Here is a 144,179-nt window from a genome sequence, read left to right on the forward strand (position 1 = left end):
CCTTTCCCTACGTCACACACATTTTAGATGCCACGTATATAACACCCATTCACTTAAGAATTACAATAAAAGTATTTCCACGAAGAGCAGCAGAGGCTTGTAAACGGAAAATACGATAAGTATTGGCCGACGTAGTGGAATCAAGAGTAGTGTATTACACAACGCTACCCGTTGTCAAATGGCCCATCTCACGAAGAGTTTTACTATTATCCGGAAAAACGGGCAACTCCAAGACCACTGTGAAGAAGCTCAGTGACGGAAGAGCTATCTATTAAACTCTCTCCGTAGACAACGGAAGAGAGAAGTGTTCTGCAGCTACCTACCAGATTACCCGCTACGGCTATCTTTCTCTTGATGACGCAAGAACACAGGAGAATCTCCCCTCCATAACCAGGACCAAGGAGCAATGCTGCTATCGGAGCACGAAAAAAACGAAAGTGGTCCTGTGTATTGAAAGACTGAGTGAAAAGTTGGAGTACCAGTTGCTTCATTCTAACTTCTTCAGCGCCTTTAGAATTTATCCTAAATATTTTGGCATGCAAACATACACTGATGAGCTATAACGTTATGACCTGCTTAATATCCTGTTTGTCCGTCGTTCTGTGTTTCAGGGATTCGACAGTTTGATAGTAGGTTTGCGGCTGTTTGTGACATTAGATATCTACGCACAGGGCATATAATTCGAGTAAATAACGGGCATTTGTAGACTTAGAGAAAGCTTTTGACAATGTTGACTGGAATACTCTCTTCCAAATTCTGAACGTGGCAGGGGTAAAATACAGGAAGCGAAAGGCTATTTGCAATTTGAGCAGAAATCAGATGGCAGTTATAAGTGTTGACGGACATGAAAGGGGAGCAGTGGTTGGGAAGGGAGTGAGACAGGGTTGTAGCCTCTCCCCGATGCTATTCAATCTGTATACTGAGCAAGCAGTAATGGAAACAAAAGAAAAGTTCGGAGTAGATATTAAAATCTATGGAGAAGAAACAAAGAATTTGAGATTCGCCGATGACATTGTAATTCTGTCAGAGACAGCAAAGGACTTGGAAGAGCAGTTGAACGGAATGGACCGTGTCTTGAAAGGAGGGTATAAGATGAACATCAACAACAGCAAAACGAGGATAATGGAATGTAGTCGAATTAAGTCGGCTGATGTTGAGGGAATTAGATAAGAAAACGAGACACTTAAAGTAGTAAAGGAGTTGTGCTATTTGGGGGGCAAAATAACTGATGATGGTAGAAGTAGAGAGGACATAAAATTTAGACTGGCAATGGCAAGGAAAGCGTTTCTGAAGAAGAGAATTTTGTTAACATCGAGTATTGATTTAGGTATCAGGAAGTCGTTTCTGAAAGTATTTGTATGGAGTGTAGTCATGTATGGAAGTGAAACACGGACGATAAATAGTTTAAACAAGAAGAGAACAGAAGCTTTCGAAATGTGGTGCTACAGAAGAATGTTGAAGATTAGAATGATAGATCACATAACTAATGAGGAAGTATTGAATAGGATTGGGGAGAAGAGAAGTTTGTGGCACAACTTGACTAGAAGAAATGATCGGTTGGTAGGACACGTTCTGAGGCATCCAGGCGTGGAGGGCAGCGTGGAGGGTAAAAATCGTAGAGGGAGACCAAGAGATGGATACACTAAGCAGATTCAGAAGGATGTAGGCTGCAGTAGCTACTGGGAGATGAAGAAGCTTGCACAGGATAGAGTAGCACGGAGAGCTGCATCAAACCAGTCTCAGGACTGAAGACCACAACAACAACAATGGTGCCCGATGGCGACCCATATGGGGTGCATAGGACTTGCATCAGGCGAGTTTAGTCGCATAGACATCAACTTGAGTTCACCATATTGCTCTTCAGATCATTATATCACGGTCCTAGCTCCGAGACACGGAAATTATGTAGCTGAAAACTGACATAGTTGTCGGGTAGACATCAAGCATGAAGGGATGCAGGAGGTTCGCAGATATCAGCGTGTCTTCGATTACTATCACAGGTCCCATGCAAGAGCAAGACACTGTCTTCCATAGCATGATACTGCTCCCTCCAGCCTGCGTCCCTGACGCGCTTCATGTTTCGAGCCCCGGCACCTCGATGACGGCGTTTGTGGAGTCGACCGTCGACCTGGTGTAGCAAAAATGTGCTTCATCCGAAGAGCCGACACGTTTCCATTGATAGACGGTCGGATCCCGATTATCCCGTGCTCACTGCAATGGTAACTGACGATGTCGATGGGTCAACATGTGAACACCTAGGGTGGTCTGCTAAGGAGCTCCATGTTCATCAATGTATGATGTATGGTGAGTTCTGAAACACTTGTTCTGGCACCAGCATTGTGCTCTTTCTGCAGAGATGCCACAGATCACCATCTATCCTGCTTTACAGAGCAGACAAGCATCCGAGCCCCACGTTCTGTGAAGAGTCGTGGACTTCCAACCATTTAGCGCTTAGTGGTAGTTTCACTGTCCTACCTCTGTTCAAGACAGTAGCACATGAACATTCCATCAGCTTCACCATTTGGAGATAGTCGTTCACGGGCTCTGTGTAATGATGTCCTTTGTCAAAGTCGCTTTCCTCAATGGACTTCCCCTTTTGCAGCACCTATCTTCGCTAGGGTGATACCCCATCCGTGTCTGCTAGGCTTACATACTTCTGTTGTAAGACTTGTAATAGATGAGTCAATAGTACGAGATTAAGAAAACTCGAAGTGGAAAGTAATTACCACAGTCGTGTGTGTATAAACAGCCAGAAATTCACGAAAGTAAGGAATCGTTCTGGAATGCATCGTTAAGCGACACTATGTGGGCATAAAATAGGAGATAGCTACGGATAGCGTAAAAATAAATATGACAAGGGTCGAAAGTTTGAAGAAGGATACGCAGTAATCTGCGTCACATGCCTGCAACCCCACCACACAGCATCACAGAGGGCATTGGTCATAATGTTTTAACATACCAGGGTATTCTTGGAATACAATGTCGCGGAGTGAAGTAGTAAGATTGTTTATACTCATCAGGGTATTCATGACATCCAGTGACGTGGTGGGTATTGGTCATAATGACTCGTCAGGGTACTCACAGTATCCAACATCGTGGTGGACATTAGTCATAATGTTCCGACTCACAGGGTATTCATGGTACCCAATGTCGCAGTGGGTTGTGGTCATAGAGATTTGACTAGTCAGGGTATTCGTGACATCCAATCTCACGGACGTCAGTGGTCTCAATGTTTTGGCTCATCACGGTATTTGTGGCATCCAATGATGTGGTGGGCAATGGTCATAATGTTTTGACTCATAGGGTATTCGTGGTACTCAATGCCGCAGTGGGCTGTGGTCATAAAGTTTTGACTCATCAGGGTATTCATGGCATCCAATGTCACGGACGGCAGTGGTCATAATGTTTTGGCTCATGAGGGTATTTGCAGCATCCATTGATGTAGCAGGCAATGGTCATAATGTTTTACCACATCAGGGTATTCATAGCATCGAAAGACGTGGTGGGGTATGGTCCAAATGTTTTGCCTCAGAGTATTCATAGCATCCAATGACGTTAAGGGCACTGGCTATAATGTTTGGACTGATGAGGGTATTCGCAGCATTCAATGACAGGTGGCCAATGCTCATAATGTTTTGACTCATCAGGGTATTTGCGGCGTCCAATGACGTGGTGGGCAATGGTCATAATGTTTTAGCTCGTCAGTGTATTCATGGCATCCAATGATGTAGTGGTCACTGGTCATAATGTTTCGGCCCATCAGGGAATTCGCAGCATCCAATGTTGTGTTGGATATTATTCAAAATGTTTTGACTCATCAGGGTATTCACAGTATCCAATGTCGCATGGCATGGGTCATAATGTTTTGACTCATCAGGGTATTGCCAGCACCCAGTGTCGCAGTGAGCAGTGGTCATAACGTTTTTGCTCATCAGGGTATCTGCACTGTATTAACATGTAACTCATCCTTAAGTCCCATAAGAACCTCTAGCTAACTCGTTCACAGCTGTAAGCTGTTCATACCCATCCACTCCCACTTGCCTGTTCACACAAGCTTATTCATCCCAACTCACTGTCATCATCTCTTGGTGTCTCTGAGTCACTATCCCTTGTCTCACAGCTACAGTATCCTTCGTTCAGTGCTAATAATGTCTGCCCTCACTGCCACTGTCTCCTATTGCTACTATCTCATTCATTCATTCATTCATTCATTCATTCATTCATTCATTCATTCATTCATTCATACACTCCCATTGGTCCTGTGTCTTGTCACTGTCACTATCTGTCTCTTCCTCGTTGTCAGTCAGTGTCTCCCATTATCACTGAAATTCTTCCACCGTCTGCTTCTCTTTATTCCTGTCCCCATGCATTGTCTCCTTCCCTCTTTTCCTAGCAGTTTTCTGTCACTGTCAACTGCGTTCCACTGCAACTGGGTCGCTCTGTCTCACACACTGCCAGTGTTTCCTTTGCTCTTTCTATGTCACAACCACTGTCTACTATCTTCCAGAATTTGTTATTTTACCTTCTCTTTCCCACTGCCGCTGCCTGCTCCTTTCCAAGCATAAAAATGCGCGAATACGTTCACATGGAAGAATTTTTGGAAAAATATTTGAAGGTGCTGAGGAAAGTAGAATGACGCAACTGTCTTTTAAACACAAATGTATTCGCCATATTTGTGCAGCGACAGCAACATTTTCCTATATCTCCCTTCGTTTCCCTGCCCGTGGCCGTCACTCATATGAAAAGAACTTTATGAGTCAGCAAAATTTAGATAGTTTACTTACGTCAAATTGGAATGACGCAAAATAATTTTACACTTCAGGCAGGATTTTACATGCAAAAAATTCTGTGTGTGCCTCAGTACTGTAGCATGGAGTTTTCAGAAACCCTCGGCTGATAACAGACCTTTTACTACCAATTTCTCCGTCCTGCGTCACTTTATGAACTACACTTATGTCTCACACCGGAGTTAACATGCGTATTTTACGTGTGAAACTAGGGTGGATGTGAACATCTGTATGTCGCAAACGTATAAAGATATGAGGAACGTTTTCAAAATTTTTCGACATCGGGATCTTACGAATATATCGTAAAAATTACAGCCACCTGCTGCGCAAAGCCATCTTGCAATCCGCGGCTCGATTTTGGTATCCAAAAAGAAGTTTTCCGGTTTTTTTTGGAACCGACCATGAACTAATGCCTCGTAAGGCTCTCCATGGACCAAATCTTATGCAGAAAGAACCAACCGATTCCCTCCATTTGCGTAAACGAAAGGAAGTGTGTAATATTCAAATTTTGGCCCTATACTGTAGGATGGATACAGTAAGACTAAACTTCTGTTGGATATACAAATGTTCCTTACTCCAAAAGCTGTCCAAAACACTTGATCCTCTATTTCTGTGACCAATAGAGCACTAGGTAAGAGCTCTGGTAGAAGCTCGATTTTATGAGCGGTATTTTGGAACGTACTCGACAGCGCTTCGATGACAGAAACAACAGGAAAAATTAACAAAATTCCTGTTGCGTTCACTATATGATGGGCCCCTGAACTAGGGCAATGAGCATGTATTCGAGAGATTGGTGGTTCAGGTCCTTGTCACAGGCCATTGAAATTTGTGTTTTTCAGTGATTTCCGTAAATCTCCTTAGGCGAATGCCGGATGGCTCCTTAGGAAGGGCACAGCAGATTTTCCTCCCCAAAACAGAGTTTCAGTTCACAGGGAGGAGCCCGGCAACATCGCTCTCTGACACAGTCGAAACTTGACACGGCGAAAGATGGCTGAAAATAAAAGAACACCTATTTTGGTTTAGGTGCTAGTACGCATTAGTGCTGAAAAAATCTAGGTCTACATCGATACTCTATTATTCAAAACTCGTATAGCGCGCGTAAAAATGAACACCTGTATCTTTCCGTACAAGCTCTGATTTCCCTTATTTTATCGTGGTGAACGTTCCTCCCTATGTAGGTCGTTGTCAAAATATTTTCGCATTCGGAGGAGAAATTTGGTGATTGGAATTTCGTGAGAATCACAATGATGTCCATCCCAAATCCTGTATCATTTCTGTGACACTCTCTCCCATATTTCGCGCTAATACGAAACGTGCTGCCTTTCTTTGAACTTTTTCGATGTACTCAGTCAGCCCTGTCTGGTAAGGATCCCACACCGCGCAACACTATTCTAAAAGAGGACGGACAAGCGTGGTGTAGGGAGTCTCTTTAGTAGGCTAGTTACATTTTCTAAGTGTCCTGCCAATAAAACGCAGTCTTTGGTTAGCCTGTGTGTTCCCTCCAATTTAAGTTTTACGTAACTGTAATACCTAGGTATTCAGTTGAATTTACGGCTTTTAGATTAGACTGATTTATCGTGTAACCGAAGTTTAAAGAGTTCCTTTTAGCATTCGTGAGGATGACGTCGCAGTTTTCGTTATTTAGGGTCAACTGCCAATTTTCGCACCATTAATATATCTTTTCTAAATCGTTTTGCAGTTTGTTTTGATCTTCTGATGAGCGTCATCTGGAAATAACCGAAGACGGATGCTCATATTGTGAACAGCAAAGGGCCTATAACTCTACCTTGGGGAACACCAAAAATCAATTCTGTTTTACTCGATGACTTTCCGTCAGTTACTGCGAACTGTGACCTCTCTGACAGAAAATCATAAATCCAGTCACATAAGCACGCAATTTCACTACGAGCTGCTTGTGTGGTACGGTGTCAAAGGCCTTCTGGAAATCCAGAAATACGGAATCGTTCTGAAATCCCTCGTCAGTAGCACTCAAAACTTCATGTGAATAATGAGCTAGTTGTGTTTCACAAGAATGATGTTTTTAAATCCGTGTTGACTGTGTGTCAATAGACAGTTTTCTTCGGAGTAATTCATAATGTTCTAACACAATGTATGTTCCAAAATCCTGCTGCATATCGACGTTAACGATATGGACCTGTAATTTAGTGGATTACTCCTACGACCTTTCTTGAATATTGGTATGACCTGTGCAACTTTCCACTCTTTAGGTACGGATCTTTCGTCGAGCGAACGGTTGTCTATGACTGTTAAGCATGGGCCTAATGCATCAGCATACTCCGAAAGGAACCTAACTGGTATACAGTCTGGGCCAGGAGTCTTGCTTTTATTAAGTGATTTAAATTGCTTCACTACTCCGAGGGTAATTACTTCTACGTTACCGATGTTGGCAGCTGTTCTCGATTCGAATTCTGGAATAGTTACTTCGTCTTCTTCTGTGAAGGCATTTCGGAAGGCTGTGTTTAGTAACTCTGCTTTGGTAGCACTGTCTTCGATAGTATCTTAATTGCTACCGCACAGAGAAAGCATTGATTGTTTCTTTCCGCTGACATACTTCACATACAACCAGAATCTCTTTGGACTTTCTGCCAGGTTTCGACACAAAGTTTCGTTGTGAATACTGCTATAAGCATCTCGCATTGAAGTCTGCGCTAAATTTCAAGCTTCTGTAAAAGCTCGCCGATCTTGGGGATTTTGCGTCTGTTTAAATTTGGTATGACGATCAAAGTTTCGACGCGACTTCATCAATCCTTTCGCGCACTTTAGCACCAAGTGAGTTTCTAGCGCAGTGTCAAAGGGCAGTCACTCGAACTATCGCCTCCGAGTTCAAATCCAATCTTTCGCTTTCTTTTTCTTTTGTTGTCTCGGAACTATGTGACATCAACATTCTTCATGGCATAGTGAAATATGGGGAGGTTATATTTAAAATTTCACTACTTGAGAGGGTCCCCTTGTAAATCGTGTTATTTCAGAACGATGGAACTTTGTGGAATCATTTGTGAGGACATGCGGAAGAGAAATAACGAATAAACCATCGGAACAGAATATTTTAATATTCGTATGAGAGGGTGACGTGTTAATTGCGTACCATGTCCATGTTTCAAATTGCAAACTTTGTTCATGTGACGACCATCCATCATCCACAACAACCTGCAACCGCAACGAACATTCCATTTCACAGTTGATCGCACCACTTGTCGAACGGAGGACCACGGAACGTTCAGCTGTAGTGACACAGCTTGTGCACCGTTTGAATGTCACACATTGCGTTCTGCCTTCTCATAGGTGGCAACAGAAACATCTTCAACAATTTGTGGCGCAATTGACCGTCGACCTTTCCCAGGACTAACTTCCAAATCGCCAGCTGATTTGAACATCTGAATAAGGCTTTTGAAAAACTCGGTGAGGGAAGACGACCTCTCCGCATTCCTTTAATACGTAAACACTCTTGAAGAGCAGCAAGACCATTGCTGTTGTTTCGATAAAACAGCCTTACGAGTAAAGCCCTGCTGATCTTCCACAGACACATGTTGACTGACTTTCAAATGTAATGCACACTGACGCTGTGTTTCAAGCCTGCATCAACACTGGGCGTCTGACGACAAACCATGACACTGATACAACTACTAAAAACACAGGTCCTGCAGCACACAGTCTGAACATATTTCCTGTAAAGCTGGGTACACATACGGTAAACAGTTTTCAGTCACTAGCACAGGTAGTGAAAGTTCAGTTATAACCACCCAGTACAAAGGAGTTAATGGCTGCTTTAAATCATATTAAATATAGTTTTTATCTTCATAATTCGTACGGATTAACGCCTTCCAGAAAACAAGTACCCTAGAAGTTAATGAAAAATTTGGACCTCGAGTACATCAATGCGTAAAACAATTCAAATTGTTCTAATGGCTCTGAACACTATGGGACTTAACATCTGAGGTCATTAGTCCCCTAGAACTACTTAAACCTAACTAACCTAAGAACATCGCACACATCCAAGCCCGAGGCAAGATTCGAACCTGCGACCGTAGCGGCCGTGCGGTTCCAGACTGAAGTGCCTACAACTGCTCGGCCACAGCGGCCGGCCGTAAACCAATTAACGGAACGAAACGAGTATGTGCACACAACAGCGACGAAATCTGGAAAGTTCACGAAAGAAAACTATTAAGGATTTCTGGACAAAGATTTGTGATATTACAGTAAAAAGGAGCCGTTCCTGTACGTTACTGATTTGTGGTGTGGTCAAAATAATCGCTCCTCTTACGAAGGGCTGTTTGTAGACAAATTTTCGCCAAGTGTATGCCTTTATGCAAACTCTGCTATGTGAACTTTCACTGACTGGTGAACAAATGCGTTCACCGATTACAGAAGTGTCCTACACTCACCTAGCAGCGAATACAAATCACAAGTGCAAAGGGCGTTCAAAAAGTTTTGCACAGTCATCTCTAATTTTTCTTATTTTTAGCAGGAGGAGAATGAAATTTTTTTGTGAACATACTTGGAACATTTACCTGTAACTTGCCATATGAAAATATTTTCTTTTATTTACAGGTGAGTCATAACGGACCGTGAAGTAGATGTGAGGTTGCGATGGAGTTCCTCTTCAAGACCGGCGATGACTCTGGCACATCGATTCACTGGAAGTTGCTCCCTGTTTATGGGGAGGACACAGTGGATCGCAGCAGTATCCAGCGGTGGCTGCAGAGGTTTAAAGAAGGTGATTTCTCTCTACTGGACAATCCAGGGTGCAGTAGTCCATCGACGGCACGTCGATAAGGAGACCATTGCTCAAATATTTTGTATGTCCATCCTTATAGCACGACGTCTCTGGATCGACGGCCGTTTACTATCGAGGCAAAAAATATAAACTCCCACAGCCGTCCTTATGATTTTGTTTTGTCGCTACCAGTTTCGACGCTTCATTGCGTCATCTTTAGGCTCTAAGGACGGCCGTAGGTGTTTTTTATTTTTTGTTACGATTGATCAAATCATCCAAAATGACATGTGTGACGACACGAGTCATTTGTCACCTGCTAGTGTGGTATCAGGCTACACCACGACGATACCAAAACCCCATACAGCCCTTATGACGCAGGAGAAAATCAGGAAAATGGGTTGGGAAATTGTTCCTCGCTCTGTCTGAAGTTATGACTTGTCTCCGTTTTATTTTTACCTCTTTGGCCGTCTGAAGGCCCACCTGTGCGCTAAAACGTTTCATAGTGAGAAAGATATTTCCTGTGTCAAGCAATGGTGTAAAAGTCAATCCCCAGAATTTTACCAAAGTGCATTTACATCATGGAAAGAAGGTTGGGCCAGATGCGTCACAGCTGATGGAGGCTACACTGAGTAGGCTGAATGTACAGCTAAATGTTCCAGGAATGTTCACAAAAAAATTCATTCTCCCTGCAAAAAATAAAAAAAACTTTCGAGAAAGTGCTTTGATATGAATGGTTTATCCGCGAAGATTTCACACAAGGAAATGTGACCAGTATAATGTGCTTCCGCACGTTGGACGTGGTGCTCCTAATTTATATGCTTTGATCATTCTTTTATGTATACAAACTGGACGGCCAAGTGAAAAAATTTGTACCACGGCCAGGAATCGAACTCTGGTGTCCTGTTTACAAGGCAGGTGCGTTAGTCACAGGAGACCCGGTTTTTGGCTTTGGTACAACTTTTTTTTTTTTTTACTCGCCACTCCAGTCTATATATAAAATCATGTCTGTATGAGGCCAGTAAAGGCTCTGAAGTTGTCATTTCATTTGAATATTTTTACCAATGCATTGGGGCATAGCAGTAAAATACAAAGCAAAACTTAAGTATTGGAACTTTTATGATTTTCAGTTTCAATTGCTATTAATTATATAATATAAGGGGCAGTCAAATGGAAACCGCACCCCCACCACAGCGGTACCATGGAATGCTTCCATTCAAAAGTAATCACCACATGGGTTTAGACGATTACCACTAGGAGACGAGACGGTCAATTCCTGTTTCGTAGAACGAAGCCTGACGCTGAGAGATCCATAACCGCAGCCACTCTTGCACTTCCTCGTCCGGCTGTAACCGACGTCCACGCAAAATATATGAAACTCGAGTAGTTCTATGTATTTCGAGTGAAAAGGTTCCACGATGTGCTTCACTCCTCGTGTAAATGTAAGCATTGGCACAGATGAGCGTTTTCACTATATACTCTGGGTTTTAGCAACTGACAAGCATGGAAGTAGTTGCACAAATGTAGGCATGCCAAGTTCCATAAGATGTGTTTTAGCAGGGCATATTTTTATTTGTGACAAACCTGTGTGGAATGTGCAATAGTTTCTTCGCTAAAATATTAATATGGTATGAGCAAGAGCGCACAGTGTTGTACAGCCACAAAAGTATTTGAAGCTATATGGACGTATAACAGCCATTTCCTCATCTGTAATGTCTAGGAAAAATAATGATAGTAGACGTAGTATCTGGAAATGCATAATGTTACATGTTTGAAGATTACAGTCTTACAGGTCAGAACTGGTCAATGGAATATAATTTTAAATGCCGTCTTGGCTATAAAAAGTTTCTTTAAAGGACAAGAGAATGGCACATAATTTGAAGATACAGCTATTCATATAGACTTCCTTACGACTTTTGACAGTATACTAGTTTGTAGGATGTGAGAAGCAATGAATAATGTTATGTACAAGGCGTTAGAAAACTGTATTCAGACAATACGTGTGTTAAAGTTGGGAAGTTACTATCATAGAAACTTGCGGTTAGCAAAGGACTGAAACAAGATGGTTGCTTAGCGCCTACCCCCTTTCAAATGGGTTTTGGACGAAGCTCTGTAAAACTGGATAAGAAACTGAAAAGAGCATGGGAATTTGAATAGGTGATGACGCTCTGTTCTCCCTAAATTTCGACGACCATCAAGTTATTTTCTCCGAGGAAGAAGAAGATGTATAATATATGTTAATAAAGGTTAAAGAATATTGTGAGCACTAGGATATAAGAGCAAACTTCGCAAAGACCGAATATATGGTTTTCTGTGTTGTCGGAAGTAAGATTGTTGTAAGCAGTGGATTGGCAGTGAAGTGTATTGGAAGCACCTAGAACCGTTTGACCACAGCGGCCGGCACTTTGCATTCTTCTGTTATTGTGAGTCATGTTGTCACAATGGCGGCTGCGTACTCGGGGCTGTTAATGTCAAGTTCCATAGTGGCTTCAGCACTATTTCTCATTACTTTTGCTAAAGACATCATTTTTGCTCAAAGATTGGCTAGTGGCACTACAGCAACCCCCCCCCCCCCCCCCATCCTCCTCCAATATGAAGGTCCAGTCCCTCTTCGATGTTGCTCCAGGCCAGTTCTCTACAGTGATTAAATTTACCCCTAAATCTGTAATCTAAGTACATACTACTCGCCTGGGTGCTCTTAGAAGTTGCACCCCAAGAACTTATTTCTAGTTCCCCACTTGTACTGTTCAACCGAACATCTCTCAATGGTCCCTTACCCTGTTCATAACCCCAAATACAGTGAAACATACTTCCTTACTAGACCTCTTGCCACACTTATGCAGAAACACTTTCTAAGTCAACATTAAAAACGTACAAACTAAAATCACTATCTTTCCTTGTGGGGGTAGGGAGCGGGCAGGGAGTCATAAGGTGCTCGACTGACATTAAATGATTCATTTCGACACAATTTAGTACGCTCAGTTTCATAACAAAATAAAGAAATTACCAAAAGTGTTTAGCTGATAGCTTTAAATACTTGCAGAAAAAGATTAAAGAAAAGTCAAAACTGCTGACCTGAAAATTTAACTTAAGTAAAACTGACACTCTGTTCTTAAATAAGTTATGTAAATTAAAAGAATCTAATGTAGCCAACTACAGAGAGGAACCTATGGCCATATCATGGAACACTGACCCATCAATACAACCTGCAATTCGTTTAAACCTTAAATAAGTTTCTATAAACCCAATCTTAGTGAACAGTGACTACAGTTGCGTAAAATTTCTGGATTTTATAGTAGTTGATACAAGCTAGAACTAGTGGTATACGAATGCGTGGTTTTACAGCGATATGTACTTCGAAAATTCTCTCGAGCTTCTAGCCACTTGTTTAAAATGCACGAGCTTTCGGCCGAGTGGAGTGCACATGGGGGTTTTTTAGGTTAGAGAATTCCCTCCCTAGGCCCGACAAGACTCCTCCTGAGACGCGGCATGGTAGGAGTAGGCAAAGTGCAAAAGGGAATAACAATATTAATGTGCTAATAGTAAACTGCAGGACCGTCTATGGAAAGGTCCCAGAACTGCTCTCATTAATAAACGGCCACAACGCCCATATAGTACTAGGGACAGAAAGTTGGCTGAAACCAGACGTAAACAGTAATGAAATCCTAAACTCAGATTGGAATGTATACCGCAGAGGCAGGCTGGACAGTGAAGGGGGAGGCGTGTTTATAGCGATCACAAGTGCAATAGTATCGAAGGAAAGTGACGGAGATCCGAAATGTGAAATAATTTGGGTGATGGTCACGGTTAAAGCAGGCTCAGACATGGTAATTGGATGTCTCTATAGGCCCCCTGGCTCAGCAGCCGTTGTGGCTGAGGACCTGAAGGATAATTTGGATAATATTTCGAGTAGATTTCCCCACCATATTATAGTTCTGGGTGAAGATTTTAATTTGCCGGATATAGACTGGGATACTCAAACTTTCATAACGGGTGGCAGGGACAAAGGATCCAGTGAATTTTTTTTATGTGCTTTATCTGAAAACTACCTTCAGCAGTTAAACAGAGAACCGACTCGTGGTGATAACATATTAGACCTTCTGGTGACAAACAGACCCGAACTATTTGAAACAGTTAACGCAGAACAGGGAATCAGCGATCATAAAGCTGTTACTGAATCGATGATTCCAGCCGTAAATAGAAATATTAAAAACGGTAGGAAGATTTTTCTGTTTAGCAAAAGTGACAAAAAGCAGATTACAGAGTACCTGACGGCTCAACACAAAAGTTTTGTCACAAGTACAGATAGTGTTGAGGATCAGTGGACAAAGTTCAAAACCATCGTACAATATGCGTTGGATGAGTATGTGCCAAGCAAGATCTTAAGAGATGGAAAAGAGCGACCGTGGCACAACAACCGAGTTAGGTAACTGCTGCGGAAGCAAAGGGAACTTCACAGCAAACATAAACACAGCCAAAGCCTTGCAGACAAACAAAACTCACGCGAAGCAAAATGTAGTGTGAGGAGGGCTATGCGAGAGGCGTTCAATGAATTCGAAAGTAAAGTTCTATTTACTGACTTGGCAGAAAATCCTAAGAAATTTTGGTCTTACGTCAAAGCGGTAGGTGGCTCAAAACAAAATGTCCAGGCACTCTGTGACCAAAATGGTACTGAAACAGAGGATGACAGACTAAAGGTCGAAAAACTAAATGTCTTTTTTCCAAAACTGTTTCACAGAGGAAGACTGCACTGTAGTTCCTTCTCTAGATTGTCGCACAGATGACAAAATGGTAGATATCGAAATAGACGACAGAGGGATAAAGAAACAATTAAAATCGCTCAAAAGAGGAAAGGTCGCTGGACCTGATGGGATACCAGTTCGATTTTACACAGAGTACGCGAAGGAACTTGCCCCCCTTCTTGCAGCGGTGTACCGTAGGTCTCTAGAAGAGCGTAGCGTCCAAAGGATTGGGAAAGGGCACAGGTCATCCCCGTTTTCAAGAAGGGACGTCGAACAGATGTGCAGAACTATAGACCTATATCTCTAACGTCGATCAGTTGTGGAATTTTGGAACACGTATTATGTTCGAGTATAATGACTTTTCTGGAGACTATAAATCTACTCTGTAGGAATCAGCATGGGTTTCGAAAAAGACGGTCGTGTGAAACCCAGCTCGCACTATTCGTCCACGAGACTCAGAGGGCCATAGACACGGGTTCACAGGTAGATGCAGTGTTTCTTGACTTCCGCAAGGCGTTCGATACAGTTCCCCACAGTCGTTTAATGAACAAAGTAAGAGCATATGGACTATCAGACCAATAGTGTGAATGGATTGAAGAGTTCCTAGATAACAGAATGAAGCATGTCATTCTCAGTGGAGAGAAGTCTTTCGAAGTAAGAGTGATTTCAGGTGTGCCGCAGGGGAGTGTCATAGGACCGTTGCTATTCACAATATACATAAATGACCTTGTGGATGACATCGGAAGTTCACTGAGGCTTTTTGCAGATGATGCTGTGGCGTATCGAGAGGTTGTAACAATGGAAAATTGTACTGAAATGCAGGTGGAGCTGCAGCGAATTGACGCATGGTGCAGGGAATGGCAATTGAATATCAATGTAGACAAGTGTAATGTGCTGCGAATACATAGAAAGAAAGATCCCTTATCATTTAGCCACAATATAGCACGTCAGCAGCTGGAAGCAGTTAATTCCATAAATTATGTGGGAGTACGCATTAGGAGTGATTTAAAATGGAATGATCATATAAAGTTGATCGTCGGTAAAGTAGATGCCAGACAGATTCATTGGAAGAATCCTAAGGAAATGCAATCCGAAAACAAAATAAGTAGGTTACAGTATGCTTGTTTGCCCACTGCTTGAATACTGCTCAACGGTGTGGGATCCTTACCAGATAGGGTTAATAGAAGGGATAGAGAAGATCCAACGGAGAGCAGCGCGCTTCGTTACAGGATCATTTAGTAATCGCGAAAGCGTTACGGAGATGATAGATAAACTGCAGTGGAAGACACTGCAGGAGAGACGCTCAGTAGCTCGGTACGGGCTTTTGTTAAAGCTTCGAGAACATACCTTCACCGAAGAGTATATTGCTCCCTCCTACGTATATCTCGCGGAGAGACCACGAGGATAAAATCAGAGAGATTAGAGCCCACACAGAAGCATACCGACAATCCTCCTTTCCACGAACAATACGAGACTGGAATAGAAGGGAGAACCGATTAAGGTACTCAAAGTGCCCTCCGCCACACACCGTCAGGTGGTTTGCGGAGTATGGATGTAGATGTACTCCTGGGCCATTATCGTGGCGACTGCCTTTCGTTTGCTGCTACCGTCGTTACATAGCTGCGCTGTCTTCTCTGACGTCACTGGTGCTCAGTCCAGCACCATACAAGTTATTGTTTTCGTTGCCCGTCCACCTATTCGTTTCAGCCCTTCGACTGCTGGATTCTATGCCGTACTTAGCTGCAGGATACTGAGAGTGTTAGCACAATTTTTATATCGATCGTTTCTTTTATGACGCTATCCCAGAAACTACTAGTTTGTATATTAACATGTCTTATCGAACGCAATGCAATGCAATGTCCGTTTCATAGAGTATGCTCTGCTACCGTGATTTCTCAGGTACTGTAGGCGAAAACATATCTCGTGTTCTACATAGCGCTGTTCAGAAGTACGTACACACTGTCCGACATAAAAATTGTCCACGCCCACACGATATTTTTTTACGCTCCTGGCGCTGTAAGGCCTACATCGTCTTTCACATGCCTCATCAGCTGTTGGATGTTTACTGTAGGTCATCCTCTTTAGGGGCTAGCTAATCTTTCCTGGTACTGAGCCACAGAATGACAAAAATTTAAGCTTTCTGGTGTCCTCCTCGGGATTCCTTCTGCTTACGTGTTTTCGGAAAAATGGCCTATGAAATCTGGCGACTGTCGTAGCCGTTTTCCTTTAATACTTTTCAAAAGTAGCTCAGTTCCTTTGGTAGATTTTCAGCGTCTGAGGCGGCTTCTCCTCAATGCACCAAGGCCCTCAGAACATAACGTTTCTGTGACTGATGGTAATGGCTGTTAGCATGCATATATCGGTCCGTTTGGGTGGGTTTACTGTAAACACTGTGACGGAGACCCCATTTACTTCACAGGGGATGAGGATGTCGAGGAACGCCAAGGCATCATGTCTCATTTTACATCGTGAACTTGATGTTGTCATGGATACTATTTGAGTAGTCCAAGAATTCTCCCCCAGCTTTTCACGTCCGTGAGATCATGTAAACAATCGTATCTTCAACTTAACGACGTCCGCCGCCGGTAGCTGAGTGGTCAGCGCGACAGAATGTCAATCCAAAACGGCCCGGGTTCGATTTCCGGCTGGGTCGGAGATTTCCTCCACTCAGGGACTGAGTGATGTGTTGTCCTAATCTCCATCATTTCATCCCCATCGACGCGCAAGTCGTCAAAGTGGCGTCACATAAAAAGACTTGCACCCGACGAAAGGTTTACCTGACGGGAGGCCGTAGCCACACGACATTTACATTTTCAATTCAACCTAAACAATCGTTTTATTGCCACTTCCCTCAGTGACTTAAATTTAGACGGAATGTTATTTGTCCTTTCTGCGTCTCTTGATCTTAAGTGTTCCAAACGTCTTTTAACTTTTGATTCTATGCCGGATCGCCTCTCTCTTCCCTATAGACTTGTTTCTTCCTCCATCACTCTCTCGACCTACCCGGTGTCCTCTGCACTGAACAGTGGAATTCCCGTTCCACTCTTCATGCTATCACCCTTGCTTTTAATTTCACCGTAGGTTGTTTTCACTTTTCTATAGTCATTCCCACAATCATTCATTTCTCGATTTCTTCTCATTTTTCATGCAGAGAGTTCTCCTTTGCTTCCGTGCACTTCCTATTTATTTCAGTCCTAAGTAACTTGTATTTTTGTAGTCATGAATTTACCTGAACATTTTTGTACTTACCTCCTTCTTCGATTAACTGACGTATTTCTTCGCATTTACGTTCTTTGTACCTACGTCTTTCTATCCAACTTCTGTGACTTCTCTTTTAAGACACACCCATTACCCTTCAAGTTAACTGCCTACTGAGCTGCTACTCCTCATTGCAGTACTTACGGCCTCAATGAACTTCAAGCGTATCTTTTCATTCCTTAGTACTTCTGTATCTCACTTCTTTGCGAATTGATTCTTGCTGACTAATCTCAAACTTCAGCCTTCTCTTCGCCAATACTAAATTGAGATCTCTTTGAATCTGCTAATGGGTACGCCTTACAATCCAGTATCTGATTTCGGAATCTCTGTCTGACCATGATGTAATATATCTGCGAAATTGAAAATGTATGTTTAATTTTTGTTCGCCTAACATTTTGTAAAAACAACGCAGTGAGTCTTCCTCTTGCTGCCCTTTTGTCTCCAAACGGCCAGCCAGAACGGTTCTGTATGTTTTATTCTCTGTAAATTAATTTTAATAACATACATATATATTATTAACTATTTATATTCTAAAATCTAAGTATGCCGTTGGGATTTAACTGTTTGGTGACGTGATTATGTGCCGTCAATGCGCTGTTAGATCTACATTTAAGTGTATCACAGGTCAGTCCTACATTCAAATTTTCATTTTACAAAATCCAATCAGTGCATTTTAATAACAAAATCATGTACTCTCTTGCAATTTAATATTATCACAGTCGTACGTCAGTAAGCTATTCGACTCTCGAGTGACATCTCGATCTCATTCTTAGAAGAATTTGAAAATTCAGTTAAATGAGTCATTCGTGGACTTGTCATGGTTTCAGCACTGACAATGCGAAATTCTACGTATTACTGAGCTAATGCTGCTGTCGTCAGTGGAGATGTCCCTCCTCTCGAACAAAAACTTTCAAGATATCAATTTATAATTTCATTATTTAGGGGACGAGCCACGGACAGGGGCGGGGGAGGAGCCACGGACAGGGGCGGGGGAGGAGCCACGGACAGGGGCGGGGGAGGAGCCACGGACAGGGGCGGGGGAGGAGCCACGGACAGGGGCGGGGGAGGAGCCACGGACAGGGGCGGGGGAGGAGCCACGGACAGGGGCGGGGGAGGAGCCACGGACAGGGGCGGGGGAGGAGCCACGGACAGGGGCGGGGGAGGAGCCACGGACAGGGGCGGGGGAGGAGCCACGGACAGGGGCGGGGGAGGAGCCACGGACAGGGGCGGGGGAGGAGCCACGGACAGGGGCGGGGGAGGAGCCACGGACAGGGGCGGGGGAGGAGCCACGGACAGGGGCGGGGGAGGAGCCACGGACAGGGGCGGGGGAGGAGCCACGGACAGGGGCGGGGGAGGAGCCACGGACAGGGGCGGGGGAGGAGCCACGGACAGGGGCGGGGGAGGAGCCACGGACAGGGGCGGGGGAGGAGCCACGGACAGGGGCGGGGGAGGAGCCACGGACAGGGGCGGGGGAGGAGCCACGGACAGGGGCGGGGGAGGAGCCACGGACAGGGGCGGGGGAGGAGCCACGGACAGGGGCGGGGGAGGAGCCACGGACAGGGGCGGGGGAGGAGCCACGGACAGGGGGGGGGGAGGAGCCACGGAGAGGGGGGGGAGGAGCCACGGAGAGGGGGGGGGAGGAGCCACGGAGAGGGGGGGGGAGGAGCCACGGAGAGGGGGGGAGGAGCCACGGAGAGGGGGGGGGAGGAGCCACGGAGAGGGGGGGAGGAGCCACGGAGAGGGGGGAGGAGGTAGGGAGAGGGGGGAGGAGGTAGGGAGAGGGGGGAGGAGGTAGGGAGAGGGGGGAGGAGGTAGGGAGAGGGGGGAGGAGGTAGGGAGAGGGGGGAGGAGGTAGGGAGAGGGGGGAGGAGGTAGGGAGAGGGGGGAGAACGGGGGGAGGAGGTACGGAGTGGGGAGAACGGGGGGAGGAGGTACGGAGTGGGGAGAACGGGGGGAGGAGGTACGGAGTGGGGAGAACGGGGGGAGGAGGTACGGAGTGGGGAGAACGGGGGGAGGAGGTACGGAGTGGGGAGAACGGGGGGAGGAGGTACGGAGTGGGGAGAACGGGGGGAGGAGGTACGGAGTGGGGAGAACGGGGGGAGGAGGTACGGAGTGGGGAGAACGGGGGGAGGAGGTACGGAGTGGGGAGAACGGGGGGAGGAGGTACGGAGTGGGGAGAACGGGGGGAGGAGGTACGGAGTGGGGAGAACGGGGGGAGGAGGTACGGAGTGGGGAGAACGGGGGGAGGAGGTACGGAGTGGGGAGAACGGGGGGAGGAGGTACGGAGTGGGGAGAACGGGGGGAGGAGGTACGGAGTGGGGAGAACGGGGGGAGGAGGTACGGAGTGGGGAGAACGGGGGGAGGAGGTACGGAGTGGGGAGAACGGGGGGGAGGAGGTAGTGTGTGGGGAGAACGGGGGGGAGGAGGTAGTGTGTGGGGAGAACGGGGGGGAGGAGGTAGTGTGTGGGGAGAACGGGGGGGAGGAGGTAGTGTGTGGGGAGAACGGGGGGGAGGAGGTAGTGTGTGGGGAGAACGGGGGGGAGGAGGTAGTGTGTGGGGAGAACGGGGGGAGGAGGTAGTGTGTGGGGAGAACGGGGGGAGGAGGTAGTGTGTGGGGAGAACGGGGGGAGGAGGTAGTGTGTGGGGAGAACGGGGGGAGGAGGTAGTGTGTGGGGAGAACGGGGGGAGGAGGTAGTGTGTGGGGAGAACGGGGGGAGGAGGTAGTGTGTGGGGAGAACGGGGGGAGGAGGTAGTGAGAACGGGGGGAGGAGGTAGTGAGAACGGGGGGAGGAGGTAGTGAGAACGGGGGGAGGAGGTAGGGAGAACGGGGGGAGGAGGTAGGGAGAACGGGGGGAGGAGGTAGGGAGAACGGGGGGAGGAGGTAGGGAGAACGGGGGGAGGAGGTAGGGAGAACGGGGGGAGGAGGTAGTGAGAACGGGGGGAGGAGGTAGTGAGAACGGGGGGAGGAGGTAGTGAGAACGGGGGGAGGAGGTAGTGAGAACGGGGGGAGGAGGTAGTGAGAACGGGGGGAGGAGGTAGTGAGAACGGGGGGAGGAGGTAGTGAGAACGGGGGGAGGAGGTAGTGAGAACGGGGGGAGGAGGTAGTGAGAACGGGGGGAGGAGGTAGTGAGAACGGGGGGAGGAGGTAGTGAGAACGGGGGGAGGAGGTAGTGAGAACGGGGGGAGGAGGTAGTGAGAACGGGGGGAGGAGGTAGTGAGAACGGGGGGAGGAGGTAGTGAGAACGGGGGGAGGAGGTAGTGAGAACGGGGGGAGGAGGTAGTGAGAACGGGGGGAGGAGGTAGTGAGAACGGGGGGAGGAGGTAGTGAGAACGGGGGGAGGAGGTAGTGAGAACGGGGGGAGGAGGTAGTGAGAACGGGGGGAGGAGGTAGTGAGAACGGGGGGAGGAGGTAGGGAGAACGGGGGGAGGAGGTAGGGAGAACGGGGGGAGGAGGTAGGGAGAACGGGGGGAGGAGGTAGGGAGAACGGGGGGAGGAGGTAGGGAGAACGGGGGGAGGAGGTAGGGAGAACGGGGGGAGGAGGTAGGGAGAACGGGGGGAGGAGGTAGGGAGAACGGGGGGAGGAGGTAGGGAGAACGGGGGGAGGAGGTAGGGAGAACGGGGGGAGGAGGTAGGGAGAACGGGGGGAGGAGGTAGGGAGAACGGGGGGAGGAGGTAGGGAGAACGGGGGGAGGAGGTAGGGAGAACGGGGGGAGGAGGTAGGGAGAACGGGGGGAGGAGGTAGGGAGAACGGGGGGAGGAGGTAGGGAGAACGGGGGGAGGAGGTAGGGAGAACGGGGGGAGGAGGTAGGGAGAACGGGGGGAGGAGGTAGGGAGAACGGGGGGAGGAGGTAGGGAGAACGGGGGGAGGAGGTAGGGAGAACGGGGGGAGGAGGTAGGGAGAACGGGGGGAGGAGGTAGGGAGAACGGGGGGAGGAGGTAGGGAGAACGGGGGGAGGAGGTAGGGAGAACGGGGGGAGGAGGTAGGGAGAACGGGGGGAGGAGGTAGGGAGAACGGGGGGAGGAGGTAGGGAGAACGGGGGGAGGAGGTAGGGAGAACGGGGGGAGGAGGTAGGGAGAACGGGGGGAGGAGGTAGGGAGAACGGGGGGAGGAGGTAGGGAGAACGGGGGGAGGAGGTAGGGAGAACGGGGGGAGGAGGTAGGGAGAACGGGGGGAGGAGGTAGGAAGTGGGGGGAGGAGGTAGGAAGTGGGGGGAGGAGGTAGGAAGTGGGGGGAGGAGGTAGGAAGTGGGGGGAGGAGGTAGGAAGTGGGGGGAGGAGGTAGGAAGTGGGGGGAGGAGGTAGGAAGTGGGGGGAGGAGGTAGGAAGTGGGGGGAGGAGGTAGGAAGTGGGGGGAGGAGGTAGGAAGTGGGGGGAGGAGGTAGGAAGTGGGGGGAGGAGGTAGGAAGTGGGGGGAGGAGGTAGGAAGTGGGGGGAGGAGGTAGGAAGTGGGGGGAGGAGGTAGGAAGTGGGGGGAGGAGGTAGGAAGTGGGGGGAGGAGGTAGGAAGTGGGGGGAGGAGGTAGGAAGTGGGGGGAGGAGGTAGGAAGTGGGGGGAGGAGGTAGGAAGTGGGGGGAGGAGGTAGGAAGTGGGGGGAGGAGGTAGGAAGTGGGGGGAGGAGGTAGGAAGTGGGGGGAGGAGGTAGGAAGTGGGGGGAGGAGGTAGGAAGTGGGGGGAGGAGGTAGGAAGTGGGGGGAGGAGGTAGGAAGTGGGGGAGGGAGAGAGAGAGAGAGAGAGAGAGAGAGAGAGAGAGAGAGAGAGAGAGAGAGAGAGAGAGAGAGAGAGCGCTCAGTCCTGTCACATTTCCTTGGGGGAACTCATGACGATACTCTTGTTCCTGATGAACACTCTCGGTAGTCTGTGCGCTTGGAACTTCAACAGTTTGAAATGGGGCGCTGTGACAAACGCTTCCTGAAAATTTAGGAATATGGAATCTACCTGTCCATGGTTCGCAGGATATCACGTGAGGAAAGAGCGAGACCCATTTCAGACGAGTGGTGCTTTCTGAATATGTGCCGATTTATCAACAGAAAAATTTGTGGTAAGATCCTATGGGACGAAACTGCTGAGATCATCGGTTCCTAAGCTTACGCACTACTTAAACTAACTTTAACTTATGCTAAGAACAACACACTCCCATCACTGAGGGAGGACTAACCTCCGACGGGGGAAGCCGCCTGAACCGTGACAGAAGCTTTTGTGTGTCAAGAAAATTTATTACATTCGAACTCAATGTGTTCAGCGACTCTACAGCAAACCAATCTTATAGATTTTGTCTGTAATTATGTGAGTTCGTTACACAATATAGTGCAAGAATAAAATTGTTAGAAACGGAGATGCCGCTAAGCGCGGCGCGTACGACGTCTGTGCAATAGTGTTAACCAAATGTCTACAACGGAGGTCCAAAAAGAGAACTTATTTCATCAGACTATACAAGACTCAAGACAAGAACAATCGCACCAGCAGTTTGAAGACAGTGTCGAGCAGGCAGTACACGCTACTGTAATGAAACAATGTAGTACCTTCACCTAGCGATATCGTAATATAGCCTTTCAGGGTAGAATCTTCATATCCAGAAACGCTCTGAGACCCTGAATTTAAACACTTGCGCAGCCAGGAGTGCTGTCAGGCTCAGCAAACAAGGGGACAATTGATCACGAGCAGGTAGCATTTTTACTCATTTCTTTAACCTTTTTTCGAAGCCATGGCTGTGCCGCCGGTCCCGGCGGAGGTTCGAGTCACCCCCGTGCGTGTGCGTGTGCCCCCTTAGGATAACTTAGGTGAAGTGGTCTGTAAGCTACGGGACTGATGGCCTTAGCAGTTAAGTCCCATAAGATTTCACACACATTTGAATTTTTTTTAACCATGGTGGTGTTTTCGTTTTCCTCTCTTGCTGCCGCGCGGTGTAGTCAAGCTGTCTGGTGCGCCTTGCCATGGTTCGCGCAGCTAGCCCCGTCGGAAGTTCGGGTCCTCCGTCGGGCGTGGGTGTGGGTGTGGGGGGTGAGTTTGTTTTTCCTTAGCGTAAGTTAGATTACAGTAGTGTGTAAGTCTAGTGACCGATGACCTCAGCAGTTTGCTCCCATAGGAACTTACAAGTTTCCAAATTTCCGCTCTTGTTTCTGTTACTTCTTGAGCTGCCGCTGCAATATTTAGATTTTCTCCTAACCCTTTTCTACAATATCCTCTGCATTTATGAGCTCTTATTTCCTCTGCTGTTCGCTTCTGATATAAAAATTGTGAGTATTCATTTCACAATGACAACTCAGTTTTTCTTTAAGGGTGTTTCCTTGGCAGTCTTCTGACATGCAGTCTGATTTTTGCCGTGTTTAGGCCTTTATCTTTCTTATCTGGTGTATTTGAACAGCATCTCAAATATTAGCTGCATTCTCCCCATTTAAGCATCTTGTCACATTCACGTCTTCATCCTAGCAACAATCATGCTGTCGTTTGGGCTTTTCTCAGGCCTGAGTACGAAGATATTTAGCCTTTCGTATCGTACCGAGGTCGAGTTTCAAGATTTAATAGCCGCTTTCGTAAAATCACAGACGACATGAACTGTCAAGCGGATTTAAGACATTTTTAACATTTCTACTTCAGTTGTACATCCTGGAGTTATTTCTGTTATTTATGTGAAAATGAGAGCTGGCCAGAACACACTAAACGATTTGAAAGAAATTATTCATAGTTAGATTACTTTTTCACGTTGGTTTACCGTGTTTAAGAGTAACATTGCAGTGAGCTTTCATACTGGTCTTTAAAACTGAATAGAAGTTCGATAAATATGAAACCCACTTCCATCTCCGAATCCTATTTCTTACATTTCCCAAAATTAAATGTTCCTTATCTGGGTTGGGTCCAAATAAGATTAACTGTACATAATACACAAATGTCCTGAACTCTGTTAGCAGTGGCTACTACTCACACATTTGATAACTTTTATCACACAATGTCTAATCAGTTTCAAGCAATCGTACCTATTAGAAATAAAGCGTGTAATATTTAGTTCTTTTTGACTTACAAAGTTGCTCACCTGCTTAGCCGAGTGGTATCATCATCATCATCATCATCATCATCATCATCATCATCATCATCATCATCATCGACGCGCAAGTCGTACAACGCGGCGGCAGCTGAAGTAAGATTTGCATCTGGTGGCCGAACTTCCCAGCCATCAATGTCACTATTTTTTTTGCGATGTCAAATGTTTAAGGGTCCGTTTACTGCGACATCAGTAATGCATATCGTAAGCCAACTCAATCTGCTCATTGATGGAGATGCAACTGATGGTGAACCTATGGTCCAAAATGGGTGAAATACTACATTGGGCCGTGCGGAAAGTGTTGGGCCGTGCGGAAAGTGCGTTGGAGAAAGGAAAATACATACCACTGGTCACTGTTATCTTGCAACTCGCAAGTGGACACACACAGCGAAGAGGCGACAGCCGGCCGATACTGCGCCTGTCGTCATAGGTTCCTGTCGATAACAGCTGCAGTTCAAAAGAAATCAAATTGTATTGTATTGTCAAATTGTTCTCTTTGGTATGATGTGTTGTACTGCGAGAACTACTTAACATCTAGCCACGTTTAATTGATACTGTATTACAGGGACGCGAATGGCGCTATGTATACAATGATTTAAATGTATTTGAAATTACGCTAACTTTATTTTATAATGTACTGTTAGTCATTTTATCCCTCTCTCCGATGAGCCAGATTTCAGTGAAATCAGTAATGTCTTAGTAATGATTATTAGGATCATATGAATGAGAGTGCCTGCATTTGTAAGCACTCAGATTTTTCTGAGGACAATCGATTGATCCAACATCTACACCTTAAGAGCATGTTAAGTCTTAGGATAGAACAAACGCCAAAAACGTATTTGAGACATTTTCCTCAAATAAGGGGTTGCCTCTTGTTACTTAAAGCAGTTTACTTGCAGCTGATTGTCTCTGTTTTGTCACATTTACTGAGTGGTTATGCAGAGGGTGGACAAAATTATGGAAGCGAACTTCGTATCACATTACCATTACTCACCATCTTGGAAACGCACTGGCATTGGAAACTGCTTCCAGCCTTGGAATGGATAAATACACGTCCCTTTTTTTTCTTAGTACGCAAAATAGTGCCAAGTTCAGGTAATTATGACAGATCGCTCCTGTATCCGTCTATCCAAAGTATATCACAAACGTCCAATAATTTTGAGATTATGGGTTGAGCAGCAGTTCACCTGAGTGCTAACAAGACCTGTCTTGGACAATACGAGCAGTATGAACAAAGGCCGTGTTGTTTACAATATAGCACCACTGGGAACAGACTATGGGATGCACCTGAGCAGCCAATATAGTCACATAATCCTTGGTAGTAACGCAGCCATGCGAACTAACCATGGGGCCCAAGGAATACCACCATATAGCTGCCTAAATCGTGGCCAAACGCCGTCCACCCATGCTTCATTTTTGGGAAGTCAATGCAGATATTGCGAAGTATCATCCAGGCAAATTATTTTCTTCCACTCCTCGAGACCCAGTTTTTATGGCTTCAGCGCCACATTTCCCTGTTACAGCCATTTGCATCATGATTAGTTTTGGAATTCCTGCCTGTCCTGCAATACTCAGCCAACAGAGTTCCCTTTGAGGTGTCACGTCGTCAAAGGGGCAAAAGTGCGACAACCACTTCTGCAGTTACTTGGAGCTATCGTCCTATTATTTTTAGTCACAATCGTCCTGCATGACCGTCTGTCACGATAAACACACAAACTTTCGTCCAGCGGATGATGGCTGCAGAAGCATCAACTATTCGAGCACCAGTTATTTTCTCCAGTTCCAGTAGGATTCGTTCTGCCAAAGACCTAATATCTGAACTCTACGCAACATATTGAGGACACTGGGAAGTGAGGTTTTGTGATCAAATGCAAGAGCGTAGTCTGCAAGCTTGGCTAACATGTGTTTATTTTTCAGAATTCATTTCTCAGGTTTTCCACATTTCTGTCCAAACCTGTATATACACTAGAGAAAGGTGGATGCAAATGAATTCAGAATTAATTTTTGCAGTTTTTATTTACAGAATATCACATGTGCATTTACATGTTTTTCAGTCTCCTCGCACCGACGTTCGGACTGCTAGCTCAACTTCTCTATAAGCTGCTGCCTGTTCTGCAGGGCAAGGTCCAGGGGGGTGTCCCCATCCTCATCCTTGGCCCCCCTGTCGGCCCCCGCGGCCAGCAGTACTGCTGCCACCTCTGTGTTGCCTTCATCTGCAGCGACGTGCAGTGGCGTCATCCCGCTGACATCCGTAGCATTGGGGTCGGCGGAGGACGCCGTCAGCAGCCGAACCATAGGCACATTGCCACTTAATGCGGCGTAGTGCAACGGGGTGTTCAGTTCCCTGTCCCTGGCGTCCACATCAGCTCCTGCCTCCAGTAGACACCTCACTGCCTCCACGTGACCCCTGGCACCCGCCCAGTGCAGAGCTGTCTTCCTGTCGCTGTCCCTTGCTCTCACGTCCGCGCCTGCCTCCAGATGCGTCTGGATCTCTTCCACTACTCCCTCCTCGGCAGCCTGGATCAGCATCTGGCCTCTCTCTTGTCCATTAAGGCTCCTGTAGGAAACGGAGAAATTCTTTCACGTTAATTCGAATACACAAGCCAAATTTTAGAACTATTCGTAGGAGTGAAACTATGAGCCCTCCAGAATGTAACTAAACATTGCCAGCCACTATGGCCGAGCGGTTCTGGGCGCTTCAGTCCGGAACCGCGGGGCCACTATGGTCGCATGTTCGAATCCTGCCTCAGACATGGATGTGTATGATGTCCTTAGGTTAGTTAGGTTTAAGTAGTTCTACGTTCTAGGAGACTGATGACCTCAGATGTTAAGTCCCATAGTGCTCTGAAGCATTTCAACTAAACATTCGCTACTTTAGCCAGTATAGGCGGAAAACTTTACCATATGGATGCCAAGCTTTACAGCAATCTCATACAGACCCTGAGCTGTATGGTTTTAAATTATCAGTAGCATTAATGTCACAATTTGCAGTTAGGCGCCGATACTTCTACAGTAATGTAAGGATGAAACTAAGTGATCAGTGTGCTTAGAGTTGTGAACAGTCAACATGGGTGTAGACAAGTTGAGCAGGGAGTTACTCTTTAAGCTTACATCAATGCAGCAACAAAGCTGCTTTTCTTAGCGATTGTCAACATGTTAAACGATTATGGATGTGGTTGATTGGGGTTGAAGGACCAAACAGCAAGGTCATCAGTCGCTTGTTTCAAATGTGGTCCATTTAGACAGTGACATCTCAGGAAAGTCAGAACGATGAAAGGGAAAAGGCTAAAACACGTAAAAATGCAGTAGTGTCGTCAATTGTAAAAACAAAATGAGTGAAGTCAGCAAGAGAGCGACCCCAAGGCTATGCTAGAGGCAGGAAATATCCCACCTCTGAAGCAGTAGAGGCAAGACCACCTGCTATTTAAAAGCGTTGAACCGCTAGAATGCAGAAGTGTGTGTGGGAAACGGAGACTAACCAATTCTAAAGTGATAAAAACAGAGTAAAAGGGGAAGAAAAGGGGATCTTGGCCAGGGAGGGGAGTCGGGAATCACCAAACAGCTTACAGTGGGAGATACCTAAACACTCACCACCCTGCCCCAACAGTGAGATTAAAAACCGAGAATAAAAACCACTTTCCCAGAGGAAACAGTGAACCAGTTCGACTATCCGGGAATCATCAGCCAACATTAAAGGTAAAATGCATGGAAGTCTGTACTTAGTACACGGAGCCAAAAGAAGGGTGCCATCCCACCAAACTGTGGGCTACTGACTGGAAGGCTCCACAACCACAAAGTGGGGGTGGCTTATTACCCAGAAGAAAACCATGGGTCTGCCTGGAGAACCACAGTGTTGTCAAGTCACTTCGGGAGAGACAGAAGGAAGAATGCCACAGGCCTAGTGTCACCTTAATCGCACGAAGTTTATTAGACAGAGAGGTAGCTTCCCAAGAGATGGCCCACGAAGTGGGATTTGATGGGAAGCCATAAATCCGCTGCAGAAAGAGTTACAGAGAACAGGGGTAAGTGACTGCTCGTCCAGCCAGACGACCAGAAAGCTCATTGCCTGGGATACCCACATGGCCAGGGACCTGAAGGAAGTCAACGTAACAAGCAGCATGGTGAAGATCAGCAAGATGGTCATGGATGGCAGAGACCAAAGGATGGCGGGAAAAACCAGTCAGTAGCCAGAAGGCCACTCATTGAGTCCTTACATAACAAAACGCGGTTGTGTTGGCACTGTTTAATAAAGGTATAGGCCTGGGAAATGGCTATCAATTCTGCAGTAAACATCACATGTAGGTGGCAGGAGATGATTTTATGTGCCAAGAGAGGACATGAAGGCATATCCCATACGATCAACAGATTTAAAGCAATCCCGAAACTCCCATAAAATGCGGCGGAAAAAGTAACGGAACACATTGGGGGGGGGGGGGGGGGGAGGGATGGAACTTCCGGACCTCAGCAGAGATCCAACAGAATTCAGGGCTGAGGACCTAACCAAAAGGGGGGGCTGGGGAGGGAGCATGGAAGACAGGACAAAAAGAAGCTAAAAATCACGACAAAGAGACAAAGCAGAGCCCAACCAGTAAACCCGCCCGAGGGCGGGGATCAGCTGGACGACGTCCACTGTTTGGGAACAGGATAGAATAGGAAAAGTGAGTGGGAGAGGAACAGATAGCGATTGCTTAAGAAACCAGAAGCTGCGACCGCCGACCAGAAGGGGGGGGAGATCCCAGCTTCAACCAGGAGACAATCAACAGGGCTAGTTGGGAAGGCACTGGTGGCCAAACAGATACCACGATGGTGGACTGGATCCAGCAGGTGTAGTGAGGAAGGAGGAGCCAAACCATGAACTTGACAACCATAGTCCAAGATAGCATTGACGCACAATAAAGGTGGAGGAGGATGGAGCAGTCTACACCCCAAGAGGTGTGAAAAGGTGTGGGCAAGGAAGTGAAGGACATTGAGTTTGTGGAAACATCCTACCTTCAGGAGTCTGATATGAGGCAGCCAAGTGAGCTGCTTGTGGAAAACAAGACCCAGGAAACAAAACCGTGGGACCACATGTAATCATTGTTCATCGAGAGAGCTCCGGATTTGGGTGGATCATAGTACGCCGACAGAAGTGGACCACCCGCGATTTTAATGGAGAGAATTTGAACACGTGTGAGAGGGTCCTTGCAAAGGCATGCCATTTAGCTCCATGGAGCTGCCGCTCTACAGAGGCCGTTGAAGAGGAACTAACCCAAATGCAGAAATCATCCACTTACAGAGCAGGGACGACCAAAGGACCCACAGAGGCCACAAGTCCATTGATATCAATGTGGAAAGGAAGTACACTCAATACAGAACCCTGTGGGATGCCAGTCTCGTGCGTCCGTGGAGAACTAAAAGGACTACCAACCCAAACCCTGAACGACTGATGGAACAGGAACTGGCAGATAAAAATCGGGAGTGGGCCCCCAAGACGCCCACTGATGAAGTGTAAGAAAGATGTGATGGCGACAAGCCATGTCACAGGCCTTGCAAAGGTCGGAAAATTCTGCAACCAAATGGCGGCGCTGGGAAAAAGCCTGCCGAACTGCTGATTCCAAGCAAAGTGTATGATCGATTGGAGACCGTCCCTATTGGAAGCCACACTAGTAAGGGGACCATACATCCAGGATTTGAGGACCCAACTGAGCCGACAGGCTACCACCCGTTTAAGTAACTTGCAGACATTTGTCAGACTAATTGGCCGATAGCTTTAGACAAAGAGGGGGTTCTTACCAGGCTTAAGGACATGCATGCCTCCACTGAGAAGGGGAAGTCACCTTGGAGCCAAATACGGTTAAGGACCTGCAGAAGATGTTGCTGTTGGTTGTGGAGCATTGAGATGTTGAAGCAGTTTGTTATGAATGGAGTCTGGGCCAGGGGCTGAATCATGAGAAGAAGAAAGTGAGGAAAGAAGAAAGTGGGGGAAAGAAATTCCCATTCAGTATAAGGTTTATTGGAACACTCTGACAAGGGGTAGAACATAAGGCGGAAGCTTCTTCCAGCTGTTTCTGGTGAAGAAAGGCAGCCAGATAGGAGACTGATGCCGTTGCAAAATGGGTCGCAAGATGTTCCGCAAGAATCGAAGGGCCCATACAGGAGATAAAGGCTGGGGAGGGTAGACCGCCAATGGCAACCTGGGAGAGAGCGAAGTGTAGCCCATACCCATGACATACGGACAGTAGAATCGAAGGAAGAAACAAAGCTTTCCCAACACATCCGTTTGCTCTGTTTGATTAAGTAACAGGTTTTAGTGCGAAGGCGTTGAAAGGTTTTAAGGTTGGCAATGGATGGGTGCCTCTTAAGGCGTTGCAAAGCTCGACGGCGATCACGGATGGCAATGGCTGTACTCCAACACAGGACTTGCTGGCGGCGAAATGGCCCAGAGGAGCGAGGTACAGCAAGCTAGCAGCGCGAACAATCTCGTCAGACGCATCACGTAGGACATCAATACAACACGACAAAGGAGAAGAAACAACCTGTAGTTTATAGAGGCCAAGCGGCGCGTTGAAAGACCAACGAGGTAACCTGTCCATCAGGGAGTGGCAAGGGAGCGAGAGCATGAATGGGAAATGATCACAAAGGTCGTCGTGAGTGAGTGAGTCAGTGACGAAAATCAATGGCAGAAAAGGTACCATGACCTGCAATGAAATGAGTAGGGGTGTCGTCATTAAGAAGGCACAAGTCATGGTCCTCAAGAAACTGGTATATGAGAATACACTGCCCCACAAGGGATGATGAGCTTTATGATCCCCAAGAAGGTGGATGGGACGAGTAAGTTGCTGAAGAAGGGCAGTGAAGGCAGCAGGTGTAGGAGTCCTGTCAGGAGGGAGATGATTGCAAACCGTGGCCTCACAGTGCAGGTGGACCTTAATAGCAACTACTTCCGATGTAGTCTGAAGAGGAATCCATGTGCTAGCAACGTCTGTACGGACCAATGTACAAACGCCACCAGAGGCCTGCATGGGGGCTGACCCTATTTCGACAGAAAACACAGAACCCGCAGAGGGTTGGTGAGTGATCAGTAAAATGAGATTCCTGTAGAACCACATAAGCTGCAGAGTAAGATGAAATAAGGGACTTCAACTCAGGAAGATGACAGTAATATCCATTACAATTGATAATCACAGAATCATTCAAATAGGGGTTCAACAGGCTAAAGCCAGTCACGCCGCCAGGTCACCACCAGTCACCAACAAGGAAGGGGGGGGGGGGGGGCGGCGGGACATCCATGAACAATAGGTCATGATCACGTTGCAAAGCTGGGGATGGCACCTCTGGTGACACCAGAGGCTTCTTGTCCCAGGACTTACGTTTCTTCTTCTTTTCTCTTTGAGATCGAGGAGGGCTGTGTGGCATAAAGGAGCCAGCTGCAGCAAGATTTGGAACAGTAAGATCGTCGTATGGCAGCAGACCTTTGGCCTGGAAGGTGCCAGGAAGGAGTATCCTGGGACAGGTGCCTTTGACTGGCACACACCGAAGAAGTGGGACACTTCTACAGCTGAGGATGGCGACCAGCGCCTAGAGGTGGTGTGGGAGCCTAAGGGGAGGGGGAGGAGGGGTCCGAGATTGAAGTAAGGAAGGGGGGGTGAAGATTTAACTAAAGCATAACTAGACGTCTTGGACACAGGGTGAAGATATGCATACTTCTGATGTGCCTCAGTGTAGGTTACATGATCAAGGGACTTCTACTCCTGTACCTTTTCCTTCTTATATACAGGGAATCTGGTGAACGTAGGGAATGATTGCCATGATAATTAACACACAGAAGGGGGAACACACGAATTCCCCTCATGGAGTGGAGAGGGGCCTGCGAACAGCGGGAAGACGTGTCCAAATCGCAAGCACTTAAAACCCCCTCATAGGAGGTGGGATGTAGAGCTTCACATCACATCGATAAACCGTAATCTTTACTTTCTCGGGGAGGGTATCCCCTTCAAAGGCCAGGATTAAGGCACCAGTATCAATGCGACTGTCCTTCGGACCCTTCTGAACACGCCAAACAAAGTTAACACCCTGCTGACCGAGATGGTTGGAGAAGGGAGCAAACTACGTGGTCATCTGTCCCTCCGACCTGAGATTAACTAAAACCAATAAAATCCCACATTAAAAGAGGGAACTACAATATCCATAAAATGAAACTATTGACAGGGAAGGAAGGAGAAGGACAGAAGACGAGGTGAGAGAAGCACAGGAGACAAGAGGTGCTCAGGACATAACAGACCCCATGAGGAAAGGCGTGGGGAGGCAGAGGGCAGGGGTAAATCACCAAGCCCAGTTGAAGCCAATCCAGTCGAAATGAAAGGGGGAGCATGAAATCCTGCCATCCCCTCCACTCACCGATATGGTGGAAGGCCCCTCCCTTAAATAAAGCGATAAAAACCCCATCACAGATAAAATGTAAAACGAGATCCACCATTGAGACATCATCAGCCAACACCAGCGGTAGTTATTCTGGAAAGCTAAAAGTCTGCCGCAGGGTGGCTAAGTTGGGGCAGTCCAATAAGATGTGAGCCACAGTCAACATCGATCCACAATGACAGAGGGGGGGGGGGGGTGTAGGGTCCTCACGACAGAGGAGATAACCATGAGTCAAAAAAGTATGGCCGTTGTGGAGCTGGCAGAGGTTGACAGAGGCCTTACGAGGAGGAGGACCGCCATGGAGTTTTAGAATCCTTAATTACCCAGAGCTTGTTCGGTGAAGAAAGAATGCTCCATTCTGTATCCCAACGGTCTAAAACCTGACCATGTAATGCCAAGTTAAGGTCTATTTTTCGAATGCCAATAGCGAGGGATGGCCTGGTAGTAGCTAATTTAGCCAGTCGATCGATAAGTTCGTTGCCAGGAATCCTAACATGGCCTGGGGTCCAAATGAAAACCACAGAGCATTCACATTGGGCGAGGAAATGGATTGATGGATAGCGATGACCAACAGGTGGCAAGGGAAGCACTGGCCAATAGCGTGCAAACTGCTCAATGAGTCACTACAGATAGTGAAGGATAGTACTCAGCAGGAGCAGATATGGTCCAGTATGCGCAAGATGGCTACCAATTCTGTAGTAAAAACACTACAGGCACCTGGTAAGGAGCAACGTTCCATGTGTCGCGCATAGGTGTAAGAAAAACCATTGCAGCCAGAAACCACATAGCTGTCAGTATAGATCACTTCTGAATCCTGAAAGGAACTGAGGAGACAGGAGAACTGGTTGCGAAGAGTTATCAGAGGGACAGAAACCTTCGAATCGATTGAGAGATCAAGACAGAGCCGCGGCCGAGCTACACACCATGGAGGTGTACATGCGTGTGCAGAGAAGAGGTGTGGTAAAGGCAATTGCTAGAGCTCAGAAAAGAGCGACTGAATGTGGACAGCCATGGTAAGTCCACATCGTGGCCGCCATTGTTGCAGGGTCGCCTTCATGTCTGGATAAAGGAGTCCCTAATTAGGGTGCTTTGGATTGCAGCTAATGCAGAGCGCATAAGATGTCAGCGCAAAACTCGCAGGTGGCATTTCACAGACACCTAAGAACATTGAGATGGGACCAGCACGTCCACTAGCTGGCAAAGGTGAGGGAGCCATGTCACCTGGGCATCTAAGACCAGACCCAAAAAGCGATGGGTGTCCACCTCTAGGGGCTGGCCACCAAGGAACAGGTCCAGATGGGGATGGACTGTGCAGCGACAGCAGAAATGCATGACAAGTCCTGGCCACTGAAAACAATGCCATGGGAGAGACCCGATGAGTCCATTTGACAGATTGCCCCCTGCAGACTGTTTTCTGCAGCGGCCATTACAGAGGAGGCGAGGTAGATACAAAAATCGTCAGCATAAGAAGAGGGGGACACTGTCGGCCAAACAGCTGTCACCAGACAATTGATGGCTATGAGAAAGAGATGCTCAGCACAGAACACTGTGGAACCCCATTTTTTTGCCGATGGGGAGAACTGTAGGAAGAGCCAACCTGGACCCAAAAACAGCGATAAGAAAGAAAATTACGGATCCAGTGGGGTCAGACTTTATGGAGATCAAAGAAAACTCCAAGGTGGTGTTGCCAATGGGCAAAAGCCGACTGGATAGCACACTCTAGATGTACCAAATTATCCACCGCAGAGTGGCCACAGCGAATCCACGTTTAGTCGATGACAAAAGGTCGCGGGATACAAGGATCCAAAATAGCCGTTGACTCACCATGCGTTCAAGGAGCTTAAGGAGTGTGTTCGTAAGGCTAATTGGACGGTAGCTATCTAACAGAAGATGTGGCTTCCCTGGCTTCAACACTGGAACAATGCTTTCCTGCCACTGGGTAGGAAATACTTCCTCACCCCAAAGACGGTTTAAGAGGATCAATATACGACCGTGGCCAGCCAACCAATAAGTGTTGGAGCATTTGGTTATATATCCCATCTGGTCCAGGAGCCGTGTCAGGAAAAAGGGCGGGGTCAGTGGCAAAGTCCCACTCGCTAAATGGGGCATTATATGGTTCTGAGCAGCGGGAAACAAAAGACAAAGGCAGTCGTCCGAAACGCTCTTTCAGGAGAAGGAACTTGGGCGGAAACTGAGCTGATGCCGAAGCTTGAGCATACTGTTGAGCGAAATTGTCTGCCACAAAGTCCGGATTGGTAACAACAGTGGGAGGATGGCGGCCAAAAATTCGCTGGAGTTTCACCCAGACTTGTGAAGAGGGGGAGTTGGGTCTTATGGCAGTTACATATCGTTCCCAGCAAATACGTTTCTGAAATTTGATACGGTAGTGGGCGTGTAGTTTTTTAAAGACCAGAAGAAGAGCAGTACAAGGGTGCTGCTTGAAGTGCTGAAGAGCATGGCGGCGATCTTTTATGGCTGCAGCAATTTCCGGAATCCACCAAGGGACCGTCTTCCAGCGGGGGGAACCTGAAGGAGGACTGCTGAAACAGCTGCTGAAAGGATGGAGGCAGTCAAGGTCTCAGTAGATTCATCAACACTCCTATGGTAATACAGGGGGATGTTAGCAGAGAAGACACCACAGTCAGCTTTAGGTAGGGCCCACCTGGGAGGGTGATGAATCGAGAGGGACTGAAGGTACGTCAAAACAATTGGGTAATGGTCATGTCACATAAGTCGTCATGAACGCCCCACTCAATGGAGGGAAGAAGGTTGGGACTGCAGATAAAGAGGTCAATGGTTGAGAAAGTGCTGTGTGCCACACTAAAGTGTGTGGGAGCGCCAGTGTTTAGTGAACAGAGGTGAATCCCTGCTAGAACAGCTTTAACTGTCCTGCCCAGGGCAGTAGTCATATGACTACCCCAAAGAGGGTTGTGGGCGTTAAAGTCCCCTAATAACAAGAAGGGAGAAGGGAGTTGAAGGGTGGTGAGGGCATAGGATATCGGCGGCCTGTAAGGTGGGATTTAAAGTTTACAGAATGCGATTGGAGTGGCCACATGGACCCTAACAGCAATGGCTTCTAGAGTGGTATGGAGGGGAACCAATTTACTAACAATGTCCATGCAGACCAAGGTGCAAACACCACCAAACGTCCGCAAGGGGCAGAATAGGTTCCGACAAAGCGTGGAACCCACCAAGGGTCGGTGAGTAACAATTGAAAAATGGGTCTCCTGGAGCGCAATACAAGTGGCAGAGGCGGCTGAAGGCATGGGGCCGAATGGGGTGGGGCTGGGAAGAGAAGGGGGTAATTGACTTAATTGAAGCGAAAGTAGAAGTCAGACATGGGATGGAGCCAGTCATTTTTGACGAGCCTCAGTGTAGGTGAGCTGATCTGAGGTTTTGTACTCTTGAATCTTTTCCTTCACAAACATCAGGCATGTAGGCGAGTGTGGAGAACGCTGTCCATTACAATTTACACACATTGGTGGAGAAGCACAGACACTCCCCTCATGGAGGGGGCTCCCACACTCGCCATAGAGTGGATCAGTGGTGCTGCAGGAAGAAGTGTGTCCAAACCTTAAACATTTAAAACATCTCGTCAGTGGAACATCCCACCAATACACCATTACCTTGACCTCATCTGGGACGACATCCATCTCGAAGGCCGGGATAAACTCGCCTGTAGCGATGCGATTGGAGAGTCTCTGTGCACACGGCGAATAAAACGAACCCCTCGCCGTTCGAGGTTAGCACAGAGCTCCTCGTTAGTTTGCAGAAGATCTGAGGAAAATAATGCCCTGTACCGAGTTCAAAGATTGGTGGGGCGTGATGGAGACTGGGACGTCACTGAGATGGTCACAAGCACACATGGCGTAAGACTGGGCAGTAGTAGATGTCTTGATGAGCAAAGCACCGGACCACATATTCAACTTCGCCATACTTATCTTCAATTGTCTCCACGAAAAACAAAGGCTTGGTCATGGCAAAACTACCACCATCCGTCCTGGTACAAACCAGGTACCGAGGGAAAGCTTTCACCCAAGCCCGTGAGCTTACCCCTCCTCCCAAGGGGTGGCTGCCATAGGAGGCGAGCACTTCTCCGGCAGGGGAGAAGGATCAGAACGAGTGTCACGTCTGCTACCAATCTTAGAGAAGGCCATAGAATGGCCAGGATGGTGAAGCTTTTGTCGCTTCATGCACAAGGCGTCCACCTTAGTACCACCTACTCCAATCAGGGGCTTGTCCTGTGGGCACCACCGAGCCACAGGAAGGGCTGTCTGGCATAGCAACCATTGCTGCAAGTTCTGGTGCCCCAAAATGATGAGCATCGACTCCTGGCCATATATTAGGCATTAACAGCTCAGGTATTAATAGTGTGATCCCTGTGGTTTCAGGGGGCTCAGCCAAATGGGTACATAGCGACCCCACCACACAGGCTGGCTACCGTGCTAGCCCTGCACACTAGCATGAGAATGACGTCAAAGAAAAGGAGGAATGAACTAGGAGGGCACAAATCAAAGACACTAGGTAAGGTGCTCTTCGCCAAATGGCTCACACTATGGAATAGAAATTTGTAATTGAGGTCAAACCCCAGAGGGGGACCAGGTAATGCCAAAAGGATGAACTGATTACGCAGCAAAACCAAATTGCAAAACCAACATAACCAGGAGGATAGCAGGGCCAACATAAGCAAGGACTGAGGAGAGGACGCTGGGGAAGGACGAAGGAGAGTAAAGGAGGGGAAGGGCAAGTAGAGCAAAGGGCAAGGAAATTCTGCCCTGGAAAGAAGGAAAGCTGCAATAGCTCAGGGCCCCGTGCTCGCCAAACATGTACTCACGAAGAAACCCTGAGCCCCCTGTGGGAACGAGTATGGAGAGGCCCCTTTCCACACCTAGGTATAAGAACACGATTTAAAAGTTCGAATGAACTGGCGATTTATGGATTGCTCCTGGGAGAGGCTGACGGCCAACTGCGTCGCAAATCGGTAAGTTATTGCTGTGGCTGGGAATGCTGGAAACAATGTGCAGTCTTCAAACAGCGCACAAGCTGACATGACACTCATTGGGCGACCACCATATAAAAGCTGCTGCCAACAACTGAAATGCAATCCGCACAAGCCTGCAGGCTGTTGTGGATGCACATGGCAGTTACACTGAGCGACGTTTCTAACCTGGGAACGAAACCATGATATGCAGTCAAATGTTACCCAGTCCTGTTGAAATTAAAATAAGTTTCTTTGAATGGTTTACTAGTTATTTCTCTTCTGTATGTCCTTACAAAGGATTCCCCAGAAAATTTAGTTGACCTACAACAGCGCGTTTTTATGGGAGCCCTCAAGCAGCGCAAGTTTAATCATAACCACCTGTGCATCTGTGGAAATGTTAAGTGTATTTTCTCGCTTATATCACACAAAACCTCAGTAAATTCACTTGTCACCTGCCAATTTCATTTCCTACATCAAGTTCCAGGTAACCTAGCACTGACTTGTAAATGTTTCCTGCAACAATGCTAAGTGTTATCACTATATCGATTCGTCCTCGTACTTGCAAGGAGAACACGTGAAATGGTACTCATCTCCAGGTATTTAATGACATTTTCCTGATAGCGTCAGATTCTTTCAGTCCTGTTCTTGCAAACCATCGTGACAGTACGCACACATGATTTACCTGACGCCTCAATGTATGAACTGAAAAAAAAAAACACTTTATCCATACAACTTCACTGCTATAGCTAGCACAGAAAGCCTAATTCTGCTAAGCGGTTTATTACAGCCGATGAAAGTAATATTTTCTTCCAGTATGCAGTTTCAATTTCTGTATTTGTTCACGGAGACACTAATGCAACTGTTTCAACCGAAAAATTCAGGCAAAGAAACGAAAAATCAACAGAGTAACACTTTATATACTTTCGAACACTTAAAATTCTTATCATTTACGTTAAACGTTGCCATTCTTTCCTATCAAATGGCGGGACAGAAAGCAGGAATTTTAGTTCAGTATTTAACAGCCTGGAAGTTTTTTGAACTTTACAATTCTTTACTAGGCCTGGCCATGGAGGAGATGGCGAACCTTTGCATGCATCTGGTCTGTCCATTGGTTAACAGACATATACTGACACTGAATACTAAAATAGATTTCAGTATCAAAACAGAGCACGGATCTGTGGAAGTCAATCTGAAGCATCTTGGAGCTGTGTGTATATCCATTGCTCCATACAAATTTGTATGGAGGCACCAAGCTACTTTATGAAACCTTTTTTGTACTGCTACAGCTGTTGTAAAGGAAACCTGCCAATCTGGTTAGCGTGAGTGACGTTACACGAGAGCTTACAGCTAACGCTCGTAATTACCTGTATGTTCATCAGTAGATTGTCCTCGCCACACCACAGCCTGGTGAAGTGTCTCTCTTTAACAGTTTCAACAGATTTTCCGGATAAAGTAGCTTTAAGTGCACATTATCTATGATGGGACATTCGTATGTATGGTTCTGCACTTCAGTGTTTTCGGCAGTAAGACAGTCTCCGGAGGTTGAGCTGTATTTCTTAGAAGCCTGAAGACACATCGAGATTCCAGCGGGATTACATCACCGTCAGACAGATTTGAAATTCATATTGAATTGAGAGACCCATCCAGGATCTGATACAGTCTCAATTTTAATAATTACTATACTAAAGCTTAAGAGCACCTATTGTCTCTGAAGTTTAGATCGTTACTTTGCTAAAAACATTTTTCCACCCGTCTCACATCTAACACCAGGTGACCTACTTTTGTCACTACTATCAGCCATTCTGAGATTGTCTACTCCCAGGACCTTGTTTCGACTAAGGTATTTGAGTGTTCTGTCAAAATTCTTATCGCAGTATCGTATCTCTCATCTCCGTCTACATACTCTTCCACATCTATAATATTGTCTTCTAGCTCATCTCCCTTGTCTGCACCCTCTACATACTCTTTACTTTCAGCTTTCCTAACTGTTTAGGACTGGTTGTCTATCTGAGCTCTTGATATTCTAAGATTCTCTTTTCGTCAAAGGACCCTTTTTAATTTTAAAGTAGACCACCTGTGATATATGCTTCGAAATCCTAACATTTGTCCTCTAGCTACTCCTGCTTCGCCGATTTGCACTTTCTGCACAATCTCATTTTTTACGCATTTTGGCCTGCTTCATTTGCTACAATTTTATATTTCCTCCCTTCATTAGTCACTAAAATCCAAATCCAATCATCACATTTACGCTATACATTGAGAATCACTGGAATGGTCAGCTCAACTACATCCAAACAGCAACAAGTGCAGAGTAATTAGAAGGTTAATCAGCTGATTGTGACAAATTTAAATCCAACTGAAGTGATGAGCAATCAGCTGTGTTCAAAGCTTGTATTAAGAACAGTTTTAGAAGGTATAGATGATAAAAAGGGAGAGGCTCTGAACTGAGCTGGAGAAGAACTTCAGAGGAGAGAGCTGAGCAGAAATGATAGGTAGACACTGTGGTTGGACACAATTTGCTTGACACAAAGTATTATAGGAAAGTTCATTTTTCAACTTGCATTTGAAGAAACGTTAGGCTTGTCAAGGACGTGCAACAGAAGTGAATGCTGAGTTATGAGACATTATGTTAAGTAGGCAGACTATTAAATAAGATCCAAGGGGGCGGGAGGGGAGGGGAGGGGAGTCATGCCGTCATAGGGGCGGGAGGGGAGGGGAGGAGAGTCATGCCGTCATAGGGGCGGGAGGGGAGGGGAGGAGAGTCATGCCGTCATAGGGGCGGGAGGGGAGGGGAGTCATGCCGTCATAGGGGCGGGAGGGGAGGGGAGTCATGCCGTCATAGGGGCGGGAGGGGAGGTGAGGGGAGTCATGCCGTCATAGGGGCGGGAGGGGAGGTGAGGGGAGTCATGCCGTCATAGGGGCGGGAGGGGAGGTAAGGGGAGTCATGCCGTCATAGGGGCGGGAGGGGAGGTGAGGGGAGTCATGCCGTCATAGGGGCGGGAGGGGAGGTGAGGGGAGTCATGCCGTCATAGGGGCGGGAGGGGAGGTGAGGGGAGTCATGCCGTCATAGGGGCGGGAGGGGAGGTGAGGGGAGTCATGCCGTCATAGGGGCGGGAGGGGAGGTGAGGGGAGTCATGCCGTCATAGGGGCGGGAGGGGAGGTGAGGGGAGTCATGCCGTCATAGGGGCGGGAGGGGAGGTGAGGGGAGTCATGCCGTCATAGGGGCGGGAGGGGAGGTGAGGGGAGTCATGCCGTCATAGGGGCGGGAGGGGAGGTGAGGGGAGTCATGCCGTCATAGGGGCGGGAGGGGAGGTGAGGGGAGTCATGCCGTCATAGGGGCGGGAGGGGAGGTGAGGGGAGTCATGCCGTCATAGGGGCGGGAGGGGAGGTGAGGGGAGTCATGCCGTCATAGGGGCGGGAGGGGAGGTGAGGGGAGTCATGCCGTCATAGGGGCGGGAGGGGAGGTGAGGGGAGTCATGCCGTCATAGGGGCGGGAGGGGAGGGGAGGGGAGTCATGCCGTCATAGGGGCGGGAGGGGAGGGGAGGGGAGTCATGCCATCATAGGGGCGGGAGGGGAGGGGAGGGGAGTCATGCCGTCAAAGGGCGGGAGGGGGAGGGGAGGGGAGTCATGCCGTCAAAGGGCGGGAGGGGAGGGGAGGGGAGTCATGCCGTCAAAGGGCGGGAGGGGAGGGGAGGGGAGTCATGCCGTCAAAGGGCGGGAGGGGAGGGGAGGGGAGTCATGCCGTCAAAGGGCGGGAGGGGAGGGGAGGGGAGTCATGCCGTCAAAGGGCGGGAGGGGAGGGGAGGGGAGTCATGCCGTCAAAGGGCGGGAGGGGAGGGGAGGGGAGTCATGCCGTCAAAGGGCGGGAGGGGAGGGGAGGGGAGTCATGCCGTCAAAGGGCGGGAGGGGAGGGGAGGGGAGTCATGCCGTCAAAGGGCGGGAGGGGAGGGGAGGGGAGGGGAGGGGAGTCATGCCGTCAAAGGGCGGGAGGGGAGGGGTAGTGAAGAAGCGAAAGTGTTGTTTATCAGATGTACAAAATAATATTACACGTTTTATGTTCTATTTTTAATTATTAAAATCTAGCGATCTGTGGCACATGAGGTGTGTATTATGTTACATTTGGGAGGGGGAGGGGCTGTAAGAAGACAGCTTCTGGAGGACAGTATTTTACTAACTTGATACATGCATGAAACTAATGCCCAATAGTGTGTGACGTATGAGGCACTGATGGATATGCCTACATGGGCAATGGATCTATTACAGTTAACAGGAAACAGATTTATCTCCAGTGCTTGTATCGCTTTACATAGGGAGTATAATACGTGTAGACTAATACTGACTTTTATGGGTAACGTGTTAAGCCAAATGTTTTTCCAAGAAAATCCAGAAACTTTCCCAGAGATGCTTTTCTTGTTAAATACACTCAACAGGAGAGCAGGAGATAATCCGATAAATATTTAGAAAAGCTGCCAGTTGCAACAGAATTAGAAAAAGTCCAGAAAATTTAGGCAATGTCGTCTCAAAGATATGATTCTGGCTATGTCTCCTCTACTACACTTAAAGATTTCGGTACGTCAACATTTACTACATCGCAGCACCATAGACAGTACATTGTAAATACATTGCTCCTCTGCTTGAACCATACCACAGGCCGGTTTAGGACTGCCACACTGTTCTCTACTCTTTACACTGCATAACAGTTTAACAGGCAGAAATCAATGCGTAGAGTGCGTAGAGTAAGCACTGAGTACTAGCCACAATCGCTGCCAACTACACACGTCACTGATTCCGTGAAGAGGAATCTTTGGGTGTTGACAAAGATCGGTTCGCGCTGTAGACACTTCACATGCCCTTTGTTCAGACACTTGATACCAAAATCGAAGTGACACTTTCTTGTTTAGATGCAACAAAGTCACTGCGAAGATGGTTGCATTTCTTGGTCAAAACAATTTAAGATGAATAACTCACCAACGACTATTTTTACCTAACTGATTTGCTTGTAAGGTTTCAGTTGAGCGATGTGGTGGTGTTTTGAGAAAGTTATCAAATCACTATGAGCTACCTGCACACAGTTTCTGTAGTGAGTCTAGGTACATTTCATTGCACAATTTTCACTAAGAATGTAAGGCAGCAAGATTTTTGCCACCATACATTTAATATTTTGTATGTCCATTTCGATTTGTATTAGATCACTGCTTATGATACATAATCTGCTTGTTGATCGTTTTGTTGGCTTATACTGACTACCACCGCTCAATTTCTGTACTAATTCATGTCGGAGTTAGATATCTGGAGAAAGAGCATCAGGGTGCAAAAACGCTGGAGGACATCCTTGTGTGAAGTAATGCGCTGGGACCCGAACGGTGGTTGCAAGTTGACCTTCGAGAAATCTACTCTTGGGAAACTGGGCCACACTCCGCATTGAAAATCAGAAATTTGTTTTATTGGCAGAGTGCTAAGCATGGAGGAGGGGAGAGGGGGAACTTCCAGAACAGGTTGTGAAACGAGTATGAGCTTCAGGTGATTTGAATAGCTGATTCATGACCGATGTTGTGGGAGGTAAGACTTTTGTAGCAGCGACTGGGATTCGTCGCCCGAGCACAAACAGATACTTCGGACCAGAAGGAAGCGGCGTATGGCGTACACTTACTTCCGGGGATCTAAGTGTCTGGGGCTGGACATTGATACTTCGCTGATATTTTGAGAAGTGTTGCTTGCGCCTCAAAGGGCTGTGAAGTCGGTCCTCTCAACAAAGTTATTCTGTTTACCTGAGTAACGACTAAGTCTGTGGAGGCTATTGGTTTCCGTGCTTTATGGGAGAATACTTTAGTCGAATTTCTGTTCCTGGATAGTAAGCCAAGAGGAATCTTTACGTGTTCTGTCTTCTAGTGATGCGATCTCAGCCCTAGGAGTTTTCGGACGGTATAATGCCTCCATTGTAAGCAGAGAAATGCAGGTATGTCAATAGTTAGTTCAGTGGCCAATGCCCAACGAACATATCAGTATTGTACAGTTGCTGTCCGCAGTAGGTGAGAGGCATACAGGGTACGTTCCGAAAGTAATGCAATTGAATTTCCCGCGCCGCTCCTAGTAGTCGGAGTGGGAGCGGGCCACATGGAGTAGGTGGGGGGGGGGGACGCTAAGCTTTGCCGCGAAACTGGTTTCAGTGCTCTCCGAGCTGTGGAAGCGGCAGGACGTCTGTTATTGTAAACCTCTGCGCGCCGACCGTGTCACGGAAGACCAACCGAGCGGAAATTTCAAGTGAACTTTTGCAACGTGTTGAAATTGAACCTGATTATTTGGACAACGTCATCACTGGTGATGAAACCTGGGTTTTTGAATACGACCCAGAAACAAAACGCCAAAGCTCTGAGTGGCACTCTGATCAGTCCCCCAAGCCCAAAAAGGCAAGAATGAGCAAATCAAAAGTGAAAACAATGCTCATTGTCTTTTTCGACAGCAAAGGAGTGGTCCATAAGGAGTTTGTTCCTCAAGGACAGACAGTTAACGCTGCCTACTACGTGGATGTGCTGGAAAGACTCCGCAAAAGGGTCGTCAGGACGAGAAAGGACATCTCCGCTACCTGGCAACTCCATCACGACAACGCGCCTTGCCACAACGCGCTACGAGTCCGCGAGTTCCTGGCCAAACACCAGGTGCCAACGCTGCCCCACCCGCCCTATAGTCCTGACCTCGCCCCAGCTGACTTCTTTTTGTTTCCTAGGATTAAATCAGCCCTGAAAGGAACCCGTTTTTCGTCCATAGACGAGATCCAATCCGCCGTGACGAAGACCTTGCGAGAGGTCCCAGAAGACCCCTTCCAGGGCGCGTACCGGTCATGGCAGAGTCGCTGGAAAAAATGTGTAGAGGCCCAAGGACAGTACTTTGAAGAATTTTAAGTGTTTGTGCAAATCTGTTCAATAAATTACTTTAAAAAAAATAATTGCATTACTTTCGGAACGCACCCTGTATTCTGGTTCTGCAGAAACCAAACACCCACAGTGAATGTTTAATTCCATTTCCTCGTCTACTGAGCGTTTTCTGAAAGTGCCAGGATTTTTTTGTTCAGGGCACTCAACTACGAAGGTCATTTTCACCCAATCACAAACGTTAGTGCAACTAATAGCGTAGAAAAACGCAAGGGGCAACACCAGAAAGTAGTTACAAAGACGCAGATAAAAGATCTTTTTGGACAAGTCCGTCAATGTAATAAAACTAAGGACATAAGCAGCTGCTCGAGCGTCATCAGCTGAAAGTTCCTGTAAGGTAGACGGCAGACAGGACAACACGAGAGTGAATAGAACGGGGACAGGACAATAAATCATGGCGCACCGCCAATGCATGACCACAGGGGCACTGCGGGGCGGTGTCACTGGCTAAATCGGCGATGCCCAATCCGCAACCGGGCCAAAATGAAGGGCGTGAGGAGGTCGTCCACATCGTCTGGATCGGTTTGATGGCCCTAAGCTTATTTTCACGGACAGAGGTTGGTTGGGTGTGGGATTGAAGGGACCAGACTGCTAAGGTCATCGGTCCCTTGTTCCACGATAAAATCACACGAAATAAAAACTGTCAGTCGTTAAAAACGGAGAACTGAGAGAAGGGACGACACAATACAAGAAAGGCAGACAAAGACCAGACAAACGGAACTAAAATCGCACCGAGTGTGAAGGTGGTTGGCCGACCATGAAAATAAGGAAAAGCCAACCACCAAATGACATTAAAACCCACAGTTTAAAACCACAGGCCAAAGGCCCAAGTCAATACAGGAAATAAAAGGACAAACACTCAAATCATACGATAAAAACCCCCTGCCCGAATAAAACTCAACACGAGGTCCGCCATAGCATCGTCATCACATAAAAGGGCAGGGAGGGTATCAGGCAGCGCAAACGTCTGCCTGAGTCCTGTTAAAAGCGGGCAGTCCACCAAAATGTGGACCACCGTCAGAGCTGCCCCGCAGCGACATAGCGGTGGGTCCTCCCGGCGCAACAAATGGCCGTGCGTCAGCCACGTGTGGCCAACGCGCAGCCGGCAGAGGACGACAGAGTCCTTCCGAGAGGCCTGCATGGAGGAGCGCCACACACGGGTCGTCTCCTTCACCGCCCGAAGTTTGTTGGGCGTGGGCAGGGTGCGCCACTCGTCACCCCAGGCACCAAGCACTTTCTGGCGCAAAAGCGACAGGAGATCACACTCCATAAGGCCGAGTTCCAGAGCCGGTGAACTCACTGCCTGTTTAGCCAGTGTGTCAACCCGCTCATTGCCCGGGATGCCGACATGACCTGGGGTCCAAACAAAGACCACGGAGCGGCCGCAACGGGCAAGAGCATGGAGCGACTCGTGGATGGCCATCACCAGACGGGAACGAGGAAAGCACTGGTCAAGAGCTCGTAAACCACTCAGGGAGTCACTACAGATGACAAAGGACTCACCTGAGCGGGAGCGGATATACTCTAGGGCGCGATAGATGGCAACCAACTCGGCAGTGTATACACTGTTCCCGGGTGCCAGCGACCGTTGCTCACAATGATCCTCTAGAGTAAGAGCGTAACCAGTGCGACCAGAGACCATCGAACCGTCGGTATAGGTCACGGCAGATCCGGGAAACTCGGCAAGGAGAGAAACAAAGCGGCGGCGGAGGGCCGGAGGAGGGACCGAGTCTTTCGGACCCTGTGCCAAATCCAGCCGAATGCATGGTCGGCGCACACACCAAGGGGGCAGACGGAGATTGGCCCGGAAAACAGGCGGGAGAGGAAAAAACTCAATCCCACACAGTAGAGCCCGGATGCGAACCGCGATCGTACACCCTGACCGGGGCCGCCTGTCTGGAAGATGGACGATCGAGTGCGGGAACAGGAGACGGTAGTTGGGATGCCCTGGCAAGCTACAAACGTGGGCAGCATAAGCGGCCAGAAGTCGGTCGCGCCGGATCCGCAATGGAGGAACACCAGCCTCTACAAGTAAGCTGTCAACAGGGCTTGTCCGAAATGCTCCTGTGGCGAGTCGGATCCCGCAGTGATGGATGGGATCCAGCAATTGCAACGCTGATGGCGACGCCGAACCATAAGCCACACACCCATAATCAAGGCGGGACTGGATCAGCGCTTGATACAGCCGGAGAAGGGTGAACCGATCGGCACCCCATCCGGTGTGGCTAAGGCAACGGAGAGCGTTTAAATGCCGCCAGCATGTTTGTTTAAGCTGCCTAATATGAGGCAGCCAAGTCAGCCGGGCATCAAATACCAGTCCCAAGAACCGATGCGTCTCTACCACAGCAAGAGGTTCACCGTCAAGGTAAAGGCGTGGCTCAGGGTGAACCGTGCGACGCCGGCAGAAATGCACAACGCAGGTCTTAGCGGCCGAAAACTGGAAGCCGTGCGCTACAGCCCACGACTGCGCCTTGCGGATAGCGCCCTGCAGCTGGCGCTCAGCAACTGCAATGCCAGCGGAGCTGTAGTAGAGGCAGAAATCGTCTGCATACAACGAAGCTGCGACGGACGATCCCACCGCCTCAGCGAGCCCATTGATCGCAATTAAAAACAGGGAGACACTGAGGACAGACCCCTGTGGGACCCCGTTCTCCTGGACCCGGGAGGAACTATGGGACGCAGCAACTTGCACGCGGAAGGAACGAGACGACAGAAAATTCTGAATAAAAATCGGGAGCGGGCCCCTAAGACCCCACCCATGAAGTGTGGCCAGGATGTGATATTGCCAAGTCGTATCGTACGCCTTCCGCATGTCGAAGAAGACGGCAACCAGATGTTGGCGGCGTGCAAAGGCTGTACGGACGGCAGACTCTAGGGAGACCAGATTATCGACGGCAGAGCGGCCTTTGCGGAACCCACCCTGAGACGGAGCCAGAAGGCCTCGAGACTCGAGGAGCCAACTCAACCTCCGGCTCACCATACGTTCTAGCAACTTGCAAAGAACGTTGGTGAGGCTTATGGGGCGGTAGCTGTCCACCTCCAGCGGGTTCTTGCCAGGTTTCAACACGGGGAGGACGATGCTTTCTCGCCATTGAGACGGGAACACACCCTCAACCCAGATGCGGTTGAAAACATCTAGGAGGCGTCGCTTGCAATTAACAGAGAGGTGTTTCAGCATCTGGCTGTGGATGCGGTCTGGCCCAGGAGCCGTATCAGGGCAAGCAGATAGGGCACTCTGGAATTCCCAGTCGCTGAAAGGAGCATTGTACGACTCCGCGTGGCGCGTGTGAAAGGAAAGCCTCCAACTTTCCAACCGCTCTTTCCGGGAGCAGAAGGCCAGTGGGTAATTCGTAGATGCGGAACACTGAGCAAAATGCGCTGCTAACCGGTCCGCAATCGTGTCGGAGTCAGTACACACCACTCCATTCAGCGAAAGCCCAGGGACAGAGACAGGCGGCCGATAGCCATGGAGTCGCCTAATCTTAGCCCAAACCTGCGATGCAGAGGTACGGACGCCAATGGTGGAAACATACCGTTCCCAGCACTCCTGCTTCCGTTGGCGAATAAGGCGTCGGGCACGGGCACGGAGCTGTTTAAAAACGATGAGGTTCTCCAAGGACGGGTGCCGCTTATGGCGTTGAAGAGCCCCCCGGCGATCTCTAATCGCCTCTGCGATCTCGGGCGCCCACCAAGGCACAGTCCTCCTCCGAGGGGACCCGGATGAACAGGGAATCGCAGATGCCGCCGCAGAAACGATGCCGGTGGTGACCGACTGAACCACCGCATCAATGGTGTCAGGGGAAGGAGGTGCGATAGTGGCGAGAGAGGAGAACAAGCCCCAATCAGCCTTATTCAGAGCCCATCTGGAGGGGCGTTCAGAAGAGTGACGCTGTGGTAGTGACAGAAAGATGGGGAAATGGTCACTACCACATAAGTCGTCATGGACACTCGAGTGGATGGATGGTGAAAGTCCGGGGCTGCAGATAGAAAGGTCGATGGCCGAAAATGTGCCATGGACGACGCTGAAATGTGTCGGCTCTCCCGTGTTTAAGAGGCAGAGGTCAAGCTGCGAGAGAAGAGTCTCGACATCTCTACCCCGGCCAGTAATCGCGGCGCTACCCCACAGGGGGTTATGGGCGTTAAAGTCGCCCAGTAACACAAAAGGAGGAGGCAGTTGTGCTATCAATGCAGCCAACACATGACGCGAGACATCACCATCTGGCGGAAGATACAAACTGCAGACAGTAATAGGCTGAGGCGACCACATCCTTACAGCGACAGCCTCTAAAGGCGTGTGAAGAGGTACACATTCGCTGTAGACAGAGTTAAGGATGAAGACGCAGACTCCACCAGATACCCTCTCATAAGCTGCCCGGTTCTTGTAATAACCCCGATACCCACGTAGGGCAGGGGTCCGCATTGCCGGAAACCAAGTTTCCTGTAGGGCAATGCAGAGGAAAGGGTGACTGCTGATGAGTTGGCGAAGCTCAGCAAGGTGGTGGAAAGAAGCGCTGCAGTTCCACTGGAGTATTGCTTTGTCCATGTCCGAAAAAGGCGTGAAGGGGCCGAGGAGGCAGATCACGCCACTGGGTCACCTGCTGCCACTGATGGAGGACCAGTACAATCTGCTTCCATGGCGTCTGAGGGTCCGGCGAGATCCAGGTCCTCAGCGGACGCCCGGATCTCCACCTTATCCCCGGACGCAGAGCCTGTAGGGAGCAGTGGGGTGGATGCCACCGCGTGGTCCTTGGCCTTAGAGGTCTTCTTCATCTTGTCTCTCTGGTCCTTGGGTTTCATTGGCTGGGAGGGCTCCAGCGAGTCAGTCTCCGGGACGGAGGAGGAGCGGGAAGCCCTGCGACCAGCCGCTGGTCTGCTTTTCTTCCATTGGCTGACGTCACCCTTCCCAGAGGCGGAAACCTGGGAAGGAAGGGACCCAAGGGACCCTTTCCGTGCTATTCGAGCAGGGGAAGTTTGAGGCTTCCCCAGCTTAGAAGTGGGGACTGATGTCCCCGATGGTTGGGGGGTTGCTGCTCCTGAGGCAGGTAGTGCAGGAGCAGCAGGGAGGGAAGTGCCCCCCACCATCAAGGGGGCAGGTGTAGCATTCCGGCTCTGAGAGGTGGCAGTCTGAGGGAGAGCTAATGGGGCCATAACAGTAGTAGCCGCGGCGTAAGAGGCGGTCATTCGAACAGAATGGAGGCGTTCGAACTTCTGCCTGGCCTCAGTGTATGTCAGGCGGTCCAGGGTCTTATACTCCATGATTTTGCGCTCTTTCTGGTAGATCCTGCAGTCCGGCGAGCAAGGTGAGTGGTGCTCTCCGCAGTTTACACAGATGGGAGGCGGAGCACATGGAGTATTGGGATGTGATGGGCGTCCACAATCTCGACATGTGAGGCTGGAAGTACAGCAGGAAGACATATGCCCGAACTTCCAGCACTTAAAGCACCGCATCGGGGGAGGGATATAGGGCTTGACGTCACAACGATAGACCATCACCTTGACCTTCTCAGGTAAAGTATCACCCTCGAAGGCCAAGATGAAGGCACCGGTGGCAACCTGCTTATCCCTTGGACCACGATGTACGCGCCGGACGAAGTGAACACCTCGCCGCTCTAAATTGGCGCGAAGCTCGTCATCGGACTGCAATAGAAGGTCCCGATGGAATATTATGCCCTGGACCATATTAAGACTCTTATGGGGCGTGATTGTAACCGGAACATCCCCCAGCTTGTTACAATCGAGTAACCGGCGGGACTGGGCGGAGGACGCCGATTTGATCAAAACCGAGCCCGAGCGCATTTTGGACAAGCCCTCCACCTCCCCGAACTTGTCCTCTAAGTGCTCGACGAAGAACTGAGGCTTCATGGATGTAAAGGATTCACCATCAGCTCTCGTACACACCAGGTAGCGGGGCGAGTATGGTTCGCTGGCATACTTAGTCTTTCGTTCCTCCCATGGTGTAGCCAGGGAGGGGAACGATTTGGGGTCATATGTAGTTGCGTTGTATTGAGCCCTGGAACGCTTAGAGACTGCTGGCGGCTGGCCACCAGCAAGAGATGATGTACCACACTTCATTGCGGGTCATCCACCCTGATGCCACCTACTCCGACCAAGGGCCCTCCCACGGGCGCCACCCAGACTCAGCAACGACCACCTGGCAGGATGGCCATTGCCGGGAGTCCCAATGCCCCAAGGAGATAGGCATCTACTCCTTGGCATACGTGGGGAGTTAACGGCGCTGGCATCAGCAGAGCGATCCCTGTGTAGTCAGGGGGCTACAACCAACAGGGTACATGGCGGCCCCACCACAACGGACTGGCTACCGTGCTGGATTTTAGGTGATGTAGTCCAATATCGTCATTGGCGCATAAAGCGACACAGCATAGCAGACTGCAAGAAACCGCACCCAAGAACAAATCCACGCCGAAGAGATGGTAGGTGAGCGGGACTGCTAAGCGATGACGACAAACCTGGCTAGAGATGGTAATGCTTGATGGACACATCGCTCCTTGTAAGGCGCCCTTCCCCAATCGGCTCGCTCTTCGGAAAATTTAGAAGGATGGAGGTCAAACCCGTTAGGGGACCATCTCAAGGCCAAAACGTTTGAGACTCCTTTTAGTCGCCTCTTACGACAGGCAGGAATACCGTGGGCCTATTCTTACCCCCGAACCCACAGGGGGGCACGGAGAGAGGACCAAGCGTCATGCCACAATGATGTAATGCGCCGACAAAGAACCCACTAACATCAGTTAATGGGACACAAAAGGAAGCTGTAAGAGGCAGGAGGGCAGCAGCCTTGGCCGCAGCATCAGCAGCTTCGTTCACAGGCACACCAACGTGGCGAGGAATCCACAAAAACAAGGACACGAGCGTCGGTATCAGCTAACGACTGAAGGAACCGTTGAATTCGTTGCACCAAAGGGTGGTCCGAATATGGGTCACAGAGATTGAATGGCGCTCATAGAATCATAGCGGATGGCATAGGGAGGATGACGATGGCGGCGGATATACTGAACAGCCTGATAGAGAGCAAAAAGCTCAGCTGTAAAGCTTAAACACTGGTCAAGGAGCCGGTATTGAAAGGTATCATCCCCAACAAAGGCACATCCGACGCCAGCAGTACTCTTGGAGCCATCGGTGTGAATAAAGACGTTACTAGCGAGCCTCTAACCAAGTTTGACATACCTCGAGCTGTATATCGAAGCCGCGGTCCTCTCCTTTGGGAGAGAGAGCTGAGTTCAAGGTGAACGCGAACCTGAGCCTGGAGCCAAGGTGACGTCGGGCTCTCACCCACTCGATAAGTCTTAGGGAGGGTAAAATCAAGTTGCTGAAGCAGACTACGAAAGCGAACTCCAGGAGTTAACAGGGCAGAGACATACAGCCTGTATTGGTTGTCAGGAGAGTCGTCGAAGAAATATGACGGATGGGCGGGCAGTGGCATCACAAGCAACATATCGCGCCGGTAGTGTAGCGGTAATTCTGCAGCTTCGGCATACAGACTCAACAGAGCTGGTGTAGAATGCTCCCGTCGCCAGACGTAACCGCAGATGGCGGATAGAGCTTAGACGGCGTATGATGGACGGCCGGGCAGAAGAGTAGACAAAGCACCCATAATCCAGCTTAGATCAGACAATGGACCGATATAAGCGAAGCAGGACCATTTGATCTGCTCCTCATGACGTACCGCTGAGAACACGGAGGGCATTTAGAGAACGAGTACAACGAGCAGCCAAGTAAGACCTGTGGAAACCAGCAGTTTCCTGTCAAACGTCAGACCTAAACATTTTCTTCTCTCCACCAATGGGAGAGCAACGGGACCGAGATGTAAGAATGGTGGAAGAAACAGTTTGTAACGCCAGAAGTTCATACATACCGTTTTCTCACCAGAAAGAAAGGAAACCGTTAGCGACACTCCAGGAATATAGACGGTCTACACAACGCTGAAGACAGCGCTCCATGAGACATGTTCTCTGAGCGATGCAGTAGATCGTAAAGTCGTCCACGAAAAGGGAGCCTGAAACGACAGCTGGAAGGCAATCCATTATTGGATAGCTATGGCAATAAGGGCCATGCTGAAAATGGAGCCCTGGGGCACCCCATTCTCCTGGCGAAAGGCATCTGACGAAACAGATGCCCCATGTACCCTGAACATTCGATCCATTAAAAATGCGTTAATAAAAAGAGGGAGGCGATCGCGAAGGCCGAAAGTGTGCATGGTGGGCAGAATTCCCGCCCTCCAACAGGTGTTTTAAGCCTTCTCTAAATCTAAGAACACAGCTACCGTCTGGCGCTTACGCAAAAAGTTGTTCATAATTAAGGTAGACGCGGTAACTAGGTGGTCAACAGCAGAGTGGCGCCTACGAAAGCCACATTGGACATTGGTAAGGAGGCGTCGAGGTTCAAGGAGCCAAACCAATCGAGAATTTATCATGCACTCCACCTTGCAGACGGTTCAAGGAGCCAAACCAATCGAGAATTTATCATGCACTCCACCTTGCAGACGCAGCTGATAAGAGAGATGGGCGATAACTGGATGGTGTATTTCCTTTCCTCGTTTGGGTATGGGAACAACAATTGCTTCCTGTCAGCATGTGGGAACACACTTTAAGTATAGATGCGATTATAGGCGCCAAGAAGAAAGCCTTTACCTGCAGGAGAAAGGTTCTTCAGCATCTGAATAAGGGGGAGGAAGGCAGGGTGGTAATAGGCAGAGGCCAATACCTCCGCGAAAAAGCGGCCAAAGGCATCTGAGACATCCTCAGGATCCACAAGGACTTCATTTGATATAGTCAGGCCAGAAATTGGGGAGTGGACCTTGGTGCCAGATAGCCGGCGCAGGCCACCCCAGACAACCGAAGGAGTAAAACTGTTGAATGAGCAGGTGAAAGCCACCCAGCAAGCCTTTTTGCTTTCTTTGATAACACGTCGACATTGTGCACGGAGTCGTTTGTAACTGATACAGTTCGCCATTGTATGGTGGCGTTGGAAGGTGCGTAAAGCACGTCGCCGAGCACGAATAGCGTTGCTGGATGCCGTAGTCCACCAGGGGACTGCGACTCTAGGTGGAAAAGAGGAAGTGCGAGGGATGGAATATTCAGCAGCAGTGAGAATAACGTCCGTGACGTATACGACCTGACTATCGCAGCTGGAGAAGTTTTGATCATGGAAGGTCGCCAGGGATGTCAATAGCCCCCAGTCAGTTTTGGAGATGTTCCAGCTAGTGGAACGTGGAGAAGGAGTGTGATGCAGGACATGGATTACGCAGGGGAAATGGTCTCTCGAATATGTGTCAGACAGAGCATACCACTCGAACCGATGTGCAAGTTAGATAGTGGATATTGAGAGGTCCAAGTGGGAATAGTTATGCGTTGCGTCCGAAAGGAAGGTAGGTGCACCGCTAATTAAGGAGACTAGTCTTATTACGGTTTTAGGGCGCAAAACTGCTACGGTCATTTGCGCCCGGTCTGTGACTTAGGGAAAGGTAAAAAACGAAACGGGAAACCAGCAGCAATTTGAACGAAACTCAAAAAATTGGAGAAACTAAAAACAGAAGGAAAGTTTAAAAAAACAGCTATTCAAGGGGGTTGGTTATCCCCAAAAAGAGCATCAAATGACTGACGACAGCTCACTGGCGCTAATACTCGAGAACGCGATAGGCTGAGCGCGTGTCATCTGCTAAAATGGAAGATATTTCAGGCGACAGCTGTAGACGGGCGCGTAACGGAGTAAAATAGGGGCACTCAAGTAAAAGGTGTCTTACCGTCCACAGCTGACAGCAGTGGGGACAGAGTGGGGAAGGATCGCCACTTAAAGCATGTGTATGGCTAAAAAGACAGTGCACTATCGGGAGTCTAGTTAAAATTACCTCCTCCCGACGACGCGTTCGGGAGGAAGAGGCACAAGCACAGGGAAGAGCTTTCACGTCCCGCAATTTATTATTGGGAAGTGTCGACCAATGTGCGTGCCATAAAAGAACAACACGAAGACATAACACTCCGTAGATAGACGAAGGGAATCGTGTGAATAGCTGGCCGAAGAAGAGAGACCGCAGCCTTGGCCGCCTTATTACCACAGATACCAACGTATCCTGGGATCCAGAGGAACGCCACAGAGACGCCCCCCAAGTGGAGCAAGTGTAGGCAGTCCTGAATCCGGTGGACCAGAGGGTGGACAGGGTATAGAACTTGAGACTGAAAGGAGAGCTGAGAAAATCTGAACAGATAACATACTGTATCCGCAGATTGTGACGGATGTATTGGACAGCCTGAAGAACAGTGTAAAGCTCTGCAGTATAAACCGAACACTGGTCAGGAAGCCGCAATCGATTTGGGGTTTCGCCAACAATATAGGCACTCCCTACACCGCCATCAGTGTAAATATATGTGGCTTCCTTCATTTTTGCACATAGAGCAGCAAATGTGCAACGATAAACAAGTGAAGGGGTACCATCCTTGGGAAACTGAGAAAGGTCACGGAGCAGGCAGGTCCAGGGATGGAGCCAAGGTGGTGCTGTACTCCAAGTTGTCAAGAAAGTTTTAGGAAAGCGGAAGGAAAGGGAATAGAGCAGTTGACGGAAGCGGACTCCCGGTGGTAGTAGGGAGGAAGGGCGGCTTGTATACCCTAAATCCAAGGAGGCGTCGAAAAAATGTCATGGGCCGGGTTAGCAGGCATGGAAGACATGGCTAGCGTAACGACTCAGGACAGCTCGCCGATTGTACAGCGGAGATTCAGCAGTCTCAGCATAAAGGCTTTCCACAGGGCTGGTGTAAAAAGCTCCAGACACTAAACGTAATCGACGGTGGTGGACAGAGTCGAGACGCCGAAGCAGAGGAGTAAACTATGCTTCCATAGTCCAATTTCGAGCGCACTAAGGCGCTGTAGAGGCGGAGAAGGACCACTCAGTCCGCTCCCCAGGAGGTACCATTAAGGACACGAAGGGTGCTGAGGGATCGCAGACAGAGAGCTGAAAGATAGGGGACGTGGGAGGACTAGCAGTTTTCTGTCAAACATAAGACCCAAAAATTTAGCGACGTCCGAAAAAGGAAGGTTGACAGGTCCTAGATGTAAGGAAGGTGCAAGAAACTACGTACGACGCCAAAAATTAAACTGTCTTATTGAGAGAAAAGCGGAAGGCTGTTTCGATGCTCGAAGAGTGGAGGCGATCGAGACATCCTTGAAGATGTCGTTCAAGAAGGCTGGTCCGTTGAGAGCTGTAGTAGATCACAAAATCGTCCACAAAGAGGGAGCCCGAGACATCAGGAAGGAGACAATCCATAATTGTATTTATGGCAATAGCAAACATTACAACACTTAACACAGAGCCCTGGGGTACCCCGTTTTCTTGGGAGAAAATACGGGAGAGAGTAGTGTTCACCCGCACTAAATGTGCGCTCTGTCAAATTCACGAAGAAAAATGGGCAGCCGACCTTGAAAGCCCCAACAGAACAGTGTGCGGAGGATGCCTGTCCTCCAACAGGTATCGTATGCTCTCTCCAGATCAAGAATATTGATACTGTTTGGCGTTTCCGGAGAAAATTCTTTATAAGTGGGGAGAGCAACAAGATGGTCAACTGCAGAACGATGCTTTCGGAAACCGCATTAGGCAGGTGTTTAAGACTGCGGGACTCCAGCCACCAAGCTAAACGGCAATTCACCATACGTTCCAAAACCTTACATAAACTACTGATGAGAGAAAGGGGGGCGATAGCTATAGGGGAGATTTTTGTCCTTTCCAGGTTTCGGAACAGGAACGACGATAGCTTCCCGCCATCGTCTGGGAAAAGTACTGTCGGTCCAAATTCGATTATAACGGCGAAGGAGGTAACGCAGACTATGGTTTGATAAATCCAGCAACATTTGGATGTGGATACCATCCGGTCCTAGGGTGGAGGAGCGAGAAGAAGAGTGTGCATGTTGGAGTTCCCGCATGGAGGAAACAGTATTAGTATTTTAGTTTTCGCGATTTTGAGGAGAAAGCAAGAGGTTCCACTTCCGCTGCACGTTTCTTCGGGAACAAACTCTGGCGGGTAATTTGAAGAGCTCGAAATCTCAGGAAAGGGTTAACCTAATGAGTTAGAAATCGCGACAGGGTCCACTAATGTATCACGCGCGACAGTGAGCCCAGAGACGGGAGAAACTAGGCGCGCCAGATAACCGCCCAATCCGACTCCAAACGTCCGAGGAGGGAGTGAAGGAGTTAAATGAGCTAGTAAAGAATTTCCAGCTTGCCTTCTTGCTATCGCGGATGACGCGACGGCATCGCGCACGGACTGCTTATAGCGGATACAGTTAGCCAAAGTATGATGGTGTCTGAAAACGCGAATAGCACGTCGCCGCTGACGTATTGCGTCACGGCATGGCTCGTTCCCCCAAGGAACTGGGGTGGGCGCCAGGGCACTTCGGAGGTGCGAGGTATTTAACGTTCCGCAGCTGTAAGAATAACGTCTAATATGTGTGACGTCATCGTCGACGCTAGGAAAGTGAGTCAGTCATCGAATGTCGCTAGAGACGAATAGTGTCCAATCGGCTTGGGCAAACTTCCAGTGTCGCGGGCATATATATATATAGCAGTTGCGGCTGCAATCTAAGGACACATGGAAAGTGGTCACTCTAGAGTATCAGCAAGGGCGAACCATTCGAAGCGCCGAGCTAGTGGAACAGTACCGACCGAAAGGTCGAAATGAAATTTGTCGTGGAAGCAGACAAAAATGTAGGGTCCCCAGTGTTGAGGCAAACAAGATCCACTTGGTGGAAGACGTCTAGCAATACCGAGCCACGCAGACAAGGATGTGGAGATTGCCAAAGCCGGTGGTGGGCATTGAAGTCCCCAAACAGCGAATAGGGAGGTGGAAGCTGACCAAGGAGATGGAGATCAGCTCGTGCCATTGGTGTGGACGATGGAATGTATACAGTACAAAGAGAGAAGGTGTATCCAGAAAGAAAAAGACGGACAGCGACAGCTTGGAAGGAAGTGTTAAAGGGATTGGGTAACAATGGAGGGTGTCATGGAGAAGAATCATGAGTCCTCAATGTGCTGGAGTGCCTTCAACGGAGGGGGGATCAAATCGGAGTGACTGAAAATGGGGGAAAACAAAGCAGTCGTGGGGATGCAGCGTTGTTTCCTGAAGACAGTAGGTGACCGGCGAGTAGGATCGTAAAAGGATCGACAACTCATCCCGATTGGCTAGAAAGCTACGGATAATGGACATAGGGTGGACATAAAATGGAAGAAATAACTAAGGTTACTGTCAACTCAACAACTGCCCAGAGCTTGCGACCGACAACGGGGAACAGCATTCAGCCGAAGGCAGAATACCCTGATCCATAGGTTGTTCAGGAGCAGCTCCTGCCAACAGCGATCGGCCGGGAGAAAGGGAAGAAAAGAGGCAGAGGTGAGGGGGGGGGGCGAAGATGGGGGATGGGGAAGGATGTGGAAAAGTAAGAACGCAGCCCAGAAAGGAAGGAGGGCCACATTAACTCTGAGTCCTGTGCTTGCTATGCACGTATCCACAATAGAGTTGTGAACCCCCTAGTGGGGGGGGGGGGGGGGCGCAGACTAGATTGGGATGGTTGAAAAGGTCTACCAAGATGGAGCCTCGCGGGCACGATGCTGGAGAGCCCCAAAGGGGATGGTGGGCACTACAGTGTCCAACCAACAAAAATGGTGTAGGAAGCTGAGCAGCCAGTTGTATCATGTCTGCCATAGTAAAAGCAGACGATGGAGATTAAACAGTAAAAATGGAAAATGTGAAAGTTGGGAGAGTAATTCGGACGACAACTGCCTGCAGATCTGTGTGCCAATGTGATTGGATAGTAGCAGACATCATCCCGAACCAGCAACATAGCCCCTTCATGAGCCAGAATACCTGCCACAGAGCGTAGGTCAAAACACACAGAGGTATAGTGTGCCAGGTCAATATGACAGCATGGGCGTAACTTCGTTTCTTGGAGACCTACGCCAAGTGGACAGTGCATTCGAAGGAGCAATTTTACTTCCTCTCGGTTAGACCAAATGTCATTAAAAGAAAAAGAAGAAACAAGAAAGGATCACCTCAATGGCCACTGAGGGCCTGGCTTCGAGGGGGGAGCACTGCTGCTACAATCTATAGGTGGTTAGTCATTGTCCATCAACTCAACAGTTGTGTCTGCCAGCTTCCTGAGGTGGCCAGGAGGGGCAGCTTCCTCCGCCAGTGAAAGGCCACCAGCGGTGGCAGTCTGGCGAAACTGAAGATGGCCGGGGACGCCAACAGCTGTGTGACGCAGGAGGAAACGCACCTCGGCGGAGATGGAAAACTTTATGAGCCTTCTTTGAAAAATTATGTTTTGTTGACAGGGCAGTTTATGTCTGAAGTTTGTATACACAAGAAATCTTCACGTGTATATTTTTGGAGGTCCGAGCATCTGATTTAGAGGACCTCATCTTAGCAGTAGTAAGTAGATGACAATTGAGCCTTAGGGTTAGTGGCAGGAAAAGGAGACGATCGGGCGACCTTAGCACTGGCCGATCTGACGACCTAATCGCTAGATGTTAGATCGCATGTCTTTGTAGCTACCTCGCTGGTAGACCGAGGAGAGGCGAGAACACTACCGTTTTGACCTGCCAGAAGCACAGTGGGCATTCTGGTATTGAATAAGTTGCGAGCAGCCAAGGTAGACACCTTTCACTCGCATTTCCTGTATACTTTTCTCATCTTTGTAGACGGGGCAGTCGCTAGAGGAGTCAGCATGGTCGCCTATACAGTTAATGCAATGAGGGGACGGAGGTGGACAGTCACCCTCAGGGGCACCCCTGGCCCAGGTAATGCATTTAGCCGCACTTTAACAAGACTGCCATGTATGGTTAAAACGCTGACATTGGGAACACCTTGTAGGGCTGGGTACATACGGCTGAACAGAAATGATCTCATAACCCGCTTTAATTCGTGAAGGCAATTGCAGATTGTCGAATGTCAGGAATATGGTTCAGGTTGGTATGAGGTCCTTGTCAACCCTTTTCAGGACCCAATGGACGGCCGACACCCCCTGACCAAAGAGGAAAGACAGGATATCACTTAGTCCGTCGAGTGACCTGGTATACACCATTCCACACAACGAGTTCAAGCTGCAGTGGGCTTCCACCCATCCAGGAAATGTGTGTAAGAGAGGGGCTCGAAGTAATTTTTGAGCCTGGAAGGCGCTCTGTGTCCAACAGCAAGGTACCATTGTGCAACCAAGTACCAGGTTTCACTGGTCCTACAATTGCATCCACACCGTTCTGAATGACGAAAGGTTTGACTTGAGAAATCATGACCGTCACATCTTGTGACAAAAAACTTCGGTGTTGGTGGTATAATTTTCGGAACAGGAGTTTCATCTAGCTTTCTTTTTTGGGCAGAGGACAGGGAAGAAGAGAAATCCATTGCAGATGAATCCCCATGATTACAAGCGTCTCCAATGGCGCGCTCCTTCCTTGTGGGGGCCCTCTTGAGGGCACTCCCGCCTTAGGTGATTGTTCACACCTCAGGTCACAACTCCCGAGAAGTGGAGACCGGGACCAATCGGCATGTTTGGAAGGTACCAGCTCAGATATCACCCCTCCCTGGGCCTGGCCCTTACCAGGGGGTACATACGTGTCCTACCTGTTTACCTGGGTCGGGGAATTACGCATTACCTCGTCACCAGCTATGTGTGGGAATGCGTGGGTCGGCCTTCAGAAACGCACAGGGAGGGAGGAAAGAAAGAGAAAGCAAGGAACAAAGAAAAGCAAAGGAAAGAAGTGAGGTCTCAAGCGCCGCAGCGGAGGAGAGGGTAAAGAGAAGAGGCAAGGAAAAGGACAAAAGAAGAACAGACTTTCCAGCATAGAAAGCGAAGAAGAGACTGTCTTACAGTTACAAGCATCTGTCTCTGGGCATAGGCACGAAACATACTCCCAGAGGGGGGAGGAGAAGGGGAAGGGAAGAGGTGGAGGTGGGCGAGGATGAGGGACAGAGAAGGATGTGGAAAAAGAGGAAAGAGCCGCATTATCTCCAGGTCCCGTGCTCACCATGCACGTATCCACATAAGATTTGTGGACCCCCTGGGGGCAGCACAACCATGTGTTAGCCACATATGGGCAATGCGGAGCCAGCAGAGGACGACTGATTCCCTGTGAGAGGCCTGCATGGACGACTTCTACACATTTATAGTCTCCTTAATGAGATGCAATTTGTTGTGCATGCTGTTATGCCATTCTGTCTCCCAAAGCCGAAAAACCCTGCAGTGCAAGACAGAACGCAGGTCAGCTTCTGAGACGCCTATCTCCAGAAGCAGTTTCCGCTTCACTTGTTTGGCCAGCCTGTCGGCAAGTTCACTGCAGGGGATTCTGACATGTGCTGGGATCCACACGAACACCACAGAATGATGGGACTGTTCCAAGGCACAGATGGACTCCTGAATGGACGCTACCAGAGGGTGGCGAGGGTAGCACTGGTCGATATCTTGTTGGCTGCTCAACAAGTCAGTATACAGGAGAAATGACACCAGGGCATGAGCGGATGTACTGAAGAGCACGAGAGATTGCCGCCAGCACTGCAGTGAGAACACTGCAGCCAAATGGCAAGAAGTGCTGCTCAATATGTCCCCATGAATATATGCTAAGCCTACATCACCATCAGCCGTTGAGCCATCGGTGTAAACCACTTCACAGCCCCGGAACACTTCAAGAAACGAGAGGAAGTGACAGCTGAGAGCAGAAGGGTTAACGTAGTCCTTAGTACCATGCAGAAGGTCCAGGCGAAGCTGCAGTCAAGGCGCACACCATGGAGATATACGTGAACGGACCGCAAGGAGAGATGGTTAAGGGAAGGACTCCAGTTTGGAGAGAAGGGACCACGCGCGAACCATTATCATTAGCCCCAATCTGAGCCACCAATGCAGTAGATGAACTGCCACATGTGGGAAAATGGGATGGTAATTCGGATGCTCACGGCAACTATGAATGTGTGCTGCGTAGCTGACAAGCAGTTGCACACACCTGATCTGCAGTGGAGGGATTCCAGCCTCCACCACAAAGCTGGTCACCGGACTGGTCCTAAAAGCTCCTGTCACTAATCTGACAGTGATTTGCAGGGTCGAGTACATCCAATGCTGAAAGCGCTACTGAACCATAAACCAATCTCCCAAAGACAATTCGGGATTGGACAAGGGCTCTGCAGAGCTGCAGCAGTGTACAGCGATCTGCACCCCAATTGGTGTTGCTCAGGCAATGGACGGCATTGAGATGCTGCCAGCACTTCTGCTTAAGCTGACGAAGATGAGAGAGCCAAGTCAATCAAGCATCGAAAACGAGTCCTAGGAATTGATATGTCTCCACTACAGTGAGCGGATCGTCATTAAGGTAAAGTGCGGATTCCAGATAAACAGTACGACGGCGACAAGTGCATGACACACGACTTTGCGGCTGAACACTGGAAACCGTGGGCTAGAGCCCATGACTGCCTTACAGATGGCTTCCTGGAGGCGCCGCTCAGCAACAACAGTACTGGAGAAGCAGTACAAAACGGGGAAGTCGTCTGCATACAGAGAAGGTGCGACAGAGGGCCTGACTGCTGCTGCTGCTAGACCATTAATGGCCACTAAAAAGAGAGACTCAATACAGAGCCCTGCAGGAATCCATTCTAATTATGGTTGGAGCTATGGGAGTCCTACTTTGACACGGAAAGTAAAGAGCGACAGAAAGTCGCTGATAAAAATACGGAGTGGTCACTGGAGACACCACTCATACAATGTGGTAATGATATGTCGCTAAGTCGTGTCGTATACTTTATGTAAGTCAAAAAAGACAAATCAGGTGTTGCTGTCTGGAAAAGGCACACTCGATGGAAACACGATTATTAGTGGTAGAGCGACCCTAGCGGAAGCCGCCCTGACATGGAGCCTGCAAGCCACGTGACTCCAGGACCTAACCCAACCGCCGACATACCATACGTAGCTTACAAAGAACGTTGGTAACGCTGATGGGCGGACAGCTATCCGCATCAAGCGGGATTTCACCAGGTTTGAGCACCAGAATTATGGTGCTCTCCCGCTATTGCGATGGAAAGACGCCATCACACCAGAGCAGGTTGAAGATGACGAGAAGATGTCACTTGTAGTCAGACGGGAGATGTTTGATCATTTGTCTGTGGATCCGATCAGGCCCAGGAGCTGTGTCAGGGCAATGTGCAAGGGTACTGAGGAGCTCCCACTCTAAATGGGGCGTTATAGGATTCACTGCAGCGTGTAGTGAAAGAGGATGTTCCTTCCAACCGCCGTTTGAGTGTGCAAAAGGCTGGGGGTAATTCCCTGACAGAGGCCCGAGCAAAGTGCTCGGCAGTCGCACATGCATCGGTACGGAACTCGCCATTTGTGTTAACACTGGGGGACAGCTGTCTGGTCCTGGTACCCAAAAAGACGTTTTATCTTTGCCCATACTTGAGAAGGCGACATGCGGCACCCAATGGTGGAGATGTATTATCTCTCCCAACACTTCACCCATTGTTTGATAAAGTAGTGAACCCAGGCACAGAGCCATTTAAAGGCTACGAGATGTTCCAGGCAAGGTGCCACTCTAGAGCTCGCCGACACTCCTTAATTGCTTCAGCGACTTCCGGCGACCACCAACGGACTGCCTTACGCCTCGGGCATCCTTAAGATTGAGGGATCGTGTTTTCTGCTGCTCAACCATCACATCGGTTTGGGGGGAGATTTAGCAGTGACAGCAGAGGTGGAAGTTCCCTAGTCCACCTTGTTCAGAAGTCCATCTGGGCAGGTGTCCATGGGCCTGACGCTGAGGCAGTGACAGGTAGATGGGGAAGTGGTCACTACCACACAGGTCATGTGCTCTACAGTGGATAGATGGGAGAAGTCCTGGGCTGCCAATTGATAAATCAATGGCCGAGTAACTACTGTGAGCCACACAAATGCATGGCGGTCCCAGTATTTAGAGGCAGAGGAACTGCGACACTGAAGTTTTGACATTTCTGCCTTGGCCAATAAGCATAGCACAGGCATTAAAATCTAGCAAATGTAGGAAAGGTAGGAAAGGTTCAGGGAGCTGCAGCTAATACATTCAGGGGTACTGCGCCATCTGGAAGAAGATATACACTGCAGAGAGTTATTTCCTGCGTCGTCATTCTGACATCCACAGCTTTAAGAGGGGTTTGAAGGGACATATGTTCACTACAGAGTTTAGGACATGAACGCAAACTCCACTTTATAGCAGGTGTAAAACTTAACAGCTGCTGTAGCTCAGCCAGGCCGCAATTCCACAGGAGGATGACATGGTGAGACTGGGAAGGCATGGAACATTTAGTGAGGCTGTTTACACATCAGTAACCTGCTGTCACCGATTTATTGCCTGAGCAGTCTATATCCATTGTGTGAGGGTCTGGCGAGATCTAGGTCCTCAGCAGACACCAAAATCTACACCCCATTCTCAGCCAGAGCTTGTAGGTAGCGGTGGTGTGGGTGCCACCGCAATTTCCTTGATCTTAGGGGTTTTCTTTTTGGATTTCTCTCGCTGCTCCTTGGGTTTCCCTGGCTGGGAGGACTTCACTGGCTCAGTCTCAGAGACATAAGATGAGCATGAAGCCCTACAACCAGCTGGTAGGTGTCCTCTTTCCCAATAGCAGAAACCTGGGAAGGGAGTGACTCAAGCGATAGAAGCCGAAGAAGACTTACACTTCTCCACCTTAGAAGTGGAGACGGACATCCCTGATGGTTGAGGAAGGGAGGGGGTTGCTCCCGAAATGGGTGGTGCAGGAGCAACAGAGGGAAATGCTGCCCAACATCAAGGGGGCAGGTGTAGTCTTCTGGCTCAGAGGTGACCTGGGTTGCTAGAGCTGATGGTGCCACAACTGTTGCAGCGGTGGCGTAAGACCATGTCATACACACAGAATGCAAGCATTCAAATTATCTTAGCCTCAGTGTAGGTCAGTGTCTTATTCCATGATTTTCCTTTCTTTCTGGAGAACCCTAGTCAGGCAAAAAAGGCGAATAGTGCTCTCTGCAGTTGGCACAGATTGAGTATTGGGATGTAATGGGCGCCCCCAATCTCGGCACGTGACGCTGGAAGTACAGCAGGACGACATATGGCAAAACTTCCAGCACTTAAAGCACCGCATCGTCGTGATCACTTAGACTGCTGGTATTTCACCACCAGCATGAGATAGACTACATTTCATCGCGTGTCATCCACCCTGATGCCACCCACTCCCACCAGGGGTCTCACCACAGGTGCCACCCAGCTGCAGGAAAGGCCACCTGGCAGGATGGCCATTGCTTGGAGTCCCAATGCCTCAGAGCGATGGGCATCAACCCCTTGGCATATGTGGGGAGCACAGTAGAGCTATCCCAGTGTGGTCAGGGGGCTACAACCAATAGGGTACATGGCAGCCCCACCACAAAGGACTGGCTACCGTGCTGGATATCAGATGAAAAGAAGTCCATGGTCATTGTTGACACAGAAAGCGACATTGCACAGTGCATGGTGGAAAACGCACCCAGGAAGGTGTCCTCGCCCATGAGATGGAGAATGGGCAGGACTGCAATGCGACAATGAGAAAATGGGCTCAAGATCTTAATACACGATGGACACGATGCACCTTTTAAGGCGCCCTTCTGAAATTGGCTCACTCTTGGGGAAAACTGAAGAATGGAGTTCAAACCCTACAAGGGACCGTCACAAAGGCCGAAACGTGTGAAACTCCTTTTAGTCGCCTCGTACAACAGGCAGGAATACCTTGGGCCTATTCTAACCCCCAGACCAGTAGGAGCGCAATTTTTTCAGAATAAATAATTTACAGTATCAAGCTTTAATTCTTTCTAGAATAATCCCAATAGGAATGATTGGTCTGATGTGCCAAACTGATGTGAAGTAGTGCCACAGCACAATACTTCGTTTTACATACATGTCTAGGTGTTGATTGACTATGACTCATGTGAAGCATTTGTAGGCGTGTTTCAGAAACATTAGGCAATCACATGTACACACACTGTATTACGTACAACATGGGAGTTTCTAAGGGGGGGGGGGGGGGGGACAGAACCACGTCAGAATGTAGATGGTCGTAAGCTGGGTAGGAGACATTTAGAGATGGGGAATGATCGTTTTCTCTTCTCCTTACCTAGTTTCTGCTGCTTTCTCCCCATTACGCAACCATGTGCCGGGGTCCATTACAGCTGCAGTCTCCGCATTGTCCTTAGTGTCTTCCATTCAGGACGAATCTGAAACATAGCATCACTCAGTATTTATATGCCTTATTTCATGTATAAGCCAAAGGCAGATGTGTTTGAAACAACAGCTACTAAATTTTAATACTCTGCGTGATAGAAGTAAGCCACAGATTGTGTAAACTAACAACTTTAGTGTTATTCGTTGAAGAAAGACAAACATTCCTGGTGCTGAATTAGAGTGCTGCATTTTAGAACGAGAGCCTGCAGCAGAACCACTGATTGACGAACTTTCTGAACTGAATTTTTTTTTGTACTTAGGCAACTTTTCTTCAAATCAACGTCCACGTACTTTGATAAAAGCCTGTAAGATCTAACGAGAATGTGGATTCGAAGCCAGTAACTAAGTTTTTAATAAAAGAAATCTAAACTCAATATTGGCTGGTTGCTGCTTTGCAGTATCAGCATACTATTGCATATTGGTTTTCATTTCCTTCTTCACAATAATGTACAATATGTGACAACATGAGCTGTTGTCTGAAAGTATCATTTCAGGATATTACAGTTGGAGCTACCCTGTGGGAAACGCTATCTGCCACAAGCAGAAACACACTGTACCGTTGGCAGCATGGAGGTGTTCCTGCTCATGAGTCATAGCAAGGTAGAGATTAACACAGAACAAAGACAACTGTATATTATTCAATGACAAAGATATTCTGAGTAGGTTCCCTGTAAACAATTTAAGCCAACAGCTATTTATTCCGACACAGCAATGCTACCATTTCAGGGCTAATTTAACTTTTTAGGATAACGTCATTACAGAAACAGATAAAAGCGGTGGAGAGCTAGTACAGCGGTTCTTATCTTTCTACATGAATTTCGAGTTGAAAATCCTTGCCAAATAGGATCTATGGGGATACTGAAAGTATACAAGAACATGATCATAGGTTTAACTCTTGTCAGCATTACAGAAATGACGACAAACCTAAACCTGTAGCAAGGGATGTCTAGACAAGGTTAGACTACAGGGTGCACTGAGGCATATTAGCTGTCAAACAATTGGAACACACACTTGCCGAGCTCAGCACCCCCTGTCACGTTCTGGATTAGTGGTTTGCTGAGCTTGCATGTAGATACAGAAGCCACACTGATCTACACTCAAGATATATCCTTGTTTAAAACAATTCCATTGATTTCTATGTGAAATAACTGAAATTTAAAACGATTGCTTACCTCTCACTCACTTGAAAGAACATGATTTAATTTTAAGATAGAGGCAAATTTTACAGTTTTGGTTATTTTTAAGTCACTGTATGTATGTGTATGTTTTGTTGTGCTTAGTGAACCTATCTGCTCTTTCTCAGCTATTCTGTGTGTCTGAATTTACATTTTAACTGATACATAGGAAATTTAGTGCAAACCATCATATGCCTTCATGGGTGTGAAAGACTATAATATGAACCAATGGAAAAATGTTCCTGTCAGAGGGAAAAAAAATGTGAATACGTTCCTCTGTGAAAGACTGACGAAAGTGGGGAACCAGCTGCTTCAATCCTAATTCCGCCCTCACAAATTTTGGCATATGAACATATTCTCACTCTGAACACTATTTCGAAATCCTTTTACTCCGACAGGTAAGATTTCATGCCTTACCATCTCCCTCTTAATGTCTCCCACTGTCTTCCTCCTGTTGATTTACAGTGTATTACACTGGCACTGTTTCGTCTCATGCGGTTGCCTTTTCTTTTCCTAGCCCAATGCCACTGCCTAGAACACCTCTCAACAGGGAGGGGGGGATTCTGATTTTGCTCCTATACCCAAGGGTTTAAAATCTTGGTACAAAAAGCTGAGAGGGTCGAGATACCAAGCTAACACCTTACATGCTTCCATTATCATCCACCTCTCCTTCCTCACTAACATTGTCTACTCTCTTCTATGATAACTCCTAGTCTCCTTCAGCACAAAATAGCATTTATGTGTAAGCATTCCAAAATTTTTGTGGGCAGTGGAAATAGGCTTGATGCAACTCGTTTCCTGCTTTTCTGCCAATCTTTGAAAGATGGAAATATTCGCCTCTTTCATGCCCCCACAGAAGCAGTTTTTCGCCAATTCCCTTCTTTTTCCTGCTACAGCTGGGTGCACTGCTTATATAAAACAAAATCTATGTGCCAGTAACCCTCTGATTTATTTATATACCTTGACATTTTAACAAGTACGTATGAAGTACAGTTGACACAATAGCGTAATGTGGATGCATTAAGTTGTTCTGAAAGCAGTGCTGATATTCAAGACAATAAAAGCGGTTTAAAAGCTGTGAGGTATCTGGCGAAGTTAACCTTGCATTACTGAGCAACTGTTTCACCAGGTATCCAGCCTAGCTTACACACACACACACACACACACACACACACACACACACACACACACACACACACACACACACACACACACACACGTAATTATTATTTAAATTCCCTTAAAAGGAGACTTAAAATAAAAAAAAGGAGACTTAAAATAAAAAAAAGGAGACTTAAAATAAAAAAAAGGAGACTTAAAATAAAAAAAAGGAGACTTAAAATAAAAAAAAGGAGACTTAAAATAAAAAAAAGGAGACTTAAAATAAAAAAAAAGGAGACTTAAAATAAAAAAAAAGGAGACTTAAAATAAAAAAAAAGGAGACTTAAAATAAAAAAAAAGGAGACTTAAAATAAAAAAAAAGGAGACTTAAAATAAAAAAAAAGGAGACTTAAAATAAAAAAAAAGGAGACTTAAAATAAAAAAAAAGGAGACTTAAAATAAAAAAAAAGGAGACTTAAAATAAAAAAAAAGGAGACTTAAAATAAAAAAAAAGGAGACTTAAAATAAAAAAAAAGGAGACTTAAAATAAAATAAAAAAAAAGGAGACTTAAAATAAAATAAAAAAAAAGGAGACTTAAAATAAAATAAAAAAAAAGGAGACTTAAAATAAAATAAAAAAAAAGGAGACTTAAAATAAAATAAAAAAAAGGAGACTTAAAATAAAATAAAAAAAAGGAGACTTAAAATAAAATAAAAAAAAGGAGACTTAAAATAAAATAAAAAAAAGGAGACTTAAAATAAAATAAAAAAAAAGGAGACTTAAAATAAAATAAAAAAAAAGGAGACTTAAAATAAAATAAAAAAAAGGAGACTTAAAATAAAATAAAAAAAAAGGAGACTTAAAATAAAATAAAAAAAAGGAGACTTAAAATAAAATAAAAAAAAAGGAGACTTAAAATAAAATAAAAAAAAAGGAGACTTAAAATAAAATAAAAAAAAGGAGACTTAAAATAAAATAAAAAAAAGGAGACTTAAAATAAAATAAAAAAAAAGGAGACTTAAAATAAAATAAAAAAAAAAGGAGACTTAAAATAAAATAAAAAAAAAAGGAGACTTAAAATAAAATAAAAAAAAAGGAGACTTAAAATAAAATAAAAAAAAAAGGAGACTTAAAATAAAATAAAAAAAAAAGGAGACTTAAAATAAAATAAAAAAAAAGGAGACTTAAAATAAAATAAAAAAAAAAGGAGACTTAAAATAAAATAAAAAAAAAAGGAGACTTAAAATAAAATAAAAAAAAAAGGAGACTTTAAATAAAATAAAAAAAAAGGAGACTTTAAATAAAATAAAAAAAAAGGAGACTTTAAATAAAATAAAAAAAAAGGAGACTTTAAATAAAATAAAAAAAAAGGAGACTTTAAATAAAATAAAAAAAAAGGAGACTTTAAATAAAATAAAAAAAAAGGAGACTTTAAATAAAATAAAAAAAGGAGACTTTAAATAAAATAAAAAAAGGAGACTTTAAATAAAATAAAAAAAAGGAGACTTTAAATAAAATAAAAAAAAGGAGACTTTAAATAAAATAAAAAAAAGGAGACTTTAAATAAAATAAAAAAAGGAGACTTTAAATAAAATAAAAAAAGGAGACTTTAAATAAAATAAAAAAAGGAGACTTTAAATAAAATAAAAAAAGGAGACTTTAAATAAAATAAAAAAAGGAGACTTTAAATAAAATAAAAAAAGGAGACTTTAAATAAAATAAAAAAAGGAGACTTTAAATAAAATAAAAAAAGGAGACTTTAAATAAAATAAAAAAAGGAGACTTTAAATAAAATAAAAAAAGGAGACTTTAAATAAAATAAAAAAAGGAGACTTTAAATAAAATAAAAAAAGGAGACTTTAAATAAAATAAAAAAAGGAGACTTTAAATAAAATAAAAAAAGGAGACTTTAAATAAAATAAAAAAAGGAGACTTTAAATAAAATAAAAAAAGGAGACTTTAAATAAAATAAAAAAAGGAGACTTTAAATAAAATAAAAAAAGGAGACTTTAAATAAAATAAAAAAAGGAGACTTTAAATAAAATAAAAAAAGGAGACTTTAAATAAAATAAAAAAAGGAGACTTTAAATAAAATAAAAAAAGGAGACTTTAAATAAAATAAAAAAAGGAGACTTTAAATAAAATAAAAAAAGGAGACTTTAAATAAAATAAAAAAAGGAGACTTTAAATAAAATAAAAAAAGGAGACTTTAAATAAAATAAAAAAAGGAGACTTTAAATAAAATAAAAAAAGGAGACTTTAAATAAAATAAAAAAAGGAGACTTTAAATAAAATAAAAAAAGGAGACTTTAAATAAAATAAAAAAAGGAGACTTTAAATAAAATAAAAAAAGGAGACTTTAAATAAAATAAAAAAAGGAGACTTTAAATAAAATAAAAAAAGGAGACTTTAAATAAAATAAAAAAAGGAGACTTTAAATTAAATAAAAAAAGGAGACTTTAAATTAAATAAAAAAAGGAGACTTTAAATTAAATAAAAAAAGGAGACTTTAAATTAAATAAAAAAAGGAGACTTTAAATTAAATAAAAAAAGGAGACTTTAAATTAAATAAAAAAAGGAGACTTTAAATTAAATAAAAAAAGGAGACTTTAAATTAAATAAAAAAAGGAGACTTTAAATTAAATAAAAAAAGGAGACTTTAAATTAAATAAAAAAAGGAGACTTTAAATTAAATAAAAAAAGGAGACTTTAAATTAAATAAAAAAAGGAGACTTTAAATTAAATAAAAAAAGGAGACTTTAAATTAAATAAAAAAAGGAGACTTTAAATTAAATAAAAAAAGGAGACTTTAAATAAAAAAAGGAGACTTTAAATAAAAAAAGGAGACTTTAAATAAAAAAAGGAGACTTTAAATAAGATTTAAAAAAAAAAGAATTTAATTAAAAAAGAATTTAATTAAAAAAGAATTTAATTAAAAAAGAATTTAATTAAAAAAGAATTTAATTAAAAAAGAATTTAAATAAAAAAGAATTTAAATAAAAAAGAATTTAAATAAAGAATTTAAATAAAGAATTTAAATAAAGAATTTAAATAAAGAATTTAAATAAAGAATTTAAATATAGAATTTAAATATAGAATTTAAATAAAGAATTTAAATAAAGAATTTAAATAAAAAAGAATTTAAATAAAAAAGAATTTAAATAAAAAGAAATAAATCAGTTTATATTTGGACATTTATTTTAAATTTCAGCATATTAAACTTTTTTCATAAATAAACTGGTGCCTTATTTAGGATTGTGAAAATGTGAGTGTCATTTTACACAACACATCAAATATAGAGCCAAGATTGGGAGACTGCATACAACACTGCATTCAAAAATAACACACGAAGGTTGAAACATATGAAGAGGAAATTAACCACAACCAACCGATTCAATTTTCATCCAAAGAAGTTATGTTTGTAGCGCAATCCTGTCCGTCATGGTATTACCACACACTGGTGTACTAAATTCATACTAACACACTGAAATCTTCCCGAAAAGAATAGCTGAGGGCTACTTTGATGATTACCACATGCTTCACGTGGTCATCTTTGTTTACACAAAGAGTTAACTCCACAATAATTTTGATAATTAAATTACATCTAAACGCAATTTACAAAAGAAAAACCTCGAACTGGTTACTATCTTCTTACTATTAACCTGATGGGTCAAACAATTGTATAAGCATGTCGTACTGGTCTCACGAAGTACACCCCACGTGGGTTGAAAATAAAAGTTGCTATCAATATTGTCAACATGAGATGTTATAATCTCTCACACATTCGCATTTACGATTGATGATCTTACTTAACACGTGGTTCCACTTTACTCACAAAGTAGTGACAAAGCAACTACCAGAAGATATTCTGAACTTCACACTAATTACACGGCGTTGCAATTTAAGATAGCATTAGATATTTTAGGTCCAAACCTGAAATAAAGGTGATTAAATTTTCAGTTAGGTTGAACTTGAGAAATCCATTGTCCTACAGACTTAGCAGAGACGCGCTTAGCCAGAGATCTTACCACTTCAGACGCTCGCCGGCGACAGACTGCCGTGGGCCCCTACCGAGGGTGCTTCACAGATACAAAACGGAAGTGACCAGAGGGAGCTTCCTATACCAACATGACAAGGGACGGACAGGACCATATCAAGAATAGAAACCTCTGTTTTAAAAAGCATAGCTACCTGTTCTGACGTTGGTCCTACTGTTCTCTAGCAGACAGGCTTGTCTGCTACCATCAAGCATGCAACTAGAAATACATTTGCTCATTCATCCTTTCACACAGAATCCAAGGGAGACTACAGTGTCATACAGTATATAAAAGAAAGCGGATGTAGGTTCCGTATGAGACAGACAATTACATATAAACTGTGTTTTAAAGTGTAGTAGTGTTACAGATCGTTCTTGATTATGTGTAAAAATAACATGTTCCACTGCTCAGTCTCCTCCCTAATAGTCAGAAACACCACAGTAAATTTAGAAGTGGAATGTATGCCGTATATGAAAACAGTCTTAAGAAATTAACATGAAAGGAATCCAACAGAGACCTTTCAATAGCATACTTCATTTTTTTCCGGATACTTTGCTCATCGATTAGCAAATCGAAAATATCCACCCTATTATTTGCATCTTAAAAGGGTGACAACGTTAGAAACGTTTTACTGAGTTTACAGTCTTTACAATTACAGATAATTTTTCGTAGTCTTACGTTCTTTTGTTGCATCTTAAGACCCTTTTTAGCCCACTTATCACTGCATTACCACTTTCGGCAAATTTGTTTAGGAATGAAATGTCACACAGGAACAACACATCATAGAACTGTATTGGTGATTAATACTTACAGTTTAGTAGCCTCATAACCGTTGCAGTGACTTCAGAGCCTTCAAGGAAATTACGTCAGATGAAACTACGTTTACACCTCAGACCGGATATTATGTGCTTTTTTACACGCAGAATTAAGATTACTCTGTATCTCTGGATCTCAGTAATGGATAATGATACTAAAAGAATTTATGTTCCCGAGAATAGCCTAAGACTTTATGGCACCAATTTTGACTATCTGCCACGAACAGAAATTATAGAAGTCCCCATCTCACAACATACTTTTCATACCAAAAGCCATCGTTAGAGATATTCTCAGGCATCGCTCATGAAGTGCTTTTATATGCTGCCTGTGGGTTGCCCTGGACCACACTTAATGCGTATGAAGCAATCTATTTGCTCATTTTGCACGGACTGGCTGGAGAGAGTACAGTTTAAATTTAGCCACTACTGTGTGATAGCTAAGTATGCCCGGTCTTTGATTCCTATACGAATTGTGGCTAGACCAACCGTTATACGAAACCTCTGATATACTATCAGTAAAACCTGAGCTATGATCGCTGCTGAAAAATCAATTTTTGGACATAGTTTTTTGGATCATACTGGGTTACCTTAAGTAAATTTTGTATGTCAGATTAAATCAGCTCAAAGGTGCCACATAAATGTCTTGACAGCCAAACATTTTGCTATGTATACAGTGACGTGACTTGCTCCTCAAACTTTAATGACTCCAGTAAGTTAATGAACACAGGATATTTTTATTACTTCGACTGTAAAATAAGTGAGCGTAGATCTTGGGGACCAAGCACTAGACGATATTCATGTGCAGTGAAACTCCGTTTTTGGTTATACAGTATGAGGCAGCGAAGTCGATGCCATTCGCGGTTCTCATGACATGGCGAGAGCTGGTAATTGCAATCTGTTAAGTACTGAGGACATACCAGGCACTAGGTTGTATTGTGTCAATCAAGATCCAATTTTTGGACCCATCTCTGCTTGTTTCCAAGAGATAATGGCACTGACTAACGCACATACAGCGCCTCCAACAACGGGAAACTAAAGAAAAACAGTCAAGTGAGTAATCAAATAGGTCAGACGCAACGCTAAGGAATTATCCGAATAGGACGTAAACATGTGGATGTCACATGTAACGATGAACAAATCATTACAATGTCAGAACTGGATGACTTATTCAAGAGAAAGCTTCACAAATTGCCAAGTCCATAACGCGATGATCGTCCTCTGGCCCTTATGCAAGAAGTTATTCTGTTTGCCATATAGTTGCTGTGTGTCCTCGTTAAAGATATCGTTCCAAATTCCGTTTGGGTCGTTCTGTCGTCAAAATCCAGCGCTGGTTGGAGGTCCCTGCCCATAATGTTCCAAATGTTCTCGACTGGAGAGAGGCTCTGCGACTTGCTGTTCAAGGCAGGGTTTGACGAGCACCAAGACAAGCGCTAGGAAATCTCGCAGTAGGATGTCTCGCCGTATGTGGAAGGTGACGTACGTCCATTAAGGGCAAGAGAATGGAGGCCAAAATACCGTCGACCTACCACTGTGATGTAAGGGTGCGCGGATGGCTTCCTGCTATGAAAAGTAATGTTACACCATACAGTCACTCCTGGTATGGCGGGTGACAGCCAGGTTGGCTGCGTCGCCAGACACGCTTGACATTGGGGTTCATTTGGGTTGGGGTTGTTTTGGAGAAGGAGACCAGAAAGCGAGGTCATCGGATTAGGGAAGGATGGGGGAGGAAGTCGGCCGTGCCCTTTCGAAGGAACCATCCCGGCATTTGCCTGGAGCGATTTAGGGAAATCACGGAAAACCTAATTCAGGATGGCTGGGCGCGGGACTGAACCGTCGCCCTCCCAAATGCGAGTCCAGTGTCTAACCACTGCGCCACATCACTCGGTGGGGGCTCATTTTGAAGTGGAACTCTTCACTGGGGGAAATTCTGCTACAGTCCCAGGTTTCAGGCCAAATGTGCCCAACAGTACTGCTTCTCATCCTTGCCACAGCCCACCTTGCCCAGCAAGGTCGCCTTATCTCTTCCTAATTGAGAATATTTGAGCATTATGGGCAGGCCCTCCGATAATATCAGGTTTGTAACGATATAATGCACCAGTTGGACATAATTTTGCACAACATACCTCAGGAGGTCATCCAGTTACTCTGCCATCAGTACAAGGTTGAATAATTGCTTGTGTAAGTGCCCTAGTTTTACTGACTGTTGTACTGACTTGCTGGATTAGTGAAGCTCGTTCTCTCTAATAAATCACCCAGGTTCTTTGAATTTGTTATTTGCTTGCACATATACATCAAGTCTACAGATTTCTGTCCCATTCCGTAATTCCTCCGTGGAACGTCTTTTGTCTTACAACATAAATGGTGTCTCTCCGAGTCATTAGTCGCATTTCCTTTGGAGTTTCAGCTGATTGCAATTTCGTTTTCGCATTGCGTAGCTGGAGTCATCCCAGACAAATAGTGCTGATCACGTCGTTGATGTGACACCCATTGTAGAGGACAAGCAGTTTCTGTTTTTGAACAATCATTTTTGAAGTGGAATGTTACATGCCCATTTGATAGAGCTATCCCAGATTAGTACAACGTTTTATGGGTTAGTAGTAACGGAGACAGTAAAACACGAAAGAATGAGTAGTACTACAGCATCGAATGAAATGAATGTAACTAGATTAACCTGGGATATCTGCCACTTTAAAAATCCATCTATAATCCGTTCATCATAAGAATAGACCTGATGTAAACATTGCACTATGTATTCTTCCGCATTTGCTGGAACCTCATTGGATTTCCGTTTCACGTGGGACTGCAGCCAATATGTCTAAAAAAATGCAGTAAATGAAGCCCGCAAAAATGAATAAAAACATATCAAAAATGAGATCGGCAGGAATTGCAAAATGGCTAAGCAGGCATGAGTAGAGGACAAATGTAAGGATGTAGAGGGTCATTTCATGAGGGGTAAGATAGATACTTCCTACAGGAAAATTAAGAGACCTTTAGAGAAAAGAGAACCACTTATATGAATATCAAGAGCTAAAATGGAAACCCAGTTCTAAGCAAAAAAGGGAAAGCAGAAATGTGGAAGGAGTATACAGGGTGTTACAAAAAGGTACGGCCAAACTTTCAGGAAACATTCCTCACACACAAAGCAAAAATGTTATCTGGACATGTAGTGTCCCCACAGAAAATACCCTCTACGACGCACCAATTGATCATTTTCAATCAAACCATCCACATTCATTCACTTTGGAAAAGTGATCTGATTTTCTCTTAATATATGCGGCGTTTATTCTTTGAAGTAACAGATGCAAATATGCATTCTCCATGATTGTGAGAGTGGCAACTAGGACAGCTAGAGTATGTTGAGGGATTGACGTGTTTGAGAGATACATGTTCTAATTTTCTTCTAGCTAAAGCGAGCCAATTAACATTTGTGCCGCTAGCGGTTTGTTTGAAGAGAAAGAGACTGTAAAAGGAAAATAATTAAGGCGTGGAATCACCGGAGATCTGGACATGTAATGGAGATGGATTTAATACACAATTTCCTCCATAAGTAAGGTTTGTGACTTATTTGTTCTGGAGTGAATGAACGAATGAGTTTTTTCTGAATCATTTGATGATCACGTTGGCCCTGTAATTAGTGGTGACGTTTCAGCTGTGTCGAAGAGAGCCTGCAATTTCTGAGTGTGTTAAATCGTCCAAAAAGGCTTCGTACACATCTGGAATTCGCAATCTCGTAAAAGGAACAAATTGTCCAAACGATTGATTCTCCCGACTGAATGCAGTGTTTAACAGTAATAATAAATGTAAAGATCCCTTACAGCAAGCCAGCCGCTGATTACCAAGACTAAGGACTCCTCCAAAGATTCTATTTGGTTGATTTCACGTAATGAAATATTATACTAAAAACTGTACATAGATAAAAGAGAAAGAGAGAGAACGAATGAAAATAGAGATAATACTAATAATCCTCCATTAGTCTAATTTTTCGCCTGTCTTATCACGGATCAGCCAAGAAATGGGAGGCCCTTACTTTACTGTATAGATTTGTGTGGAAAGGTGAAGTGATCTTAAAGGCAACAGATAAACGTCAGTACAGACAAGACATTACACAGAGAGAGCGGCTATCTGCATTCATCGTTTAAGATAAAGATACGGCAACTTATTATCCGAACATTTAAAAATGCTAAAATGTGTACGGAAACTTAATTTCCATGTTAGAGCTCATTTTAGTTTCATCAGTATGTACTTTACTTCCTCGATTCACCGCCAGCTGGCCCCATTGAAGGAAGGTAATGTTGACTTCGGTGCTCGTGTTCACATGCGACTCATTGCTCTACAGTACTAGCATCAAGCACATCAGTACGCAGCAACAACAGGTTAGTGTTCATCACGAACGTGGCTTACATTTACAAATGCGGAGTTGGCAGACGCACATTTGATGTATGGAATAGCACGGGGCAATAGCCGTGGCGCGGTACGTTTGCATCGAGACAGATTTCCAGAACTAAGGTGTCCCGACAGGAAGACGTTCGAAGCAATTTATCGACGTATTATGGAGCACGGAGCATTCCAGCCTATGACTCGCGACTGGGGAAGACCTAGAACGACGAGGACACCTGCAATGGACGAGGCAATTCTTCGTGCAGTTGACGATAGCCCTAATGTCAGCGTCAGAGAAGTTGCTGCTGTACAAGGTAACGTTGACCACGTCACTGTATGGAGAGTGCTACAGGAGAACCAGTTGTTTCCGTACCATGTACAGCGTGTGCAGGAACTATCAGCAGCTGATTGGCCTCCACGGGTACACTTCTGCGAGTGGTTCATCCGACAATGTGTCAATCCTCATTTCAGTGCAAATGTTCTCTTTACGGATGAGGCTTCATTCCAAGGTGATCAAATTGTAAATTTTCACAATCAACATGTGTGGGCTGAGGAGACTCCGCACGCAATTGTGCAATCACGTCATCAACACAGATTTTCTGTGAACGTTTGGGCAGGCATTGTTGGTGATGTCTTGATTGGGCCCCATGTTCTTCCACCTACGCTCAATGGAGCACGTTATCATGATTTCATATGGGATACTCTACCTCAGTCGAAACAAGGCCCCAGGAGTAGACAACATTCCATTAGAACTACTGACGGCCTTGGGAGAGCCAGTCCTGACAAAACTACCATCTGGTAAGCAAAATGTATGAGACAGGCGAAATACCCTCAGACTTCAAGAAGAATATAATAATTCCAATCCCAAAGAAAGCAGGTGCTGACAGATGTGAAAATTACCGAACAATCAGTCTAATAAGTCACGGATGCAAAATACTAACTCATATTCTCTACAGACGAATGGAGAAACTGATAGAAGCTGACCTCGGGGAAAATCAACTTGGATTCCGCAGAAGTGTGGCAACACGGGAGGCAATACTGACCCTACGACTTATCTTGGAAGCTAGATTAAGGAAAGGCAAACCTACGTTTCTAGCATTTGTAGACTTAGAGAAAACTTTTGACACTTGACTGGAATACTCAAATTCTGAAAGTGGCAGAGGTAAAATACAGGGAGCGAAAAGCTATTTACAATTTGTACAGAAACCAGATGGCAGTTATAAGAGTCGTGGGGCATGAAAGGGAAGCAGTAGTTGGGAATGGAGTGAGACAGGGTTGTAGCCTATCCGCCTATCTTTATATTGAGCAAGCAGTGAAGGAAACAAAAATTCGGAATAGGTATTAAAATCCACGGAGAAGAAATGAAACTGAGGTAACCGATGATCTAATTCTGTCAGAGATAGCTAAGGACCTGGAAGAGCAGCTGAACTAAATGGACAGTGTCTTAAAAGGAGGATGTAAGATGAACAACAAAAGCAAAACGAAGATAATGGAACATTGTCGAATTAACTCGGGTGATGGAGAGGGTATTACATTAGGAAATGAGACGCTTGAAGTAGTAAATGAGTTCTGCTATTTGGGGAACAAAATAACTGATGGTCGAAGTAGAGAGGATGTAGAATTTAGAGTGGCAATGGCAAGGAAAGCGCTCCTGAGGAAGAGAAATTTGTTAACATCCAGAAAAGATTTAAGTTTCAGGAAGTCGTTTCTGAAAGTATTTGGTTGGTTTGTGGGATTAAAGGGACCAGACTACCATGCTCATCGATCCCTTTTTCCAAAAAAACCATCCAAGGAGAAAAAAAACGAACTGGAAAGACAGCAGACGAAACAGGACATGAAATACTCTGACAGACCAGGCAAAACAAAACACACATTGTGACGGTGGTTGGTTGACCATGGAGAGAAAAGGAAAAGCCAAACACCAAGAACATATTAAAAACTCAGTTTAAAATCAGAGGCTAAAAGCCAGAATCAACACTATAAAACGAACACTGAGATTAAAGGATTTTTAACCCCGTGCCCAAATAAAACGCAAAACGAAGTCCACCATGGCAGAATCATCTAATAAAAGAGCAGAGAGCGTGTCAGGCAGCGCAAGCGTCTGCCTGAGCACAGATAAAAGTGGACAGTCCAACAAAACGTGGGCCACTGTCAATGCCAAGCCGCAGGGGCATAGAGGAGGTCCACACGGCGCAATAAGTGGCCGTGGGTCATCCGTGTGTGCCCAATGCGCAGTCGGCAGAGGACGACAGACTCCTTGCGAGACACTCGCATGGCGGAGTGCCACACAGTCGTGTCCTTGACGGCAAGGTGTTTGTTATGGGTGGTCAGACCGCGCCATTCAGCATCCCAAAGCGAGAGAACTTTGCGGCGTAAGACTGCCCGCAAATCAGCCGCCGGGAGGCCAATCTCGAGAGATGGCGCACTGGTGGCCTCTTTCGCCAGGCGGTCAACAGTTTCATTGCCGGGTATAGCAACATGGCCTGGGGTCCAAACAAAGACCACAGACCTGCCGCTACGGGCGAGAGTATGCAGTGACTCCTGGATAGCCATCACCAGACGGGAACGAGGGAAACACTGGTGGAGAGCTCGTAAACCGCTCAGGGAATCGCTACAGATAACGAAGGACTCACCTGAGCAGGAGCGGATATACGCTAGGGCACGAAAGATGGCGACCAGCTCAGCAGTGTAAACACTGCAGCCAGCCGGCAACAAACGTTGTTCAGAAAGGTCCCCTAGAGTTAGTGCATAACACACGACCAGCAACCATCGAACCGTCAGTGTAGACAACGCCAGAGCCCTGATACGTGGCCAGGATGGAATAAAAGCGGCGTCGGAAGGCCTCCGGAGGGACTGAGTCCGTCGTGCCCTGTGCCAAGTCGAGCCGAAGGCAAGGGCGAGGCCCACACCACGGGGGTGTACGCAGAGGGGCCCGGAAAGGAGGTGGAATAGGGGAAACACCCAAGCCCGTAGAGGAGCTGATGACACGTATGGCGATCAGACAACCCGACCGGGACAGACGTTCTTGCAGATGGACGACTGACTGCGGGAACAGGGCAATACTTTGAATGCCCGGACAAGCTAAAAACATGGGCAGCATAAGCAGCCAGTAATTGTTGGCGTCGTAACCGCAGTGGAGGGACACCTGCCTCCACAGGGCTGGTCCGGAAGGCACCAGTGGCAAGGCGTATCCCGCTGTGGAGGATTGGGTCCAGCACCCACAACGCAGATGGGGATGCTGAGCCATAAGCCAGACTCCCGTAGTCCAGACGGGACTGGATTAACGCCTGGTAAAGCCGTAGGAGAGTAGATCGGTCGGCGCCCCACCTGGTGTGGCTCCCGCATCGCAGAGCATTTAGATGCCGAGAACAAGTCTGTTTAAGCTGCCGAATATGAGGCAGCCAAGCCAACTGAGCATCAAAAACCGCCCCCAAAAACCTATGTAACTCCACCACTGTAAGAAGCTCGCCGTCGAGATAAAGCCGCGGCTCCGGGTGAACAGTGCGTCGCCGGCAGAAATGCATAACGCAGATCTTGGCTGCCGAAAACTGAAAACCATGCGCTACAGCCAAAGACTGCGCCTTGCGGATTGCGCCCTGTAGCTGACGTTCAGCAGCTGCAATGCCAATAGAGCTGTAGTAAAGGCAGAAGTCAGCATACAGGGAAGCGGAGACAGAACTTCCCACGACCGCAGCGAGCCCGTTAATGGCTTTTAAAAACAGACACACACTTAGAACAGAACCCTGTGGCACAACGTTCTCCTGGACTTGGGAGGAACTATATGAGGCCGCGACGTGCACGCGGAAGGTACGATACGACAGAAAATTGCGGATATAGATCGGGAGAGAGCCCCAAAGGCCCCATCCATGAAGTGTAGAAAGGATGTGATGACGCCGTGTCGTATTTATACGCCTTCCGCATGTCGAAAAAGACAACGCCCAGATGCTGACGGAGGGCAAAGGCAGTACGGATGGCACACGGCAGACTCCAGACTCCAGGCTCACCAGATTGTCGGCGGCGGAGCGGCCTTTACGGCACCCACCCTGAGACGGAGCCAGAAGGCCCCGAGACTCCAGTACCCAATTCAAGCGCCAGCTCACCATCCGTTCAAGCAACTTGGAAAGAACGTTGATGAGGCTAATGGGACGGTAGCTGTCAACCTCTAAACGGTCCTTCCCAGGTTTCAGAATGGGGACAACAAGACTCTCCCGCCATTGCAACAGAAACTCACCCTCGACCCAAATGCGGTTGTAAAGGTCGAGGAGGCGTCGCTGGCAGTCAACTGAAAGGTGTTTCAGCATTTGAGAGTGGATGCTATCTGGGCCAGGAGCGGTATCAGGACAAGCGGCGAGGGCACTGCGAAATTCCCACTCACTGAACGGAACATTGTACAATTCAGGATGGTGGGTGCGAAAAGAAAGACTCCGACGTTCTATCCGCTCTTTAATGGAGCGGAAGCCTAAGGGGTAGTTGCCAGAAGCGGCATTCAGGGCGAAGTGCTCTGCCAAGCGGTTTGCAATGACGTCGGAGTCAGTACAAACTGCTCCATTCAGTGAGAGCGCAGGGACGCTGACAGGGATCCGATAGCCATAGAGGCGGCGAATCTTGGCCCACCCCTGCAATGGAGTGACATGGAGGCCAATGGTGGACACATACCGCTCCCTCCCAGAAGTCCTGCTTGCGTTGGCGGTTAATGCGGCAGGCTTGCACACGCAGCCGTTTGAAGGCGATAAGGTGTTCAATTGAGGGATGTCGCTTGTGACGCTGGAGCGCCCGCCGGCGAGCTTTAATCGCTTCAGCGATCTCAGGCGACCACCAAGGCACAGTCCGCCGCCGAGGGGACCCAGAAGAACGGGGAACGGCAGATTCGGCGGCAGTAACGACGCCGATGGTGACCGATTGAACCACTGTATCAATGTCATCGTTAGAGGCTCAATAGCGGCAGTGGAGGAGAACAAGTCCCAGTCAGCCTTATTCAGAGCCCATCTGCTAGGGCGCCCAGAAGACTGACGCTGTGGCAGTGACAGAAAGATAGGAAAGTGGTCACTACCACAAAGGTAGTCATGCACTCTCCATTGGACCCACGGTAAGAGGCTAGGGCTACAGATGGAAAGGTCAATTGCAGAATATGTGCCATTCGCCACACTGAAGTGTGTGAAGGCACCATCATTTAATATCAAGAGATCGAGCTACGCCAATAAATGCTCAACGATGGCGCCTCGACCTGTCTCCACTGACCCACCCCCCAGATGGTTATGGGTGTTGAAGTCGCCCAGTAACAAGAAAGGTGCCGGCAAATGGGCTATCAGAGCAGCCAGGACATGCTGCACGACATCACCATCCGGTGGAAGGTAAAGACTGCAGACGGTAACAGCCTGTGGCGTCCACACCCGAACAACGACAGCCTCTAAAGGTGTTTGGAGAGGGACAGACTCGCTGTGAAGAGAGTTCAGGACATATATGCAGACGCCACCAGACACCCTTTCATAAACTGCCCGGTTCTTATAATAATCCCGATAGCCACGGAGGGCAGGGGTTCGCATTGCTGGAAACCATGTTTCCTGCAGAGCAATGCAGAGGAAAGGGTGAAGGCTGATAAGTTGGCGGAGCTCAGCTAGATGGTGGAAGAAACCGCTGCAGTTCCACTGGAGGATGGTGGTTTCCATGGCTGAGAAAGGCGTGACGGGACTGGGAAGGCAGATTACGCCGCTGGGTCACCTGCTGCCTCCAATGGAGCACCTGTGCAAATGCTATCCATTGCGTCTGAGGGACCAGCGAGAGCGAGGTCCTCAGCGGACGCAAGAATCTCCACCTCATCCTCAGACGCAGAGCTTGTAGGTAGTGGTGGAGTAGGACCCATCGCAGGTGCCTTGGTCTTACGGGGCTTCAGTGTCGTTTTGTCTCGCTGTTCCTTTGGTTGCCGTTGCTGATAGGGCTTATTTGAGTCAGTCTCCAGAACCGAAGATGATCGTGAAGCTCGACGACCAGCGGCCTGTGGCTTCTTCAGCCACTGGTTGGTGTCTGCTGTGCCGCTGGTAGGAACCTGGGAAGGGAGTGACCCAAGGGATCCCTTCCGAGCGAGAGAAGCCGAAGAAGACTTGCACTTCTCCGGCTTAGAAGTGGGGACTGGTGTCCCCGGTGGTTTAGTGGGTGCTGCTCCTGAGGTAGATGGTGTGGGAGCAACAGCAAGAGAAGGGGGCTCTTATCGTCAAGGGGGCAGGTCAGGTCCTCTGACACAGAGCTGACTGTGTGGTGCAGCTAAAGGAGCTGGAGCAGGAATGACAGTGGAGGCATAAGATGATATGCACACGGGATGTAGCCGTTCAAATTTTCGCTTAGCCTCAGTTTAAGTCAGTTGGTCCAGGGTTTTATATTCCACGATTTTGAGTTCTTTCTGTAAGATCCTGCAGTCTGGCGAGCAAGGTGAATGAGGCTCTCCACAGTTGACACAGATGGGAGGCGGAGCACATGGAGTATCGGGGTGAGATGGGCGTCCGCAATCTCGACATGTGAGGCTGGAAGTACAGCGGGAAGACATATGGCCGAACTTCCAGCTCTTAAAGCACCGCATCTGGGAGGGATATAGGGCTTGACGTCACAACGGTAGACCATCACCTTGACCTTCTCCGGTAATGTATCGCCCTCGAAGGCCAAGATGAAGGCATCGGTAGCAACCTGATTGTCCCTCGGACCCCGATGAAGGCGCAGGACGAAATGAACACCTCTACGCTCTAAGTTGGCGTGCAGCTCGTTATCAGACTGCAGAAGTAGGTCCCTATGGAAAATAACACCCTGGACCGTATTTAAACTCTTATGTGGTGTGATGGTAACGTTAACATCACCCAACTTGTCACAAGCAAGCAACCTGCGTGACTGGGCAGAGGATGCTGTTTTTATCAAAACTGACCCAAAGCGCATTTTAGACAAGCCCTCCACCTCCCCAAACTTGTCCTCCAAATGCTCTACAAAGAACTGAGGCTTCATGGATATAAAGGATTCCCCATCAGCTCTGGTACAGACAAGATACCTGGGCGAATACATGTCTATCATTCATTGCCCTTCGTTCCTCCCATGGTGTGGCCAGGGATGGGAACGATTTGGGGTCATAAACGTTAGCTTTAAAATGAGCCCTTGAACGCTTAGAGACTGCTGGTGGCTGGCCACCAGCAAGAGATGATTTACCACACTTCACTGCGGGACATCCGCCCTGATGCCACCTACTCCAACCAAGGGCCCTCCCCATGGGCGCCACCGAGCCACAGGAAGAGCCACCTGGCAGGATGGCCATTGCCGGGAGTCCTGATGCCCCAGGGAGATGGGCATCTACTCCTTGGCAAACATGAGGAGTAAACGGCGCAGGCATCAGTAGAGCGATCCCTGTGTTGTCAGGGGGCTACAACCAACAGGGTACATGGCAGTCCCACCACAACCGACTGGCTACCGTGCTGGATCTTAGGTGCAAAAATGTATAAGGTCGTCGTCGCAGTGAAAAGCAACACTGCACAGTGCAGCGTGGTAATTGCACCCAGGGACGTATCCTCGCCCAAGAGATGGAAAACGAGCAGGACACCACTGCAACGGCGAGAAAGCCGGCTAAAGGTCTCAATGCACGACAGATACAGTGCACCATGTAAGGCGCCCTTCCCAAGTGGCTCGCTCTTCGGAACAATTTAGAAAGATGGAGGTCAAACCCGAGAGGGGACCATCATGTAAGGCCGAAAAGGTAGAGACTCCTTTTAGTCGCCTCTTACGACAGGCAGGAATACCGCGGGCCTATTCTTACCCCCGAACCCGCAGGGGGGCTGAAAGTATTTGTATGGAGTGTAGCCATGTATGGAAGTGGAACATGGATGACAACTAGTTTGGACAATAAGAGAATAGAAGCTTTCCAAATGTGGTGCTACAGAAGAATGCTTAAGATTAGATGGGTAGATCACATAACTAATGAGGAAGTACTGTATAGAATTAGGGAGAAAAATTTGTGGCACACCTTGGCTAGAAGAAGGGATCGGTTGGTAGGACATGTTCTGAGGCATCAAGAAATCACCAGTTTAGTATTGGAGGGCAGCGTGGACGGTAAAAATCGTAGACGGAGATCAAGAGAGGCATACACTACGCATCGGTATGTGGACCACAATTAACGCTGACAGGTACTGTGAGACACTGAAGAAACTTCAACTGGCAATTCAGAACCGGAGAAGAGGAATGTTGAGCAAGTGCGTACACGTTCTCCACGACAACTCTCGCCACATCACTCGGCAAACCGTTGCTCTCCTGCAACAGTTTCAATGGAACTATTCACCCACCCACTCTTTAGTCCTGACATGGCGCTCATTGACTATCACCTGTTCCCTAGGTTAAAAACATTTGGGCGGAAAGCGATTCAGCTCCGACGACGAGTTGAAGGAAGAGGGTCAACTTTCGCAACAGCATAGCGGCGAGCTGGTATGACATGGGCATACAAAAACTGCCACAGCGTCTACAAAAATGCATCGACAGAAATGTTGTTTATGTCGAAAAATAGCTAAATGTTCAAGCTGTAAAATGATGTAAACCATTGTAGAAATAAACACGTCTATGTACTTATGAAAGATAGGAGACCTTACTTTTGGGATTACTCTCGTATCTACTGAAACGGCAAGAAAATGAGCATGACTTAGGTGAAACCATACATATATAATTTTTAACCAAGAGCTATTAAGGTTACAGCCTTCTGTTTACGGTAAATCTAGCCTAGGGGAAATTATTTATGGCGCACTGTTTGGAACATTCAAATAAATGCAGCGGAACCAGAACCGCATGAGACAAGGGAAATTAAGTTCACAGACGCCAGAACGAGCAAGTAACAGTTCAAAGTGAACAGCGAAGCACTCAACGGGAACTGTTTTGTTAATTTAAATTTCCAACATAGGAATGCTTACCGTGTTCTGCTTCGTACGAAAGTAAAAGTAATCGTCACAGAAAGTGATCAAATATTTTATCATAAAATTACATGTAAAGAGTGATTTTCGACTCGCCAGCGGACCTCACGAAAACGTTGCGTATGGCATTATGTAACATGGGTAAAAATGGTCCACAGAACTTACAGTGTAGAAAGTAAGGTGACAATCTTACCAGATTACGCCTGATTTTCGTATCAAATTATTACTCAGGCCATATATGTAATTACAAACCGGAAGCAAAGTACCCATTGATGAAGGATTATGTTATACAATGTGCTCTCAATTTCCCTACAGGTATACATGCGCACACTCATTCTGAAGAGATGATGCGGGCGCTTACACTACCGGAATGCACCGATGTGTGTACTCCCTGTTGCTACTCTATGGAATGCGAGTGCCCATATTAAACACTGAACAATGAAAATAATCTCGACTTATCAGCTGACTGGTGGGGTGTTGTCCCAACGTTTCAGTGAGTTTCGTTCCCATTTTCTTCAGGAGAAGAACCGGCATGATGTGTTCTGCGTATCTACACAGCCGCTGAACCGTTGACTTATGAGAACGACGCTTCCCCTGAAGACAAGGCATACGAAACTCGTCGAAACGCTCCAATAAAACATCACCACTCGGCTAATCACCGGAGAATATTTTATCATTTTAATTCGCCGAGAAAGCCTGCACTCAATGAGAATGTGCACTCCACCCGTCTGCTTAAACCAACAACACCAAGAAACAAGACCAAACAACCGCATCGTGACGTCATGGCCAAGTTATGATCGCAATATAAAGGAGCCAAGCTGGAACTATTGGTTCACTCGTAAAATCAGCGGTTTTGAGACGACACTTTAATGACGTTAACAGAAAACTTAGTTTATGTGGAAATCAGGTTAAGAACGCGTAACTGCGATTAGCTTCGTGCACAGTACACACATGATTAGCACATTTGTAAGGGAAGTCGCTGCCGTCTTTGGAAAAATGCGTTATTTTCGTGCATAAGATCTGTTTGCAACGTGTAGGAGCTAGTTTAAATGCACAGTAGTTGGTTAGTGAAACATTTACAAATAGCATTTTTATTCACAAACTGATGCGCACAGTCAGTTGGATTCACGTAGTGTTCTATTGCCAGCAGAAGTTTAACAAACGGCGCGGCTAGAATTTTCTTTAACGGAATACTTCCCAATATATGTCCACTTTAAAGTGGTAACAATGTTCAAGAAGTAACAGTACTGTACCAATCTACACACAAAACTAAATTTCATCTTCCAGTTTCTGAATGCCATTATATGACTTTTTAAAATTCTCATTATGGCTGGCTACACTAATATTGTGCTTTCCTACAACACTTATGAATAACGTACTATTACTCCTGGTCACTGCGGCCTAACATAGGCTAGGCAAGTCAGAAAATGCCTGGCACGGCATGTGAAACCGTGGTTTTGAACGTGGTGCAATTATGTTCTTTCCGTCTCTGGCAGACATGCTTTTCGGGACAATTCCCCTAGCTTTGAAATGCCTGTGTTGCAAATTGAGCCGAGTAGTAATACAGTATATTCAAAGCCAAGTGATCTGGCAAATAGAACACCATTATCTGAGACGTGCGTCACCAAATTACGTTCAGAGCTTACCACTGAATGATCAGTAACTGCCAAATCTTGCCTTTCATTACAATGCCACCATTGTCTCATTACATCGTTTCCAGAAAACTTTAGCATACGAACCTTGTTTCTTGCCGTGTGGGTTCCGTCAGCATTAATTATTATCGTGAACACGTTTATTTTCGCCTACTCATAGCTAGGCAGTCAATCTAACCTAGACTGGCAACCGTACAGTCCCATCACCGCCTCCGCTACTAGAAATCAGACATCACGACCTTCCCTCCTCCCCCCCCCCCCTCCTCCCGCCCCCTCACATTCCACAGCGTCAACAGATGCTCGGTAGCATGTTCGACCTATGCAAATTGACAATAGTTGGTTGTGAAAATATTGGTACTTACACACCACTGGTGATTCCTTGTGGAAAGACAAATGCGAATGTAAACACACGCCCCAAATCTGCCAACTGGCTTTTCCTCTTTCAGTCATCCAATTACTAAACGACCAAATGGGCCAGAAGCACAAAAAAAGAAAGTTTGTCAGTCATTTCACACGGAGGCATGGATCGACACCAACGTATTATTTTACAGTGCTAGAACACTTTTCCACACTTCAGAGCGATACTACAACACTTTTCTTATTGAGCAAAGCTACTGCCAACAGTATGAAGTGAGACGTCCCGTTACGGAAAATTCCGACTCCGAGGATCCGCTCCAATTCGAAGTCAACAAGAATGTTGTTGTCTTCAGTCCTGAGACTGGTTCGATGCATCTCTCCATGCTGCTCTATCCAGCGCAAGCTTCATCTCCCAGTATCTACTGCAACCTACATCCTTCTGAATCTGCTTAGTGTATTCATCTCTTGGTCTCCCTCTACGATTTTTACCCTCCACGCTGCCCTACAATACTAAATTGGTGATCCCTTGATGCCTCAGAACATGCCCTACTAACGGGTCCCTTCTTGTTAAGTTGTGGCACAAACCTCTCTTCTCCCCAATCCTATTCAATACTTCCTCATTAGTTATGTGATCTACCCATCTAATCTTCAGCATTCTTCTGTAGCACCACATTTCAAAAGCTATTCTCTTCTTGTCCAAACTAGTTATGGTCCATGTTTCACTCCCATACATGGCTACACTCCATACAAATACTTTCAGAAATGACTTCCTGACAAATATATACTCTATGTTAAATTTCTCTTCTTCAGAAACAGTTTCCTTGCCATTGCCAGTCTACATTTTATATCCTCTACTTCGACCATCAGTTACTTTGCTCCCCAAATAGCAAAGCTCATTTACTACTTTAAGTGTCGCATTTTCTAATCTAATTCCCTCATCATGACCAGATTTAATTTGACTGCATTCCATTATCCTAGTTTTGCTTTTATTGATGTTCATCTTATATCCTCATTTCAAGACACTGTCCATTCCGTTCAACCGCTCTTCCAAGTCCTTTGATGTGTCTGACAATTACAATGTCATCGGCGAACCTCAAAGTTTCTATTTCTTCTCCATGAACTTTAATACCTACTCCGAATTTTTCTTTTGTTTCCTTTACTGTTTGTTCAACATACAGATTGAAGAACATCGGGGAGAGACTACAACCCTGTCTCACTCCCTTCCCAACCACTGCTTCCCTTTCATGCCCCTCGACTCTTAACTGCCATCTGCATTCTGTACAAATTGTAAATAGCCGTTCGCTCCCTGTATTTTACCCCTGCCACCTTTAGAATTTGAAAGAGCGTATTCCAATCAACATTGTCAAAAGCTTTCTCTAAATCTACAAATGCTAGAAACGTAGGTTTGCCTTTCCTTAATCTTTCTTCTAAGGTAAGTCGTAAGGTCAGTATTGCCTCACGTGTTCCAGTATTTCTACGGAATCCAAACTGATCTTCCCCGAGGTCGGCTTCTACTAGTTTTTCCATTCGTCTATAAAGAATTCGTGTTAGTATTTTTGCAGCTGTGGTTCATTAAACTGTTAGGTAATTTTCCTATCTGTTAACACCTGCTTTCTTTGGGATTGGAATTATATTCTTCTTGAAGTCTGAGGGTATTTCGTCTGTTTCATACATCTTGCTCACCAAACTCTTCACGCAGTATCGTATCTCCCATTTCATCTTTATCTACATCCTCTTCCATTTCCGTAATATTGTCCTCAAGTACATCGCCCTTGTATAGACCCTCTATATACTCCTACCTTTCTGCTTACCCTTCGCTTTGAACTGGGTTTCCATCTGAGCTATTCATATTCATACAAATTGTTCTCTTTTGTCCAAAGGTCTCTAATTTTGGTGTAGGTAGTATCTATCTTACCCCTAATGAGAAGCCTCTACATCCTTACATTTGTCCTCTAGCAATCCCTGCTTAGCCATTTGGCACCTCATGTCGATCTCATTTTTGAGAATGCGGAAAGCTACGAGTATTTCCAGCGTACAGCATGGCCATCAAATACGCACGCGGACAAATAGATACGAGCGACGCGAAAAATATCTCTAGCAATAAAATTACACTGCAGCAATCGCAGGAAGTAGTTTTAGGGCGGGGACAATCTGAATATGCAACACCAATATAACCACCATTCTAACCCATAACCGAAAGACCACGAAATCTTCCAGAATAAACCGAACAAAAAAGTAAACTGAAATCTATTATTTCACTTGACCTATACGGCTGAGACAATTAGTGATACGAACGCGCACACGCACCAAAATAATTACTGGAATCTAATTGCTGCAGACATCTTGTTGCCCACAGCAGCCACCAACGAACGACTACTAAATTTCTTTGTAAGGTCCATACGTAATACAAAACCAAACACCAAATAAGGAACTTTCAAATTATTAACCAGAATGAGTAAAATCTAAAAACAAAATCAGTAACGAATAGCTGTCATTGAAATAACCTTCAAAGCAACACGAAACACTTGAGGTGACTTCTGTAACGTACGCCACGAGATAGAATCTGATTCCTACACTTAAAGCGAGATTTAAGGTATAGTCATGAGATTTTTAATTTATGCTATGTAACATTTCTTTTCACCATTATTTAAGTGTTTAAATGCTTCTAGTTTATTTTATTGTACTAAACAAAGCCTGCAACATTTTACTATTTATCACACAGGAGTAGAAGTAGGGTGGTTATTTTAAATTGTACACTTAATTGGACTGTTAAGAGTGCAGAATTTTACATTTGAAAAATTGTACAATCTTTGTAGCAAATACATTTCCATATAGAACTAAAGGTAATTTCCAAGAATGATTGCCTATCGAAGCCGCGCCCACCAAACGATACATATCGAACTTGCGATTGTAAATAGATCATGCGACTGTGGTGAGAATTATTTGTGATCGACATTTTTATCTGTTTTCCATCATTCCCTTACTTGCACTATATTACATACCTCAGCAAATTAATAGCAAAAAGGTAATTGTTTCCGTAGCGTACATACCACATGTACTTTCACATGACAACACCGACGACGAATAAGGTAAGTCGTCTCCTTTGTAATTACAAGTATTTTTGTTTGAAATGCAAGGAATTAATGTACTTTCAGACAATCGCCACTGAAATTTTGATATGTTTTATCATTTATTTGATATGACATTGTTTTATAGCATGAATTGGCTATCACAATTGATAACACCCGTCATCGGTGTCGCATGATCGATTTCCGATCGCACGGTCGATATCTGTCGTTTAGGCCCAGCGACTACGATAGCAATCATTCTTGGAAATTACCGAACTAAATTCCAGGATTTAAATTTGCGCTTAAAGATTCCACCCGATAGCTACAAAAATAAAATGTCAAATTCAAATGGACTGCTTGGAACTACATTTTTCTTGCTACTCCGAACATTCGATTTTAAGAGAGACTAAGTACTTCATTGAACAAACAGACAGATCCCCATCACAACTTTCCTGAAATTCTTCCTCTGAATGATACTCTTTCGGAAGCAGAACTGATCACTGGCTAATATAAAATCTTAGGCTGTTTCGCACATTTCTTGATTCTTTCACTGACACCTTCCTCCATGGATCGACTAACAATCTCAAACTCAGTAAAGTTTAAACTTGCAAATTCGTGTTAACACGTTGAGCTATACGGTACCGTACTGAATAAAGCAGGCACGTATTACACGAGGCGCGGTCTAAGAGACTCACAACAACTATCAATAACCGTGTCAACAATAAACACACAAGGCAACAACACAACCGACGACGAAACATCGTAGGTTTGGCAATTTAAGGAGAGTGGGGGGAGTATAGAAGCTTTTTATGAGAACTGACCTTTGAGAGCGAGCGACCTTTGAGAGCGAGCTCGAAAATTTTCGCGCGGTCTGAGAGACCATCTCTTGAGTTAACGATTAGAGAAGACCACCGCTTACTCCAACACGCCCTCTGAAAGCAGTAACCAAAGCGTCTGATACCGGCCGGCAGCTCGACCCGCAATGACTGAAGTTGTGGACGCAACAACTTCGGCCTTACGCAGGATGGTTATTAGGACGTTGCACATTGAAGACACCAACAGGCAAAAGCAAGCCATTATACGAAATACAACCAAAATAATTCGTATAAGAACCTGACAATAGCCGAACCGCGGGATTTCAGTTGTTTCGAAAGTGGAGAAAAACCATTTCTAATGTAAAGCACATCCTAGTACGTAACACTCGAAAAGCCAAACAAACTACCATTACAAGAGACTGCTACTGAAAATTTCAGCAGACCTATGTAGCACGAAAGCAGAACTGGCTCCGAATGTATCTACATCTGCAGTTGACATATCCCTCAAACCAAGTCCACTATCATAATTCGCTCCAAGAAGTAGAATACAAACCATCTAGATCGTTAGAACATAGTCCGCAACATCAGAAAGCCACAACGATCCGATCTGTTATAGAAAATCTAACTTGTCTTAAATGCCTTGAACAGTCCAAGGCACCAAGAAACTTACCTGATCGTTACTAACTGCACCCGATAATGAAACTTCATAGGAAGGTTCCACTAACATCACTTACATCCAATAAAAACAATCGTGCATACAAGGAACTTCTCACAACAAAGAAAACCCCTCATATCAGCCAAATTTATCCGTTAAATCTATAATGCCACCCCCTCCCCCCCCCCCTCCCCCCACACACACACTTTTTGCACGTATATCGGAATTTGTAGCGTACCAGACCTAAGTTGGGCATTTAGTGGTTCGCTGGTTCAGCCCTCATTGTGTCAATTCTCTCTCAGTCTGAAATAGTTACATCTCGTAATCTTAAAATTCATCATATTACGAATAATGCAGATCTTGTTCCTAATTACGCACTGCAAGCGAATTACTGTTTTCATTTCAAATATAGATTATTAATTATCGTATTTTATGATGGCCTGCCCGTATAAGTTACTTAAATTAAGAAAGATTTTAAGGCAAAAATGAAAACCAAACACTATTTGGGCTGTCCACCGTTTTATGACATGTGGACAAGTAACATAGAAACAATGTTTCATAGCATCGAACAAACCATACAAATTATGCATTTTTACATTTTCCACGGTACCATTACAATATGAATGCAAAAGTACTGATCTGGAGCCGGGTTAAGGGATTTTGTCCGAGAAGTAACAAGCTTGCACACATACTAGAATTAAGGCACGCAGCTTTTTCAGGTGTCACTGCCGAATGCTGTCGGATATAGAACGACTCCTCCTCAAAAAGGAGAAAATTCAGCGCCTGGTTGGCTACGTCGATTCTGCTGATAGGCTCGTTATCAACGTTGCAGATGACACTTCCAGAACATATGTATTTGTCGGATTCGGATAAGCAAGAGCTACGAGATTATCAGACGACTAGTTAATATCTTCAGTAGCTTCAGAATGCAACAGTACCGTGAATCCCTGCAGTATGCTTTTGCATCACACACAGTTCGCTCAGAAAGTTACCATGTGTTAAAGTTAGAAATTTTCATCACTTGTTTGTAATTAGAGTACTATGTCCGGTAAGAAAGAGAACATTTTGTCCTTTCCTTCCGGTCATCTAAGAAGCGCAAGTGTTCTGCTGAATATTACTTCATCCTCTTCCAAAATTAAATTACATTCAAGGCTATATTGTTTGCTCGCTCGTGTGTGTAGTCTGGACCAACTTCTCACATTGTGGGTTAGTTGGAGTGCTGGCTGGCTAATGCTGTCCCAGTTTAATGCGACGGTAAAGCTGTTGTCCCGTATTATGTCTCTGCGTGTAGCACAGCATAAAACTTATGACTGTACTGGTCACAGCTTTGCTTCCGCTCCACGTGAAACGATATCAGAGATGAAAGCAAACGCTGAAGAATACATGGGCTAATGTTAACATTAGGTTGATGAACAGAGTACAGATCGGCAAACATTGTCATGGCAAAAGCGACGCTTGTATTCGTTCTTGATCCGAATCTCAGTGAGTGTAAACGTGGCACTTGCCATATTCTGCTCCAGACCATATAAGTGGAGGGTTAGCCTTGTTGCCATATCGTCACCTATCGCGCATGCAACGGCATAGTAGTGAATTCTCTTGACTAAACAAGGACGCATAAAATTATATCTCGAACCTCTAACAACACTCCGAACCAACAGTTGCAAAGCAGAGAAATCTAGCCGATACGTACCGACACAATAGCTCACCAACAAAGACCCTAAAACAAAATTCCAACACGAAACAGACACTCAACTGCATATTCGAACATCACTATTCACAACTAGGACCACAACGTACTACAGAACGCCCTCCAAACTACACCTGTTTCGAATACTCCAACAATGACGTCGCGATAGCCGTTACGAATCCAGTCCAAATACTGCCCGTTTCGGTCAGCCCCAGGGTTTCGTAAAACCTGTATGTTTATTAGTTTTCTCATCTTCGGTGGTGATCTTTAACAATTACGTGGGCTAAGGTGGTTGGTTTAAAGGAGGGGCTGGGGAAGGATCAAACTGCGAGGTCATCGTACCCTTGTTCCCAGTAAAATAATTACACAAGGGACAGCAGTAGGACAGCAGTAGGACAGCAGTAGGACAGCAGTAGGACAGCAGTAGGACAGCAGTAGGACAGCAGTAGGACAGCAGTAGGACAGCAGTAGGACAGCAGTAGGACAGCAGTAGGACAGCAGTAGGACAGCAGTAGGACAGCAGTAGGACAGCAGTAGGACAGCAGTAGGACAGCAGTAGGACAGCAGTAGGACAGCAGTAGGACAGCAGTAGGACAGCAGTAGGACAGCAGTAGGACAGCAGTAGGACAGCAGTAGGACAGCAGTAGGACAGCAGTAGGACAGCAGTAGGACAGCAGTAGGACAGCAGTAGGACAGCAGTAGGACAGCAGTAGGACAGCAGTAGGACAGCAGTAGGACAGCAGTAGGACAGCAGTAGGACAACCAACACTATGGACAAAACAGGGAAACCATATAAGAAGCAAGGAACAGAAGGGATAAAGAGCAGATGGCCGTGGCTGGCCGACCACGAGAATAAAAAGGAAAAGCCAGCCACTCTGCGACACATTAAAACATCCAGCCTAAAAGCATTTGAGTAGAGAACACAAAGGGACAAATGACATGCGCAACAACTTTTACAGAATGATAAAACCCACCGTCACGTACAAAACGTTAGTCGATGAGGCGTTGTCAGCTAAAATTAATGGCAACGAGTCCGTTAACGAATGAGTCCGTCGCAGAGCAGCCGAAGAAGGGCAGCTCACCAAGATATAGGCCACTGTCAGTCGTGCGAGGCACCGACACAGGTAGGTTTAAGGCTTCCACCCAGTCACTCACTGATCAGTCTGGCCTGGCAACGGAAGGCAGCGGAACGAAAGCTGAAATTTAAATTTAGCATTTAAGGAATCATTCACGCAGGAGGATCGTACAAACATACCGCCGTTTGAGTCTCGTACAGATTCCCGTATTGAGGACATAGTGATAGACATCTCTGTGGGTCTCTCGAAGACTTCTTAAGTAATAAAAACCAGTACGTTGAGTGTTCATCGGAGGTGAGGGTATCATCTGGAGTGCCCCAGGGAAGTGTGGTAGGTCCGCTGTTGTTTTCTATCTACATAAATGATCTTTTGGATAGGGTGGATAGCAATGTGCGGCTGTTTGCTGATGATGCTGTGGTGTGCGGGAAGGTGTCGTTGAGTGACTGTAGGAGGATACAAGATGGCATGGACAGGATTTGTGATTGGTGTAAAGAATGGCAGCTAACTCTAAATATAGATAAATATAAATTAATGCAGATGAATAGGAAAAAGAATCTTGTAATGTTTGAATACTCCATTAGTAGTGTAGCGCCTGACAGTCACGTCGATTAAACATTTGGGCGTGATATTGCAGAGCGACATGAAGTGGGACAAGCGTGTAATGGCAGTTGTGGGCAAGGCGTACAGTCGTCTGCGGTTCATTGGTAGAATTTTGGGAAGATGTGGTTCATCTGTGTAGGAGACCGCTTATAAAACTCTAATACGAGCTATTCTTGAGTAGTACTCGAGCGTTTGGGATCACTATCAGGCCGGATTGAGGGAGCACATATAAGCAATTGAGAGGCGGCCTGCTAGATTTGTTACTGGTAAGTTTGATCATCACGCAAGTGTTACAGAAATGCTTGAGAAACTCTGGTGGGAGTCTCTGGAGGAAAGGAGGCGTTCTTTTCGTGAATCGCTACTTAGGAAATTTATAGAACCAGCATCTGAGGCTGACTGCAGTACTATTTTACTGCCGCCAACTTATATTTCGCCGAAAGACCACAAAGATAAGAGTTTAGGGCTCGTACAGAGGCGTATAGGCAGTCATTTTTCCCCCGTTCTGTTTGGGAATGAAACAGGGAGAGAAGGTGCTAGTTGTGGTACGAGGTACCCTCCGCCACACACCGTATTCTGGATTGCGGAGTATGTATGTAGACGTAGGTCATCACGATGCCGGAGGTAGCCATGTGTCACCCCAGCGTGGCCAATGCGGAGCAGACTGAACCACAGAGTCCCTGCGAGAGGGCCACACATTCGTTGTCTCCTTAATGGCACGCAGTTTTTATGTCTACTGTGGTTATGCCCTACCGTCTCCCAAAGCTCCAAAACCTTGCGGCGTAGTACTGAACGCAGGTCAGTTGCAGAAAAGCCTATCTCTATACGCGGATTCCGCGTAGCCTGTTTGGCCAGCCTATCGGCAAGTTTGTTGCCTGGGATTCCGACGTGACCTGGGGTCCAGACAAATACCACTGAACTGCTGGACCGTTCCAGGCCGTAGATGGACTCTTGGGTGGTCCCTACCGAAGGATGACGAGGGTAGCACTCGCCAATAGCTTGTAGGCTGCTTAAGGAGTCGGTACACAGCTAAGGTGGACTTCCCAGCCAAGATCGCTTGTAAATAATCTTTATATTGTCACCAGCTTCGTAAGCATAGTTACTGAATATCTGAACAAAGATTTTGTACATGGCTGCGCTTTCAGAGACCGTGAGTAGTTATAATTAAAAGAAAACAGCCCTCTGTCACTAATTTTTTACGAATTACCGGGGTTTCGACACTGCTAGGAATGTCTTCCTCAGAATTTACACCAAAGAATGGTCTAACATTGTCACAGAATTATGACTAAAAACGTATGATACAAATTATAAGTACGGAATTATCGTGAAAGGCTGGCAGTACTTATGTCATTTATAAAATAATAAGTCAAAAGGGCATTAGTCACTAAGATCTAAACATTCTTGGTGGTGTCGTTTGTACTATATCGTGTCTCCCTACCACTTTCGCGCAACGACGTTCTGAGTGTGTTTTTTAGGGAATTAACTAGTTTGAAACTGGGACCTGTTGCTGGTAAGGAGACGCCAGACCACACATGACACGTAGAATTCAGAAGAGTTCAGTGAGACTAGCGATGATATAACCAAATACTAAATGATCTCAGCGTCAGCTCCACTGCACTCCCTGTAAAAGAATCTTAATACTAACTAAATTTAGTGGAAGGGGTTCAAGGCTTTCCTATTTTTAGTTAGCTGGTAAATTAACGTCGAAAAAGCAGTTAAGTTTACCATTGGAAATTTTATTCTACTCACAAAACATCGTTTATAAATTGCACTATTGATAAAAGGAAATGTTTTAATACAGGATGGTAAAAACCAACTGCGTTCAACAAAAATGTGAACGAATATTCCCTAAATGGGTTTCCAAGTTCTACAATCGATCGAAGGATGACCTATGCCATATCACATCTATAATCTCGGTTTAATTTAAGTTTCACAAAAGAGAAAACTATCAAAATGGTCAACAACTATAAAAATGGTCTACAGTGACCCTCAATTATCTTTAATTACTTATTTAACTTGTAAATTACAGTGGCTGATGTGGCTTCTCAATAACTATATAAAAGAAAAATCATCGCGTTTCAGATCTTTTCTTCAAGTGGCAAATGTTAACACCATGAGTTTTAATTAACGATCGACACTAGTATTAAGCAAAAAGGGGCTGTAACAGATGAGACTTCTGCAGTTCTGAGAAGCCTTATGCGCTCAAAAATGCGGCATCGCGTGCCTTCATTGCCTTGTCTGTGTTTAAGCAGCGTCAGGGCGGCAGCGGCCGGCGCAGCAGCCATCCATCTCGCCGTCTCGGAACCAACTCTCCTCTTAACTTCCTTACTACAATTTACCGAAGTTGGTTTAAAAAACTATGGCTATGTTTTCATCTGACCAATCAGGGTCTTAATGTTAACCTTAAGACCCGCCTACAAAAATTCTGTCTATCCAATGAGAAACGTTATACTTTTCGTGGTGGGGCAATGTTTTTTAAAGTTTGCAACGTAACAGACGCTAAAAAGTCTTACGCTAAAACCTGCAGCTGGTGTGGTCCTTTTAGCGTTATCGTGAGATCTATACTGTTCTCCTGGAGGGCTCTATCTTTTAACATGGGCTGGAGAATTGTCCTAATGTAACAGACACGCGAAAAAGTCTCACGCTAAAACTTGCGGGTGGTAGGCGCCCTTTGTGTTATCGTAAGATATATACTGCTTTTCTGGAGGGCTCTAGCTTTTAACATGGGCTGGGGGTGGTCCTTGACATACCTGAGACGCGAAAAAGTCTCACGCTAAAACGTGCGGGTTGTATAGTTGTACAGGTAGGCTGGCGGCGTGGGTGCCCAGCCCCTCCCTTATCTAGCTTAACACGGTTCTGCTCTCGGCTTCTGTCCTCGTTTCTCCCCTCGGGACTGCGTCTGCCTCACGGTGGAAAGGTACGACATGCATTTAGGCATTGTTGTGTTAGTCTGTGGTATTCCATTTGCTCACTCGTTACTCGTATTACTTTGGTTAATTTAATGTCACGATTTATTCCGAGCTATGTGACATACTACTGGATTTGCTTATCATGTCAGGGTTTTCATGTAAGGTGTTGGATTTGCCTGACACCTTACAAAGATGTTTAAGATAAAAAGCTGATGGCGAGCCACTAAGGGCTGCTCGTTACTTGCGTGGTGCAGGTTGTAAACTTAAGTACTGCCAACCTTTCACGATAATTCCGTACTTATAATTTGTATCATACGGTTTTAGTCATAATTCTGTGACCATGTTGTAGACCATTCTTTGGCGTAAATTCTGAGGAAGACTCCTAGCAGTGTCGAAACCTGGTTAATTCGTTAAAAATTAGTGACCGAGGGCTGTTTTCATTTATTATCCCGTGTCTTACACCAGCTGTACAACTACTCTTTCTAGAACATTGCTAGGTATGAGAGGAGACGAGATGAACCGAGAGTCGGCAAGTGTAAGTCAAAACCACAGTACAGCGAGTAATTTGCGAGAGACTTATGTACCTCATTATCCACTACCGTGGACTTCATTGCAGCCAGAGTATCATTAGGTTGGCTAGGAAATTCACTTCAAGCCATCAGTATGTGGTTAAAAGAAATCTACATGATTACTCTGCATTTCACATTTAAGTGTTTGGCAGAGGGTTCATCGAACCACAATCATACTATCTCTCTACCATTCCACTCCCGAACAGCGCGCGGGAAAAACTAACACCTAAACCTTTCTGATCGAACTGATTCATTTTATTTTGATGATCATTCCTACCTATGTAGGTTACGTTCAACAAAATATTTTCGCTTTCGGAAGAGAAAGTTCGTGATTGAAATTTCGTAAATAGATCTCGCCGCGACGAAAAAGTCTGCTTTAATGACTTCCATCCCAACTCGCGTATCTTATCTGCCACACTCTCTCCCCTAATACGTGATAATACAAAACGAGCTGCCCTTTTTTGCACCCTTTCGATGTCCTCCGTCAATCCCACCTGATAAGGATCCCACACCGCACAGCAATACTCTAACAGAGGACGAACGCGTTTAGTGTAAGCTGTTTCTTTAGTTGACTTGTTGCAACTTCTAAGTGTCCTTCCAATGAAACGCAACCTTTGGCTCGCCTTCCCCACAATATTATCTATGTGGTCTTTCCAACTGAAGTTGTTCGTAATTTTAACCCCCAGGTACTTAGTTGAATTGACAGCCTTGAGAATTTATCGAGTAATCGAATTCCAACGGATTTCTTTTGGAACTCATGTGGATCATCTCACACTTTTCGTTATTTAGCGTCAACTGCCACCTGACACCATACAGCAATCTTTTCTAAATCGCTTCGCAACTGATACTGGTCTTCGGATGACCTTACTAGACGGTAAATTACATCATCTGCGAACAGTCTAAGAGAACTGCTCAGATTGTCACCCAGGTCATTTATATAGGTCAGGAACAGTAGCTGTCCCAGGACGCTTCCCTGGGGAACACCTGATATCACTTCAGTTTTACTCGATGATTTGCCGTCTATTACTACGAACTGCGACCTTCCTGACAGGAAATCACGAATCCAGTCGCACAACTGAGACGATACCCCATAGCTCCGCAGCTTGATTAGAAGTCGCTTGTGAGGAACGGTGTCAAAAGTTTTCCGGAAATCTAGAAATACGGAATCAACTTGAGATCCCCTGTCGATAGCGACCATTACTTCGTGCGAATAAAGAGCTAGCTGCGTTGCACAAGAGCAATGTTTTTTGAAGCCATGCTGATTACGTGTCAATAGATCGTTCCCTTCGAGGTGATTCATAATGTTTGAATACAGTATATGCTCCAAAACCCTACTGCAAACCGACGTCAATGATATAGGTTTGTAGTTAAATGGATTACTCCTACTACCCTTCTTGAACACTGGTGCGACCTGCGCAATTTTCCAATCTGTAGGTACAGATCTATGGGTGAGCGAGCGGTTGTACATGATTACTAACTAGGGAGCTATTGTATCAGTGTAATCTGGAAGGAAACTAATCGGTATACAACCTGGACCTGAAGACTTGCCCCTATCAAGCGATTTGAGTTGCTTCGCAATCCCTAAGGTATCAACTTCTAAGAAACTCATGCTAGCAGATGTTCGTGTTTCAAATTCTGGAATATTCCATTTGTCATCCCTGGTGAAGGAATTTCGGGGAACTGCGTTCAATAACTCCGCTTTAGCGGCACAGTCGTCGGTATCAGTGCCGCTTGTGTACTTTACATACGACCAGAATTTCTTCGGATTTTCTACCAAATTTCGAGACAATGTTTCGTTGTGGAACCTATTAAAGGCATCTCGGATTGAAGTCCGTGCCAAATTTCGCCGTGTGCAAATTTTAGCCAATCTTCGGGATTACGCGTTCTTCTGAACTTCGCATGCTTAATCGCTACAAGTTTTTTCGTACGTATTTAGTAAGTGCCTCTATAAATCTTAGAAAGTGCAGCGATCCTCTCCTTTGAAGGAAACTAAAAACAAGAAATGAACCTCGTTTCGCACAGTTCATGCATTGGAAATTACTGATGTTTACCAAAGAATTAGTGACAGCAGCGTATTTTTTTAAGTCAGCATTTAACAACTATGAAAACTTATTTTTACAGTTGTTAAATGCTGCACATAAAAATTTACACTGAACGTTTCTCATTTCATCTAATGTTAACACGGCGATTGGTAGCGTCGTCTTCAACTGTCATTCTTTTATGACAAAAATACTAACAATGCACAGCGCTGATAGCAACAATCTGCACAACAGTACGAAAATCGACGCGATTCGAACACATCTTAATTCACTGTTGCTTCGAAATATATTTTCGTATCACGGAAATATTGGCAAAAAAATGTCCATATATGGCGGTGTAGGTTCAAAAACTAAGTCACTATGGCGTCTGCTCTGTTCCTGCCAGCGACGAATCATAATATCCGTGCCACGAAAGCATGACACCTATAATACGAAAGAATTTATTATGCGCGAGTAATATGCAAGCTTCTGACGACGTCAAGGTAGCTGGCTTTACGTTTCGGTCTAACCAGAATACCGCGCAACGCTACGGGGAAATCATTCAGTGAAACCTAAATCCCATAAAATAATTAAACATAGTAAGTAGCCCATTATAATACCAGAGGCATGATATCTCTCCAGGACTTCGGATAGTTGAACCAAACAGATGAGATTTATGATTATAATGCACAGAAATTGTAGTGTCACGTTTGATGGTTTTTGTAAACTTGCGTCCTACGTCCTTGTTTTGATTCAGTGGCATTTTAAAACTTTTTCGAATACTTGTGCCAGAAATTCAGTGGAAGCTGTACTAAGCGTGCATGAGAATGAAATTGAACAACCAAATATGGCACGATTTTCCTTTGGTTCCATGTTCCAAATCTCCGCGGTAACTAAGAAGCAGCTAATTATTAAGCATTACAGGCGCAAATTTAACACACAAAGCCACTTTCTTTCGCAGCGACCCTAATTCAGTTTTCGTCGCAGAACACCATCCACATCAGGTACCGGCTATTCTCTCATGTACCAGTAACTAGTGATGTCCTTTGCAACAATAAAGCGGCTGATGTTGTGGACACCATAATTTCTGCGTCATACAATATGGTTACTGACATTACAAAGTAAAGACACCGATCATCAAATTAATTCTAAGAACATTAAAGCAATGAAACAGCGGCAGGAATCCGGTGGTTTTGGGCGCGGACAAACCATTCCAACAAAGTACGTAGTACAACATTCGAAAAAGCATTACATTTCACTTCACCCACATCCCAAAACTAGACATCGATGCGACGAAAGCAGCACTAGCTCCGAAAGTTGGTACCGAAATCTTCACGTGCCAGATATTCCTGAAACGAAACCCACATAACCAAAACTCGCTCCAAAAACCAAAGAAACCACCTACATGGTTCGAACGAGGTCCACAATATCAAAAAATCAAGACGCTTTTATCTTATCTAAAATCTAACGTTAGTGTAATTGCTGGGACATTCTCCAAGGTACCCACGAATCTTAACTCATCGTTAACTGCAATCAATAATACAACAAATTTCATGAAAAGGCTCCACGAACACGTGTAGCCAGTCAGAGCAACAGTCCACACAAATACACGCACCGTACTTCTTAAAACTTACACACACACACACACACACACACACACACACACACACACACACACACAAAAGAGAGAGAGAGAGAGAGAGAGAGAGAGAGAGAGAGAGACCATGACCTGAAACGCAGCAACTTGAGGTTTGTTTGAACAGTTACCAGAAAGCACCAAACAGGCTGTACTGCGCATGCGCAGCTACGATGACGTAGCCAGCCCGTGCTTGGTGCTTGCTCTGCTCATACAATTTTCGTCGTATTTCTGGTGGGCCATCACGTGACAATGTGTAGCCGTGCCGCCCGTGTGGCATGTTGCTGAGAGGACATACTGAGTTGTACTTAGAGCAATTGTTTTATCATATCCCACACAAAGGATGCAAATAAGGAAGCAGTTCTTGGCAAAATATTTCAAAAGTAGACTCCACAGCCCGAAGTACCATAAAATTTTGCTATGGGGTGACTGACAGATTTTTTTTTAAATTCTGTACTCTGCAATATTGTTATGTAGCATTTCCAACAGGTTTACATCTACACAGCACTGCAAAAAGCTACTAGGATGGAATACAAATTACTTGCAACAAAAGAAGAGACAGTGTCTTGTGTAGCTTACACCGGAATATAGGACAATAAATTTCATGACTATTTCAAAATGTGAAAAAATTAACATGGTTGTCTGAGGCAAAGAAACTGTACAACTGACAGTTTCTATTCTACTCTAGGAATAAATATGAAGCCATGTGGGGAGTTAGAGCGATAAAACATGGTATGCTGCCAGTCTAAAATTTAGCATAGAATGGTATTCTATACATTTAAGACGTAAACACACATTAAGAAATATCTTCAGGCCCAGAGGAAGTACTAGACAAGTGCCTTGTGATCGAAAAACACTTTCACAGAAGGCAGATCTATAAAAATTCTGCTACAGCTGTCATATTTGAAACAAAATATTTAGTTCAAAACTACTGACCGAATTTGCCTACTTATCTTCAAGTCAATGTTTACGTATGTTCCTACGTATATAGCATTAAGAGCATAGCGACATCGGAATTTCATAAACCATTCTAAAATGCTTCATTCCGCTCTAATTGCACATTTCTATGTCCAGATGGACTCAAGTACCTGATATTCATCTTTTCATGTTGTTCTCGTGATACCAATTTTCTTGGAGGTCTAGTACTGTATTCTCATGTTTGGTTCTTTATAGGTATAACTTCATTCGTCTCAGAAAATGAAAATTTGCACTTTAAATCGATCGAGGTTGAAAGTAGCCAATAGCGCGGAATGAAACTTTCTGCCTCGGCAGAAAAAAATTAACTGAAGCAAATTTCCTCTATGAAACAGAAATAGCTTCATTAATACATTAATGGTTGATTGTTAATAAGTAAATAATATAAAATCATAAAATTGATACTACTAATTTTGGTCTTTCATGGTTATGAGAATGTATATTAATTCACTTGATGGCTCCCGACCACAGAAATCTGTTTCGTTTTCATTTGACGTGGGAGCTGTAAACGAAGACACGAAACATATACACGGGTCACATGGGGAAGGACCCCCACTATAACTCGGCTTACTCTGCGCATGCGCGAATCTGGCAGCTTAGGCGCGCCAGGAAAATTTTTCCGGGTAGCATCTGGCAACTTGCTGCTACTGCTCATACGGCAAACAGCCACGCTCCAAGTAGCCAGAAGCGGGAGGAAGGTCAGCTCTGCGCATGCGTGTACGAGCCCGCTGGCAACGGCTCACAAGAAGCTTTAGTTTAACTTTTCGAATTTCCCGTAAACATTCCACTTGCCTCACTAGCCCTTCGCTGTCATAAGATCAGATAGCTGGAGCCTTGTCAACATTTGTCAGCCACTGCGCAAGCAACGCCACACTAGTTTCCTTGACGAGACGAGCACATGCAAACAATTAGTCTCCATCTAACAACGTTAGACTAACAATTCCAAGCCCAGAAACTAAGCTGCAGTCAATACTTATCGGCACTATAGTTTAACTCACTACAAATCTCCAAAACAATTCCAGTACGAGCCAGACCTTGGTACAAGACTTTACCAACACACCAATGACACACTAACCACACTCAACAGCATATTCGAATAGGCCATAAAATAAAAATGCCCTCTTCAAACAAGATTTATTGTTAATACCTCTGCAACAATGACTTTACAACAGTCACGTCATGGGTCCAAAGTCGAATACCGGCACCGCTCGTTTCTGTTTCAACTGGACTTCGTAAAAATATAGTCAAAAGAAATCTTGCCACAGGGGTTTATCGTACGTATTGAGCAAATACCTCTGAAGTTTAGGGCTGCAGTAAACTTTTCCTTTCATGGAGATAAACGAAAGTCATTTCTTACAGTTCTTACACTAAAAAGTTTAGGAGATACGATTAAGAACTATGGCATCTACGTTATCAAATGCTACACAATTTACAATGCACTTGGCTCGTTTTACCAGATCGTGAACTCGTTAACAAGGCGATTTGATAGTGTTACTTTGGGCAATCCTTTTATGGAAAGATAACACTTCACACCCGTGATAGCAACAATCTACACAACAAATAACTCGAAAACAATCGACACGATTCAAACATGTCTTAACACACTGCTGATACAAAATAAGTTTTCGTAGCACGGGAAATTCAGTGTAAAAATATCCACATATGTAGTTTCAATTTCAGAAAGTTGCAACTTACGTTGTCTGCTCTATTTCCTGTCAACGGCTAAATCACATCACATGACACCCACAAGAAATAAAATTTGTGATGTGCGAATAGTATGTTAGCTTCTCAAGACATAAAGCTTGCTGGCTTTCAAGTTTCATTCTATCCAGGATATCGTCCAGCAATATTGGCATATCGTTCAGCACAACCTTAATTACATAAATAATCAAAATATTGAACAGAACATACGTCTGTTACACAGTCAGAGGCATGACATCGCGCAAAGATTTTGGCAGGGAAAACTAAGAAAGATGAAATGTTCTATTATAATGTTACGAAGCTTGAGTGTCGAATTTGATTGGTTTCGTAGTGTCCTACGTATAGAAGCAGCTTTTTTTTCCTTCATTTAGCTGCGGCATGCTCAGAAACTAGGTTTTGGAGCAACTTAGGTGCGAGAAAAGTTGAAAAAGATTAAACAACCGAATACCGAATCAATTTTCTTCAATTCTACGCTATTCCGTTAACTCACGATAAATAACAAGCAGTTAGTTATTAAGCATCACACGAAGCCACAGCTTTCGTTTGTAGCAACCCTTTAACTTTTGTAACAGAATAACACCCCCATCAGATACCGGCTATTCTCACATATTCATGCGTTACGAGTGACGCAGAATACCACACAAAACCCTCCGAACAGCAATGCGCCGATATTTGTGATTCTCGTAAATAATAGAAGATGGCTCACCTGTCCTTCGTAAACACGCAGAAAACAAATCGACGTCACGCTCTCCTTTCAGCTTCTATCCACGCTTCTCTGTGTGTAGCTAGGGCGAACCTGTTTGTGTATCGTCATACTATATCGATCATGCAGGGTTTTCTATCGACCTCTGTAGTCATTCGCTTTCAGTGTGCTGCTAGTTCGACTTTTTCTCTGCTTCCTTTGCATGCAACAGATCTTCCGAAAGACGAAAACCGGATTTATAAAACCGTTTTTCGCTGTCGTGTATACATGTTAAGGTCTGAAGCGGATTTGCTAGCCCGGTTAAACATGGCGGCTGGAAGAAAAGCTGTTACAGTTTCTGATTTATAGTCAGGACAAAAGCTACTTCTATTCAGACGACGTATACACAGCTTCAGTCTAATACTTCTATTTATCCTTCACTGTGTAAAAAGTCACTACACCCATATTAACCGAAAATTTTAAAAAGCAAAACGAAATCTGATAGGCCAAGCAACCGGTTTTGATTGCCTTTACATGGGTGCCTTATCGATTGTGAAATTGGAAAACCGGCAACCAGAAGCGGTTTTGAACTGTTTACATGGCCACCCAAACTGGGTATTGGGAAATCGGTCTAAGATATCCAGGTTTGGAAGCCGAATGTAAACGAGGCGAATACAGTATGTTTGCTGCATTTGAGAGCATAATGAAGGATAAGCTGAAAGATTTCAGCACTGATACGTAGGACCACTTTCGCGGGCATTGAGCTTCGCAAGAGGAAATAGAGGGACTTACTACACAGTTGAAGCGCATAAGCTGTTCGTTTTCGGTGAGAACAAGCGCTGGCCACCCGAAATATTGATCATTCAGAAGTAAATGAGTAAGTGTCTTGTTTAACTAGGTTTTTGCTGAACTGTATTGCTCCATGCAAATAAATGTGTTTACTGTTCTCTGTATATTGAAAAATATTACGGGGTGCTCACCGGTGCCATATGGACGTGAAGATGCATGTTTCGAATACAGAAAGAACGTCTGCTGGTCTTCAAGAAAGCTAACAGAGTTAGTTATAGCTAATCAAATGCAGGGTGTTCATTTGGTCGAGAAGACAGTCCGTTTCGTTGGCTATATCGAGGTAGTTAATCGTACTTTTTGACCACTTCGTCACAAATATTTTCTCCTTTTGTCCACGATTATTCTTTAACACAATGAAAGGAAATTTAGAGATGCGATTTTTCCGATATCATTAACAACTGAAAATGTGAGCCACCGAGTTTGCGCGCTCAGTCCCAAGTGCCGAGAGAATAACGAGATTTCTGTTCCAGACAACATGATTTGTAAAATCGAGTGGTTCTTTTTTTCCTTAATCTGTAAAATATAGCTCAAGCTAACATTATTATGCATACCATTTATCACGTTACTTTATTTGGTTACAAAAAAGTTACACGTTTCGACTGATTCTTAGAATTGATTTGTGCATATAGTCCCATAATTAACTGTTAATAATCTTTACAAACATTTCTACTGATATATGGTGTCTTTTCTGTCAGACATGTTCGTAGGAGCAAACACCACCGGCGCCGGCGCTTCAGTCCGGAACCGCGCGACCGCTAAGATCGCAGGTTCGAATCCTGCCTCGGGCATGGATGTGTGCGATGTCCTTGGGTTAGTTAGGTTTAAGTAGTTCTAAGTTCTAGGGTACTGATGGCCTCAGATGTTAAGTCCCACAGTGCTCAGAGCCATTTGAACATTTTTTTTTTGTTCCTTTCTTCGACGATTCTGCAGAGAACTTCCTCATTTTTTATCAGTCCACCTAATTGTCTACTTTTTACGTAGCACCACATCTCGATCGCTTCCATTCTCTTCTGTTTCGGTGTTCCCACTGTTCATGACTTACTACCATACAATATTGCGCTCCAAAATTCATTTCTGCAAGCGGTCAGGGGTTTAAAACAACGATATCTTCACACGCGATTGCTCAGTTACGTCTGTGGAAGGAAAAAGTTCCTGCAAGAACGGGACCAACGACGACTGAAGAGAATCGTTCGACTTGACAGAAGTGCAACCCTTCCGCAAATTGCTGCAGGTTTCAGTGCTGGGCCATCAGCAAGTGTCAGTGTGCGAAACATTCAACCAAACACCGTCGATAAGGGCTTTCGGAGCCGAAGGACCACTCGTGTACCCTTGATGACTGCACGACACAAAGCTTTGCGCCTCGCCTGGGTCCTTCAACACCGACATTGGACTGTCGATGACGGTGTAACCTCCCAACAGTAAAAATATTACGTATATAACATTCACATTTAGTGTAACCTCGCAACAAATTATTATTCCGTAATCACGCAAAAAAAGTGACTAACCTCTTAATAAAATTGTGACTCATGTATAACCTTTTAATAATTAACTTACTGTGAATCTAAACTGGTAAATTTTGGACGTCAACAGTGCTGCGTCATGGTCCTGAAAGATCATTCTGAATAAATCGAAAATTCTTACCTCAAATGAAGTCGCCAGATAACGCGTATGTATCTGCAACTATAAGAAATCTTTCTGGAGAAAATATTTTATGAAAAATAAGGATTTCAGCCGCCTCCAGGCATTGAAATAAATCATGGTATGCACATCAACAGGATTCAGAAAGGAAAGTCAGTGAAGTTATTTAGTGAGCATATACCAGTTGGGGTTGGGGCCATTCAGGTCAAGTACCAGCTGTCGTCGGTATCTGGACGAGCCGTCTTTATTTATTTATTTACTTATTTATTTTAAGTATAAACCGTGACTACATGCTACGCTCCGTTAAAAGTTTCTCAACAAGACTAATTCAATTCGTACACGAAAGGTAGAACAGACTACACAGTAGTGCACAATCCACACAGATATTTGCTCGGGATTACCTATACTTCATCAAAACGTACAGTCTATTGAAAATAAAATACATCAGATTGGAAACGAATATATATCTTAGAACAGCAGAGTGGTACTTATTACGGAGCACTGATGTAGAGACATTGTACACTGCTTGACAACTGCTAAGGAACAGCTCATACCTGGTACGGAACAACTGGAAATTGCTACGGAACAACCAACTGCTACGAAACGCACGTCTAGTGATAGTAAAAGGAAATGTAGAGGGTGGGGCTTGTGATCGAACGCTCTGTATGCGTTCGACAATTCATGCACTACGCTGATTGACAGAGGGTGTCTTGAAGCCTATTTGTGCGATATATTGTGTGGTATGTCAACATGTCTCGAGACATCATCTGAGTGCTTACGAGTCTGGTCAAGCAGCTGCATGACTCGAAGCCCCTCAAAGTGTCACTACTATGGCCACGATTATTGGCGTGTCCAAAAGTCTCATCTCGCGATTAAAAGAGGCTCCAGAAGGTGGAAAAACTATGCGAAAGTTTGTCGTTGGTCGTGGATGGACCACCACACCGCAACAGGATCGATACGCTGCCCTAATGGCGAAATGGAACGGACATTTCAATCTTAGGCAGACAGCTACAGACCTTGCAGCCGATTCTGCGTTTCGTGTGACTCAACACTGCCAAAAATGTCTTGTTCTTTAGCAACTGTCAAGCAGTGCAATAATACAGAAAATACTGCAATCGTCATATGAATGTGCAAACAGGTGTTGTAGGACTATCTACGGATCACGTATTTAGATCACGGTCGATACACCTTTTAAAGCTAGAGGAGATCTGATCACAATTAGTATAAATAGACATTGTAAATAGATGATGCATACAATCGAAGTTAGACATCCGTAACAAGTTTTGTGTGCGTTTGCTCTTCTTCATCTGCTGCTGCATATCCACTAATAGATGTTTGTCTACATGTACATATATACTTATATACTCCGCCAGCCACCAAGCGGTGTGTGGCGGAGGGCACTATTCGCGCCAAAATCATTTCCCCCCCTCTGTTCCCCTCGCTAGAGAAAAACGACTGTCTGAACGCCTCAGCACGAGATCTAATTTCCGTTATCTTTGAATGGTGATCATTGCGCGATTTGAAAGTTGGTGATAGTAATATATGGTTTACATCCTCAGCGAAGATCGGAATTTGGAATTTAGTGAGCAGTCCCTTCGTTTAGCGCGTTGTCTATCTGAAAGTGTGTCCCACTTCAATCTTTCTATGAGATTTGTAACGCTTCGCGATGGCTGAATGTACGTCACGAATCTTACCTCTCTTCTTTGGACATTCTCAATATCTGAATCAGACCCAATTGGTAAGGGTCTAATGTTGTTGTTATGGGTTCAGTCCAGAGACTGGTTTGATGCAGCCCTCCATGCTACTCTATCCTGTACAAGCTTCGTCATCTCCCAGTACCTACTGCAACGTACATCCTTCTGAATCTGTTTAGTGTATTCATCTCTTGGTCTCCCTTTACGATTTTTACCCTCCACGCTGCCCTCCTATACAAAATTGGTGATCCCTTGATGCCTCAGAACATGTCCTACCAACCGATCCCTACTTCTAGTCAAGTTGTGCCACAAATTTCTCTTCTCTCGAATTCCATTCAATACCTCCTCGTTAGCTATGTGATCTACCCATCTAATCTTCAGCATTCTTCTGTACCACCACATTTCGAAAGCTTCTATTCTCTTCTTGTCCAAACTATTTATCGTCCATGTTTCATTTCCATACATGGCTACACTCCATACAAATACTTTCAGAAATGACTTCCTGACACTTAAATCTATACTCGATGTCAACAAATTTCTCTTCTTCAGAAACGCTTTCCTTGCCATTGCCAGTCTACATTTTATGTCCTCTCTACTTCGACCATCATCAGTTATTTTGCTTCCCAAATAGCAAAACTCATTTACTACTTTAAGCTTCTCATTTTCTAATCTAATTCCCTCAGCATCACCCGATTTAATTCGACTACATTCCATTATCCTCGTTTTGCTTTTGTTGATATTCATCTTATATCCTCCTTTCAAGACACTGTCCATTCCGTTCAACTGCTCTTCCAGGGCCTTTGCTGGCTCTGACAGAATTACAATGTCATCGGCGAACCTCAAAGTTTTTATTTCTTCTCCATGGATTTTAATTCCTACTCCGAATTTTCCTTTTGTTTTCTTTACTGCTTGTTCAATATACAGATTGAATAACATCGAGGAGAGGCTACAACCCTATCTCACGCTCTTCCCAATCACTGTTTCCCTTTCATGCCTTTCGACTCTTATAACTGCCATTTGCTTTCTGTACAAATTGTAAACAGCATTTCGCTCCCTGTATTTAACCCCTGCGACCTTCAGAATTAGAAAGAGAGTATTCCAGTCAATGTTGTCAAAAGCTTTCTCGAAGTCTACGTAGGTTTGCCTTTCCTTAATCTATTTTATAAGATAAGTCGTAGGTGCAGTACTGCCTTCATGTGTTCCAACATTTCTACGGAATCCATACATCTTCCCCGAGGTCAGCTTCTACCAGTTTTCCCACTCTTCTCTAAGGAATTCGTGTTAGTATTTTGCAGCCGTTACTTATTAAACTGATAGTTCTGTAATTTTCACTTCTGTCAACAACTGCTTTCTTTGGGATAGTGATTATTATATTCTTCTTGATGCCTGAGCTATTTCGCCTGTCTCATACGTCTTGCTCACCAGATGGTAGAGTTTTGCCAGGACTGGCCGTCATTAGTTCTAATGGAATGTTGTCTACTCCCGGGGCCTTGTTTCGACTCAGGTCTTTCATTGCTCTGTCAAACTCTTCACGCAGTATCATATCTCCTATTTCATCTTCGTCTACATTCTCTTCCATTTCTATAATATCAAGAATATCGCCCTCGTATAGGCCCTCTATATACTCCTTCCACCTTTCTGCTTTCCCTTCTTTGCTTGGAACTGGGTTTCCATCTGAGCTCTTGATATTCATGCAAGTGGTTCTCTTTTCTCCAAAGGTCTCTTTAATTTTCCTGTCAGTATCTATTTCAGCCCTAGTGATATGCGCCTCTACACCCTTACATTTGTCCTCCAGCCATCCCTGCTTAGCGATTTTGCACTTCCTGTCGATCTCATTTTTGAGATGTTTGCATTCCTTTTTGCCTGCTTCAGTTACGGCATTTTTATACACTCCTGGAAATTGAAATAAGAACACCGTGAATTCATTGTCCCAGGAAGGGGAAACTTTATTGACACATTCCTGGGTTCAGTTACATCACATGATCACACTGACAGAACCACAGGCACATAGACACAGGCAACAGAGCATGCACAATGTCGGCACTAGTACAGTGTATATCCACCTTTCGCAGCAATGCAGGCTGCTATTCTCCCATGGAGACGATCGTAGAGATGCTGTATGTAGTCCTGTGGAACGGCTTGCCATGTCATTTCCACCTGGCGCCTCAGTTGGACCAGCGTTCGTGCTGGACGTGCAGACCGCGTGAGACGACGCTTCATCCAGTCCCAAACATGCTCAATGGGAGACAGATCCGGAGATATTGCTGGCCAGGGTAGTTGACTTACACCTTCTAGAGCACTTTGGGTGGCACGGGATACATGCGGACGTGCATTGTCCTGTTGGAACAGCAAGTTCCCTTGCCGGTCTAGGAATGGTAGAACGATGGGTTCGATGACGGTTTGGATGTACCGTGCACTATTCAGTGTCCCCTAGACGATCACCAGAGGTTTACGGCCAGTGTAGGAGATCGCTCCCCACACCATGATGCCGGGTGTTGGCCCTGTGTGCCTCGCTCGTATGCAGTCCTGATTGTGGCGCTCACCTGCACGGCGCCAAACACGCATACGACCATCATTGGCACCAAGGCAGAAGCGACTCTCATCGCTGAAGACGACACGTCTCCATTCGTCCCTCCATTCACGCCTGTCGCGACACCACTGGAGGCGGGCTGCACGATGTTGGGGCGTGAGCGGAAGACGGCCTAACGGTGTGCGGGACCGTAGCCCAGCTTCATGGAGACGGTTGCGAATGGTCCTCGCCGATACCCCAGGAGCAACAGTGTCCCTAATTTGCTGGGAAGTGGCGGTGCGGTCCCCTACGGCACTGCGTAGGATCCTACGGTCTTGGCGTGCATCCGTGCGTCGCTGCGGTCCGGTCCCAGGTCGACGGGCACGTGCATCTTCCGCCGACCACTGGCGACAACATCGATGTACTGTGGAGACCTCACGCCCCACGTGTTGAGCAATTCGGCGGTACGTCCACCTGGCCTCCCGCATACCCACTATACGCCCTCGCTCAAAGTTCGTCAACTGCACATACGGTTCACGTCCACGCTGTCGCGGCATGCTACCAGTGTTAAAGACTGCGATGGAGCTCCGTATGCCACGGCAAACTGGCTGACACTGAGGGCGGCGGTGCACAAATGCTGCGCAGCTCGCGCCATTCGACGGCCAACACCGCGGTTCCTGGTGTGTCCGCTGTGCCGTGCGTGTGATCATTGCTTGTACAGCCCTCTCGCAGTGTCCGGAGCAAGTATGGTGGGTCTGACACACCGGTGTCAATGTGTTCTTTTTTCCATTTCCAGGAGTGTATTTTCTCATTTCATCAAATAAATTCAATATCTTTTCTGTTACCCAAGGGTTTCTATTAACCCTCGTCTTTTTACCTACTTGATCCTGTGCTGTCTTAACTATTTCATTTCTCAAAGCTACGCATTCTTCTTCCACTGTATTTTTTTCCCCCATCCTTGTCAATCGTTCCCTAATGCTCTCTCTGAAGCTCTCTACAACCTCTGGTTCTTTTAGTTTATCCAGGTCGCGTCGCCTGAAATTCCCTCCTTTTTGCAGTTTCTTCAGTTTTAATATACAGTTCATAGCCAATAGATTGTGGTCAGAGTCCACATCTGCCCCTGGAAATGTCTTACAATGTAAAACCTGGTTCCTGAATCTCCGTCATACCATTTTATAATCTATCTGAGACCTTCCAGTATCCCCAGGCTTCTTCCATTTATACAACCTTCTTTTATGACTCCTAAACCAATTTTTAGCTATGATTAAGTTGTGCTCTGTGCAAAATTCTACCAGGCGGCTTCCTCTTTCGTTCCTTAGCCCCATTCCATATTCACCTACTACGTTTCCTTCTCTTCCTTTTCCTATTATCGAATTCCAGTCACCCATGACTATTAAATTTTCGTCTCCCTCCAATATCTGAATAATTTCTTTTATCTCACATACATTTCATCAGTCTCTTCGTCATCTGCGGAACTAGTTGGCATATAAACTTGTACTACTGTGGTAGCCGTGGGCTTCGTATCTATCTTGGCCACAATAATGCGTTCACTATGCTATTTGTAGTAGCTTACCCGCATTCCTATTTTCCTATTCATTATTAAACCTACTCCTGCATTATACAGGCGAACAATACTCTAAAACGTACGAACTAACGTATTGTAAGCATTTTCCCTTGTCGAAGGACTGCATCGCTTCAGGATTCTACCAATAAATCGTAATCTAGAGTTCGGCTTACCCGTTACTTGTGTAATCTGATTGTTCCATTTGAGATCATTTCGAATAGTCACACCCAGATACTTGACGTATGTTACCGCTTTCAAAGACTGTTCATTTCTTTTTTACTCGTACGTTAATAGGGATTTTCGTTTTGTTATACGCAGTAGGCTACACTTACTAATATTGAGAGCAAGTCATTACACCATGCATTTGTTTTCTGAAAACCCTCATTGATTTGTTCACAACCTTCGTGTGATACTATTTTCCTGTAGAGTACAGCATCATCGGCAGTCTAACGCCGCTGCCAGTACCATCAACCAGATCGGTTATGTAAATCATAAAATGCAGGGGACCTATTACGCTGCCCTGGGGCACACCTAATGTTACGCTTGTTTCTTTTTAAGTCTCCCCATTCATGACGACACACTGCTCTCTGTCTGTTAGAAAACTTTCAATCCAACCGTATATGTCATCGGATAGACCGTAAACGCGTACTTTTTGGAGCATGCGACAGTGTCGAATTGAGTCGAACGCATTTCGAAAGTCGAGGAATATGGCATCAACCTGGGAGCCGGTATCTAGAGCCTGTTGCATATCATGCACAAAGAGGGCCAGCTGTGTCTCGCATTGTGATCACATTTTCCCAGTCTTCTCTTCCTCTTACAGCATGGATCAAGTCGCCGGCGTTACTCATTCCTGTTCACTGTCTGAGGCTGCGGAGCCATGACATTTTTCTCGTTTTTCGTCAAACCTTCCCCTCTGTTATCAGTTTAAGAAGGTGATACCTTTCATTTCGAATCACATGGGCTAAGTAAGCTGTGTTCTTACGTTTGATTGTCGTTAAGAGTTCGCGGTCTCTTTTTACTATTCTCAAGATCTCTTCATTTGTTTTCCTTGCTGCCCATGGTATTTTAAGTATTCTTCGATATAACCACATCTCTAATGCTTCCAACTCGTTCACAGTGTTCACTTTCAACGTCCGACTTTCCACGCTGTACAAAAGCACTGACCACACATAGCTCTTCATAAATCTAACTAGTGAACACTTTGTTGAATTTCATGAATGTACTGCGGGCCTTGTCTATTCTGCATCTGATTTCCATGTCCGATGACCAATTTTCACACAACCTCGTCCCCAAGAAGGTAAATCTATTCATCGTGTCTATGAGTTGATCATTATGAATTAATTCTGCATTTTGATGCTCACCTGGATTGCGAGTGGCTATCATAAATTTTGTCTTTTTGATGTTGTTATTGAGACTCATATTCCTGCTGTGTTCCCCCATCTACATCTACATCTAAATGGTTACTCTGCAATTCATACTTAAGTGCCTGGCAGATGGTTCACCGAACCATTTTCATACTACTTCTCTACCATTCCACTCTCGAATGGCGCGTGGGAAAAAGTAACACCTAAATATTCCCGTTAGAGCTCTGATTTCTCTTATTTTATTATGATGATATTTTCTTCCTACGTAGGTGGGAGTCAACAAAATATTTTCGCTTTCGGAAGAAAAATTTGGTGATTGAAATTTCATAAATAGATCTCGGCGCAAAGAAAACTGCCTTTGTTTCAGTGATTGCCACCGCAACTCGCGTATCATATCAGTGACACTCTCACCCCTATTGCGCGACAACACGAAACGAGCTGCCCTTTTTCGCACTTTTTCGATATCCTCCGTCAATCCTACCACGCAAGAATCCCACACCGCGCAATAATATTTAAACAGAGGACGGACAAAAGTAATGTAGGCTGTTTCTTTGGTGGGTTTGTCACATCTTCTAAATGTTCTGCCAATAAAGAGCAGTCTTTGTTTCGCCTTCCCCACAATATTATCTATGTGGTCTTTCCAACTTAAGTTGCTCGTAATTGTAATTCCTAGGTATTTAGCCGAATTGACAGCCCTTAGATTTGTGCGATTTATCATATACCAAAAAATTTTCGGATTTCTTTTAGTACTCAAGTGAATGACCTCGCACTTTTCTTTGTTTAGTGCTAATTGCCACTTTTCGCACCATACAGAAATTCTCTCTAGATCGTTTTGTAATAGGAATTGATCGTCTGATGATTTTACTAGATTGTAGATTACAGCGTCATCTGCAAACAATCTAAGGGGGCTGCTCAGATTACCACCTACATCACTTATGTAAATCAGGAACAGCAGAGGGCTTATGACATAACGTTGCGGAACGCCAGATATGACTTCTGTTCTACTCCATGATTTACCGTCTGTCACTACGAACTGTGACCTCTCTGAGAGGCAATCACGAATCCCGTCATACAACTGAGACGATACTCCATATGCACGCAATTTGATTAATAGGCGCTTGTGAGGAACGGTATCAAAAACCTTCTGGAAATCTAGGAATACGGGATTGATCTGAGATCCCTTGTCGACTGCACTCATTACTTTATGGGAATAAAGAGCTAGCAGCGTTGCACAAGAGCGATAATTTCTGAATCCGTGTTGGTTATGTATCAATAAGTCATTTTCTTCAAGGTGATTTATAATGTTCGAGTACAGTATATGCTCCAAAATCCTACTGCAAATTGAGGTCAGTGATATGAGTCTGTAATTCAATGGGTTACTCCTATTTCCTTTATTGAATATTAGTGTGACCTCTGCTGCTTTCCAGTCTTTAGGAACAGACCTTTCGTCAAGTGAGAGGTTGTATATGATTGCTAAGAAAGGCGCTATTGTGTCTGCATACTCTGAAAGGAACCTGATTGGTATACCATCTGGACCGGAAGACTTGCCTTTCTTGCCGGCCGCGGTGGTCTCGCGGTTCTAGGCGCGCAGTCGGGAACCGTGCGACTGCTACGGTCGCAGGTTCGAATCCTGCTTCGGGCATGGATGTGCGTGATGTCCTTAGGTTAGTTAGGTTTAAGTAGTTCTAAGTTCTAGGGGACTGGTGACCACAGCAGTTGAGTCCCATAGTGCTCAGAGCCATTTGAACCATTTGAACTTGCCTTTCTTAAGTGATTTGAGTTGTTTCGCAACTTCTAAGATATCTACTTTGATTTCACTCATGCTAATAGCTGTTCTGGTTTCGAATTCTGGAATATTTACTTCGTCTTCTTTTGTGAAGGAATTACGGAAAACTGTATTTAGTAACTCCGCTTTAGTGGCGCCATCATCGGTAACATTTCCACCGCTATCGCGCAGTGACACTGTTGACTGTTTTTTGCCACTGGCGTACGTCACATACGACCAGAATCTCTTTGGATTTTCTACCATATTTATATCATATTAGTTTCATTGTGGAAACTATAAAAAGCATCTCGCATTGACTTTCGCACTAAATTTCGAGCTTCCGTGAAGCTTAGCCACTCTTGGGGCTTATGCGTTCTTCTGAATTTGGCATGCTCTATTCGTTGCTGCTGCAACAGTGTTCTGACGTGTTTTGTGTACCATGGTGGATCAGTCCCGTATCTTATTAACTTACGCGGTACGAATCTATCTATTGCTGTCGATACTATATCTCTGAATTTGAGCCATATCTGGTCTACACCTACATAATTAGCTTGGAAGGAATGGAGACTATCTCTTAGAAAGCCATCAAGCGAATTTTATTTGCTGTTTTAAATATATTTTGCGTTTATTTTTAGTGGTTTTGGTTGATATGGTTTTGAGCCTCGCTACAATGACCTTGTGTTACTAATCTACATCTACATATACATTTATACTCTGCAAGCCACCCAACGGTGTGTGGCGGAGGGCACTTTACATGCCACTGTCATTACCTCCCTTTCCTGTTCCACTCGCGTATGGTTCGCGGGCAGAACTACCGGAAAGCCTCCGTGCGCGCTCGAATCTCTCTGACTTTACATTAGTGATCTCCTCGGGAGGTATAAGTAGGGGGAAGCAGTATATTCGATACCTCATCCAGAAACGCACCCTCTCGAAACCTGGACAGCAAGATACACCGCGATACACAGCGTCTGCCACTTGAGTTTGCTAAACATATCCGTAACGCTATCACGGCTACCAAATAACCCTGTGACGAAACGCGCCGCTCTTGTTTGGATCTTCTCTATCTCCTCTATCAACCCGGCCTGGTACGGATCCCACACTTATGAGCAATACTCAAGTATAGGCCGAACGAGTATTTTGCAAGCCACCACCTAGGTTGATTGACTACATTTTCTAAGGACTCTCCCAATGAATCTCAACCTGGCACCCGCCTTACCAACAATTAATTTTATATGAGCATTCCACTTCAAATCGTTCCGTAAGCATACTCCCAGATATCTTACAGAAGTAACTGCTACCAGTATTTGTTCCGCTATCATATAATCATACAATAAAGGATCCTTCTTTCTATGTATCCGCAATACATTACATTTGCTATGTAAAGGGTCAGTTGCCACTCCCTGCACCAAGTGCCTATCCGCTGGAGATCTTGCTGTATTTCGCCACAATTTTCTAATGCTGCAACTTCTCTGTATACTACAGCATCATCCGCGAAAAGCCGCATGGAACTTCCGACACTATCTACTAGGTTATTTATATATATTGTGAAAAGCAATGGTCCCATAACACTCCCCTGTGGCACGCCAGAGGTTACTTTAACGTCTGTAGACGTCTCTCCATTGAGAACAACATGCTGTGCTCTGTTTGCTACAAACTCTTCAATCCAGCCACACAGCTGATCTGACATTCCGTAGGCTCTCACTTTGTTTATCAGACTACAGTGCGGAACTGTATCGAACGCCTTCCGGAAGTCAAGGAAAATAGCATCTACCTGGGAGCCTGCATCTAATATTTTCTGGGTCTCATGAACGAATAAAGCGAGTTGGGTCTCACACTATCGGTGTTTCCGGAATCCATGTTGATTCCTACAGAGTAGATTCTGGGTTTCCAGAAATAACATGAAACGAGAGCAAAAAACATCTTCTAAAATTCTACAACAGATCGATGTCAGAGACATAGGCCTATAGTTTTGCGCATCTGCTCGACGACCCTTCTTGAAAACTGGAACTACCTGTGCTCTTTTCCAATCATTTGGAACCTTCCGTTCCTCTAGAGACTTGCGGTACACGGCTGTTAGAAGGGGGCAAGTTCTTTCGGGTAGAATCGAATTGGTATCCCGTCAGGTCCAGTGGACTTTCCTCTGTTGAGTGATTTCAGTTGCTTTTCTATTCCTCGATGTCAGCCATTTTTTCGTTCGTGCGAGGGTTTAGAGAAGGAACTGCAGTGCGGTCTTCCTCTGTGAAAGAGCTTTGGAAAAAGGTGTTTAGTATTTCTGTTTTACGCGTGTCATCCTCTGTTTCAATGCCATCATCATCCCATAGTGTCTGGATATGCTGTTTCGATCCACTTACTGATTTAACTTAAGACCAGAACTTCCTAGGATTTTCTGTAAAGTCGGTACATAGAGTTTTACTTTCGAATTCACTGAACGCTTCACGCATAGCCCTCCTTGCGCTAACTTTGACATCGTTTAGCTTCTGTTTGTCTGAGAGGTTTTCGCTGCGTTTAAACTAGCAGTGAAGCTCTCTTTGCTTTCGCAGTAGTTTCCTAACTTTGTTGTTGAACCACGGTGGGTTTTTTCCGTCCCTCACAGTTTTACTCGGCACGTACCTGTCTAAAACGCATTTTACGATTACCTTGAACTTTTTCCATAAACACTCAACATTGTCAGTGTCGGAAAAGAAATTTTCGTTTTGATCTGTTAGGTAGTCTGAAATCTGCCTCCTATTACTCTTGCTAAACAGATAAACCTTCCTCCCTTTTTTTTATATTCCTATTTAGTTCCATATTCATGGATGCTGCAACGGCCTTATGATCACTGATTCCCTGTTCTGCGCTTATAGAGTCGAAAAGTTCGGGTCTGTTTGTTATCAGTAGGTCCAAGATGTTATCTCCACGAGTCGGTTCTCTGTTTAATTGCTAATTCCTGCATCCGTCATGGCACTCTCTATTAGATCATGATTATTTGTGACTAAGAGGTCAAGTGCGTTTTCGCAACCATTTACAATTTGTGTGGGCTCATGAACTAATTGTTCAAAGTAATTATCAGAGAAAGCATTAAGTACAATTTCGGAAGATGTTTTCTGTCTACCACAGGCTTTGAACGTGTATTTTCGCCAAAAAATCGAGGATAGATTGAAGTCTCCACTAATTATAACTGTATGAGTGAGGTACTTATTTGTAATGAGATTCAAGTTTCCTTTGAACCGTTCAGCTATTATATCATCTGAGTCGGGGGCCAGTAGAAGGAGCCAATTATTATTTTAGTGTGGCTGTTGAGTATAACCTCGAACCATAGTAATTCGCAGGAACTATTTATTTCAACTTCATTACAAGATAAACTACTACCAACAGACACAAACACACCACCACCTACTTTATTTAATCTATCCTTTCTGAACACGGTTTGCACCTCTGTTAAAATTTCGGTAGAATTTATCTCCAGCTTTAGCCAGCTTTCTGTTCCTATAACGATTTCAGCTTCAGTGCTTTCATTCAGCGCTTGAAGCTCTGGTACTTCTCCAACACAGCTACGACAATTTACAACTACAATACCGTCTGTTGCTTGACCGAATCAAGTCCACACGAAGTGGCCTTCGGCTCCATAAGGCGATAATAATGTTGTTTCGTTGAATGATTCGCACTCTGACACTTGTTGATGGCCCAGAGTTGAGATCTGCAGCGATTTGCGGAAGGGTTGCACTTCTGTCACATTCAACGATTCTCTTCGGCCGTCGTTGGTCCCGTTCCTGCGTTGAGGTCGCAGCGATGTCGGAGATTTGATGTTTTACTAGATTCCTGATATACTCTTGAAATGGTCATCGGGAAAATCCCCACTTCATCGCTACCTCGGAAATGCTGTGTCCCGTTGCTCGTGCGCCGACTATAACACCACATTCTAACACACTTAAATCTTGATAGCCTGCCATTGCAAACAGCAGTAACCTACAGCCGACAACTGCAGATTGCTGCCTGTCCCGCCCGCCAGAACATTTATGTACCGGGTGATCAAAAAGTCGGTATAAATTTGAAAACCTAATAAACCACGGAACACTGTAGATAGAGAGGTAAAAATTGACACATGTGCTTGGAATGACATGGGGTTTTATAAGAACCAAAAGAAACACCTCATATTGCTAGACGCGTGAAAGATCTCTTGCGCGCGTCGTTTGGTGATGATCGTGTGCTCAGCCGCCACTTTCGTCATGCTTGGCCTCCCAGGTCCCCAGACCTCAGTCCGTGCGATTATTGGCTTTGGAGTTACCTGAAGTCGCAAGTGTATCGTGATCGACCGACATCTCTAGGGATGCTGAAAGACAACATCCGACGCCAATGCCTCACCATAACTCCGGACATGCTTTACAGTGCTGTTTACAACATTATTCCTCGACTACAGCTATTGTTGAGTAATGATGGTGGACATAATGAGAATTTCCTGTAAAGAACATCATCTTTGCTTTGTCTTACTTTGTTATGCTAATGATTGCTATTCTGATCAGATGAAGCGCCACCCGGTATATAAAAACAACAGCTGTCCTATCGCACTTCCCTGGGGCACTCCTGGTGAAACCGTTGTCTCTGACGAACACTCGCTGTCAAGGACAACATATAAGGGTCTATTACTTAAGCAGTCTTCGAGCCATTCAGGTATCTTGCACCTGTTCCATAAGCTTGTATCTTCGTTAAAGCCTGCAGTGGGACACCGTGTCAAATTGTTGTCTTATATAAACGCTGCCGACTGCAGCGCCGTATTCTACCTGTTTACATCTCTCTGTATTTGAATACGCATACCTATACCAGTTTCTTAGGCGCTTCTGTGTAGATCGAGGGAAAAACGACAGTCTATAAGCCTCCATATAAGCCCGAATTTCTCATATCTTTTCTTCGTGGTCCTCATACGAAATATATGTTAGCGGTAGTAGAATCATTCTGCGGTCAGCTTCAAATGCGAGTTCTTGAAATCTTCTCAATAGCATTCCTCGAACGTCGCCTTCCCTGCAGAGATTACCATTTGAGATCCCAAAGAATCTTCGTAAAAATAAAATCTTGTGCGAACCAATTGGTAACAAATCCAGTAGCCACTTCTGAATGTCTTCAACGTCTTCCTTTAATCCGACCTGGTATGTGTTCCAAACACTCGAGCAGTAATCAAGAATATGTCAGCCAAACTCCTACACTTGGTCTCCTTCACAGATGAACCATACTTTCTCAAAATTTTCCCAATAAATCCAAGTTGCCCATGCGCCTTCCCTGCCACAATCCTCACATGCTCGTTCCATTTCACGTCGATCTGCAACGTCACGCCCGCGTGTTTAAAGTACGTGACCACGTCAAGCAGGACACTACAAATGCTGTATACGAACATAAAAAAAAAATCCAGTAGAAGAATTATTCAAAGTTAAAGTGTATCAATGTTAAGATATGCTCAAAACATAACTATATTCGATTGAAACGGATGAATTACAAGAGCAGCCCACTTCTTCTCAGCGATCACAGGCCCTGTAGACCACGCGCTGCATCAACGATCTGCTTCCACCGCCTTCTATATCTCGCAGCCTCTCTCCGTCCTTGCGGAAATTCTTAATGCTGCGATGTCCTTCTCTGTGTCATCTTTCCACCTTGTGCGGGATCGGCCCAATGGTCTTGTTGCCTGGAGAGTCCCTTCAAATGCTTTCTTGGTGATTCTGTTGTTTTCCATTCTGGCCACATGTCTAGCCCATTGCATTCTCATACGTTTTAATTTCTGGATGATAGTGGGTTGCGTCATTAACTGATAAATTTCATTGCTCTTTCGAATTCCCCATGCGCCATTCTCCAACACAGGTACCCAGATTTTTCTCATTACTTTTCTTTCGATAACGTTCAGTTTTTCTCTTTCATTCTTTGTAAGCGTCCAGCTTTCTGAACCATATAGAACTACGGGGCAGATAATATTGGTGATTGACAAAGCTTTACTTTTGAGTGGGTTGTTTAGTGAGTACAGACATCGACCCTGGGGCTATTCTTTCATTTACATTGTTATGATATTTTTACTGTTGAAACGTGAGCCAAGGTATTTAAACTGGAGAACTTCTCTGAACTTAGAGTGTTGGTCAGTTTCAAAGTAAGGATTTGGGTTTATGACTCGACCTATTTCTCTTGGTTAATCAAAAGCCCGATTTTGCTGGTACTGTGCCTGAGAGATCTGTACATGTCTTTCAATTCTTCTTCAGTTTCACTCAGCAACACTATATCATCCGCGTAAGCCGGGAGTATTACTTCACTGTCTTCGAATCAGATACCATTGTGTAGATGTAAATTACTCTCTCGGACCACTTTCTGTAATGCAAGGTTGAAGAGGACACATGAAAGAGCGTCTCCCTGTCGTAAGCCTGTTTTAATTGGAAAGGCGGGGGATATGGATCCTCTGAACTTCACTGCTGCCTGGAAGCCATCCATGCACACTAGTATCATCCTAATGATTTTACTGGGTATACTAAATTCTCGTAAGGTGTTGTAGAGGCTACTTCTGTGGATGCTGTCGAAGGCTCGCTTGAAGTCGATGAAGAGACAGTGGTTGTATTTGTTAAATTCCCACTATTTCTCAAAGATTTGTCGTATAGTAAACAAATTATCGGTTGTGTAACGGTTTGTTCGAAATCCAGGTTGGTAATCTTGAATGATGTTTCCTGTGTACGGTTTAAGTTTTTCCAGAATGGTCATTGACAGGATTTTGTACGTTATATTCAGCAAACTGATTCCTCTGTAATTTCCAAATTCCATTCGCTTTCCTTTCTTGTGTAAGGGACAAATTATCTCCGTATTGGTGCTTATACACTACTGGCCATTAAAATTACTACAACACGAAGATGACGTACTACAGACCCGAAATTTAACAGACAGGAAGAAGATGCTGCGATTGCAAATGATTAGCTTTTCAGAGCATTCACACAAGGTTGGCGCCGGTGGCGACACCTAGAACGTGCTCACGCGAGGAAAGCTTCCAACCGATTTTTCATACACCAACAGCAGTTGACCGGCGTTGCCTGGTGAAACGTTGTTGCGATGCCACGTGTAAGGAGGAGAAATGCGTACCATCACGTTTCCGACTTTGATAAAGGTCGGATTGTAGCCTATCGCGATTGCGGTTTATGATATCGCGACATTACTGCTCGCGTTGGTCAAGATCCAATGACTGTTGCAGAATATGGAATCGGTGGGTTCAGGAGGGTAATACGGAACACCGTGCTGGATCCCAATGGCCTCGTATCACTAGCAGTCGAGATGACAGGCATTTTATCCGCATGGCTGTAACGGATCGTGCAGCCACGTCTCGATCCCTGAGTCAACAGATGGGGACGTTTGCAAGACGACAACCATCTGCACGAGCAGTTTGACGACGTTTGCAGCAGCATGGACTATCAGCTCGGAGACCACGGTGTGGTTACCCTTGACGCTGCATCACAGACAGGAACGCCTGCGATGGTGTACTCAACGACGAACTTGGGTGCACAAATGGCAAAACGTCATTTTTTCGGGTGAATCCAGGTTATGTATACAGCATCATGATGGTCGCATCCGTGTTTGGCGACATCGCGGTGAACGCACATTGGAAGCGTGTATTAGTCATTGCCATACTGGCATATCACCCGGCTTGATAGTATGGCTGCCCTGGCCAGCACATTCTCCAGATCTCCCACCAATTGAAAACGTCTGGTCAATGGTGGCCGAGCAACAGGCTTGGCACAATACGCCAGTGACTACTCTTGATGAACTGTGGTATCGTGTTGAAGCTGCATAGACAGCTGTACCTGTACACGCCATCCAAACTCTGTTTGACTCAATGCGCAGGTGTATCAAGGACATTATTACGGCCAGAGGTGGTTGTTCTGGGTACTGATTTCTCAGGATCTATGAACCCAAATTGAGTGGAAATGTAATCACATATCAGTTCTAGTATAATATATTTGTCCAATGAATACCCATTTATCATCTGCATTTCTTCTTGGTGTAGCAATTGTAATGGCCAGTAGTGTACTTGATAGTAATCCCCCCTCCCCCCCCCCCCCCCCTTCCCAAGCGTTTGAGATAGGATGTAATTGTTTGTTGTTTTTTTTCTTAAATCGATTTTGGAAAGTATGTTAATTTTGTAGCGTACATCGTTCTGAAGAGTTTGATACATAAAACGACGTGATATTTGGCCTTAAGTGTGCCAAAGTGCATTTCCATGCCTCTCCACACAGCTTTCTTCTGTGCCATGTCACTGTATTTCGCTCTGTGGAATTCAAATGCGTATATTTTGTAATGGAAGCCATCAAACCTATATTCAGCACAGTGGAAATTCAAATGTCCTGTGGTGCCTCTCCTGCTTCCATCCGTCTGGTTGACATCCTACGTCCTTTAAAAGAAACACAATTAATACTGGATGGGATTATTTGTGACCAGGAAAATAAGAACGCTTCGGAAAATTTTCACTCTTTATTGCCAATTGGCTAATTACTTTCTCTTTTGTGTGACATAAAATTAAATAGAGGAAATTTAAAACCAGCTAAGGCATGAGACAAGCAAAGCAGTACACACTTCTTCAGTCCTTAGGTTCCAGCATTTTTCTCTCTGTAATATTGCTACAGCTTTACACGGTGTGCTTTCCTTTCTACAAATGAATCTATTATCTCATCAAACGTTTTGCTGCATGAAATATCAAAATGTCGTTGTCTAATAATGAAAAAGCTGGTAATATGAATAGTACCAAGACTGGTGTGGTTGCTCGATTTGATTATGGCGATTCTGCTACATAAAATGAAACAGGTCTTTCTAATACTGCAGCAATTTTAATATATGCCAAATAAGCAAGACTATTTTGGCATGAATGGTCACCTTTGTGTACCTCATTTACATAAATAACACGAGATAATATAATTCATGAAGTACCAAAGTCAAATGCCTATTAGACTTACTACAAGCAAAAGGTTTTATACTAGGAAATAGTTACACATTTCATTCACACAATCCACATTTCTCAAGCATGAGATTGAAAAGTAGTAGTACATAAATTTGGAATCGCTATAGTCTTCCACATCCTTTGTGCGATGTCCCCGTTTTTTCTCTCCTTCCTCATTCCAACAAACAATTTTGTCATCACTAATTCTGTAGCTATTATCAAAATTTATTCTCCAGTTAACTTCGCTACGCCTGCCAGAATTACTGGGTCAGTTATCTCCAGTTAGGCATTATTACATCTTCATACATGTTTTCCGCACTGTTCCGAGAACAGAACCTCAGTGGCTGCTAACCAGGGACTGTACAACTGGCCCTTTGTGGTTTAGCTCTTTAGCAAACATTTTCTGTCAAAATTTTATTTTCTATATTTAATCTTTCTTACCTGTTATTCCTGTTACTCTTTTATTTCCACTCTGGTAGCCTGAATCTATGGACTTTGCTAATAATTATAACAATGCTGATAATTCACACCCAATCAACCACATAAACAAGCAATGATTGGCATTCACCCGTTCGGGTTTATTCGTCCCAATTCATATAGTCCCGTCCCCTATGTTCTGCAGGAAAGTTTTTTGTTTCTAGATGTGATAGGGATTCCTCTGGCAGATACACATGTACACTATTCACCCATTCAAAAACCAACTTATGATTCCTTGAGAAACAACCCACTTAGAATGTGTTCAAAAACAAAGTGGGATGCTTTCCAAAATCATATGAATAATCAATAGACCATCGTGCGCTGTATGCTAGGTGCTCTGTGAAACAAGGTTTTTTCTTTAAGAATATGAATATGAATTTGGCGGCCCCTGAAATTGCCGTCCAGGGTAGATACCCTGGTCCCCCCCCCCCCCCTCCCCCAGATCCGGGGCTGCTTCGAATTCTACCATACGTCTCATGAAAGTCCAATTCAATGTATCCCATACCATTCACCTGCACACAGCATATAAGGAGCCAACCATCAACCTGATGTGATAAGATATACGATTCATTTGACAGCCGACACGTTTCTATTGATTCACAATGAAAACTTAGTTATGCTGTGCCCACTGCAATCATAACTGACTATGTCCTAGAGTCAACAAAACACATAGGGTTCGTGTGATGTGGAGCTCCATCTTCAACAATGGCCAGTGAACGGTGTGATCCGAAACAGTTGTGTCTGCAACAGCACTGTACCCTCTCATCAAATCTGCCACAGATAGCAGGCTATCTTGGATTACACAGGGGGAGATCCTCCGACCTCTACTTTTTGCGATAAGATGTAGACATCCAGTACCATATGGCCTGGTTTACATCCTCATATGGGTGCTACTAGAGCCATTCCAATGTAACTTGTGTGAAATTTGAAAAGACAGCATCACAGCATCATTCAGATGTTCAGACATGTCTATCAACTTTTATTTGTATGTCACACAACACCTTCATTGTGTTGCAATTTTTTTCCAGCAGTGTATTTGTGTGTTCATTATCTCCTCAAGCCAGGTTTAAATAAATTGTTTAAAAAAATGGGAGGAGGAGGAGGAGGAGGTTGAGAGACTGAATACAGGCTTTAGTAGTATAATCATTTCTTTATGTACCAAGCCCACTGGTATGAAATGAGCGTTAAGATACAAATGTGTCGATAGGGAACATTTGTTGTGAACGAGCCGTAACTTTTTTTTTGTTTGGTTGGTACGACATCTGTCAAAGATATTTAGTATACATCAAGTCACGGAACAAACAACATCAAATGTTTTCATCGTGTTAACTGTGTCGAATTTTGTACCAGTAAGTGATGATTTGTGGAAAGCATTAATTTTTTGTTTTCATTTGAAAAAAAGTGCTGCAGAGTCGCATCGAATGCTTGTCGAGGCATATGGTGGTCGTGCTCCATCAGAAGCAACATGCAAAAGGTGGTTTCAATGGTTCAGAAACAATGATTTTGATGTAAGAAATGAAGAACATGGAAGACCACCAAAAAAGTTTGAAGACGCGGAATTGCAAGCAATATTGGATGCAGATTATACTTTGAGTCAGAAGCAAATGGCAGCAATGCTAAATGTTGCACAACAAACAATTTGTGACCGTTTGAAAGCTAAGGGAAAGATCTGAAAGTGTGGAAAATGGGTGCCACATGAATTGAATGAAAGACAGATGGAAAACCGAAAAACCATTTGTCAAATTTTGCTTCAAGGACATGAAAGAAAATCAATTTTGTATCAAATTATTACTGGCGATGAAAAATGGATTTATTTTATGATTCCTAAGTGGGAGAAATCATGGGTCAATCCGGCACAACCATCAACATTGACGACAAAACCAGATCGATTCAGCAAGAAGACAATGCTCTGTGTTTGGTGGGATCAGAAAGGTGTGGTGTATCATGAGCTTCTAAAACCCGGTGAAACTGTGAATACTAATCGCTGCAGACAACAAATGATTAATTTGAACTATGCATTGATCGAAAAAAGACCAGAATGGGCCATAAGACATGACAAAGCAATTTTTTACATGACAATGCACCTGCACACAAAGCAAAACTGGTTCAGGATACAATCAAAACAAGTGGCTGGGGGCTGCTACCCCACCCACCGTATTCACCAGACTTGGCTCTTTCTGACTACCATTTGTTTTCATCAATGGGACACGCATTGGCTGAGGAACACTTCGATTCCTACGAAGAAGTCGAAAATTTGGTGTCTCATTGGTTTGCTTCAAAAGACGAACATTTCTATTGGTGTGGTGTCCACAAACTGCCAGAAAGGTGGTCAAAATGTATGGTCAGTACTTTGAATAAAATATTTTTACTTTTCAATTCAAAATTAGTTTTCATTTTCACAAAAAAAAATGCTCATTTCATACTGGTACGCCTGGTACAACACTTCTGATGTTACTCAAAAGTGGTAAATAATAACAAGTAATATCAATCAAAAACACAGTATTTATATGAAATAGTAGTATTACAAAACATTTTTCAGTGTTGTCACCTAATAAGAAAAATATATTCTATTTTTAAATGATCACAGTTAAAAAGAAATCACATTTCTTTGTTCTACAACAATTATTTGTAATTGCAGACATACAGAACACAGTTACAATGCTACAGTATTGTGAACTACAGTTTTGCTAAATGTTCTTCTATTTTCGTATTTTGCAGTTCACTGTACAGTTGTAAATGCTGAAAAATCGTACTAAAGCTGACTCTCATTTGAAATAAGTGTTCTGCTGAACATGTTATTTATTAACAACAGACATGGCCCACAGCAGAAATGGAGGAACTGCTAGTGCTAGGTGCAACACTGTACAGTCTTTACATATTGTCAAGCAGGCATAAATTTCTCATGCTTCAAATCTCGTACTTTTACTTTTGGATGAATATGGCAAAGCTTCTTAAATGTGCTCAGACTCATTCTTATACCTGAACCACCACAATTTACAGATACCAGCAACTTGTTTTCATCAATGGGTGATGGTGACCGTCCATAATATGAGTGTGAGCTTTCATTACTAGGGTCATCATTTTCAGAAGATTCTGTGCAATTCTGTACAGGCTTGTTGGCTGATAATGGTTTTATTATTGGTCTATCAGAAACTGAAGATAAGCCTGTCAATTTATGAGCAACATTTTGAATTCTATGTGGAATACTCTTCATATCCTTCTTTTCCGGCCCTGGAACTTCAGGGCACAAACTTTTCGTATCATCCATATTGCTTTGCATAACTAATTTATTCAAATGTTCTATCTCCAATTCCCCAACATCGCAATCTTCATGAGAAAACTGACAACGTCTAACAACACTACTCTCTAAATCACATTGCTGTGCGCATAACCACATCTGAAAGGCTTTTATATGGTGCTGAAGGTGCTCTTTCAGAATTTCAAAATTATCAGAAAAGAAAGAACATTTTTTACATTTAAATTTTGTGGGCTTAGCTTTATAACTGACTGTCTGAAAACAGTATTTTGGTTCTGCATTTGGGTGGTGTACACTATGATGATTTTCATGAAATTGCTCCTCTGAATCAGTCCTTGCGCAACACAACATACACACATATTTACCAGCAACACACAATTTATTGCTTGTACTATGATGTTTCACAGTTGAAGTTTTTGTCTGAGAGGATCGAGAATCTTTCCATTTTTTGCAGCATGCACCCTCTGAAGTCAGCAATTCTTGGAGTTCTGTTTGACTATGACCCTCCTCTGGCTGCAATAAATCAGCAGAAAGAGTAAAAGTACATCAGAAAAACTTGCAACGGATGGCAGAGAAAGAAAAAGGTGAAGGAAGTCAGGGTGAAATTTATCAACAGAGTAAGATGTAACTGACAAAAGGAGGGTTGGGTTATTTGGAAAAGGAGACCAGACAGTGTGATCATCAGTCTCATCGGATTAGGGAAGGATGGGGAAGGAAGTCAGCCGTGCCCATTCGAAGGAACCATCCCGGCATTTGCCTGGAGTGATTAAGGGAAATCACAGAAAACCTAAATCAGATGGTCGGACACGACAAAAGGACACGTAGGGCTGGGAAGGAGAAGGTGGATGGATGGTGATAGGAATAGAGTGAGGGGTAGGGGGGATGGGATAGGAAGGAGAGAAGGGTGGCAAAGTTGGGGAGGGAGGAGGCCAGAGATAGGGGAGGATTCCAAGGTGAAACACAGGGGAAGGGGGTGGGTGGGGAGTGCAGTGCAAGGTGTTAGGGGGAGGGGAGTGTAAGAGGGTGTAAGAGAATTGAGGGGGCATATGGGTTAGAGATGGGGCTAGGGGAAAAGGAAGTAGTGAGAGTGGGTGGGGAAGAAGCAGTTATGGGAGAGAGAGGAAGGAGAAAAGGGGGGGGGGGGGAGATGATGAGGATGTGCGGGAGACGGTGAAGAGGGAGGCGGTTAAGGGAGTCAATCCAAAGCAATTATAGCAGTAGCAATGCCAAACACAAAGTAAATAAAATAATGAATTTTTGAAAATATAATGTAACTACTCGCCAAGTGGGGGCAGGAGAACACACACGTGCAAAGGTTAAGGAAGTTTTTAAGCTTCTGGAGCCAGTGACTCCTTCTGGCAGAAGGTCTGACGAGGAAGGAGTAGAGGTGAAGGATAAGGACTGGTGAGGAAATAGGTACAGAACTAAGGGTCAGAGGAGACTTAGTAGTAAGACGACCAAGTCTCAAACTCCCCCTTTTCCTAAAACTTGCCAGTCTTTTATCATCCCTCATTCTTCCCCTTCAGCCCTGCTGCCAGGAGAAGGAACTACTAGCTCCAAATGCTTGCGAATTAACTTAACCTTTATATGTGTGTTCTCCTGCTACTGCTTCGTGATTAGATTTTTTTGTCTATCCAGTTACATGATATTTTCAAAAATAAAATAAATTATTCTTACAAGAGATCCTGCATGCTGGGCTGATGAAGAAGCAGAAGAAGCAGTAGTCACAGATTTGGTACCAAGCTCATAATTTGTCTCCGAGAATTCATCGTCCAGTTTCAATGATGCAGCTTCTTCATTATATTTCACCAATTCTGGCATTGTATGGTGCATTACATTTTCGAGTTTCAGTGGTGCAACTTCTTCATTATGTTTTACTAGTACTGGCATAGTATGATGTCTTATGCGACAGTGCTGCTTTATGGCCAGTTCAGTTGATCCCTCATAGGGACAATACCCACAATGCCACCTGAGAAAACATATGGTAAAAAATGGCTTTACACAATACATCAGACAGAGTCCTTATTATAGCCGCATTGTTTAAATATGAGTGGTATGATCTGTGTATAATCACAGAACAATGATTAAATTTTGAGAAATGTTCTTTTATTTCCTACATTAAGTCTGATTCCCAACCTCTATTAACCATATCCTAAAGTTTATTCAGCGGGTTAACTTGGAATATTACTTTATTATACACAAACCATTAGAAAACAAGACTAGGAAACTAATATAATAGGTTTTTTATTTACGTTTGAGAGTAATTCAATATAAAGACAAATTACAACCTCACCTAATCTCCTCCACCAATCAGATCATGACACTTGTCATACTGTCCATTCTGTCTTAGTAAATAATCCAATTTATTTCATACTTTCCACAAACAATACAGTTTGAAATACACTGCTGTTTCTGTACAGACTTGTTACTCACTGTATATTAACCTGCCATAATATTTATTACCTTAAAAAATTCTAATATTTCAATAAGTTGCTACTCAACACACAACAGAGATCCTGAGACACAGATAAGCACACCAAAAGAACAGGCAGAAAGTGAAGTTTCAGCCAACTAGACTTTTGTCGGAAATAGACACCTCACACACACACACACACACACACACACACACACACACACACACACACACACACAATGACAGCCTCTGGCTACTGAAGCCAGATTCGGAGTCTAGCTACTGAAGCCACTGTGATCATGTGTGTGTGAGAGAGTTGCATTTGTGTGTGTGTGTGTGTTTTTTCTCTTTCCTATGGAGGCCTAGTTGGCTGAAAACTCACTCTCTGACAGTTGTTTTGTAGCGCATATCCGCGACACAGTGTCTCCCCTATATGGTGAGTAGTAACTGTCCTTTTCATAATATTCCATCCTTGATTTTCCACTGTTTAATCCTAAAGTTTCGTCTGATACAAATTTAAATTTTGTTTTAGCACAGCTTATTGTCTCAGCTGTGCATCTCCTTACATTTACTCAAGTACATAATTAGGTCATTTGCTAGTGATTGGTATGGCTGCCCAGTAAATAATAATTTTTACACCATGGATTTGTACACTGAATTACAATTTTTATCTAGTGCGTTTTCTACACATCTTTTAGTTGTAATATTTTCTAAGAGTTTTCCACAGCATGCTATAATCTTTAACAATACTCAGCTGACAACCTTCAAGTATACACGGTGTTACAAAAAGGTACGGCCAAACTTTCAGGAAACATTCCTCACACACAAATAAAGAAAAGATTTTATGTGGACATGTGCCCGGAAACACTTAATGTCCATGTTAGAGCTCATTTTAGTTTCAGCAGTATGTACTGTACTTCCTCGATTCACCACCAGTTGGACCAATTGAAGGAAGGTAATGTTGACTTCGGTGCTTGTGTTGACATGCGACTTATTGCTCTACAGTACTAGCATCAAGCACATCAGTACGTAGCATCAACAGGTTAGTGTTCATCACGAATGTGATTTTGCAGTCAGTGCAATGTTTACAAATGCGGAGTTGGCAGATGCCCATTTGATGTATGATTAGCACGGGACAATAGCCGTGGCGCGGTATGTTTGTATCGATACAGATTTCGAAAACGAAGGTGTCCCGACAGGAAGACATTTGAAGCAATTGATCGGCGTCTTAGGGAGCACGGAACATTCCAGCCTATGACTCGCGATTGGGGAAGACCTAGAACGACGAGGACACCTGAAATGACGAGGCAATTCTTCGTGCAGTTGACGATAACCCTGATGTCAGCATCAGAGAAGTTGCTGCTGTACAAGGTAACGTTGACCATGTCACTGTATGGAGAGTGCTACGGGAGAACCAGTTCTTTCCGTACCATGTACAGCGTGTGCAGCCACTATCAGCAGCTATTTTGTGTCCACGGGTACACTTCTGCGAATGGTTCATCCAACACTGTGTCAATCCACATTTCAGTGCAAATGTTCTCTTTACGGATGAGGCTTCATTCCAACGTGATCAAATTGTAAATTTTCACAATCAACATGTGTGGGCTGATGAGAATCCGCACGCAATTGTGCAATCATGTCATCAACACAGATTTTCTGTGAACGTTTGGGCAGGCATTGTTGGTGATGTCTTGATTGGGCCCTATGTTCTTCCACCTACACTCAATAGAGATTATGATTTCGTACTTCTCTTCAAATAACATTAATCATGGAATGGAAACACACAGCAACGGAACGTACTAGCATGACTTCAAACACTTTGTTACAGGAAATGGCCAAAATCTCCTCCATTAGCGAGGATACGTGCATCCACCCTCCATCGAATGGAATCCCTGAAGCGCTGATGCAGCGCTGGAAAATGGCATATTGTATCGCAGTCGTCCACAATACGAGCACGAAGAGTCTCTACATTTGGTACTGGGGTTGTGTAGACAAGAGCTTTCAAATGCGCCCATAAATGAAAGTCAAGTACGGCACAACATGTAGTTCATGCACGATGGAGCTCCTGCACTTTTCAGTTGAAGTGTTCATACGCTTCTAAACAACAGATTCAGTGATCGATGGATTGGTAGAGGTGAACCAATTTCATGGCCTCCACAATCTCCTGACCTCAACCCTCTTGACTTTCATTTATTGTCGCATTTGAAAGCTCTTGTCTACACAGCCCCGGTACCAAATGTAGAGACTCTCCATGCTCGTATTGTGGATGACTGCAATACAATATGCCATTCTCCAGGGCTGCATCAGCGCTTCAGGGATTCCATTCGACGGAGGGTGGATGCACGTATCCTCGCTAATGGAGGACATTTTGACCATTTCCTGTAACAAAGTGTTTGAAGTCATGTTAGTACGTTCTGTTGCTGTGTGTTTCCATTCCATGACTAATGTTATCTGAAGAGAAGTAATAAAATTAGCTCTAACATGGAAAGTAAGCGTTTCCGGACACATGTCCACATAACATATTTTCTTTCTTTGTGTGTGAGGAATGTTTCCTGAAATTTTGGCCATATCTTTTTGTAACACCCTGTATATAATAATAAAAAAATTGCAACAAAAGTAATGTAAAATAAAACACTCATTTTATGTTCTCCTTTTATGAATCTTAACACCTTCATTGCTGTGATCATGAATACAAATCCTTCTACACAGTTCCCCAGGTGTTATAGATGTGTTTACACATGCTGCTTGGCTTTCCTTACAGCACTGTGGGTGTCTGAAGGCACACTGAGCTGCCAACATCTCATTACTGCTGTGATTACACACAGTCCAAATCTGTTGGTAGAGATTTCATGCATAACAGTGCATTCATTTGTGCCGACAGATAGCACCTTCAAAAAATCACACGTTTAATGACATGGGGGAAAAGAAAGAAACACCTATTGAAAGCTACAAATTAGTTGTGGTTTTATAGACAACCATCAGACTGTTATAAACTGGTGTGAGACCAGTTCACTTTCCTGCAGCTGTGTCCTAACTTACACTATTAAGGACTTCAGTGAAAATATTGTTTGAAATATATACAAAAATACGGTTTCAAATACAGTCAAAGCCCAATATATAACGGATTCAGATATAATGCCATACAAAGTAAGTTCCCCAAACTACAACATCATTTATGAATGGTTTTTGCAGTCTCAATATATTTTATAACCTTGAAAAAAATATTGTTACAGCCTGCATATAGCCTTTCTACAGGATAATTTACTGCTGCAACCTCCAAGCTCTCTAAACAATAACCAAAATAGATGGATGTAATTAAATTCAACCACTGGTTTGTCTTAGCAATGTATCAGGATTACTGCTGGACAGGAGCTTTAAATACATATCTCACAGTTAACACTGTGACACACTCAACGAAGTGAATACACAACAGTGCATGGCAATAATCAAAATAAGCACAACCTTTGTGTGGATCATAAATTATTGATTCATTGTCTATATTTGTGTGTGCTCGTTATGATGTCACAGAAATGGAAAGCAGCTTTTCAACATTCAACCATCTCTTATGTACATATGGAGACCGAAGCAACCAAGACATTAGTACAGATTTTCATTTATTGCTTCATCATCATCATCATTTAAGACTGATTATGCCTTTCAGCGTTCAGTCTGGAGCATAGCCCCCTTATAAAATTCCTCCATGTTCCCCTATTCAGCGCTAACATTGGTGCCTCTTCTGATGTTAAACCTATTACTTCAAAATCATTCTTAACCGAATCCAGGTACCTTCTCCTTGGTCTGCCCTGATTCCTCCTACCCTCTACTGCTGAACCAATGAGTCTCTTGGGTAACCTTGCTTCTCTCATGCATGTAACATGACCCCACCATCTAAGCCTGTTCATCCTGACTGCTACATCTATGGAGTTCATTCCCAGTTTTTCTTTTCTTTGATTTCCTCATTGTGGACACCCTCCTGCCATTGTTCCCATCTACTAGTACCTGCAATCGTCCTAGCTACTTTCATATCCGGGACCTCAACCTTGTTGATAAGGTAACCTGAATCCACCCAGCTTTCACTCCCATACAACAAAGTTGGTCGAAAGATTAAACGGTGCACAGATAACTTAGTCTTGGTACTGACTTCCTTCTTGCAGAAGAGAGTAGATCATAGCTGAGCGCTCACTGCATTAGCTTTGCTACACTTCGCTTCCAGTTCTTTCACTATGTTGCCATCCTGTGAGAATATGCATCATAAGTACTTGAAACCGTCCACCTATTCTAACTTTGTTTCTCCTATTTGGCACTCAATCCGTTTATATTTCTTTCCCACTGACATTACTTTCGTTTTGGAGATGCTAGTCTTCAAACCATAGTCCTTACATTTCTGATCTAGCTCTGAAATATTACTTTACAAACTTTCAATCGAATCTGCCATCACAACTAAGTCATCCGCATATGCGAGACTGCTTATTTTGTGTTCACATATCTTGATCTCACCCAGCCAGTCTATTGTTTTCAACATATGATCCATAAATAATATGAACAACAGTGGAGACAGGTTGCAGCCTTGTCTTACCCCTGAAACTACTCTGAACCATGAACTCAATTTACTGTCAACTCTAACTGCTGCCTGAGTATCCATGTAAAGACCTCTAATCGCTTGCAAAAGTTTGCCTCCTATTCCATAATTTCGTGGAACAGACAATAACTTCCTCCTAGGAACCCGGTCATATGCCTTTTCTAGATCTATAAAGCATAGATACAATTCCCTGTTCCACTCATAACACTTCTCGATTATTTGCCGTAAGCTAAAGATCTGGTCCTGACAACCTCTAAGAGGCCTAAACCCACACTGATTTTCATCCAATTGTTCCTCAACTAATACTCGCACTTTCCTTTCAACAATACCTGAGAAGATTTTAACCACAACGCTGATTAAAGAGATACCTCTGTAGTTGTTACAATCTTTTCTGTTTCCATGTTTAAAAATTGGTGTGATTACTGCTTTTGTCCTGTCTGATGGAACCTGTCCCGACTCCCAGGCCATTTCAATTATCCTGTGTAGCCATTTAAGACCTGACATTCCACTGTATTTGATGAGTTCCGGCTTAATTTCATCCACCCCAGCTACTTTACTGCACTGCATTGACCATTTTCTCCACTTCCTCAAATGTGATCCTATTTCCATCATCATTCCTATCCCATTCTATCTCGAAATCTGAAACATTGCTGATCGTATTTTCACCTACATTGAGCAACTCTTCAAAATATTCCCTCCATCTGCCCAAGGCATCCACAGGATTCACCAGAAGTTTTCCTGACCTGTCCAAAGTACTTGTCATTTCCTTCTTACCTCCCTTTCGAAGACTGCTAATTACACTCCAGAATGGTTTTCCAGCAGCTTGACCCATAGTCTCCATCCTGCTTCCAATGTCTTTCCAAGATTTATTCTTGGATGCTGCAATTATCTGTTTGGCTTTGTTTCTTTCTTCAACATAACTTTCTCTGTCTACCTGAGTTCTAGTATGTAGCCATTTTTGATGCGCCTTCTTTTTCCTTTTAGAGGCTGCCTTGGCTGTGTCATTCCACCAAGCTGTTTGCTTCATCCTACTTTTACACACTACTGTTCCAAGACATTCTTTAGCCACTTCTAGTACTGAGTCCCTGTATTGTCCATTCCTTTTCCAGACTGTAATTGACTACATTCAACTAACTGGTACCTTTCTGAGATCGCTGTTATGTACTTGTGCCTGATTTCCTTATCCTGAAGTTTCTCTACTCTTATTGTCCTACATATGGACCTGACCTCCTGCACTTTCGGCCTCACAATCCCAATTTCACTGCAGAATAAATAATGATCAGTGTCATCAAAGAATCCCCTGAATACACGTGTGTCCCTCACAGCCTTCCTGAATTCCTGATTTGTTATTATATAGTCAATGACAGATCTGGTTCCCCTGCCTTCCCAAGTATACCGGTGAATGTTCTTATGTTTAAAAAAGAAGTTTGTGATTACTAAGCCCATACTGGCACAGAAATCCAAGAGTTGTTTCCCACTCCTGTTGGCCTCCAAATCCTCTCCAAATTTACCCACAACCTTTTCATACCCTTCTGTTCAATTTCCAATCCTGGCGTTAAACTCACCCATGAGCAGAACACTGTCCTTGTCCTTTACTCTAACAACTACATCACTGAGTGCCTCATAAAAACTATCCATCTTATCTTGATCTGTTGTTGCTTCAGTCTCCATATATTGTTCTTGTTGTGGTCTTCAGTCCTCAGACTGGTTTGATGCAGCTCTCCATGCTACTCTATCCTGTGCAAGCTTCTTCATCTCCCAGTATCTACTGCAACGTACATCCTTCTGAATCTGCTTAGTGTATTCATCTATTGGTCCCCCTCTACGATTTTTACCCTCCACACTGCCCTCCAATACTAAATTGGTGATCCCTTGATGCCTCAGAACATGTCCTACCAACCGATCCCTTCTTCTAGTCAAGTTGTGCCACAAACTCCTCTTCTCCCCAATCCTATTCAATACTTCCTCATTAGTGTGTGATCCACCCATCTGATCTTCAGCATTCTTCTGCAGCACCACATTTCGAAAGCTTCTATTCTCTTCTTGTCCAAACTATTTATTGTCCATGTTTCACTTCCATACATGACTACACTCCATACAAATACTTTCAGAAATGACTTCCTGACACTTAAATCTATACTCGATGTTAACAAATTTCTCTTCTTCAGAAACGCTTTCCTTGCCATTGCCAGTCTACATTTTATATCCTCTCTACTTCGACCATCATCAGTTATTTTGCTCACCAAATAGCAAAACTCCTTTACTACTTCAAATGTCTCATTTCCTAATCTAATTCCCTCAGCATCACCCGACTTAATTCAACTACATTCCAATATCCTCGTTTTGCTTTTGTTGATGTTCATCCTATATCTTCCTTTCAAGACACTGTCCATTACATTCAACTGCTCTTCCAAGTCCTTTGCTGTCTCTGACAGAATTACAATGTTATCGGCAAACCTCAAAGTTTTTATTTCTTCTCCATGGATTTTAATACCTACCCCAAATTTTTCTTTTGTTTCCTTTACTGCTCGCTCAATATACAGATTGAATAACATCGGGGAGAGGCTACAACCCTGTCTTACTCCCTTCCCAACCACTGCTTCCCTTTCATGTCCCTCGACCCATATAACTGCCATCTGGTTTCTGTACAAATTGTAATTAGCCATTCACTCCCTGTATTTTACCCCTGCCACCTTTAGAATTTGAAAGAGAGTATTCCAGCCAACACTGTCAAAAGCTTTCTCTAAGCCTACAAATACTAGAAACATAGGTTTACCTTTCCTTAATCTTTCTTCTAAGATAAGTCTAAGGTTAGTATTGCCTCACGTGTTCCAATATTTCTACGGAATCCAAACTGATCTTCCCCAAGGTCAACTTCTACTTTTTTTCAATTCGTCTGTAAAGAATTCGCATTAGTATTTTGCAGCTGTGGCTTATTAAACGGATTGTTCGATAATTTTCACATCTGTCAACACCTGCTTTCTTTGGGATTGGATTTATTATATTCTTCTTGAAGTCTGAGGGTATTTCGCCTGTTTCATACATCTTGCTCACCAGATGGTAGAGCTTTGTCAGGACTGGCTCTCTCAAGGCCGTCAGTAGTTCCAATGGAATGTTGTCTACTACGGGGGCCCTGTTTCGACTCAGGTCTTTCAGCGCTCTGTCAAACTTTTCATGCAGTATCGTATCTCCCATTTCATCTTCATCGACATCCTCTTCCCTTTCAATAATATTGTCCTCAAGTACATCGCCCTTGTATAGACCCTCTATATACTCCTTCCACCTTTCTGCTTTCCCTTCTTTGCTTAGAATTGGGTTTCCATCTGAGCTCTTGAGGTTCATACAAGTGGTTCTCTTTTCTCCAAAGGTCTCTTTAATTTTCCTGTAGGCGGTATCTATCTTACCCCTAGTGAGATAAGCCTCTACATCCTTACATTTGTCCTCTAGCCATCCCTGCTTAGCCATTTTGCACTTCGTGTTGATCTCTTTTTTGAGACGTTTGTATTCCTTTTTGCCTGTTTCATTTACTGCATTTATATATTTTCTCCTTTCATCAACTAAATTCAATATTTCTTCTGTTACCCAAGGATTTCTACTATCCCTCGTCTTTTTACCTACTTGATCCTCTGCTGCCTTCACTACTTCATCCCTCAAAGCTACCCATTCCCCCGTTCCCTTATGCTCTCCCTGAAACTCTGTACAACCTCTGGTTCTTTCAGTTTATCCAGATCCCATCTCCTTAAATTCCCACTTTTTTGCAGTTTCTTCAGTTTCAATCTATAGGTCATAACCAATAGATTGTGGTCAGAGTCCACATCTGCCCCTGGAAATGTCTTACAATTTAATACCTGGTTCCTAAATCTCTGTCTTACCATTATATAATCTATCTGATGCCTTTTAGTATCTCCAGGGTTCTTCCATGTATACAACCTTCTTTCATGATTCTTAAACCAAGTGTTAGCTATGATTACGTTGTGCTCTGTGCAAAATTGTGCAAATTTCTATCAGGCGGCTTCCTCTTTCATTTCTCTCCCCCAATCTATATTCACCTACTACGTTTCCTTCTCTCCCTTTTCCTACACTCGGATTCCAGTCACCCATGACTATTAAATTTTCGTCTCCATCCACTATCTGAATAATTACTTTTATTTCATCATACATTTCTTCAATTTCTCCGTCATCTGCAGAGCTAGTTCGCATATAAACTTGTACTACTGTAGTATGTGTGGGCTTCGTATCTATCTTGGCCAGACTAACGCATTCACTATGCTGTTTGTAGTAGCTTACCCGCATTCCTATTCATTATTAAACCTACTCCTGCATTACCCCTATTTGATTTTGTGTTTATAACCCTGTAGTTACCTGACCAAAAGTCTTTTTCCTCCTGCCACCAAACTTCACTAATTCCCACTATATCTAACTTTAACCTACCCATTTCCCTTTTTAAATTTTCTAACCTACCTGCCCGATTAAGGGATCTGACATTCCACGCTCTGATCCGTAGAACGCCAGTTTTCTTTCTCCTGACAACGACGCCCTCTTGAGTAGTCTCCATATATACATTATAAAAATTATTGATTGTGTGAAGAATGATGGAACTAAAGCAAGTTTATCATGCAAGAGTGGTGTACCTGAAGGAAAAATCAGGTCAAGGTATGGGTGAAAGAAAATAAACTTAGAAATTTTATAAATGCAGTTGAAAGTGATGTGATAACGGACAGAAAAACGACCAGACTAGGAGAAAAAGACAGTGAACTTGACAAATGACTTTATAGGTAACTTTTTAATCCTCGAGCAGGTGCACCTGTGTATAAAGTGAGTCAACCACAAATAAAATGACTTTGTGCAATTCCATTGTTGTTTCACAGTTGTGAACCCATATCTATTTCTTAATTATTGTTTCAACTAACATCATGTTGTCATACGTCAAAGTTAGCAGCAGTAACATCAAATGCAATGCAAAGAGAGGTGAGAAAAAAATTTACAGTCTGTGCAAGAAGATGACCCACACTACAAGCTATTAGCGCAGTCCTGCTGCAATGATGCTGTTGTCTATGAGATAATTAGTAATTGATGAGCGGTTGGATGGGGACTGATGCAGCTGCACTGTTTGATGATTCAAGTGGATCATTACTGTCTCAGTAACATCTGTCTGTGGCAATAGAGTGCTATAATGAAAGTTTATGTCATCACTGTTTAGTAAAGTATTGCTTTAGCTAGCATTATGAAAGTTTGTTTTATCATTCTTCAATTAAATTGATTAAAATGTAAGTTTATTTTATTGTTCTTAATTAAATAAAATTAAACTGTGATTTTGACCATATATGTTTACCTTGGTAACAACAGCTATTCTTTACATGTGTACACAGTGCACCACTTCTGCCATTCATGTTATGAAAAACAACACACGCGCTCGAGGGTCAGTAAAGAGATGTGAAGGTGTGCCACTTTCTGGGTCAATTATTAAATCCAAGCTGAAAAATTTCACTTTGACTTAGGTGGAAACGAAGATTTTATAGCTTCTGACAGTTGGTTTTCAAGAGGGAAACATCTCCATGGAATTCGGAAAACGACCATTCAGAGAGAAGCAAGGTCTGGTGATAGTGAATCAGCACCACAATTTTCTGAAATTCTACGCACAGTAACAGTAAATGAAAATTTAAGTGAGCATCAAGTGTATAATTCCTCGTTGCTAGAAATAAATAGGGCGATCATAAGCTGTAGCCTCTTTCTATAGGTAGACATAAAAGTCTGTGATGTTTCAGTCATGTAAACATGTCATCACTGCAATTCATTTACAGGCGTTCAAAGTATGCTTGGATGACATGTGATATTTTCACCAACTGGTTTCAAGAAAAGTGTTCTGTCAATGAGAACGCACCTACAGTCATTTAGGCTCAGAGAACACACTCTACTAATTCTCAACCACTGTTCAGCTCATCCACCTGCTGACATGTTGGTCATCAGATGAAGGAAAAATAAAAACTTTGTTTTTGCCCAAAAAAAGGCATTAATTCAGGTGCTAGATGATGCTAGATATGAGCATTTAAGTCTCATTATTACCATGAACTGCTCGCTTCGTAGGTAATTCAGATGAGGAAATTGTTTTTGAAATCTGAATATCTTAAAACTGTTGCTTATTCAGTAAGCCTAGAGTGGCAAGGCATCAGTTTGATCAGTATTAGGAATTGCCAGAAGACGTGTTCTGTTGAATAAAATGCAACAGACGAATGCCAT

General features: G+C 44.8%; 4 protein-coding genes across 4 annotated transcripts in view; 1 reads left to right on the forward strand and 3 right to left on the reverse strand.

Annotated features, from left to right (window-relative positions):
• The first annotated feature begins 17,855 nt into the window (after positions 1-17,855).
• On the forward strand, positions 17,856-24,206 carry LOC126291439 (TATA-binding protein-associated factor 2N-like). The gene is made up of 3 exons (XM_049984953.1): positions 17,856-17,860; positions 18,462-19,081; positions 24,115-24,206. The coding sequence occupies exons 1-3, from the start codon at positions 17,856-17,858 to the stop codon at positions 24,204-24,206; spliced, it is 717 nt and encodes a 238-aa protein (XP_049840910.1).
• A 2,246-nt stretch (positions 24,207-26,452) lies between these two features.
• Positions 26,453-107,050, reverse strand: LOC126291869 (ankyrin repeat domain-containing protein 2-like). The gene is made up of 3 exons (XM_049985590.1): positions 106,939-107,050; positions 65,984-66,083; positions 26,453-27,113 (listed from the first exon to the last, which is right to left on the reverse strand). The coding sequence occupies exons 2-3, from the start codon at positions 66,070-66,072 to the stop codon at positions 26,636-26,638; spliced, it is 567 nt and encodes a 188-aa protein (XP_049841547.1). The 5' UTR covers positions 66,073-66,083; positions 106,939-107,050; the 3' UTR covers positions 26,453-26,635.
• A 23,287-nt stretch (positions 107,051-130,337) lies between these two features.
• Positions 130,338-144,179, reverse strand: part of LOC126291857 (uncharacterized) — a 24,181-nt gene continuing 10,339 nt past the window's right edge. The window contains exons 2-3 of the mRNA XM_049985579.1: positions 132,628-132,919; positions 130,338-131,463 (exon numbers count right to left, since the gene is read on the reverse strand). Of these exons, the coding sequence (XP_049841536.1) occupies positions 130,576-131,463; positions 132,628-132,840 (1,101 nt within the window). The 5' untranslated portion in view covers positions 132,841-132,919 and the 3' untranslated portion in view covers positions 130,338-130,575. The remainder of the gene's footprint in view (positions 131,464-132,627; positions 132,920-144,179) is intronic.
• Positions 132,870-144,179, reverse strand: part of LOC126291440 (uncharacterized) — a 137,550-nt gene continuing 126,240 nt past the window's right edge. Inside the window, exon 13 of the mRNA XM_049984954.1 lies at positions 132,870-132,919. Within this exon, the coding sequence (XP_049840911.1) occupies positions 132,870-132,919 (50 nt within the window). The remainder of the gene's footprint in view (positions 132,920-144,179) is intronic.

Source organism: Schistocerca gregaria, chromosome 9, assembly GCF_023897955.1.
Source record: "Schistocerca gregaria isolate iqSchGreg1 chromosome 9, iqSchGreg1.2, whole genome shotgun sequence".
Lineage (NCBI taxonomy): Eukaryota > Metazoa > Arthropoda > Insecta > Orthoptera > Acrididae > Schistocerca > Schistocerca gregaria.

Coding starts and splice junctions, on each gene's coding strand:
- LOC126291439 (XM_049984953.1), top strand. Junction 19,082..24,114: donor GGGAGGAGCCACGGACAGGG/GCGGGGGAGGAG, acceptor TTTCTACTTCAG/TTGTACATCCTGGAGTTATT.
- LOC126291869 (XM_049985590.1), bottom strand. CDS start 66,072: ATGGAAGACACTAAGGACAATGCGGAGACTGCAGCTGTAATGGACCCC. Junction 27,114..65,983: donor GAGAAAGCAGCAGAAACTAG/GTAAGGAGAAGA, acceptor CGTTTCCTACAG/GAGCCTTAATGGACAAGAGA.